The sequence below is a fragment of the Phytophthora ramorum genome (assembly GCF_020800215.1).
Source record: "Phytophthora ramorum isolate Pr-102 chromosome Unknown Phyram_PR-102_s0023, whole genome shotgun sequence".
In the NCBI taxonomy this organism is placed as follows: domain Eukaryota; phylum Oomycota; class Peronosporomycetes; order Peronosporales; family Peronosporaceae; genus Phytophthora; species Phytophthora ramorum.
The window spans coordinates 321506-463366 of NW_027150669.1; the positions used below are offsets into that span (position 1 = coordinate 321506).

The 141861-nt window shown below is 53.8% G+C and overlaps 17 protein-coding genes across 17 annotated transcripts in view; 9 read left to right on the forward strand and 8 right to left on the reverse strand.

Moving 5' to 3' along the window:
- Positions 1 to 913: 913 nt before the first annotated feature.
- KRP23_14909 (uncharacterized protein) lies at positions 914 to 1777 on the reverse strand (the record flags this gene model as incomplete). Its single annotated transcript, XM_067885787.1, has 1 exon — positions 914 to 1777. The coding sequence occupies one exon, from the start codon at positions 1775 to 1777 to the stop codon at positions 914 to 916; it is 864 nt and encodes a 287-aa protein (XP_067737065.1).
- Positions 1778 to 5122: 3345 nt separating this feature from the next.
- KRP23_14910 (uncharacterized protein) lies at positions 5123 to 6199 on the forward strand (the record flags this gene model as incomplete). Its single annotated transcript, XM_067885788.1, has 1 exon — positions 5123 to 6199. One exon carries the CDS (start codon positions 5123 to 5125, stop codon positions 6197 to 6199), a length of 1077 nt encoding a protein of 358 aa, XP_067737066.1.
- Positions 6200 to 12185: 5986 nt separating this feature from the next.
- On the forward strand, positions 12186 to 13824 carry KRP23_14911 (uncharacterized protein; the record flags this gene model as incomplete). The annotated part of the gene is made up of 2 exons (XM_067885789.1): positions 12186 to 12229; positions 12975 to 13824. The coding sequence occupies 2 exons, from the start codon at positions 12186 to 12188 to the stop codon at positions 13822 to 13824; spliced, it is 894 nt and encodes a 297-aa protein (XP_067737067.1).
- Positions 13825 to 17598: 3774 nt separating this feature from the next.
- Positions 17599 to 18186, forward strand: KRP23_14912 (uncharacterized protein; the record flags this gene model as incomplete). Its single annotated transcript, XM_067885790.1, has 1 exon — positions 17599 to 18186. The coding sequence occupies one exon, from the start codon at positions 17599 to 17601 to the stop codon at positions 18184 to 18186; it is 588 nt and encodes a 195-aa protein (XP_067737068.1).
- A 2138-nt stretch (positions 18187 to 20324) lies between these two features.
- On the forward strand, positions 20325 to 21560 carry KRP23_14913 (uncharacterized protein; the record flags this gene model as incomplete). Its single annotated transcript, XM_067885792.1, has 1 exon — positions 20325 to 21560. One exon carries the CDS (start codon positions 20325 to 20327, stop codon positions 21558 to 21560), a length of 1236 nt encoding a protein of 411 aa, XP_067737069.1.
- Positions 21561 to 40447: 18887 nt separating this feature from the next.
- KRP23_14914 (uncharacterized protein) lies at positions 40448 to 40825 on the reverse strand (the record flags this gene model as incomplete). The annotated part of the gene is made up of 1 exon (XM_067885793.1): positions 40448 to 40825. The coding sequence occupies one exon, from the start codon at positions 40823 to 40825 to the stop codon at positions 40448 to 40450; it is 378 nt and encodes a 125-aa protein (XP_067737070.1).
- Positions 40826 to 42576: 1751 nt separating this feature from the next.
- On the forward strand, positions 42577 to 43020 carry KRP23_14915 (uncharacterized protein; the record flags this gene model as incomplete). The annotated part of the gene is made up of 1 exon (XM_067885794.1): positions 42577 to 43020. The coding sequence occupies one exon, from the start codon at positions 42577 to 42579 to the stop codon at positions 43018 to 43020; it is 444 nt and encodes a 147-aa protein (XP_067737071.1).
- Positions 43021 to 50863: 7843 nt separating this feature from the next.
- Positions 50864 to 52102, forward strand: KRP23_14916 (uncharacterized protein; the record flags this gene model as incomplete). Its single annotated transcript, XM_067885795.1, has 2 exons — positions 50864 to 51453; positions 51664 to 52102. The coding sequence occupies 2 exons, from the start codon at positions 50864 to 50866 to the stop codon at positions 52100 to 52102; spliced, it is 1029 nt and encodes a 342-aa protein (XP_067737072.1).
- A 12563-nt stretch (positions 52103 to 64665) lies between these two features.
- On the reverse strand, positions 64666 to 65014 carry KRP23_14917 (uncharacterized protein; the record flags this gene model as incomplete). Its single annotated transcript, XM_067885796.1, has 2 exons — positions 64666 to 64744; positions 64833 to 65014. 2 exons carry the CDS (start codon positions 65012 to 65014, stop codon positions 64666 to 64668), a joined length of 261 nt encoding a protein of 86 aa, XP_067737073.1.
- A 78-nt stretch (positions 65015 to 65092) lies between these two features.
- Positions 65093 to 65652, reverse strand: KRP23_14918 (uncharacterized protein; the record flags this gene model as incomplete). The annotated part of the gene is made up of 2 exons (XM_067885797.1): positions 65093 to 65502; positions 65568 to 65652. The coding sequence occupies 2 exons, from the start codon at positions 65650 to 65652 to the stop codon at positions 65093 to 65095; spliced, it is 495 nt and encodes a 164-aa protein (XP_067737074.1).
- A 25365-nt stretch (positions 65653 to 91017) lies between these two features.
- Positions 91018 to 94025, forward strand: KRP23_14919 (uncharacterized protein; the record flags this gene model as incomplete). The annotated part of the gene is made up of 3 exons (XM_067885798.1): positions 91018 to 91092; positions 91229 to 92578; positions 92712 to 94025. The coding sequence occupies 3 exons, from the start codon at positions 91018 to 91020 to the stop codon at positions 94023 to 94025; spliced, it is 2739 nt and encodes a 912-aa protein (XP_067737075.1).
- A 292-nt stretch (positions 94026 to 94317) lies between these two features.
- On the reverse strand, positions 94318 to 96339 carry KRP23_14920 (Phospholipid:diacylglycerol acyltransferase; the record flags this gene model as incomplete). The annotated part of the gene is made up of 1 exon (XM_067885799.1): positions 94318 to 96339. The coding sequence occupies one exon, from the start codon at positions 96337 to 96339 to the stop codon at positions 94318 to 94320; it is 2022 nt and encodes a 673-aa protein (XP_067737076.1).
- Positions 96340 to 96866: 527 nt separating this feature from the next.
- Positions 96867 to 98600, reverse strand: KRP23_14921 (Chaperonin CPN60-2, mitochondrial; the record flags this gene model as incomplete). Its single annotated transcript, XM_067885800.1, has 1 exon — positions 96867 to 98600. The coding sequence occupies one exon, from the start codon at positions 98598 to 98600 to the stop codon at positions 96867 to 96869; it is 1734 nt and encodes a 577-aa protein (XP_067737077.1).
- A 771-nt stretch (positions 98601 to 99371) lies between these two features.
- KRP23_14922 (putative polyamine transporter) lies at positions 99372 to 100875 on the reverse strand (the record flags this gene model as incomplete). Its single annotated transcript, XM_067885801.1, has 2 exons — positions 99372 to 99864; positions 99929 to 100875. The coding sequence occupies 2 exons, from the start codon at positions 100873 to 100875 to the stop codon at positions 99372 to 99374; spliced, it is 1440 nt and encodes a 479-aa protein (XP_067737078.1).
- A 307-nt stretch (positions 100876 to 101182) lies between these two features.
- Positions 101183 to 105643, reverse strand: KRP23_14923 (uncharacterized protein; the record flags this gene model as incomplete). The annotated part of the gene is made up of 1 exon (XM_067885803.1): positions 101183 to 105643. The coding sequence occupies one exon, from the start codon at positions 105641 to 105643 to the stop codon at positions 101183 to 101185; it is 4461 nt and encodes a 1486-aa protein (XP_067737079.1).
- A 28506-nt stretch (positions 105644 to 134149) lies between these two features.
- KRP23_14924 (ABC transporter G family member 36) lies at positions 134150 to 138268 on the forward strand (the record flags this gene model as incomplete). Its single annotated transcript, XM_067885804.1, has 1 exon — positions 134150 to 138268. The coding sequence occupies one exon, from the start codon at positions 134150 to 134152 to the stop codon at positions 138266 to 138268; it is 4119 nt and encodes a 1372-aa protein (XP_067737080.1).
- Positions 138269 to 139876: 1608 nt separating this feature from the next.
- KRP23_14925 (ABC transporter G family member 39) overlaps positions 139877 to 141861 on the forward strand; it is a gene marked incomplete at both ends in the record, with an annotated part of 2441 nt that continues 456 nt past the window's right edge. The window contains one exon of the mRNA XM_067885805.1: positions 139877 to 141861. This exon is cut by the window's right edge and continues 306 nt beyond it. Coding sequence (XP_067737081.1) covers positions 139877 to 141861 — 1985 coding nt within the window.

Sequence of the window (141861 nt, forward strand, 5' to 3'; positions counted from 1 at the left end):
TAGCCCCACAAATTCAACCACATTGTTTGTAGTGTATGCAGGTGACCACCATCTCGATTCGGAGCTTTGGAGCTTTTAACAGCTAAGTGGATACTTGTAGAATGACAAGATCAGCGATGCGGAAAGTGTCGGTACATGTGAAAGCAACTCGATCAAGTTTCAACGTATGTAGGAGAGGGGCGGAACTAGGAACGGCGCTGCGGACGGCTGGAACCCAGAGCGGTCCTCGATTCAAAAGCCACGCGCTCGACGCTGCACGGGCCGTTGGTGAAATGGGTGATTATTATGACATGTTATCGGAGCACCAGACGGATTTGAGGCGGGGAGTCGTCCCGTTGCTGCTGCTGCTCTCCATGCACGATACCGTGACCAATTCGTAAAAGTGCCATGTTGCAGAAGCACCGGCACCACTTCCCACTGGTCCGGTCGCAGGCCCTGCAACGAAGAGGAGCCGGCATGCTGTAGATGCAAAGGAGTTCTTTGAAGGGTCAAGACTGTCTCTGCTTCTCGACCCCATCGCGAGATCCATACACTCCCTTGTCGAGCGGGCAAGGCTTCCTGCTTGAGATAAGATAAGTGGCACGATGGGAGAGTTGGGTTCGTTCTCTGTCGACTATTGACATGGGTCCAAGGTGCTCCCGCGGCCGCCAATGCAGCGTTCTCTGGTCTCCGTGGCAGCGTGCCGTGCATATCTGGGTCGGTTAATCGGTCGCTCAATATGGTGCCGCTACTAAACGCCTTCAAGCATATCCATGCTTGGTTAATCGAGACGCACCACCAACTCAACAAGTCTCAACACGACGCAAAACGGGAGTGAATATATTCCATTTCGCTCTAAGAGGCTGTTTCTCACTCACATATACACGACACCAAACTGTTCTCCAACATGAACTGCTGCTGGGGGGCAACATGCTTAGTGGCGACGACGGCGAACCGAGCACTTGTCGGTCGACGGAGCCGGGGCCTCCGTCTCAGCCTCAGCGTCGGCGCTGGCCTCATCGCTCGTGCTAGACCCTCCCTCAGCGCTAGCCTCGGTCGAGGTGATCGTCGTCTGCGCAGCAGTGGTGGCGGCAGGAGCAGACGTCTTGGTAGAAGTGGTGGCGGAGGGCGTCTTGGTCGTGACGACCGGGGTGGTCTCCGTTGTGCCGCTCGAGCTGCTCGTGGTGGTGCTCGTGCTCGAGTTGGTCGAGGCCGAGCCGCCCGTCAGAGGCGCGCAGTTGGTGTACACCTGCCACGGAGTCGTGTGCAAGGCGATCCAGTAGGAGGTGAGCACCGACGAGCTGGCGCACTTGGCCTTGTCGTACGGCAGGTTGGCGGGAGTCTCCGGGTAGTCCACGGCGCAGTTCCAGTTCTCAAACACGAGCGTGTCGTCGCACCATACCTCGCACGGGCCCTGGTGGGAAGCCGTGAAGAAGTCCCATTGCACCTCAGCGGGCAGGTCCTGAGCCGCGCCGTCCACGACCGAGAAGCCGCACTCGTTCGAGGCGCCATCAGCCAGCGTCTGGGAATCCCACGCCAACTCCTTGAGCGACTTGTACGTGCTGGCGTTGAAGGCCGTCCAATAGGCCTCCGTGTTGGAAGCCGAGTCAGTGGTGTACGACATGCCACTCGGCACGGGCAGCACGGTGGCGGGGTCGATGGTGCCGGACGGACTGTTCTGCGCGTAGAACCCGTCGGGCCACGTCGGGAGCGGCAGCGTCATCTTGTTGTGCGCCTCAGTGGTGGCGGCCAGCACGGCGCCGGCAATCGCCGCGGTTTTGACGAAGATGGCGACCATTGTTCGCTGCAGGTATCAGAGTCTTGCAAGCGCGGTGGCGAATTAAGGAATGAGTGGGAAAGCCCGTGTTGCTGTTCCAGCCCGCACCGACCAGAGACTTCCTTTCTCCTTGTCTGGTACATTTTTGCTAAGCTTACTATACAAGCATATCCTGATTTTGAGCGTGAACATTTCGCTTACATGCCAACACTTTCGATAATCCTGATCCGTCTGCGATCAGGACCTGGTCCAGGAGACTGCAGATTAAATGATACCTGAGACCGCTGATACGTTGCTATATCTGATATGAAATTGATCCACCGGCATGGTGTAAATTTGATACTTGCCAAAAGATAAATCTGATAGCCCATTCGACAGATTTGATACTGTCTAGCGAGGTCAGAAGATGATCGTGATCGATGTTTGAGTAGCTTTCTCTTTTTGCACGCGACGTATTTCCTCGCGCACACACGACATCAGCTTTCGAAGGGTTTTCAGCAACTTTTCAGCAAGATCAGGGTGTTCTAATACCAGCATAAAAATTACCCTGTGTCATTTGTTTCAAGAAAACGATCTCGACGCTCTCACTCTCGTTGTCTAAGGAAAAATAAGTTGGTGGGGCGCCACCAACAGTCTCGATAAAAGTAAAGCCACTCGCGTCTCTCACGTCTTTTTCGGTTTCTTTATGGCTTCCTCATGTGGTGGTCGTAGCGTTACCATCTACTTCTCAACCTGATATCACTGCTATATCTGATAGATCCGTTGTACCCGGATGCAATCAGATGTGCAAGGTTAATGTATAATACTAGTACAATATCAAAGCGCACGGTAGGTGCGCGGAATCTTGGTTTTCAGCTGTTGTCGCTGTCGGTGTGATTTTACAGCAGGAGGGTTTGATACTCGTACATGTACCGATGGGGTAGGTATGTACCGGTATCGGATAAGGCTGGGGGCAAATCGTCGGCGCGAGGGGTGACGTGAGGGACTTCGATGTCAAGTGGGACCACCTCGCAAGGCAACAGTCATTTAGCACGACGACACTTTCACACCGCGAAATTCACAGCTGATGGCAACAGGACTGCAGCTGCTGGGTGAAGGTGCAAATTGCAACTGCCACCACGCAAGTCGAACCATGCTCTCTTCTCGAAGCCAAGCAACGTTCTGCTGGACGACAGATTGCATTGTAGTTTTGGTGCCTCTTTGGGTTTGCAAGTCAGTTAATGAAGACAGTGAGCTCCTCTCGCACACACGGACAACGAATTCTGCTTTGCAGTCTTTTTGGCACTTTCGACTCTAATTCATACTACAACGTCGTTTTCGGCGTTGCTATAACCTTGTAACCTAGGATAATATATCGGCTTTTGAACAAAAAACTAAGTCAAAGAGATCTTGAGAAGTAGTGTTCTCGTGATTATGAAATAGTCCATCCTGCCTAAAACGGGGTGCATGACTGTAATTGGCATGCACGAGATAACTATAAATCGTACTCGAGTACGAATTGCTGTAAGCCGTGCATGCTTCATACTCACCCACTATGTGTCTTGGTGATCTGAAAGTATTCCAACAGCCCTAGCACGACTTGGCGTTGCTTTGGCATATTTTAGAAGTGCCATTTTCGGCCCTTGTCGCGCAAGAACTCGGCTTTGGAAAGACCCATTCAAATCCTCTACTGTATGATTTAGCACTAAGTACGACAAACTGGTTGCAAAGCACAATATCAACTACAAACATGTAGTGCACTCAGCGCACTCAGGTCTAAGTATGCTGCCGAATGCACTGCGCTCGACAGCAGCATATTTTTGAATGCTACCGTGAACTTGCTTGGGTCGACGTAAACGCAACTGCAACCTCACAACCACGGACATAGCTGGCTGATTCGCTGTCATCAGGAGGTGGATGTTTCTGCGAGCTGTTCATTCTAGGTTTGCCTTCGCCCATCGTGCAATCTCGAGACGTAAGGCTGGGAGGCGCCGATGTCGTCAAACAAACTCGGCATCAGTGCTGCGATTAACCACTAAGGCTCTTGGTGTTGTGCATGTAGTGACAAAAGGCACCGTTGGAACCTCTTACATGTCATGTACGTAATGCGTCGAGCCAAAAGTCAGCCACCAGCTGGGATAGCAACGTGATTTGGTTCACCAAACGCCGAAGGAGGAGGAGGCGTTCCGGCGGAACTTCCGCCGTGCATTCGTCGATCGAGTACGTGTACATTTGGCTTTGACGATAAAACTCGCTTGTGTAACTAGTGTGCCCGATTGGAACATCTCTTTGTATACGTGAAGGTATAGGCACAGGAAAGGGTTTTGGGGTTTCAGCTGTACTTTAAATGCCAAACGTATCCGGACGTGTATAGATCAGCATATAAAAAATACGCGTCGGTTACGGTAGGAAGGCAACTGCAACCACCAGCCGGCACAGTAACACGTTCCTTTTTTTTTATCAGGAGCAACGACTGGTCGACTTCGTTTTGCTTTTCAGGTTCCGTTCTACGACCATCGATGCCTTGGCACGGGGCATGCACCACTGAAGGAGAATTTCAGACAGCGATGCCATATCAAAGTCCCGGCGACAGCACCGACGACAGTCTGTCGAGGAGGCTTATCCAGTCTTCAACGGTGTCCATACAGAGAGGGGTCGTGCAGACTGGGACACCCATACATGTAAAGAGGCTGTCCACTTTCTACCAGTGTCCATCGGCACATTATGCACCTAAACTTGTGGTTTGTATTGGGTTTCGGTCGGCCTACGAAACTCGGTCTGGTCTTCTACGCGAGCGCCCACGCGAAATTCCTGAGTGCCACCTGTAGCGACTATAGCTTCGTCCTTGATCTGTCGAACTCGTCAACACGACGCCCAAAATGCAGTGAAGCTCTTCGCGCAGCAACCTTAGGGGGTTAACCGCCAATTCACCGGGATGTTTGGACTCGTGTGAGATCTTGCGTCGGTGGCAATCAACGCGATGTAAGTTTTGCTGGTGGTGTCGCTTGCATCGTCGAAATTATGCCCTACACGTATTCGTCAGGTCTGACTTGCGAATGTAAAGGACTTTCGGGTGTGTTCGAACAGCGCACCCTCAGCGCCTTTCAGTTGTTGCATATGTACGATCGCAAGTCCCAGCCTTGTGCGGTATCCTCCTCCACTGTATCGCACGCGAATGTATGGAGCTCACTATGCCCCTCCGGGAAAGGCCGGCCAGCACGAGATAAAGCAAAGGAGTGCCGAGACTCGATGGGATTTGCATTAATCGACAGTTATCATTTGTGCTGGCTTACGGCAAGGCGACATCTAGACAGCGGACCGTTCATTCGCCAACTTGCTCTGCTCAAAGTTACTGTCTCTCTGCTCGAAGCGTGGGTTGCGCGAATAATGGTCGTCGCCTTCAAGAAAACTTTGTTCGTGTCCGCCGTGGCGGTGGCACTGGCCATGAGCGCGGTGAGCGCGGACAGCTACAGCGCAGCGGTGTCGAGCGAATCGACCTACGAGGCCAAGCGGATGCTGCGAATTCAGGTCGAAGAAGCTGCGCAGGAGGAAATGGCCGATGATTCCGAGTGCGGATCCCTTGAAATGGCAGAGGACGACTCGGAGTGCGGATCACTTGAGATGGCCGAGGAAGACTCGGAGTGCGGGTCCCTTGAGATGGCTGAGAGCGACGGTGGATCGACCGGCGGCAATACCTGGACGCAGGCCCCTTCGACGGGCAGCACTGGAGGCAATACCTGGACGCAGGCCCCTTCGACGGGTAGCACCGGAGGCGACACCTGGACACAGGCTCCGTCGACGGGCAGCACCGGAGGCGACACCTCAACGGAGGCCCCTTCGACGGGAAGCACTGGAGGTAACACCTGGACACAGGCCCCGTCGACGGGCAGCACCGGAGGCGACACCTCAACGGAGGCCCCTTCGACGGGAAGCACTGGAGGTAACACCTGGACACAGGCCCCGTCGACGGGCAGCACCGGAGGCAACACGTGGACGCAGGCTCCAACGACGGGCGGCTCCTCCAACAACTGGAGCGGCGGCTCAAATACTGGTAACACGGAAAGCTCCAAGAAGGACGACTCTGAGAAGTCTGCAACGAAGGATGACTCGGAGAAGTCATCAACCAGCGATAACACGGAGAGCTCTGCCGACTCGAGCGTGCAGCAGACAGCCCAAGGTTCGGTCGGCGGTGAGGCAGATCCTTCTTCGGAAATCGCTGGAGAGGCAGACTCGGAATGCGGTTCTCTGGCGATGGCCGAAGACTCGGAGTGTGGCTCTCTCGAGATGGCGGAGGACGGCTCGGAGTGTGGCTCACTCGAAATGGCCGAAGATTCGGAGTGTGGCTCGCTGGAGATGGCTGAAGGAAGCAGTGACAACCAGGAGTACAGCGGCTCGAAGTCCGATATCACCTTCAGTACGTTCCAGGGAACGGACACCAACGCCGGTACGGTGGCGCCGCAGTAGACACCTGGAGCTCGTCTCCTTTCTTTTTTACGTGAGTGTAGCGTAAAACGTGACGAAAGACCAAGCACCGCTGAGCGGGCAGATTAACGTTGAATATGTGTTAGTGTACGATCGTTTTGACAACCTGTTGCCTAGTGTACGTCGTATTCCGCTTGGTGTTAGAATTGCCTCTTCAGCTTGATTCGGTATCGACTGCAGAATCACTACATGCAGTCAGCTGCCGCCAAAGTCACCTCATTGCTCTTGATATTGGCCACGAAGCTTGATAACGAGTGTATCCCTTTTGAACGATGCATGGTCAGAACTACCTAATCAATACTATTGTACTGGCAAGATGAAACCCAACACCTGTTCGACACTTTCGGCGATTACTTCGCCGCTACGAATGCTTTGCGGCCCCCGAGACCACGAAAAGAATGGTTGGCTCTTGTCGAACATATATTTCCTGTTTGCAACCACACCGCTTCATTATTCAAGACGCCATGGTCCATCGAACTCGTGAAGAAAAACTGCTCATTGTGCAGGCTCACCGCTATTTTCTCGCGGAAGCTCAGCAACGGCTGGACCCTTTAGGCCGACCCGTACGGCAACGTGTAGCTGCGTGTCTTGCGGTTTCAGAGGACATGGTTGCGCGCGTAGTTGCCGACTACAACAAACACGGCGAGACCGACTTCGCGGCACCTCCGGCGAAGCGAGGTTGCCCTCCACGCTCCCATGTTCAGGACATGCACGGTTATATCACCGATATAATACGAGACCGTAATTTATCGAAGCTGCCAACGACATCGAGGCACATCTGCGCCGAACTACTAAGTCTGACAGGTGTAGCCATTCCAGGCCGTACTGTGAGAAGCGAGTTGGCATCGATGGACGTGAGCTACGTTCGAGGCCGCAAGAGAGACCCAAGAGCCGACTCGGAAGTCAACGTCGCTTTTCGCTTGGAGTACTTAAAGAAGAAAGTGTCAAATCTCAACGCGCGCTTATACCCTAAGTTGACTGAGATTTATCTCGACGAAAGCTACTGCAACGTTAATCACGTTGCTGGAGCGTCATGGGTGCTGAAGAATGCACCTCGTTACATGGCAAGTGGAGCTGGTCTAAGATATTGCATTGTTGGAGCTGGTGCGGTGCTACGGAAAAACGGCAAGCTGCACGCGGAATGGGTTCAGGGCTCTATTCGTTGCTGGCCGTCTCATTTAAAGGAAGGCGAAGACACCGACTACCATGGGAACTTTACAGGTGAAATCTTTGAGAAATGGTTTGAACGTTTGTGTATCCTACTTGTGCAGTACTACGGGAAGTGCCGAATCCACATGGATGGCGCCTCTTATCACAAGGTCATCGAGTATCGCGCTCCGGTGAGCTCAGCTCTCAAGGCTAAAATGGTTGAGTACTTGCATTCTCGTAGAGTCACAGTTTCAGTTGATGACTACACAAAAAAGCAGCTATACAAACTAATTCCTCAGGTACGGACAATGGCTGCAGTGCTTTGAATCAAAGACTAACGTTATGCTGCTTCTACCTAGGCGAAACCACCAACTACGTACAAGTCAGTGACAGAGGCACGTAAGCATGGGCACGAAGTGTTGTTCACTCCGCCCTATCACCCAGAATTACAGCCGATAGAAATGATATGGGGTGCACTTAAAAATCGGATCGCTATGGACCCTGCAACTTCGCTCGAAGACTTGGGCGAGAAGATCTCTGCTGGGCTGAATGCAATCGGAAGAAAGGAGTGGCTGGGAGCATACAAGAAAGTACAAAAGCAAGAGCAAGATTACTTGGATAACAGGCCGCCATCAGAAATCATACCTGCGCCTACTCGTGAGGAACTGGCATCGTTGGCTGTAGGAGAAGCCCTTGCTGAATACGATGGAGTTGTGATCAGCTTGTAGATATGCATAAACGTAGGATATTAGATTAGAAAAATATCCTAAGTCAGAGTTTGGAAAGATTTCGTTGCGCAGGCCTCTGCTCAGCAGCCGGTTGGAACATAGCCTCGATTTTTTTCAGTTTTCGCGATGTGCACATTTTTCGTTTAGGTATTGCTTTCGACAGACACACTATAGAGACGAGCTGAAGCGTTAACTTTAAAGACCAGATGCTGAGCTTTTCGATGGTGTTTTTCGTGACAGAATCTGACTGGTGCAAGAAAAGGTACAATCGTTCAAACTTTGGTGTTGGGTTTCATCTTGCCAGTACAATAGTACGGAGCAGCAAAGCACCACAAGGAGAAGTCATAGCGAAGTTCTGGTGGCCTGGTGCACGGATATCCGAATCTTGTTAACAAAAATGAGGACCACATTTGGGGGAGCTCCTTTGAGTTAATGTGCCGCCCGATTCTTGCTTCATAAAATTAGTCTGGTTGCCAGTTAAAGTAATGCTGGTCAAGGCAATGGTCTCACCATTGAGAGACGAGACCGCTAGCGGAGACAACGGAGACGACGACTGGGGAGCACGACTGTTGAGACGGAGACGCGCGTGAAGCCGGAGGTCTAGGAGAGCTGTGAGATATAAGGGTACCTTGTGCTACTGCTAGCTACCTCCGAGCTTTATATACCTTCTTTACGACATCCCTCGCCGCTGTTCGGCGTCAACAAGTGCTTGGAAATACGACACACTGCGTGTCTTGAATTGGTGCGGCCTGCCATGACTGAGTGGCATGCTTAGCTGCTAAAAGTACGTCTTGCTGTATGTATGCTTACCGAGATATGGGTATTCTATGCTAATACATTTGCTCGGACGACGAGGCTGGCCGGAGGAGGATCGCTCTCACCTTGCATGTACCACGCAGCATAGAGATCCCCCTGCGCGTCCAAGCTTCGTTCATCATGCTGTGGCCTTCTGCCCAACACACGTGTTGCCTTAATTCGTACGTCCTGATCTCTACTGCTACATGAGACTAAGGAGTGCGGACACTGCGAATACGTCAGTAGAGCAGCCTAGCGACGACGTTTGCCGATCTGGACACTATGGCAGAAACTTGCATCGTGTGGAGCTCAACAGGATTCTGCTGGGCTCCAACGACTTCGAGAACAAGACACAGGCCGGCTCGGGTGCCACAGTGGCCGACTGGTTTGTCGAGTTCTACATAACATGTAGTGCGGCACGAAGATCGCGCCCTCCTACGAGACGTAGATGACGAGCTCAAGGGTGAGGTGAATGTGACCAAGGTGGACGTGACGGAAAACGCGGAGCTAGGCAGGTGCTTTAGCATCCACATGATGCTGCACTTTAGGCACAGCGTACAAGTTCACCGGCAGGTGTATGCTCGAGAAGCTCTCGGCTTTCGCCTGCGGCGGATTCAGGAGCGCGGAGGACGAGGCGATCAGCGCTGACCCGAGTTTCGTGGAGCTCGCCAAGTAGCAGCGCTGGGCGTCAAGCGGGACACCGTGGCGCTGCTGACCACCAAGAAGCGCGCTAATCTATGTATCAAAATGTTGGCAGAACACTCAACATTTTAAACGTTGAGCTGGCTGCACGCGTCCAGAAGATATCGTATCCGTTTGCCTTGTGTGTCACGTAATAAGCTGAAAGCTCGAATGAGTCTTGGGTAGGTTGAAGGCAAAAGGAGAACTGAATTAATCAATAGCTTATGGAGTGAGCTAGTCGTTACCTGAGTGTTAAGCAGCCATCTATTTGATGTTTATGCTATTTAAGCTAATCGTTAACTACGGGCCCAGGGGGCTTGCTGCTGTGGTTACCTAGGTGCTCAGAGGAGAAAGCTGGAGCCGTTGTCCGTTGTCGTGCTCGTCCGTTGCCAACGAATGCTAGATCCGTTACATTGTGCCTAAATAAGATGAAATTGTGTGTTGTGTGTGTGTGTTTCACGTGCATGCAAGCCGTAACATCAAGTTGGTCGTCAGTATCAGCTTCACTGCATTGAAAGTCGCTAGCTTAAGTGACATTAAAATCGTGCGTAGTCAATATCAACTTTCGAGCCACGCCTTCTGTCGTTTGCCCGTCGAATGTGTATCCCCTCTTCGTTTTCGTTTTTCAGTGAGGCACATTGGTACCTAGCTATGCTAACGATTCCTGTGTCCTTCCTAACAGTCGTCCTTGCGCCGCTGCTATTATAACTATCCTTCCGGTCCAGGCTAACGCCTCTCCGGAGCGTGCTGGCGGTCTTTATGAGCTATTGGTCACAACATCCCCTTGTGTTGTGTTGTCCGTGCTATCGTTCCATGACTTCATGCCATTGTCCAAGTGCCTGGTGACCTGTGTCCAGGTTTTCTTTGATCCTGATGTATCTCCAATCAAAATTTGCTTAATGTGTACTTCCGCAAGGGCACAGCGTAGAGGAGATGATCCTGGGCTGATCCAACTCTGCTGTGACGGCAGTTCACTGGTTCCCGGTCTTGGGGAACAATTGACTTAAACAACGTAGCTTGTAGACTGATATATTCATCGTTTGTTGCCTAGAAATCGTCCTGCAATACAACTAAAGTTTCTCCTATATATTTTATGTATGGGTGGACCATGTATCTACCTCGGAAGAGTGACGGGCACTTTTCATGTAACCCTGTTACATCTGTACCATGTACTATACTATTAATACAATACACGTAGCACTGAGTGGTTGTTCCGGGCTTGAATCAAGGTTCTAGAGTGCAGCATATCCTGTGGGCAATCCTACCGGTTCGCATCCGCGTGGTACAGCAACTACAGCACCTGCTACAAACTCTTGAGTGTCGAGCAATTTTCTCGTCTCGGCTTACCTTCAAGTTGTTGAAGATATCAACACGTTCGAGCTACCCATTATTACCGTGCAGGTCGCTGGTGAAGCCGCCGTTCAATGTGATCAAAGCTGGCACAAGACTTGATGCACTACGGAAGTAAGGTTTAACAGACCACCTTCAGAGGCTGGAGGTGTCACGCAACATCATTTACTACCCCTATAATAATAATAATAATATATTAACTGTATAGTGTCCAAATCATCGATATATGTGCCAGAGATGCGCTAGGAGGCTTTCTTCAAACTGGCGAGCTGGCATCCACATAACCTCTGCCATTAATTTGAAGTTTGTATCGAGGTTGAATCCACATTCCGAGGCGTGCATATCCCAGGATGGCTGGTCCGCAACGAGTCCCTCCGGATTTTGTTGTTGTTGTCGTCGTCGTCACAGCCCGTTCCTTGAGGAAAAGCATAATTTTGAACTGAGTGTAAAGGTTATGTTTTTCTGGTGTTAGTCGGCCGTCTATTTGATGTGGTGTAAAGGTTATGTGTGTGCGGACTCCGCGCAATGGAGTGCCGCCTGGTAGCATCATGAAACGGACTCCTTATTTATTGAGAAACATGCGCAGTTGTGCATGAAAAACCAATTCGCTCGACAATTCCGGTGGTTTGGATGCTCCATCTTCATAAACTGCAAGTAGTCGGTGTTTCATACATGCACGGTGTGAAGTTCACAAATCGCTCTATCACTGATACTTTTGATCACTACATGTATTGAGTTCGCATTCACGCATTGTTCTGGGCATTGTTCTTGGGCGGTAAAGGGCCTTCGTTAGCCCAGAGGACCAGATGCTTCAAGGGACTCTCAATGCCGTCTTTGCAGAACCACACGGTACTATACATGTACAATCAGCCGATCGTCTAACGTTATCCTAATGTGTGACCTCTCTTTCCCTTTGAAGACCAGCTATGTGTAATACTAGTACAAGGTACATGTGTGCCAGTATTATAGAAGTGCATGTCCACCGATTTACGATTTATTTCTGAGCCCGATATAATTAAATCTCTGATATATTGGTCCGAAATAGGAGTCGGAGGGAAAACCAGTGTCCATCATGAAGTTTTTTACCCCCCCCCCCGATATGACACAACCAGTTGCACAGTGCCTGGACTCACGATTTATGGCAGCGCTTGCAAGGGCGAGATAATTTAGTGGTCCTCGTACTTGCCGTTTCAAAGCGGCAATTCGGACATTGGTCGTTAAAGCGGACTGGCAAATAACTACGTATATACTATATCAGACCCAAAATGCAAGCCATGATAACGTTACCTGCGGACTCTGTGTACGAAAGGTAAAGGGCGTTCTTCAACTTTGAGCTGAGTGAGATCTGCTAGCCACGGATATTGTGGAGAGTGGCCTCTGTGGTTTTTGCTGTTCGGAGAGATCACTTCCGGTAACTCATTCGTCAATTTACATTGTCTCCGTTTGCAGTTCGCGTCCGAAAAGAGCATGATCGCCCCCGTCAAGTGTTTGGTGGCCTCCGCCATGGCCGTGACGGTCGTCAACGGCCACGGCTACATGACGAAGCCTGCGGCAACGTTCAGCGCTGAGGCCGGTGACAAGACGCAGTTCATCGCGACAATCGATTCGTCCACTTCTGGTCTCAAGGGCACATTTAATACGGCACCGGCCGACAATGTGGCATCTTTTACCAAAGCGTTTGCGTCCAGCAAGTACAAGTCTCTCAAGGCGCTCATCGATGACAAGGCCAAGGTCACCGTGACTGGAGCCACCCTCACTTGCGGCACAGCTGATCCGGCCGCAGCCGCGCAAGCTCTGCCGAAGACTGTGGAGTGGTCACACTCGGAATCAGAAGGCTTCACGGCGTCTCACGAAGGCCCCTGCGAGGTCTGGTGCGACGATGTGCGCGCGTTCCAGGACGAAAACTGTTCCGCTCACTTCACGTCTGCCCCTGCCGAGTTGCCTTACGAAAGCTCCAAGTGCCAGGGCGCCAGCAAGCTCACCTTTTACTGGATGGCCATGCACGGTCCTTCCTGGCAGGTGTACGTAAATTGCGCTAACCTTTCTGGTGGCAGTGGCGCGACGCAGCAGACAGGTAGCGCGTCAACTACGACCACGGACTCGTCCTCTGCCGACACCCCGACGGTCACGTCAGCTCCTTCGTCTGGAGGCTCTCCATCGACGACTGCGGGATCTTCGTCCGACACCCCGACGGTCACTTCGGCTCCTTCGTCTGGAGGATCTCCGTCGACGAACGCTTCCCCGTCAACCCCTGCGGCTCAAACGCCTTCTACTCCATCGACAACTACTGCTCCATCGACTAACTCGTCTCCGTCAACGTCGACGACGTCTGCCCCCTCGGCCACCACAACGGATGACTCCGAGTGCGGCTCGTATGATATCGCTGGTGACGATACCCAGGATACGGGATCGCAAGCGAACACTTACCAGGAGTCACAGACCAACACTTACCAGGGTTCGAGCACTGGCACGCAGTCGCAGACCAACACGAACCAGGGTTCGAGCACTGGCACACAGTCACAAACTAACACGAACCAGTGGTCCAACACCGGCACAGGTACCACCGGGAACACGAACCAGTGGTCAGGAAGCAATGGAGGCAACACGAACCAGTGGTCCAACACCGGCACAGGTACCACCGGGAACACGAACCAGTGGTCAGGAAGCAATGGAGGCAACACGAACCAGTGGTCCAACACCGGCACAGGTACCACCGGGAATACGAACCAGTGGTCCGGAAGCAACGGCGGCAACACGAACCAATGGTCCAACACCGACACTACGCAGACGAGCAACGGCTATAACCAGAACCAGAACACTGGCACAGGTTCGCAGACGAGCTTCAACTTCAACAACTTCAAAGGCCCCACGAACACTGGCACGGTGTCTCCGCAGTCCATGTAGCCATGTAGACGGGCATTAACTTCAGAGCCCAAGCTCTTGGGATCCATTCCCCTGTTTGCGTTGCGTAGCGTAGCAATGATGAAAGAGGAAGCACCACGAATCTATAACAAGATCAATATGTGTGTTGGCACTTCCCAAAACGACTCGTCGGGCTTAAATGGTTCAAGGGTCGCCTTCCCAAGGTCTCAGGATCCTGGGCCTCCCTGAGTGGGAAGTCCCCCACGTGGGCCCAGGAAGGAACATGGCGATGTCAGCTGCGCCAGGCAGACGTTATAGCCGGCATCCCTGATGTCGGCAATAGGCTCAAATGGCCACCAAGCTCACGACGTGACACTCGTGATCAAGCTCTTCTGTTAAACCTCTTCGGAGGTACTCGGTGGCGTGCCCAGGCCGTTGCCGTCGGTGATGCGAGGGCTCGCCTTCTCACTACCAAATTCAAGCTCGCGACGTGACACCCGTGATCAAGCTCTACTGTCAAAATGGGCGGCGCGCTGCTAGCCGCTGCCCTGGTGGTGGAGGTTCACCTCTCATCGCTACACTCAAGCTCGCGCCTGACAACCACGAACACGCTTTAATGGTTCAACTCAGCGGCGTGCCCAAAGAAGGCCGCTGCAGTAAGTGGTGTGGAGGTTCGCCTCGCACTACACACTCAAGTTCGCGCGTGACAACCGCGAACACGCTTCATTGATAATATGGAATACACAGCACAAGATGGATGCTGTGGCCGCCGGTACGAAACTGGGAAGCGCAAGCTTGGACCGCAGAGAAAAGCTAGTAATCGGCATAAGGACGGTAGCTAGGACGGACGAAGGAAGTCGTTAGCTTAGCTAAGTGACATCAACGTACCTCACTGAAAAACAAAAAAATATGTGTTTTGGTGTTCATTTCAAACGATCGTTTCTCCTGGCCACTCACGTTTATCCAGAAGTGTCGTTCAAGTGTAAGGCTTCAACGCAGTTCGCCAAGATCTACCTGTACTATTCACCGCGTGTATGGAAGCTTCTGGTAGTTTGGGAGTGGGAAATCAGAGGTGGTTGCTACGCACCAGTTGCCACCGTGGTATCATCGGTGTGCGAGCAAAATTGGAGGGTAAACATTCTGGTGGTTGGGATCTTGCTGTAAAACAGGTTCCAAGCTACAGTACATGTGCATGTAGCATCGCGGCCAGCAGGATCTAAGGAACACATATGTCACTACGGTATGTAGAAGTCCTTGTTTTGTAGGTCGCCAACGTGCTTGTTCACATGTCAGTGCACAATACCTATAATGGCAAGGTTGCACTCGCGCCTTTGCAGATACCTAACAAGTTCCTTGCGAACTGCTGCTTCGAACTAAGACGAAATGTGCTGTAGCGCTGATATAAACTTCAAATGGAGAATGCTTCAGCTCGAGCTAGCGTGCAAATTATTGACCCGAGGAGACGATAGAACCGCGTAGCTCATGTACCGGCGTTTCAGTGCGAACTAATCCTCATGCCGGATGTCGATAACACTACAACAAACCAGCGCAGTTAGTGTGGCATTGTTGGCTACTGGGACGTTCACCAAAGCCACGCCTTTCAGTTGGGCGGTCGTGATGCTTACATTAATAGTATTTAAATGACAGCACGTTCCGATACCTACCCTATATTATCGTCGTCTTACTTTGCTTTGTTGTATCTCTGTACTGGATCAGATCAATTGAGCTGATGCCATACACGATTATGGCGGCCGCCGGCTCGTTGAAGGTACGCAGTACGCTATCCTGGGGGTTGCACCGAGGCCTGAAGCTGCTAGTCGTCGAAGTACTTCACCTCCTGGCCGATGAAGGCCTGATCAACACCATGAACGATATTTCCTCGGTATGGAACGACTTGGTCTCCACCCTTACACTGCACCGTGATTTGCGGTTGAATGGACAGTGCTCGATGTCGACCTGCACCACGGGTCGGGCGCATGCTGCCTGCCAATCGGACCATCCTCGTAAATAAATCTCAGGTTCACCAAACTGATTGCTGTATTTGCGTTCGTTGTCATCCAAGAAGGTCATAATTACATAAATAGAATGTCAAACTGACGAGTATTTAACGATATTGAATTCTCCTTTGCTAAATACGTATTTAACCCTAGTTAAGTATAACACTATTTTACAACTCTAACCGTATGCCACCAGATGCTCCGGTTGCGATTCGCAACTCGCGAAAGACAGACGCAGTTTTCGACGCTCAGCCAGGTCGCTTTTATCATCGACGCACCAGATCGTAGAGGTCTGCTTCAAGCAGACGGGTTTATGCCAGCTTTGCTTCGTCGTGATCCCTCTGATCCTCTGCGGCTCATTTGATGTTTGTATCACAGAGGGTCTCCAGCATATCCCGAGATGGCTTCCCGAAGACAGCTGCTTAAACTGAAGCTGACGAGAGCACTTATCGTTACTTATCGTTACCATAGTAAGGTTACTATGGTACTACTATTAATAGCGCTGTACTTCGTCACTCCCCAACTCCTCCAGGAAAAGCAAGAGAAGCTTCTACAGGGGATGTATCGACACAACTCAAGCTTCCACTGGCCAACTTACTATGAATTATTTCACTTAGACGTAAAGAGCTGTCCTCCCATCACTACTCGGGGCGTTGGGGCAGTGAGTCTACATTTTGGAGGTGCAGCTACACCGCCAAAACCGCCGCGCCGCGCAGCCCATTATGTGGATAGTACCGTCGGATTCGTAATAGCACGAGAATTTGCTGTCACAACGAATTCCTTGTCTTTCGGGATAAAGGTTCTGCACCTCTTTTCCATGATATCCATGCACTTAACGAAAGGCATCCCAAGGTTGTCGCGTAAACGTAATACTGTTTATTATATACATGACCCTGCCATTCTACAGTAAAGGACACCCGCAGATCCAGGTGGCGCTCCGGAACAGAATCTGTATCAAGCTTTTGTAGGTGTACTTCGTTGAACATTATTAATAGTAGTATCCAGGACGACCAGGGTACATTATCCATGTCTTCACCATGCTGAAGACTTGGCCGTCTACTGCACAATGGGTATCTTCGGAAAGAGGCTGGCTCTGCACGAACGAACAGGAAAGGTAAAGGGGAGCACCCAGCCACCATGAACTAAACAGGATTTGCACAACACTGCCCTCCTTGCACAGTGGTCTCCTCGTTTTGGTTGTTCGAAGCGGTCGTCCGTCCTCAATGTATTGCCGACTCATTCGTCAATTTGCCTCGCCTCGACTTGCTCTCCGCGTTCACACAGGATGATTGCCCCCGTCAAGTGTTTGCTGGCTTCGGCCCTAGCTGTCACCGTTGTGAACGGTCACGGCTACATGACCGACCCCAAGGTGACGTTCACCGCCCAGGCCGGCGACCCGACGCAGTACATCGCTACCATCGAGTCTACCGCTTCCGGTCTCACCGGCACTTTCAACGGTGCCCCGTCGGACAACGTGGCAGCTTTCACAAAGGCGTTTGGATCAAGCAAGTATTCGTCTCTAAAAGAGTTCATCAACGACAAGGCCACCGTCACGGTGACGGGTGCTACACTCACTTGCGGTTCGTGCGACCCGAAGGAGGAAGCGCAACCGATGCCGAAGTCGACCATGGAGTGGTCGCACTCAGACTCGGAGGGCTTCACAGCCTCTCACGAGGGTCCGTGTGAGGTTTGGTGCGACGATGTTCGCACGTTTCAGGACGACGACTGCCCGGCGAACTATCCTATGGTTCCTGCCCAACTGCCTTTCGATCGCGATGCCTGCATGGGCTCTAGTACTCTCACCTTCTACTGGATGGCCATGCACTCGTCCACCTGGCAGGTGTACGTCAACTGCGCTCCGCTGGCGAGCACCACTTCCTCTGGCGCGACGTCCAAGTACGCGGTGGGTAGCTCCAGCTCCAAGACGTCGAACAGTACGTCACCGGCGACCACGGACGCCCCCTCCACCGCTACGGATGCTCCAACCGCTCAAACCACCACGGCCCCGTCGACACCTTCGACGACCACGGCCCCATCGACGCCTTCGACGACCACTGCCCCGTCGACGCCTTCATGGACCACTGCTCCTTCGACACCGTCGGCGACCACTGCCCCTTCCACCACCTCGGCTCCGGAAACGACTACTGCGCCTACGACGGACCAGTCGGACTGCGGTTCGTATGATGTCGCAGGCTCCGAGTCCGAGTGCGGCTCTTACGACGTTGCTGGCTCCGAATCGGATTGCGGTTCGTACGGTGTTGCCGGTAGCGAGTCAGACTGCGGCTCCTACGGCGTCGCAGGTGGAAGCGGAGACGACGTCACTCAAACCGCCGGCTCGCAGACCAGCTTTGACTTTAATGCTGCCAAGGGCACGAACAACGCTGGCACAGTGGCGCCGTACGTTTAGAAGAAGAGTGTGGTGGGATCCGAAGTCCTCTTGTTTGTAGTGTAGTGTAAAACGTGACGAAGCCATCAATGATCAATGTGTGCTATGAATCGGATATTATCCTTCCTGTGGAATACATGTGCTACAGCAATACATGCACACGCATGTATTGCATGGCGACGCCGATGACGCTGCAAGTACAATACCTGATCGACACCGCATCATCCTGCAACCGCGTAAACTGGTGCCGCATAATCTCGCACCAATGCGGCGGAGCCTGATGGACTAGCGGCGATGGTGCTACAGTAGATGGTGCTGCTGCAGGGCAGGCCACTCTGACATTTAGTGAGGCAAGTAAAACTAGGAATAGGACCAAGGTACTGCTTGCCTACTACATGTAATGGAACTCACTTCGCAATCTGCAATCAGCGCGCAAGCCTCACAATACCTGCCCATCGCCGATGCGTACAGAATGGAATCTACATGTACGGCGGTTATTGCCGCGCTTGGTTGCGTGCAGCAAACTCCATTGAAGAGGCAGTGAGTGCCAACTCCTACTAAAACAACGATGCCAAAACGGGAAATGGACGACGGAGCACTCCTTCCGTCAAGAGTTATGCTGTAGTTATAATAGTCGAGCTCTATCAACCCATTATTCACCGAAGGGCGTCCTACAGGTACGTAGCCTACAGAGTCCGAAAGGGTTAATGCCTGAGCCGGCTATCACCATGCAACCCTCCCCGCCTCCAGATAGGCACACGGTGGCACTAGTAAACTTTTCTGCTTACGTCTTGTCTTGAAGCAAACTTGGACGGTGCGCAGTCTCGTCATGCAGGTCGCGTGGCGTGACATCCGTTGAGCAGCCCTCGGGTCAACGCGGCATTCTCCTCAAGCCTTACGTCCGCGCTGGGAGGTCCGCCAAGAATAGCATTTTTAGATGTGACGAGTAGTTCTCTAGCAGCGAACAACGAGCTGTCGGAACTCCTTCAGCGATCTTCTTCTTCTTCTTTCTCCTCCTCTTCGCCTCCGCGGAGGACGACGCTTGCGCGCTGGAGCTTGGAGACTGGATGAGTACGCTTGACGGAGCGAAATGAAAAGTGAGAGCTTGCTGGAGCAGTGAAACCTCGGGCGTACCCAACAACACCTTCGAGAACACCTTCGAATCGGCAGCGGATGCCGTGCTCATGAGAACAATGTTGAAGTGCGTACGGCCAACAATGTGAGGGAGGCAATTGCGTAGATGGTATACAATATGACTGATAGTGCAGAGCTTTAGGTTAGACTTGAGAGAGCTGCACGGACAGATCTTCCCATATCTGGACTGGGCAGTAGAGACAGACCCCCTCGGTAATGTTTTACACTGTGAAACATACGAAAGGTCATCAATCAAAAGCCGACATTCACGTGTCGCCTGTGGACTTCAGACTTGTCGTACCCTCTGACATCGATGAATGGGGGTTAAAATACATGCGTTAATTTGTGAGCGACTTCGCTAACGGCACCCGTCGTCTGCTGTCCACGAACGCCTACTGCGTTCCTGGAACCTTCGCGCCGCGGTCCACATCTTGGCGTCGATGTCAGCTTGAGGGACGTGATGCCGACGACGTCGTCAAATCGCCATTCCCTCAGCTGGTATTATAGCTGAAGCTGCACAAGCGAAGGTTTCACCTACGATAACCACTACAGCGCCTCATGCATCGCTCCAGCAACACACAAGGCGGCAGGTTGGCATGAGACTCACATGATGTGAACCACAACAAGACTCAATAAATGGTGAGGGAGGATCTCGCGAGATGGTGCTTCCAAATCGCATCGGCACGATTCGAGCAGTCGAGAGCGCGACTAGCCCTATTTCGATAGTCGATGCATCGTGCGGGACCCGACACACTGTGCAAGCTGCAGCTGCTCCACCGGAAAGACAAGTACATGTACTTGCATATTCAGTAGAGGGACTCGAGCCGAGCTTACTCTTACCCAACGCACTCTCCGGAGTTCATCATGAACTTCGTAGGCTTCCCCACGCATCCTTCCTCGGACCCAGACAGCACAACGCCACCCAGTCACTCGTCGCACCTTTCCCTCGAACCGGCAAACTGGTAGCCGTCGACTGTTTCTCATTCCTCAATTTCCGTTGGTACTGCGAAGTACACCGCTAAAAAATGGTGTCCTGTTCGTTCGCTGCTCTGGCATTCACCGCCGCTACGCTGGCTCTGCACGTTGATGCACACAGCTACATGATCGATCCGATGCCCACGTGGCCCGTGTCCTGGGCCACCAACAACTTCGCGGCCACCATCGCCGGACAGACCTACCTGCCGTGTCCCGATGGCATGTCGTACTCGACGGCCCCGGAGCTGAACACGGAGGCCTACTGGACTGCCTTCAACGAGAGCACGTACACGTCCCTCAAGGACCTCGTGGACAAGACAGGCGAGGTGCAGACCCTGTCGCCGTTCGGGACTGCTACACTGGAGTGCGGCTTCTCACTCGCGAACGGAACGGCCCGAGACCTGCCCTCCGAGTACGTCGAGTGGAACCAACTCACAGAGGGCCACGACGGCCCGTGTGAGGTCTGGTGCGACGATGTGCTGGCCTTCGAGGACGACAACTGTGTTGTGAACTACCCGGACTCCCCATCGCAGTGGCCATACGACGTCTCCAAGTGCGAAGGCGCCTCGCAGCTCACGGCCTACTGGATCGCTCTGCATGGCCTCCCGTGGCAAGTGTATATCAACTGCGTCCCGCTGACTGGAGTGGTGAATGGCACCACCGTGGATGCGTCGTCAGGATCGGAGTCGGTTCCTACTACTACGACCACTGCTCCTTCAACGACCACCGCGACCCCCACTGCAACGACGACGACCGCTACAACTGCTTCTGCTGCAACGACGTCAACTCCTACTGCCACAACCGCTTCCTCTACTGCTGCTGAGGCTGGTGACTCAGAATGCGGCTCGTTGGATGTGGCTGGCTCAGACGAATCTGACTGCGGCTCCCTTGATGTGGCTGGTTCGGACGACTCTGACTGTGGATCCTTTGATGTTGCTGGCGACGATGCCGACGAGTCTACGTCGACTTCTACTGGTACTCCGACCTCAACGTCGACGTCGAGCACTACTGCTTCGTCAGTGGCGGGTGAGTCCGACCCGGAAGAGATCGCAGGTGATGCTGAGACTGCTAGCTACATCGAAGACTCAGAGTGCGGCTCACTTGACATGGCTGAGGATGACTCAGAGTGTGCATCGTTGGACATGGCCGAGGACTCAGAGTGCGGCTCTCTCGACATTGCCGAGAGCACCGAATCCGACATCGCGTACACAGGCTCCACAACGGGCATCAACTTCGACAGTATCCAAGGTACGGCTACTGTCGGAACGGTGACACCGCAAGCCTAGAAACGTAAATAACTCTCAAAATTGCCGTAGCGTAGTGTTTAGCGTGAACAAGTAAGCGCCCAGGCGCGATAAGTCGTGTTGGATATACCACTGATTCCCCCAGGATGCATCGCAAATTTCGCACGAAATACGATCTAGGCCTGTTGCTGTTGAGCGATCACCGCATACATGTTATCTGCCATCGAGAATAATAGGATGGTGTATATATTGTGCTTCTCATCTACTTTCCTCCGATTCAGAGATACGGGGGTCCGAGATAGCGGGCATCTCAGAGAAGATGAGATGCTAAAGGGCTCGTTGGCCAAGCAAGTGGAAATATGACTTCGTGTGTAACCCCGTGGAAGGTGTTACGACGATGGAGGTGTTGTCAATAGAGGAGCTGCTCGGCGATTGTGGTGGTGCTACATTTGTCGCGTCGGCACTACACGGCAGCGATGACACTGACGAGGATGTAGAAGCAGAGGAGCACGAAGACCCTTTAGTGGCGCTCACGACAATCGAGAAAACTGATGCAATCCGATCGGTGTTCTTCATGCTGACAGAACCCCGATGTAGAAACGAAGGTATTGTCTGGCCTTCGGACGCTGCAGGAGCGACTATGGGAACAGCAACGTGAAGAGTAGGAATCAACGCGGAGGCAGACATCGAGCCGAAGCCTTTTCAGTATGTAATGTGGCGCTGAACAAGTATGAAAGTGCATATTTTTAATATATTGGAAAAAATCCCAATCGAGCACTAAGTTTGACGTTTAGCATGTATGCGGAGGTATCCGTTGAGGCGGATACCTTTATTTCCGGAAGCATGAGGCTTCGCATCTTAGGTAACCACTCTGCCAACAATAGACATAGCGGTAGGCAGAAGCAGTGGAGAGAGAACCATTCGGGTTTTCTCCCAGCAGCACAGCCTCACCGCGCCCTTCAACTCTCAATGAACACATTTTTCCCCCAAGCCGGTTGCGTGATGGAAACAATTAATATGAGCCTCATTATGCCCTCATCCTGGTACTGCTTCAAAATCGTGCCTGACATACCGGACAACTTAATACTTGGCTTATCTAATATCTTGGTGAACTCAATCACTTCTCGATCCACCGACTCAAACCTAGGACAACTGTTTGCTTGTCTAGTCGATCCTGCCTTGCGAAGCGCGGATACGTACGCCTTGCTTCAACCCTGCCGTTTCCCAAGCTGTTTTCTATAATACTGGAAGCACGCAAGCGGTTCTTCAGTCCAAAGTTTGGATTCCAAACGGACGAGCTCTTTTCAGCAGCAGTCAAACTCTCTCTCATGGTCAAGTCGGACGTGTACATCTCCCTGATCGTCTTTTCCTAGCTGGACCTGTGGGCGATGCAATATCACCGAGGTACGCACAGTATCGCTCTACACAGTACTCCAACGTCCTGATACTCGTGGACTCCATTCCTTCTTTTAGGCTGATATCATCTTCCTCTTCGTCAACCTCCCTTAGACAGTCACTTGTTTTGAGACCATTAATAAGTTTGGACTGACCAAATAACAACCTCCGTCCTCACTGGCTTGGCATAGCTTATAATATACCGATACGCATTATGGTGTGCGTTTAGTAGCCTTGGAACAGCCTTCAACTAACGCAATGGTAGTCTCTTGGAGCTCAAGACTTCGCCGGCACTCGCCCATGGACTCGCTGAGCATTCACTCGTTCGAGAGAATAACGGGGACAGTGGCATTCGCTGTCGTGTGTAAATCTCCCACTGGTGTGCCACCCCAAATCTCAAGGGATTTGTGTGCGACTCCTGAGCCCGACGAACGGGCGGCTTCGCGATGAGGTCGAAGTCCAGCAGAGTAAAACTGGTTGCGATCGTTGACCTAGGCGCGTTTGTGGCACAATTCGGCGATACCATTGATGGCTCATTGCTTGGCGGTGCACGTGTCGGTCCAGCCAAGCTCACCGCGTTGCCAGAGAACTTTGACACGCCACACTCTTGGTCTTGCGACTTCGCAGTAATTCTCAACTTGGCGTGCGTCTTGCACAAATCTCGAATCTGCCTGAACTTCTGGCAGTTTGGCACGCTGCAACGTCGACCACCTCCGTGACGGAGGCATACTCCACGATGTTGCGAAAGCTTCTCGCATCCTTCCACGGAGCACCGACGACCACCGCCATGTTTCACGCACAAAGCTCGAGTCTGAGCGAGTTTCCCGCAGCTTGGGACTCGGCAACGCATTCCTCCTCCGTGACCCTTGCAAAGTCGTCTAGTCTGCGCCCTCTTGGTGCAGCCAGGCTCGCTGCACTCGGTAGGCTTTCGGGAACTTGTTGATTTGGTCATGATTTACTCGGTGTAGTGTGTTGGAGCGTGCAAATATCGGAATAGTAAACGATTCAGGCCACAAAGTGTGTATGCATCGTAATTCACTGGGGATTGGGGGTATTTTCTGGTACAGATGGCACCTCATTGTTTCGATATCCCGATATTATTGATCATTGCTTCAAACAAATCTAGTACAGATCAACTTGTACATTTATAATCCCTCCGAAATCGATTTGATATCCCCCACCATGGATGAACCTTGCACATGTATCGATTTGAGACTCATACGCCGTACGAATCCGTTGTTGGTACGTACTTAAGGGAGTGATAACTGTACTAATACGTCTTTTTCAAGATTGCAGGCCGCACACAAACGACGTGGTAGAGGAAGACGCAGCCTGATGGGCCAAGTAGAAAGCGAGTTAATTCGAACTGACACCTTCATTCTCCAACTCTGGTAACATCACTATGGGCAAATGCATACCAGCGTAATCAATCTAGCTTACAGATTCTCTCAACGAAATTTGACGGACAGAAAGTCCTATCATAGCCAGCAATAGAGCTATCAACAGTTTTGGTGGTGAGCGCATAACCTGAACTAGTTAAAGCCACACGGTATCATAGTTTTTGCCACCATACGCTCACCTAAACTACAGAGTAGACTTTGTCTACCAACAAGACAACGCATCGATCCATACGTCTAAGGAGACTATAGCGTTTTTTGAGGAGCAGGAGATCAAATTGCTCGACTGGCCCGCCCGCTCACCCGACCGTAACTCCATAGCAAATCTATGGGCATTGTTGGCTCGGAAGGTGTACCCAAATACACGACAGTACGCCAATGTAGTTGAGCTGTTGCTATATTAGCTGCGTGGCACGGCGTCGATCATGCGACGCTAGTAAAGTTGATTAAGTGGATGCCACGACGCTGCATTGAAGTGATTGAGAAGAAGGGTGATAAGGCACACTGTTAATACAATCATTTCAGTACAATGACCTTGATTTTACTATGGTAATAGTGCCCGGAAGTTTGGATCACTTAGTCAAATCGGTTTATTGTATGGGAGCTACCCCTCAAATCCACAAAACCTGTGTGGTTAGTACAAACACCGTGCTACTCCAGATACCAGGAACAATATATCTAAAGTGCAGCGCTAGAGCTTAAAAATTGAGTGAGTTGCGCGCAAAGTGTGGGTGGGCGCATTAATTTGGCCAGGAGTGTTGTTGCGAGTCGTCCCGGAATGGGACAGTTCAACATTGCCGTATAGAAGCGAGGAGCTAGACAGGAGTCGTAACAACAGACGCAAGCAAACCGTAAATGCAAAAATACAGCGTGTTACGTTGGTTTCCGGGTACATTCACGACTGATCCTTCTTCTTTACCTTCTCAGCGGGAGCAAGCCGCCCCCCCGACCGCTCAAGTCATCCGCATACCGCCAGCGCATCTCACGCGGCGTGGTGACTGCACGCGCGACATTCCTTCTCCTTCTTATCCTTGTCCTTTGTCTTCTTCAGGTCTTTTGGCTCGGGGCCGACTGGTCGTGTCACCCGTCCTGTCGCTGCTTCTTTGCGGAGTGCCACCGACGCCGCCAGATCGGTTGTGGGGCCAGGCAGACTCAATAGCTACTGTCGATCATTTCCCTGTCCCACAGACCTCATTTCTACCAATAGCAATCGACTCGGTTGGGGCCGTACGTTTCCGGAATCCGAGACCGGGCCTGATGACCGCCCTGTATCTCTGGCTCTTCAAGTTGCATCAGTGTTGACCCATCCGGCCGACGGCCGGAACCGCGCCCAAGACGGCGTTCACCATTTTCACTCGTGGCAGTGTATCATGTTGATTACGCGAGACACAGCCTTCCCCCGAGCGATTTATCGAGAACGACGACAGTATTGACGTCTCTATGTTTCTCTTAAGCGATTTGAAGCAACGGTGGCATGTAATGGGTCTGCTTAGACCCACTATTTTAGCTTACACGTGTGCGCACGTGTATGAGGAAGCGTAGGAGTATTTAACTTAGATTCAGTATGCTTGTATCCACAAACATACTGAAACTTAGACAAAAGAACCGAACGATAGCTTTGGTGCATAAATAAGAACTGAACTGATTGTTAACTGAGTTTCCTCCTAAAACTGATAATGAGGGGTTCTGCAATCGGATGGCTGGCAGAATCCCTACCTAATCAATGATTCTTATTGGTAAAAAGATGTTGCTTTCTATCAGTCATATCTGTTTGCTATGAATGTGGACCACTCTATGGAGTGGTCAGCCTGAATGTATCCATTAGTGCGTGTTGCACTACGGTAGGAGGTGAACCGACCGTGTAGCCCCGCTACACCATCCCCCCGTTAGGATTTGACGTGCCGGTCCCGACACGTCAATCCAGAATTTCTTCGGGAGAACACGTGCTCATTCTTAATGAGCACGCCAACGACGTCTTCGACTAAGACGCCGGATACTTCGGCAGCAACAAGTGTTGTCGTCGCCTCCAAGGCGACGACGGCCGCTGCCTCAGCCACAACCGCTATTGGCATCGCCTCGACGGCGATGACGACAAGCGCGGCAACAGAGGGTCACCACTCTGTTGCCAAGTACCACAGGAAATGGCAAGAAAAACATGCCATTCAAAACAAGACAGGCACGATATCATTGCTGTCGAGACTGGCATGAGCACCTACTCTCCTGGTGGAGTGGGTGTTCCCCTCAACTGTCAGAGCGAAATCGAGGAGGGAGAGCCGGAAGGAGACAAGGATGCCTTGTCTCCGGCCCACAAAGACTCCAATGTGGGTCTGCGTCGTCCACGCGAGGACGACTCGAACGCTTCGGGCCCGAAGCGTTCGCGCAGCGGCAGTGAAACATCGCTCGCTGTCGCTGGAGCGTTAACGACTCCGCGGGGTGGAGACGACTCCACTCCGTCCGTTGTTCCTGCGGCCTCGCGCACTGAGCCAGTGCGCGAGCCGTGGATGCCGTCTCAGTTTGAGATCAGCAGCCGAATCGGTGCGACTGTGACACCGAATCTGTACGCGCTGTAATCGCGCAACGCCATCGTTAACGATGACGCCGCAAAGGGGTTTCGCTTTGATCCGTTAACGAATCAAAGGCGCGACTACTACATCGGGCTCTTCCATGAGCTCCGATGGTTTGCGAGCAAGAAGACTTCTCGCAGAAGCAAAGTGCCCGAGTGGCAGGCACTTTATCAGAGTTGGAGCGCCTTTGTTGAAAACTTCAACAACAATCCCGCTGGCTATCGCGACCGGATTAGCCAGGCGCGGGAGCGCTACGAGAAGTTCTCGAAGCGTGGTAAACTTGAACGACTGCACCATGGTGCAGTCGGTATTGGACTTCCTTGCGCAGTGCCTTACGACACTGCTTGTGAGTACTGCTACCCCGGAGCAGTACGCATCACTGAGCGGGACGTCAACGGGTACACGTCCATGTGTGTACCTGACGACCTCAAGACCCTGCGCGCCAGTTTTCAGGCGCAGGCGTCTTCTAGTGCTGCGGATAATCGCAGCACTTATCCGAGTGCTGTAGGCGACTACAGCTCTCGTCCAAATTTTACGCCCTTCAGCGGAGGTGGGGGTGGCGGCCTTCGTACGCCGTCACCATTTCCGGAATGTCCCCCATCAGGCCATTCTGTGATTCCACGTATCGTGTTGGGGAGGAAATCCTCTCCAACGAATTCGAAAATGAACCGGACCTCGGGTCTGGTTCCGATGACCAACAATTCGCTGGACGATCCAGCGAGTTGCCCCGCGTGCGTCTCGCAACGGGGGGTGGGGGCGGCGGGAAGACGCCCCGGGTTTGGTCAACCAAACCTTGAGTCTCACCTGGAGGCTGTTGAACGTCTCCAAGCGTCGCCGTTCACTGCTCTGCGTCAGGAGCTGAGCTTGTTGAAGGCTCAGTTCGCGGAGGTTGCGCAGACGACCTCGACCTTCACGTTCGAGGTCGGGACGAGGCTCTCTGCCACCTTGAAGCGCGTTGCCGCGCTCGAGAGCGCTTTGGCAAGTCACCAGACGTAGGTGACTCGTGCTGCACGTACGGCTTCAGTCGCCCAACGTAAAACATTGGGTGCAAGCGCATGCTGGACGGTATGTCCAGTGTGTACGCGTTGCCATGCTTCGCCAACACGGTGAATGGCCCAATGAAGCACGGAGAAAGCTTGCTTGCTCCGAAATCGGAAACTGCATGTTTAGCTAGGTTCTGCGTAGCTAACAGAACTAATGAACCAACTTTGAATTCATTTGTGTTTTCTCTGCCGGTGTTATCGGCATTCAGTTTCTGTCGATCGACAGAAGCTGCTATCGCGTCCTGGACAAACCGAATTACGGCTTGTCGACGCTGGACAAAGTCCATTGCATCCGAGCTGAACCCCTGGTTCAGTTCGTGCTCCTTGTTCGCAGCAGGCCCGGCCTGCGCGTGATGTTTGTTGTCGTTTAAAGTGTCTACGCCCGTCGTAGACACTGTCTTGTCGTCGCCATGACTGCGCGCAGTACGTGCGCGAGTCGTCACAGCTGATGCATTGCTTGTATCAGCGTGCTTATCCGGTTGTTTTGAATTAACCGGATACCCTCCCCCACTTAAGGAAGGAGCTACCGCACCGAGTACGCTCGGTACGCGTGGGTGCCTCATGACATTCACATAGAACGGTGTGTGTCCTGTCGAGACATGCACCAAGTTGTTGATGGCGAACTCCGCCATCGGCAAGCAGTCGCTGCATTGATGGAACGAGTGCGCGTAGCTCATCATGGTGTCAACCAACACGCGGTTGACACGCTCGCTTTGTCCGTCGGACTGCGGGTGATCCGCAGTCGACATGGACAACTGCGTCCCAAGAAGTGTAAACACTTCTTGCCAGAATCGCGCTGTAAAGCGCGGATCCCGATCCGACACGATGTCGAGTGGCATACCATGGTGTCTAAACACCATGTCGACAAACAGACATGCCGTCTGTTTGGCTGTCACCTCGGCTGGTACTGCAGCAAGATGCACCATCTTGCTGAAGCGGTCAACAAAGACCACCATACCAGTCCTCCTCTTGTCGTCTTGCGGAAGACCAAAACCAAAGTCCATTGAAATGGACTGTCAGCACTCCGACGGAGTCGGTAGTGATTGAAGTGGAGCCTGCGAGTTGGGCACAGGCTTCACATGCTGGCATACCTCGCAAGCACGAACGTACTTGCGTACCCATTTGTACTGGTGACTCCAATAGAAGTCATGCGTGAGAAGCAAATACGTCTTCTCACGGCCAGGATGTCCCGATGTCGGGGCATCGTGGTACTCATACGTGATCTTGAACTTCAACTCATGATCATCCGGCACGACAATGCGATCTGCGTTGTCGTCGACTGCGCTGTAAAGCAGCAGACCATTGTGTACACGATAACGATGTACACGAGCACGAAGGTGTTTTGCCAGCTTCTGACGAGACTTGTCAGAAGATGTGGAGAAGTACTCCAACAACTGCTTCGCGTCCGCGTCGTGCGCGTATGCGGCCTTCACGCCGTCCAATATGGACGACGAGGGAGTAGTCGTCCGGACGACACCAACTGCGTTATCGTTGACCTCGTGGACAGCATAATCTGGTCTACGCGAAAGTGCGTCGGCCACGACATTCAACCTTCCAGGTTTGCACTTAACCTGGAAGTTGTATTCCGCAAAGAATGATAGCCACCGTGCCATTCTTTGTGATATGTGCGGCGACTTGATCGCCGTACGCAACGATGCGTGGTCGGTGTAGACCACGAATGATCTATTCCCAAGTAGATACACTCGAATTTTGCGATTGGTTGTAGACCACACGATCACGAAGGTCGTGATCGTGTTGCATTAGTGCGCATCCGATCGCGAAATCGGCCGCGTCGCACACAACGTGGAATGGGCGATCTTGGTCAGCCACCACCAAGATCGGCGCCTCAGTCAAGCCCTGCTTGACTGCTTCAAAGGCCTGTTGACAATCAGCAGTCTATTCCCATGCAGCTTCTTTCTTCAAGAGCTGCGACAGCGGGCGAATCTTGCCCGCGTACTTGCACAAGTACGTGGCGAGTCCAAGGAACTGCCGAAGTTCCTTTACGTTTGAAGGCGTATGCCACTCTAATATGGAGAAGTGGGCCCAGGGAAGGTGGCGAGGTGGTGTCGGCTGTGATTGAAACGGGAAGCAGTTGGCCCGGATCGACGGGAAGTGACAAGGCAAGGAAAGATCCGTGAAAAAGACGGGGCGAATCCGGCGACGACCGTTGCTCGGTCTGTGAACCCGATCTTCGACCCCGATCGGGCAACGCGGCGGACCCCGATCCAGTAACTCGACAGACCCTGATCTTGGAATCTAGAAGAAATCAGGTCGGCAGGGATGAGTAAGCACGACAGAAGTAGGGGTAGGGGTAGCACGGAAGGATTGACAAGCTTCAAAGAAGGAACTGATAGGATAGGACAATATAAGGCTCAGTCCCGAGTTTTCTTTGTGATACGCATGTGGATTTCCTTCGTGTCCAAGGACCAGCCAAGCGTCGACCGCGTGTAACCCCTTGATAACGTGGCCCCGTCGTCTGCCCACTGGATCGGTGTACTCCCCCCCCCAAAGACCCGTGCCCAATAAGAGGGAAACGTTAAATAATACCGTCCAGGCGCCGTCCGATAACTCGACACCGAAGACGAAGAACTGTGCTGGCCTGATAACGCCGCACACAACCGAGGATACGCCGGCCCGATAAGATCGTGCGCCCGAGGACTAGGCGAGAGGAGAGTGAGACCCATGCACTAGATAAAATGGGGTCTCTCATCGTGTCGTATCCTGATAATTATTGATGGCGAAGACCAATCGCTCGGCGATCTCGTCCCAGTCTTGTTGTAGCGGGTCTTCGACATAGACTTTCACTGATTGCATAACAGTCTTGACAGACCGTTCTTGCTGCCCGTTGGCTTGTGGTCGATAGCTCAAAGTAGCCCTCGACCGAGACTGCATCGTTTCGGCGAAGGCTTGAAAGACTTCGCTCATGAAGCGTGGATCTCTGTCATGGCGAATCAAGGATGGTGCTCCGAATCGTCGGTACGCACATTCCTCAAAAGCTTGTGCTACTTTCAGTGCCGATGTGTCAGACATTGCTTTCGCGATCACAAACCCAGTGAACGAGCACTGAAACAAGTAACAGAGCTGTGTTGCCCCGGCGAGAACTCGGCAGTGGTATTACAAAGTCCATCGACACCAATTGAAAAGGTCGTTCGGCTAAAACATTGCCTGGTGAGTACCCACGGAGGTGGGGACGGCTCTTACTTGAGCTGCAGTCCAAGCATGACTTCACGTGCTTCTCCACGTCGGCGTACAAGCCGATCCAATAATAATTCATCTTCACGCGGAGGTAGGTTCTCACTATTCCTTGATGTCCACCTTCCAGCGAGTTGTGGCAATTCTGCAAAACCTCTTGAATCATCGTGGTTGGTACCACTAAACGCAGTTTCAGCCCGACATGCTCTCCGTTACCTCTACGATGACTCGATCCGAGGTAGTATAGCACGTTGTCTTCCGTTAGAATGAACTTGTCTGCCGACTTCAACGAGTCTTGAGCCACCTTGTACCCCAGGTTCTTGGTCTCTCCTCGGTGCACAGCTTTCATATTGGCCCATCTAGCGCCTCTTCGTCTTGAACTTTAGCAATTTTTCTGCGTCTCTCTGTTTGAATTGTGACTGGGTCAGTGTCTTCGGCACTTGCTTCTGGCAACGCCATATTTGGTGATTCGAGAGGTAGTCGACTGTCATCGACGAGTTCGTGTTCGACGCTGTCAGGGGTAGTCTGATCGTGTTTCCTAGTGTCCTGTGATCCTTCTTGATCTGCTCCTAGCGGTATGTCGGCAAATCTGACTTGTTTCTTTCGGTGTTTAGCTTGGCTTTTGGTCATTGCCGAGATCTCGTTGACCGGATCGACGGCAAAATTAGCGAAAGTTTTATGTGTCAGCGTGTCCCTAGCTTCCATAACTTGGATCGAGGTCACAATGGTCGGTGGTTTGGCTTCAACCACCACTTCCGCTTCGCTCACTAAGGGCTCATAAATGACTTCCTGAATCTTGTTTAGTTTCTTCAGATTGAGCTTCCGGTCCTCGTTGAGCACAACTTTCGATACCTTTGTTTCCAATGTTTCGCCTGCTAGTGAATCTGCGGCCGCGTTGAATTCTCGTGGAACATGTAGATACTTCACGGATTGTAGTTTCGCCGCGATTTCCTTGTGGTGATTCAGTAACACCATGAGCGTCTCCTTCCGGCATGCGATCACCCCTAGGGATTGCTGGATTGCGAGTTTCGAGTCTCCAACAACGACTAAGTTCTCGGCACCGTGTTCCAAGGCTGCTTTCACTCTATTATTCATGCCTGAGTATTCGGCAACGTTAACCGTGGTCTTCTCGAGATAAGGACTTGCAGCAATCACTATCTCTCAACCAGGAAGACGCCATAACACCCACAAGCAGCTGCCATATCCACCATATTTTTCAGTCTTTGCTGATCCATCGAATGAAACCACAAATCCTTGGTAATCGCGAGGTAAACGTGCATTTAGGAGTTGGGGGTCCATTCGGGTCGTTGGACAACCTTTGGTGGGTAGCGCCACCAGTGCCATAGAGTCTTCGAGGTAGACAAAGCTTGTCACCGTAGATTGATGTAGGTGTGCAAAGGCACAATCTTTTTCTTTGACTCGTTGAACTTTAAGGTGAGACGGGGATGTAGCACTGCAAACTGAACAGTCCTGCCGAAGAGCGACTTGGACTTGTGTATCCATTCCAGTGTCGAAAATCGAGTATAGATCTTGAGTGTTCGTCCAGCAAGCTGTGAGTAGCAAATCTTCAATATGTGTAGCAACGCGAGTGCTTCCTTTCGGCTGGAAGGTAATTCATCTCTGTTTCCTTCAGTACTCGTCCGGTAAAACGTACCGGGTGAAGCAGTCCATCATGTTCCTGTAACACCGTCGTACTAAGCGCCCATTCATTCGCAAAGAGCGTGATGTGAACGTCCTTCGCGCGATCAAAATGCTTCAGAATTGGTGCGTCGGCTACCTTCTTTTTCAAGGCGTCGAAACTCCGGTGGGCGACCGAGACGTCACCTCCTGGGTTAAAGCCCTCGTCTTTCAACTGGTATAATGCAGCTCCATACACTGCGAAATCTTGAATAAACTGGCTGTAATAATTCAGCGCATCAAGGAATGACTGCATCCCTTTCTTGGTTTTCGGAAAGATCAGTTGAGTTATCGCTAGCATCTTTTTCGGGTCCGCCCGTATCTCATTGAATGATATCTCGTGAGACAGGAAGTCAACTTTCGATTGGACGAAGATGCTCTTGGGAAAGCTGATGCTAATCCGGCACTCCTCAAAACGACATAATAATCGGTCCAGTGTCATCAGACAAGTGTCAAAAGACTTGCCACCGAAACAAATGTCATCAACAAATGACCGGCGATCGAATACTGGTATCAGCTAGGACTCGTCGGGTTCGCCGTTCGAAAACGTGTCCGCAATAGGGCTGTTAACCAATTGTTGGACTGGATCGGTCATATCAGAATCAGCGTGACCTGCGTCAAACTTGGTACGAGTCCTCGCTGACGCTGTGAAAGAGTTCAGCGAATCCTCGCCATTCTGCTTTCGGAGCTCACTTGCTCGTGATTCAGCTGTCAGCATTAGTTGAGCGAAATTTTGCCAATCACCTTGCGGTCGAACGAACCCCCAGAGTGCGTTGTCAATTGTACTCTGGTAAATCATTGGAGCGTTCTTGAGGCCGAACGGCATTTGCAGCCACTCGAAGTGCCCCAAGGCGCAAACGAGCGCCAAGATCTTTCTCGCTCTCCGCGTCATCATTATTACCCAAAATCCGCTCGCAGCACCTAGTGAGCAAAACCACAGATAACGTTCCAAGTCGATCAACAAATCGTCGACGAGCGGCATCGCATACTCCATGATTGCTGTAATAGCGTTGACCATCTTGTAATCAATACACAGTCTGATATCGACACCGTTTTTCTTCAGCACAATCACAATTGAAGACGCCCATGGACTGTCCGAGAAAACAGTAAGGCCAGCTTTTTGGAGGCCTTTTAGCCACTCGTAGAGCTTTCGTAAGTATTTGAGCGGGATTCGTAGGGCTCGTTGCTTGATCGGGGCATGCCCATGTACGTCAATGTCACAGACCACTCCGTACGCAGGAGGAGGTAACGCATTCCTGCTGGATATCATAATGCGTTCGTGGCGTTTCAACACCTCAACGAGACTTCGTTGTTGTTCGACGTTGCAGACATAATTCTGGACGTTCGGTGCCGAGTAATCCAAGATAGTTACCGAGGCGTCAGTCATATCTGGAAGGAGTGCCAGCTCATGTGCATAGTCTTCGAGTCCAACGTCTGTAGCGGGTATTTCCACGCGGTTCTTGTCGTCGCCTGTCCCTTCAGTCGCAAGCACTCGCATAACTGCGATGAATGTCTTCTCCAATTATTCTGCTGTACGCTCTCCCCTGATCAGATGTCCATCTGCTGTCATCGTAGTTCCTTCGAGTGGCCTCGCTTTTCGTGCATTGTCACCCCGATTTTCAATCGAGGGCTCGGTGGCAATTGATCGATTGAAATCATCTGCCGCCACCCCTGTCAAGTCCTCGTGGGTTCCATTGGCAGATGTGTTTACATAATTTAACCATTCTTCTTCTCTTGATGGCGCTTCTGGATGCCTTTGTTGAATTCGACCTGGTGTAGACTACCCTGGTCGTTCCACAGCTGGCGATTGAGCTGCCAGCCAGTTCTCGTAGAGCACGCACTCGCGCTGGAATAGTGTCTTGTCCCTTACCTCTGAGTAAGCCAAAATCTGCCATTCTTCGTATTTCCGTGACTTCACTCGAACGTAGCCTTCTTCTCGGGGTAAATCACCGGTTGGAACCCACAACACCACTGGCAAGTGTGCTGGGCAGTGTTTCAGCTTCTCTGTGCTGTTGGTTAGGCGAACTCGGTTAGGTTTCCCTCTGCAAGTTCTCGTTATGGTCGGCACCAACGAGTCCATACGTCGTACCCATACCTCGTGGGTATCTTGTGCAGGTTGCCTTCGTTGGAGCCTGAAATCTCGCCCCTCACGACCGGAGATCGTGAGGTCCTCTGGGGGACCTCCAGCGATGTGCCTACCTCCAGGCTCATCTTCTACCATATTTTCTGTCTTGATAATCGGAATCATGACTTCATCTGGTAGTCGAGCGGTCGCATGAAACAAATCCAATCGGACTCCAGCCGGAATCATGAAGTCGGTTCCCAGTACCAAATCCATTCCTGCGCTGTGATCCATTGTCCATAACACGAATTCGTAAACACGTTCCCAGCCAAGTGTCACCTTCACCCGCGTCCGTCACGTCGTTAATATAGTTCCTTTGCTGATTTCTTGCACTTCCAGACTCCGTCCATGACGCGAGCCTTCCCTCAATCTGAGTCTTTTGGCCAGGTGTGTCGAAATCACACTGACGTTTGCCCCAATGTCGAGGAGAATCTTCGTCCTCGATTCATTCACTGCTCCATGACTAGAGCCCCCATTCGTGCTCTTTTGTCAAACTTCCTTGAAGGCCACCACCCCAGTTTTTCTCCTGGTAAGAGTCTTCTCACTCCACGGATAACTCGCGTCGAGTCCTCGTTGACTCATATACTCGTGATATAGTCCTCGTCACTGCTTGCTGCCGATTCAGCTCCGCCTTCTTCATTCACTTCACGCTCACCGAGGTCGAAACTTCTCTCCTTTTCAATTTCCGTTGTTGTCTCAATAGCGTTATCCTCGTTATCCAGCCGCACATCTTTTCCCACGAACGCGTGGATGCAATCTGCCGTGAACACGGGTTCGCCTAACTGTGACAGCCCGATTGGAACCAACCCAGTTTCAGTTGGCGGGCTGCCTAGTTTAAATGGCTGCCGAATACGAGATTTTGGAGCTCACGACTGAGCTCTTTCTTGTCAACCTTGGTCTTGAGCAGGTTGGTAGGCTCTTGAAAGGCTTCACTTTTGCCGGTATCATGAACTTGCTTACACAGCTTGCACCGCTTGTAGCAATAGTGAGCAGAGCGGGAAAGGCCACCACAAGCTGCACAAGGGCCGTACTGGCAAGATCTGACATCGCGGTTATTTCGGCTACCTTGGACAAAGCGTTGACCGCTCCTTCCGAAGTTCCAGCCAGGGTAGTCACCCCTTAGCTGGCGATTGTCGGGCCTCGGGCGATTTCCTTCGACTGTAGCGCGATGTTCGTTCTCTTTTACTGCTGCCAGGTGACGTTCGTCATCACCTGATGCGTACTCGTCGCTATAGTCATCGTCAAAGTGGTCGTTATCGTCGGACCACCGGAAATCCTTGTCGTCTTTGTCGGCGTTATCATAGTCGCGTGGGCGTGAGTGTGAGCCCTCGCTGCGGGGGTACGATACTTCGTAATCTTGATATTCTGCAATAGCGTTGCTCAGTGCTTCGATTAACGTCACTCTCGGTCGCTGCCGTGAGTCATCACTGCGTCGGTCGTAATCACGGTCACTCCTCTCGCGGCGTGATACCCTTCACGGGAGTCATCATTTCGACGCTCGTTCCGGCGTCGTCCCGAGTCCTCGTTACGTCGGTCGTCGCGACGACGTCCATAATCTCGATCGCGAGAAGGATAGTGCGAGCTGTTACGGGTGGAACTCGTGTCGTCCGCTTTCAGTATGTTCGCTACCATGTCTTCCAACACCCGGATGTCAGTCACTTGCATATGGGATAGACGCCTCTCGAGTTCTCGGTCTCCGCATGTTTTGAGAAAACGCTTCTTATAGTCCTTTGCTTCACGACCACCGTGCTCGAACTTGATTCCGGCGTTGCGCCCATAGCCGTTTAAACGGTTCATGTAGTCGCAGATGTGCTCCTTGTCCGATCTCTTCTCAGTGTAGTTGCGCGATTTCGCCGACTGGTTGAACTGCGAGCAATAGTACTTCGCTCAATAGATTCCACTGACACTTGGTCTTCTTCGACAGTTGATGAAGCCAATGAAGGGCGCCATCACGAAGACTCAGTTCAAATTCATACACCACTCGTTGGATGGTGTGTGGGTCCCTTTCATTTCGTACACGAATGCTCGTAGCCACTGCATAGAGTTTTTACACTTGTTGCGAAGACCAGCGTACGGGACGATGTTAGTGAGAGGTCAATGGGTGGTGATGTCAATCCTCGGCGTCACATTCGAGCTGGCCATTTCACTCACCAGCCGCATTTGACGAGAGAACGCAGCCGTCTGATCGTCGTCATCAAAGTTCAATAGATCAATTCCATCGTCTGATGAGTCCTCGTTAGGGTCAAATCGTCGTCCATTTCAGCGTCCCGATTCTCGCTTGGTGTCTTATGGAGGACACGAGTTCTCTTTGCCATGCTCAATCCGCTCTTTTCGAGATGTTGACCTTGGGGTTACCATGTGCGAGTCTTGGAAGTACGGTGAGTTCTTGCCCGCAGCAGAAAATACTCCATCATCGCGAGTTTGCTTCTTCGGTGTCTGCAGGAGTGGGATCGTTGGCACACCAAATGCAGAGCGAAGTTTCTTCTTCCATTTCTGCAGTTCGGCTTCAGCGATCATCGGCGACCAGTCGTTAAGAGCAACCGTCGAGGGATAGGTTCTTGCATTCCCATTGCATTCAGTAGCGATACCGTGTCATCCGCGACTTGCTGCGTGCTGGTCGAGTTGACCGGTCATGCCAGTTCGTTGTTCAGGTCCACCCACACCGCTTGACAGACAGGCGCTGGGTTGAATAGCTGGACCCATTGACTCGACGATCGCATCAGCTCCAGACACTGCCCAAAAACACGATTCGCTGCTGGCGTGTCTCCATTCACAGGCGGTCCGGTGGTCTCGGTCGATGGGTCCTTAAGTTGCTGTTCCGAAGATCCAGAGTCTTCGGTATTCATCATAGGCAGGCTCCGGACCTCCTATATCAGCAAATTCGTCGGCGAGGTTGCGCGACAGCGACCTAGGGTCACTGCTGCGAGTTGTCACCAACACATCGGGGTCAGGAATGCCTGGCGTCACTGCTACAGGAGCAGGCTCCTTTTCTTCCAGGTCGTCATAGTCGTTCGTTTCGTCATCGTTGATGTCGGAATCGGTCACCGAGTCTTCGAAGCTGACAGATCTCTCGTTGACCGCCAACACACGCGAGATTCCCACGGGTGTCGTCAAACCGTCGTTGCGTGATCCAGTTGACATCATTGGCGTTGATGGTACCGCAGTTTTCGATCCCTTCACCATCTTCGTCGATTTCTTCTTCTTCGCTTCTTCTTCTTCTCTCTTTGTTGCTCGTTAAGTCAGTTAGCCTGCCGTAGGACAATCCACAGAAGGTCACTTCCAATCCCGGGTCGCGGCATTAGTTGTCATGTAGGAACACGTCCAAAATATGTATGCACACTCCCACCAACAACACCCACCAAATCCACTAGGATTCAATGAGCTTTGTCAGGCAAATAGAATCTGGAGGCCCTAGTTCTCGCCCCTACGCCGGGTTTGATATTTCCTCTGCGTACTGTGGTTTCCGTAGGCTACTATCCAATATCCAGCACCACTAACCACGAGATGCAGTTAGGATGCTCTCCACACACTGAAACCTCGTTGTCCTTCAGAAAGGAAGGGTACGAGCCGGTCAAGACCTTGTACGAGGGTGCCGGGGCTTAACTCCGGTGGGAAGAATATGTGGGACGCACTCAGGCGTTCCCAAGTGCCAACGAGTTCTCGTTGGTCTTCAATCACACGCACGGCCACTCTCTCTCTTCTCTTGGCCCTACGAGATAAACACTAGCCACACAAGCTACGTGTTCACCGACATACAGTTCCTACCCTACCGAGCGGGACCAGACGCTCCGGACACTTACCGAAGCCGGACTTGACTCTTGAGTGGTTGAGAGGAAAATATGTTCTGTTTGTTGCTGCCCAGTGGGCCATTCCTAACGCTATGCTTTCCTATGGTTCCTATACAAATATCTAGTATAAAAGAGTCCGTTACGGATCTTCTCCGTAACCTACGAGGACTCCACCGTCGCCGACGCTTCTGAACAGTCGAACGACGACTCGGACTGGTCGTCGGTTTTGGATACTGCGTCTAAGTACACGCTGCGTCTTTAAGCGCGGATCTCGCCCACTAAGTACAGATCACGTACTTAGCTGTCTCGCTGACCACCATTCCTCGCCATGTCCAGTTGTGACCAATCAGCGGGCGGAGAAGCCCTTGATCAATTTGACGAGGTTCCTCAAGCCATTCTCGCAGCAGCGCCAGCTTCCAACGGTAGGACCCACGCTGCGGTGAATCCCTACACCACATACCTCTACGTGTTCATGGTAAATAGGTTGCCGCTTTAGCGTGTACTACTCCGATCCACAACTGCTGTCACGTACCACTCTTAAGCCAAATCCACAACTATTGTCAGGTAAAGTGACTTGCTTTTATTATTGAGTTCCATGGGCAAGCCAGCCGCGGTGACAGCAGACTGGACAACATCACGAGAGCAGAAAAGCCTCACGGGAAGTCTTCCCTCCCGAACAAGCTTGCATTTTGACATATGCGCAGGGCGGAAGTTGTTGCCGCCGCCATCTTTCATGCATCCCTCCATCGTCGCTTGGAGTGAGAGAAAGGTGTTGTTTAACGTTGAGCTTGGCAGCTCCCAAAACGCTCCTGTCACCGCCATCACCAGTTCGTCCAGCGTTCTGGTTGTCTTCTTTATCTGCCGTGCTTAAATTGCATTGAACAACCCCAAGTCACAGACATTCAACAGGATGGGCGACATCTGAAGTGTGCTCCCAGTTTTGGAGCTCGATCGGCTCTTGACCATTCATTGACGGCAACGCGCACAGCAGTCGAATCGCCTTGCTCACTAGTTTCGTTTTAGCCCAATCCGAGCCTTCTAACGCATATATTGACCAATAGAGACCACTGTATGCGGTTTCCTGACAGCAGTTGTGGATCGGAGTAGTATGCATTATGGATGCCTGCGCGGAATTCGATGCCATCGAGTTGAGCATGTTTAATCGAGCAGCCCGAGTGCGATGTGCGAGTTGGCTCAATTGTATGAACTAGCTCCGGCGTCACCGTCGCGTTCGTAGTTCACAGTCGTTTCATCTATTATCACAAATCACAGAGGTTAAAGAACACAACATAACCGAAATCCCTCACCGTCCAACAAATTCCGTCCAACATTGATCTTACTTAGTACTCGATAATATATTAAATATTGTAGTCCCAAGATCAAATCAAAACTTCAGTTTTCTCTGGTAAATATATTATCAGTCCTGGCATGACGAATTAGAGTGAACGGTGTACTTATATTGGGGTCTTCTATAATCAAATCTTTATAGGATTTCAGATATATTAATATAAGTTGCTAAACCTTCCATATTGCCCATACCCCATGCACTCAAAGAGCCTTTATCGTGGTAGGTGAGGAGAAGATAACTCGGATAGGAGGTCACAAGGATATGTATTTGATAGGAGCGCATCCATGTTTAACGCATCCATCAGTAACTAGCACGGAGCTAGAAAATGTTGATGCATTCCACGTGGCAGACTTTATGGTGTGTTTGACTTCCGACATCGACCTCGAATTTCCGCTCTCACGGCTTATATGAAGTTCTGCAGGTTGACCTCGTAGCGCTTCTTCGGCGTCTTCAAGTATAGGTCAGCAGCCTTCTTACCGAGCTTCTTTTGAATCAAAGTGGTCTGCTTGAGTAGAGGGAGCTTCGAGAGACCCTGGAACTTCGGAAGCTTTAACCCGCCAAGAAACATGCCAAATTTAGGGGCAAATCTCTCTTCGTCCACAGTGGCCTCATCACTTGTCGTCTTGCTCCCTTTGAGATAGCGATGATCTTTCGTGGCAATTTCGGTAGTGGGATCGGTTGTCAAGGCGTTATCTTGGATAGAGTTTTCAGCGTCCGTGACAGCACTGCAGCACGCAATGAAAGTGGCGACCACGAGCAGAAGCAACTGGGCCATACGCATGATTGAAGATCTTCAGCAAACTTGACACACGTTAGATTTCAACTGCTTGGGGGATTGAGAGCTGATCGAGGAATGGCCTTACGATGAAGAGCTTCGCCTCATGATCAAGCTCGGCCCAACAACGATCGGCAACGCCGAGTCGAAACAAAGCATCTAGCTTTTTTTGTAGACTATCCAGGACAACCCAGTGTATAGTCTGTTTCATGAGCCACAAGTGTCCTTATTGATATACTTCCATTTTTCTTCGAAGCTGTAATGTGTTGAGCGGGGTTGTATTTTATTAGTAAGTTTAGTTTGGCATCAATTAGCGCGGTTGAGCACTTGTTTACCAATGTGCAATACACAGAGTTTCTCGGTTACCAAAGTGAGGACACTGAGAAGGCGGGCATAATAACTACGAGCTCGCTGCGATGGTTTCGTGTTTGCTTGCAAACGATCCGATATCGGTAGGTGGGCTTCTCAATCCTCACGACGAGAACACCGGTGTGAAGGAGCCCGCCGACGAGGACTTCTGGGATCCGGTTGTAGATGGGAATGATGTTGGTTCAAATGTAGAAGATAACGATGTAGAGCGCGATGTTGAGGGGAGGTTTGAGCGTGAATGTATATTTATCATGGAGTGTAGCTTCTCATTCGTGCGAACGCTACAGAATAGATCATTGACCAGTCTGTGAGAGCTGCAATAGCCGTTCTATGAAGAATCGGGCACGAAGCACGGCGACAAACACCAGACAATTTTGGTACACTTCTTCGGACTCCAGTTTCATATCCCTACTGAGGGTGTATTCGAAGCCTGGGGGGTATCACAATTTGTAATACTTGGCACAGGCACTGCCTGAGGTAGTGACAAGAAATGACGAATCCTGTCTATGAGCAGAACGAATCTAAATTATTATAAACGCCGAGACCGCACAATCACTATCATCGCAGCCACCTGGCGACGAGCTCCTTACCGTATGAAGATCACAACGTCAGGTAGCGGTGGTACTGAAAACACGATAATATGATACTGCATACGATGTTATGGTCAGACACGATATTTGATTGGTTGTCGTTGGTGCACGCAGCACGTGGGCTCTTATGCCATTAAATCGATATGTTTGAGAGCATGAAATGGTACACATCGTTCATTAGCATTCGTTGCGCTACATGAACTCCAACCTGTAGAGTTCTTTTTTATTAGAACGCGAATCAAACTGACCGATTCACAGCGTCATCATGGTAATCACATATGGCGTGAAATGGAGCATGTGCAACAACTAGTGGTGGCGACGTTACCGTTATCTCTCTAACACAGAAAAAAACGTTATTTGGGTGAAGATATGTTTTTAGCGTTACGTTAACACCGTATGATATTTGCAATAACATGTACCTGGTTCAGTGATTGGCTTGATCTTGACCAATGAGCAAGCCTGTGAACTGTGTGTTATTCTTCTGAAAAGTATATAACGTTATTAAGCGTTAAAAAAGCAACGTCGCCACCAGCACATGGCATTAGAGAGGCACAACACATCTGTAGATCCAATCTGGCTTTGCTGTTTGCGCCGCGAACCTCGCGGGCTTTCCCGGGGGAGAAATCCCCGGAGTGCTTACTGGTACATGGAGCTCATTTTGCATCTCGCTCTCAAGGACTCAAGTTCGAAACTTAACGACTCCAAGCATCCATGCATCTAGGCTTCGTTTCTTTGGCGATTGCGTTGGTCGTCCTTGCCAGCTGTGATGCTGCATCAGTAGACCAGACCAAGATCTCCATGATGACGACGGCAGGAGTGACCAAGGCCGAGAGCCGTCCCCTTGTTGACGCGCGCTCGCTGCGAGGTTACAAGCTGAGTGAGGCCGAAGATGATGAGAGAACAATCAATGTCAGTGCCTCTATCGACGATGTAATCAAGAGGCTCAACGCGGGAAAAATCGCCTTGGACTACGTTGTTAATTTGAAGAAACTGGACAAAAAGGTGCTGAGGGCGTTCAAGCGATTGCCTACCAAGGAAAACTCCTATCTGAACAAGGTTTTCGTCCAGCCGAAGTTGGACAAGATGCTGAAGGACGAAAAGTACGCCCAGAAGTCGTTTTTGGAGTGGTACGCGCTCGGCTTCTCAGGCGAAACGATCAAGAGTAGACTCGGAGGTGTGGGCGCACACTTCGATACTCTGTTTACCCAGTATACCGTCTTCGTTAGCCGAATTAAAAAGTAGGGATTTCTTTTGCGCCAGAGTATTCGGTGTTGCACTCCAATACACTCTTCGTCTAACAACGGAACAATTAAACGATGACGCACTTAAATAAACTATCTGGATGAGGAGCGTACGTCAACAAGAGCGTTCTGGAATGATAATATACAAAACTGTTTGGAAGTCCTACATGAGTGTGGTCCAAATACAGTGTCGGGCGAACGACACCTTTATCGATTATTGCCAATGAAATGACTTAAATAGGCTGGAAATGGGCCAATCGACGCAGCTCGTGTAAACGACCAATCGAATGGCGGCCTCTATTCTGAAATCGGCACAAAACTTACGGAGTTGTGAAGAATAACGCCGCTGGCAAAATTATACGGTTACGGAAACGTACTCGGAGAGCTATTTAGCTGCACAACTTTCGTGGTGATAAAATAACGCACATGTATGCCGCCTTATGTGATCCTAGGAGGCAGGGAAACGTCGCTTCCAGCGAAAATCTCATAGGGAAGGTGATCTTACGATCCCATGATAGGCCCTCAATATATTCAATAGAAACACTTCGCAATTCGCGCCGATTGGCTAAAGTGGTCTCCGGAATACCTCCAGCGCCTCTTCGGAGGATCCCCCTTTTCGGATGCGAAGTCCCCCCGCGTGGGGCCGAGAAGAAGGGATGGGGTGTTCCTGTACGCCGGGCGCGGAAGCAGCGCCGTGCTTGGCGAATACCACCAAGATTATCAACTACGCTGCAGCATGTGGGGCCTGGTGACCCCTGCGTGTACACAAGATCACACACCAAGCCGCGACGGACCTGGCGGACCCATCGCGTTCAAGATCTCGCTGCCAAAGCACGGAGGATCCGGTAACCCCTCCAGTGTTCCAGTTATCTACCAAGGCGCCAGGACATGGTACACCCTCGCGCTCGGACAGCTCAAGCATCAGCTGCTTAAGTACCAAGGCACGGAGGGCATGGTGACCCCTCCCGTGATCAAGATTTCCCACCACATCGCGACGGACCTGGTGCCCCGTAGCGATTCTGACCCAGCACCAAACCACTGAGGACGTGGTGACCCTCAAGTGTTCAAGTCTGCCCACCAAAACGCGGAGGACTTGGTGGAGCCTTCGTGTTGCACGATTATCGTGATCCACCGTGGCGGGAGATCTTGGTGACTCTCCTGCTTCCGTAAAGTTCATCTGCCGTTCACCTCGGCCTCGATACATCAACCTTGGGTTAAAATCCCACAGAGATATTGGGCTTCGACGCCCCCAGCGACTTTCAGGGCTCTATAGTTTCTAGTTAAACACAAATAGAGGACCTCATTAACCCCCCCCCCCCAAATATATTCAATAGAAACCGATTGACATATTAGGCGACATGTTTTCAGACGACCTCCTTACATCTTGGCGAACTGGGTCACCCTGTAGGCATTTGTACCACTTCAAATGAATATTTTAAAGTCATCAACAAAACTACAACGTCTTTAGCAATCAGCTTGGCCGTGGGGGAGTCTTGAGAATACCAGACATCATAATTCCGAGCCACTGTATGCTTGATCGAATGAAGTCTGGCCCATCCGTTTTTACTAACTCTAATTGTTTGATACTATTCTCGTATGTCTAACATGCTTCAATAACACGAATGAAGCATCCAGAGAGTAAACAAACACCCCTAGCAAAACTCAAGATAAAACATGCTATCGTCCGTGGATACTTTTGCCAGCCTTCTATTGTACGGCGTATTTTTTTGCGGCTTGGTAAATTCAGATTTCAAAAAGACTCTTGAACGGATTTGGCAAGACACAGTCAGGGCAAAACAATTTCAAGACAACGTACACGTGCGTGTTCGAGGCTTGAAAAAACTTTGTTTGTTGCCGCTCGGCTGGCTCGTCACGTCATGTAATGTACATGTACTGTGTGGACCACACAATGTTCATATCGACGTAGATCACACAATATTTTGTTTACGTAAGTTATATATGGATGAATATCATCACGGTGCCGACATATTATTTTTACTTTGTTTTAGTATAGGCAGTGTGGACGTGATAACAGCTTATTGACCAATGACATCTAGAGACACTCAACGTCGACCAATGAGAGTAATTAGGTGTAGGGTAACACGACGCCGACGCCGTGCCGACATATAATGTAGGCACCGGGGGGGGATATGCTGACCGCCAATACAAATCACCAGTGCATTTCATATCTATCAAATATTCGCGCTCCTGCCGACAGAACACTCCAACTCAGTATGAGCCGCCAAGACCTTGCGCCAGTCAACTCCCAGCGCGCTCTACAAACCGCTATCAACGCATTTGGGTGCTTTCTTGCGGCAGAAGGCGTCTCCATGGGCTTCATCGTTGCCTCTCTCATCGGAGATGCGAGTTGGGCTGTGTTCGTGAAGCTCATGGATCGCTTCAGTGTTCACTTGGCCTTCGTTGAGGGACGCATGGGGAAGCCGCTGGCTATGAACTCGAAACTTTCCACTAAGAAGTATCACTAACTCATACCCCGACTAAGCATAGAAAGCCATCAATGCACATTAACATGTATTCCTCCTAGAGCATTATCTACATCCATCTTGTAGGCAAGGGGACCCACCTCCCCCCGCGCGCGGACACCCTGCACGCATGCGCCGCCCCGCTGCTCCTGCCGCTGCATCTTGTAGGCGAGGGGACCCGCCTCCCCCCGCTCCCACTTGTTTGCCTGGCTGCTTCTTTTTGTGTGTGAACCCACTCATGTCGTTTTAGCCAATAAAAGAAAAAAGTATATTCTTGACCAATCAACATGTGTAGGCACGCTGTCGGCACCGTGTCGGCACCGTCACGGTATGGGGTATTCCGTCAAAACGTCGGCGAATTTGCTTATGATTTCCGGAATCGGCGTATTCCTCGCCGCTGCAGTCACTGCAGTTTACTATGGAACGGGCAGGAATCGAATCCTTCCGAGAAGTCGTAAGTGGCAGGAGTCGACAACAAGCTGCCACTCCGATTAGCCAAAATCACTTGTATAAATACAAGGCACATTAGCAAGGCAACCGAGACGCAAACAAACGAGCCGCTACCTGAAATCCGCGGTGTAGCTCACGCTATTGAGCTGTTCAACATCGAATACGATACACTGCAGTTAAAGTCAAGTAAACGTAAGAGCAGAGCGAGCCAACTCAAACTTACCACAGCGCTGAGGTTAATCCGTCAAGATGAAGGCATATGTCGCACGCGCTTGATTCCATGTAAGCGGTGAAAGAGTCAAGACTCCGCGGGAAATAGTATCGTTGGTTGTTCCTCCGAAGTTGCGGTAGTGATGACTTGGCCATCAACGACGGCAGAAGCAGCAGCCGCTGCAGCGGCACTGCCATCGATGACTGCAGAAGTTGCGACACGACCACCTTCGACGTCGGCGACACTGTCGCAGCTAACCGCGACACCAGCTGCACGAAGGCAACAATACGCACAGATATGACAGCACAGATTCACTAAACAATACCAGTAAACAAGAGGATAACAACGTCCACTTACGATCTTGTCCGAAGACCACAGACACCGGTAACATGAGCACTAGTGCTGCCAGTTTGTTGCTAATATTAGCCAATAGGAGTGCGCCCTTGAATCGTCGCCATGCGGGACTTACGTTTTCCCAAGTCAATTAATTTCATCGCGTGTGGACCACACGGTGGTCATATCGTATAACCTGTGCAGTATCCGACAGAATGTTATATCCGACACGCCATATTAGCCAATCAGATGAATTCAATTTGAAAACCACAGGACCGTTGTCATTTCCGACAGCTCCAAAAATTGGTGTTCAAGGCTCGATAAAAGTTAGGCACCAGACCACTAAAAAGCGCAGTCGTTTCCCAACTCCTCATGAACCGCGCACGCGCAAGTGAAGGTAGAGGCCGCCGCACTCGGTAGTACAAGCACTCTACGCCGACGTATGAGTTTCGACTCTATGTCATTCACCATTCTGATTCTCACGGAGTGCCCTCTGCATTCGCCAAGTTCTACCCTGAGGCCACCGGTTCCTCGCTCGAGACCAAGCTCAAACACATCTACCTGTGGCGGGAACGCCGCGATATCATCGAGAAGGCCGGGAACAGCAGCTCATCCAGCGTGCTGTGCAAGCTCAGACCTGCAGGAAGTGCCAGAAGTAAGTGTCTAATGCAAGTGTTGGACTTTGCTCGAACCGTTCCCCGCGCTGGGAGGGTTCTCTGGGTAACCCCCCTCCTGAATCTAATGGCAGCATTCTCGAGTACGAATTTGGTGGGTATTAGCAAAGTGTCTGTTTTTCCACATGGATTGTGCATTATCCGTTTTAAGGGGACCCGAACCCCAAATCCAAAAGGGTGTCGGATACTATACAGGTTATACGGTAACATACGTACCACCCCACTTCGCAATTCGCGCCGATTGGCTAATGTGGTCTCCGGAATACCTCCAGCGCCTCTTCGGAGGATCCCCCTTTTCGGATGCGAAGTCCCCCCGCGTGGGGCCGAGAAGAAGGGATGGGGTGTTCCTGTACGCCGGGCGCGGAAGCAGCGCCGTGCTTGGCGAATACCACCAAGATTATCAACTACGCTGCAGCATGTGGGGCCTGGTGACCCCTGCGTGTACACAAGATCACACACCAAGCCGCGACGGACCTGGCGGACCCATCGCGTTCAAGATCTCGCTGCCAAAGCACGAAGGATCCGGTAACCCCTCCAGTGTTCCAGTTATCTACCAAGGCGCCAGGACATGGTACACCCTCGCGCTCGGACGGCTCAAGCATCATAGTGATCCAAGCACTCGTCTACCCTCAGCTCTAACGAGGTGACTGCTTTGATGACGCGGTTTAACGGCAGTGAACTATGCGGAGGCCGCACTGCTCTACTGAGATTCAGCTCCGGATTGTATTTGTTCCCAGCTTCGCTCTTGGCTGAATTGCGACTAGTTCTGCGCACGCGAAGTCTTCTCCTGAGTCGGCAAGAGAGCTCTGTTTGTCAACTTCGGCGGTCGGAAGATGGCAGGACCAGGGAAGACACGTTCTCGCCCCCGGGCAACGACCGAATTGGTAACTCGATTCCGGACGCCGTGACCTCTGCCCCCTGTCCCCGCGCGGCGTGTGTTTAGCTGCAAAGCCAGCAACCGCCCTAGACACTTTTCAAGGTACGCGTACTAACCCCCGGAAGCTGTGCCAGCGGATCTGCCAGTTCAACCTGCTTCGATCATGTGTGTTGACTTCGAAGGGTAGTTGGAAGAGGAGACCAAGGACTACTACCAAGCTGCTTAAGTACCAAGGCACGGAGAGCATGGTGACCCTCCTGTGATCAAGATTTCCCACCACATCGCGACGGAGGCGCGATTCTGATCCAGCACCAAACCACTGAGGACGTGGTGACCCTCAAGTGTTCAAGTCTGCCCACCAAAACGCGGAGGCCTTGGTGGAGCCTTCGTGTTGCACGATTATCGCGATCCACCGTGGCGGGAGGTCTCGGTGACCCTCCTGCTTCCGTAAAGTGCATCTGCCGTTCACCACGACCTCGATACATCAACATTGGGTTAAAGTCTCACAGAGATATTGGGCTTCGACGCCCCCAACGACTTTCAGGGCTCTATCGTTTCTAGTTAAACACAAAGAGAGGACCTCATTACCCCCCCCCCCCCCCCCCAACATACGTACCACAAAGGTATGTAGCAATAATCACTCCGAAATATATACCGGCACATGCAGTACATTGGCCACCCATGTTTACATTACAATTTGGTCAAAACACAACGTATTTAATCTGACCAAATCAATAACAATAAATTGTGATTTTAATATCGCGCTAGCTCATGAACCGCACTACCCCACTCATGTATCTCCTCCTTAAATGATAAAGCACTTGAAGGCATGGCGTGTGGATTTCGACAAGTGCATGCTGGCACTAGTGTTCGTACAATAGCCCCCCCCCCCCAAGCTCATTCGGATAAACCCTCCCAACAACTCTCAGTTGTACCATCGGTGACATCCTTTCGATCTTGAAAACAGCAGCGAGCTTTAGGTTTCTGAAACTTGATTGAAGCTGGTCAAGTCCTGGAAGAACAACGACGTCGATGAGCTCCACCTCACAAGATTAAAAGTTTCGTTTTTGTTCTGGCAAATGTATTGGTTCAAATAGGAGGGGAGGTGCACGACCATCGCTGTCACGAGATTCCCATGAAGTCTCGTGAGGTATCGAGTACAGATGATGATCCAGTGCAAGCAAGTGATTCAATAGGTCCTAGCCGCACTCTGGGACATGACCAGCGACAGCAACTTCAACAATTATCGAGACAGTGGTGAACCCATGTAGCAGAGAGTGTAGGTACGAACCTGAGTAGTGGGTGAGCGAGCGAGCTCATTCTGGAATCTAAAGAAAAATAATAAAGTTGACTCCTGCTCTGGCCAAGCAGACGTAGGCTAACGTGTTTGGTGGCCTCGAGTAGTGTATCGGGCACCTTAACTACAATCTTCCGAGTGCTTTCAAGACGTGATCCCGGGTACATCGACACACAAAACCAAGACTTCCTTTGTCTAAGTGCTACCAACTCCAATCTTCCAGCTCACTCTCAGTGAGTTGGGAGATTGCGACAAAGACGGAGTCTCGTTTAGTACTGTATGTAGAGCGCTGCCATAGCGGCTGTTACTTTTTGGCCGTTAGTGACAGTATATAGCATCGAACCTAGAATTCGGTACCCACGCTCCATTGCTGAAGTATCAGGTGGCAGTGGATTTGTCTTATTCACCGCTTTCATTAATGCTGCAAGTGAAAGCGCAGCTGGATTTTCAAATGTATTCTGGCTTTCCCAGCAATATCTGACTATATAGACCGCGGTATATTTGGCTCCACTTGCAAATACAAATTGAGCATCATGGCTGCACTTGAAAATAGTCATTACAACTGGGTTATAGACATTGACGTCCTCACATCGTATTGGACAGTGTAACTGGCGTTTTTCACCACCTTCGATACTTATGGGTCTCAAATGAACCACTTCAGGTTTCAAAAAACCTGCAAACCGTTTCTCGTGGAGTACGAACTGTTTTCTATGAACTCATCGGTCATTTGAGAGTATTACCTCTGTTAGAGTTCGATCTTGTAGATTCAACAATTCGCGAAGTGCACATAAAATACCTTGAGCATGATCGACAATGATTCCAGTAATGACCTTGCACCTCTCGCACTAAAAACGAGCTTATTAATGCGCTATCCCAGCCTGCTTGGGGTGGTCTGCACTTCTCGACGTATTTTATTTTTGAATTCACGTGAATCTGATGTTCGTCGGCCAGAGCCTGTATTGCACTATCTAATATATCTGCAGCACTAAACTTCGCACCACAATTTTCACAAGTTGATGTTATTGGCGCGAGTGCTCCAGGTGAAGGACAACAAAATGCATCTATATCGTGAATAATCGGTTTTAGCATGCCCGGACGTGGTATTGAACACATTAATTTCCATCAACCCAGCACGAGGGTGTAGCTGTCAGCACCGTATCTGCCAACGAAATCAGTATGTCATCAAAATTTGTGTCAGACGCAACAACATCTGTATATTCTAACGAAATTGTAGGGAAACCGTCAGCCACACTGCAAAGTACCACTCCGTTTCAAAAAGAAAGCATGATTGACAAAAGTAGATGCCCTTCACTCCTGTTTATCGCAAAACAGGGTAAAACAAATACCAAAATCCGCCTTTAATTGTCACCATTCGTTTGGTACCCTCAGATTTCTCTAGCTCCCAGTATTGATGGTTAAATGGCTAGTTGAGCAGTGCCGCCACCAAATCGCTAGCCTGCCCAGCAATCATAACAACTAAATTCGCCTGTTCTGCTTCAAGCACTAACTTCTATGCACCATGGAGAAGCCCAACACGGTTAGCAAGACCAATCTGGCTGACGCCGAACGCCAGCAGGTTCTCGCTGCTCTCTTGATTCGCTCCACCAATGGCCGTCTCAAGCATGGTGACATCGCCGTTGCCGAAACAGAGGGGATTCACCCCTCCACCATCTTCCGCATATGGACTCGCGCCAAGACGGAGGAGGCGCGTACTGGCCGCTTTGCATCGCCATCGCGGAGACTTCGCAGCGGGCGCCGGCCGGCCGACCACACGGCAATGCTCGAGCGGCTTCAAGGTGTCGATGTCGTGGAACGCTCAGCTGTTCGCTCGGTCGCAGCTCCGCCTCGGTCGTGCGAGTGCACCAAACCCTTGCTGACGGAGGCCAACAAGGTTCAGCGCCTGCAGTTTGCGCTATCTCACATTCAGCGCAACACCATGCTGTTCGACGACATGCTCGACGCCGTGCATGTTGACGAGAAGCTGTTTTACATCACGCAGCCCACTCGACGGTTTCTACTCCTTCTGGGCGAAGTGGCTCCTGTGAGGCGGTTGTACAGCAGGCATTACATCACTTGCGTGGTGGTTTTGGCTGCCATCGCGCGCCCCCGGTACGACCCCACCACAAACCAGTTCTTCGACAGCAAGTTGGGAATTTGGCCGTTCGTTGAGCATGTACCTGCGCAACGGTCTTCTAGACACCGTCCTGCAGGCACGCTCGTTACCAAGGACGTCTCCGTGACGAAGAAGACTTACAGATAGATGCTCATTTCCAATCTGCTGCCTGCCCTGCGCGAGCTTTGTCCTGCTGCAGTGGCTAGGAAACACGTCGTCGTCCAGCAGGACAACGCCCCCGCTCACATCCCGAAGGCCGATGCTGCGTTCGCGGAGGCTGCTCGTGCCAGTGGATGCAACGTTGTATTGCGTAACCAGCCGCCCAACTGCCCAGGTATAAACGTTAATGATCTAGGTCTGTTTTCAGCGGTGCAGATGCGCCAACGCAAGAAGAGGGTCCGCACCATCGACGAGTTGATTGAAGTCGTGGTCTCATCTTACTGGGAGCTGCCCATGCGAACTATAAATGCCGCGTTCTTGAGCGTGCAAGGCTCGTTGGGCGACAGCATCGCCCAAGCCGGCGACAACAACTATAAACCGCGGCACATGAAAAAGGAGAAGCTTCGGCGCGAGGGTCGCCTTTCTGTGTCGATTCGTTACTGTGAACGCGAAGAGCAGATCTTGACCGGCTCAGTAACTTTGTAGGTGGACAGGCAATACAAACTTGAAGTCAAAACACGTGCTATCTTTCTGAAACATCCTTCACGATGTAATCATGCTTTCTTTTTGAAACGGACTGGTACGCATGTTAATCACCGGCACCTTGAGCTTTGACAGCAGCTCCAAACGCATGAACGACACCAAATATTCCACCTCCATGCTTCGGGGAATGAGCCTATTGATCCCAGCCGAGGATCACTTCAATAACTGTGTTAATCACCTTTAAAAAAAATAATGTGCATATTCCACAGGATAAGCAGCAGTGATCGCTTTTCGGTCAGTACGATTTGGCATCAAAATCATATTTGCTTCATCAATAGCCTTCCTTGAGAGCTCTCCAGATTTCACGGCAACATTGTAAGTTCCGGGAGAGTCTTGTTTTTCAGTGAGGTACATTGATGTCACTTCGGTAAAACTAATGAATTCCTATAAGTTCCGACAGAGTCAGGGCAAACTGTAAAACAAAAAAACACCTGGAGGGGGCCAAACCGTTAGAGTATTCCAAAGAGGTCGTGTCGAGCACGCATTCGCCCTAGATTCGACCTAGGCAACGCAGTTTCCGGAACACGAAGACCCTTTCGTAGATCAATGACTCGTTGGATCTCTGGTATCGGTGACTGAGGACTAACACCATTCGTTCGGCATTGTGAAATATGATTAAAATGCCTGATCGTAACCAACACTGTGCTTTGCGATATTTGCGCTGCTGTTAGTGCTTGACGCTTCACATTAATTTTAAGGTATAGTGCTCCTCTCGCATTTTGAGACGCAAGGTAGCCAAACGCAAGTAATAGGAATATGTTGTGCTTTTCAAACCGGTGATCATGAACGCGGAGGCATCGAAGGATTCATTTGCGAACTAACATTTGCTTTGGGCGGCCTACTATGAGTCCGCCACAGTCTCCAAAATCAACGTGGGGAACATTTTCGCACACGCGGCCCATTTTGCCATCGACACGTAGTCTTTCGACTTATGAACAGGAATATCCACAAAATAATATTGCTGTGGCTGAACATGTACACTTGATGCTCCAATCCAAGTCTCTTCTATAGTGTTCTCGCTACCATCTTCATTTACAAGTGAGCCAAAGCTTGTGTAAGTAGTTTCATCCCGGATGGTATTTCCAACTGGATCAACTTCAGTTGTCTGTGTTGTAATCTTGTCAATAATTACACTGGTGCCAATAACATCCGGTCGAGAAGCTAGTGGATTCCACGCCGTGCGTGTTGAAGCTGCAGTCATCGCAGCAAGTTGCGACGGTGTGCTAACAACTCTTCTCACGTAAAAGCAAGCGGCCGTGGTTGCAGGTGGCAACGACACTCGCGGTGAAGATGCCATGGATCATCAACTTGCAGGACAGATTGGGATCGGGCGCGTTTCCAATAGCGCCGCCGTTTCTGTGTGCTCTACAGGGAGCACATCCAGTAGCTAAGTGGTTAGATGTAACGAGCACCGAGGGTGCTGTGAACTAGGGACCAGCTTGAGCTATCAATATATTCCTCACGTCGCATTTTACTATCAACCGATCAAGTCGTTCAAGACTTCATCTAATCTAACCTTCCATCAGCACCGTCAGATATTTCACATACGATGACTGGCTATCGAGGCTAATGCGCTGGCAAAATACACTACAGAGGTAACACTCTCCATGCGTTTAGCACTATCACCAATACATCTCGGGCAATGGCATAACTACGGGTGCATCCAGGAGGTGGTAGGCTCTCGTTGTTCAAGTGCTATTGTGATTTTTACGGTAGATGTAATTATAAGTCTAGGTCGGAGCACAAGAAATGGCTACATTTAAGTCTTTTGTTACCTTCTAGTTGGCTCTGAACGTGTCCACGTTCAAGTTTTTTTTTCCTTGGGGCTCGCTTCAAATGCTTCTGCCAATCACGGACCTTGTTCGTATGATTCCGCCAATCATGAATCAATATTTCCAAGACATTGCAGAGACGTTGAGATTTGAAGTCGTTTTGGACAATGCGACCTGGATCTCATTTCCCAAATTGCACGCTACCGGAACCGCACCATTAAGACAAATCCCCGATCCCCACGCTAAAATGGCAATTCCAGTGAGTTTGCCGTGCTAATCGAGGTGCCTGCCGACCCAATCCATGCTGGATATGTCAATCACGCCCACGCTGCCGGCATGACGGCCACCTTCAACAGTGCCGAACCCAATACGACGCCCACGCTGCATGCATGCTGGCCAACACCAGCCAGGCCAATCCGTTGCGACACTGACGGTCCTCGACTCACTAAACGCCGCCGCGTGTATGGCAATCACGCCGTTGTGCCGGCGTACGGCCTGATCCCGAGAACGTTGACCTGGTCGGACGCTCTCGCTGCTCATATGTTGCCCGACTCCGCCAGCGCCGACCCTATCCGATGTCCACGTCACCAGCGTACCGCACGAGCCCGCCAGCACCGACCCAATGCGACGTCTAAATTAGCGCACGGCCCCGACAAAGCCGACCTGATGGACACCTATGCTACCGGCGCGCCGCCTGTCTCCGACAAGTCCGACACATGCGTGACGCCGATGTTGCCGGTGGGCTGCTTCCCGATGCTGTCTCCGTGCGACGCCAACGCTGCCGGAATGCCTCACGCCACCACGACTCAGAGCCGGTACGTGCCGGTCGGTCGCTCAACTGCCCCACCCCGGCTATGCTGATCGACTGCGGCACCGACCACACGTGGAGCTTGCGTCGCCAGCATTATGCTTGGCCTCACGCCAGGTAGAAGACAGAATGGGTGGCCTAAATTTTCGTAATATACCCCGATAATAGTAATGAATCAAACTGATTGGTAGATATTTCCTTTCTTACCAAAACATTTCCGATAACCAGTTTGTCGATTATTATTATTATAAGCAGAATAGTTCGACGAAATCGTTAGGCATAAGTATAAAAAAATTGAAATCAATCCGGTTCTAGGTTCACTTTGCGTATGGACACCTCCACCAGCAACTTTGACCGCCGCAGACGGGAAGTCGTTCGCTTCGAAAACCGGTTGCGCGAGCTGTTCATGGGTGTCTACCATGAGTACAGCGTCCCATCGCTTCCATTGCAGATACTGCTACAAGCAAACACTGGGAACACGTCGAATTTATCTTTCATGTGCACCACACTAAATGGTTCCTATACAATAATGATTAACGTGCTCTTCAACGCTGACAGTATTGATATATATAATAACCTCTCATTTCTGATTTGATCAGGTTTAAAGTAACTTGGATTTTGTATTGATATTTAAACTCATTAAAAATTAAGGCTCAAGGCCAAGATTTCTATCTGACACTCCTTGACAGAACCGATACAGCGAAGGTGCCGCGCAGTGGCAAGCGTCCCGTACCCCCGGTCGGGGAAAGTGACACCAAGCGTCAGCGAATGTCATCGCGGTCAACTAACGCAGCTAAACTGCCTGCATTCCCGCGGTAAGTCGTCCGGCTTACTGTACATGCTCGCAGCATATTTCTAATTGGTCTGACGTTTTCATCACAGAGGACAGTGTGTTATTCATGAAAATATGGCGCGCACTCCATTGCGACGGGTGGACTTCTAAAGCTCTTCCTCTGCGTAGTCTGGATAACAGCTACCGATACGTCAAACCCGGCTGTAATCCAGACGGCGAAGAAGACATTGATTATTTTCGTGAAGAGCAAGCTCTCGTTGGCTACTACTTGAAGCAGAGCAACCAGTTGATCCAGACTGATGCCGACACGGTGGGAGTGCTGCCTTCCAATAAGCCCTCTGCACCTTCCCAAGGTAGTCGCGCTCGTTGTGACGTTGAGCAGGGACGTCAAGATGCAGTCAACGACGCTGGCACCTCTATTGAAGGTGTTGACAAAGGAGACTTCAGTGTCAGCCCTCCTAGCAGTGGTGTAGTCGACACAGGGATTGGCGTTGACCCGGGCGCTACCATGGCTTTTTTACACACTATCTACGAAGGCTATCAGGGTGATTACGGGGCTGATTGTGGAGCCGGTCGTGACTGCGGCAATGCGGAGTACGGTGCCTGCGTACGGGGATGAACGTCGGGTTTGGCCAAGGACAGGGGCGTCGAAATGGAGCAAACGAAGATGTCATCATCATCGAAGATGACGATAACAACGAAGGAGTCACCGCGGTCGGTCCTACGAACAGTGGTGGAGTCAGTGATGGGACCAGCATTGCCCCGGATGCTGATAGCGCTTCCATATGCACAGCCCACGAAGGCCGTGATAAAACGTTGCGTGATTGCGGGACTGGAACCGCTGCTCAGACTAGCGGCGGGGCTAGTCGTGGCCTCGGATAGACGGGTCTCGTGGAGGACGTAGACAGCGTTCAAGGTTCGGTCACGATGCAAGGAGTGGTGGAGTTGTTGGTGAGACTTGCACCGTCGGAGCTGGTGATGTATCTGGTAGTGGCGTTGGTAAGGTTAAGCATCGTAACGGCTATGTGCGACGGCGTGGAATTCGTTCGAGCGGCGGAGAGAATGCTCATGTTGGCAGTGTTGCTGGTAGTGGTGTCAGACAGGTGAATTCGCATAGCAGTAGCTGTGTAGAGCGTGGAGGTCAGAAGGCCGCTGCTAAAACCTCTCCGGTTTGCAGTGTACCTAGAGGAGGACGTGGAGGACAGTCGACCTCTGATGAAAGCGCTCAGGTTGGCACGGTAGACGTCGAGATCCGATGCGCGGTGGTAAAATCGCTGCAATTGGCAGTGCAACTGGGGGTGACGTTGGCCATGCAAAATCGTGTATTAACGGTCGGGGGGGGAGGGGCAAGCGATCGAGTGGCGGACAAGTTGCCTTGGTTGGTTGCGAATCTGGCCGTGGCACCGGGAAATCGAAAAAAGGCGTGTTGCGGAGCAAGGAGGTTGTGGAAGTCGGGGAGGGTGTGGTGGTCTTAGCGATTGGGGAAGCCATTCCCATTCGAGTGCTGAAAACACGAGTGAAAATCTGATTGATGATACTTAGAGGAGTGGTGGAATTACGATGAGGTCTGCATCTGCTGCTAATCTTGCTGCTGCTGAAGTTGATACACCTCACCGTTGCCGTGAAGTAGTGAGGTATACGTGAACTGTTTGGTTGCGTACGCACCTACGAAGGAAGGGTGGCTGAAGACTAAGAAGTTAGCGCTGGCGTTTAGACAAGTAGGCACTGCTTACATTGTGGGGGGTGTTTGCAAGCTGCTCCTCCCAACCCCGACTGAGCTGCAGGGCTTGGTCTTCCATTCAACGAGGAAACAGCGACGTGGCGATTTCCCAAGAATATCATGAAGTTGGACGACTGGGGCCGAATTACGATAATCCCAAGCAGCAGAAGGATCGTAAAAGTTCTGGCAATTATTACCAGGATGCCGTTTTGGTGCTTCAGGGAGAGTGTATGGGTGCCAAGCGCTCGAGTCAGTGCCACGCTGTACACGACGAAACTTTCGCTCATGGTCAACATCATCATCTTCACACTCGTCATTGAAGAGTCCCGAGGTTGATTCACTTGGAAAGACCGGACACGGCGAATGTGACAGGTCAAAATCACACTCAAACTCAGAATCGGCTGACTCCGAGGGCTCGTCGGGCGCGTCGGGTGAAGGCGTCGAAATCCCGGTTGGACTAGACACATTGTCGTCGTCAGGATAGGCAACCAACGCATCGAACTGAAGCTCCATTAAGAAAGTATGGAAGTCCTCCGTTAGAGTCATCGGAAGCGTCGCCGGACGTCAGGGGCACCAGTGAAGAAGGCGCAGATGATGGTGGTGCGGCAGAAGGAGGCACTACCCTCGATGGTGCAGGCATTTGTGACGCGATCATTTGTGATGGCGCGGTGACCACCACGGCGCCATTCATACGTACCTTTGTTATGCTGTGACCAGTCGTAGCCTGAAGCTCCCTCAGCAACGTGACCATTGTGCTGGCAATAGGTCTGTGTGGCGCTGTGCAGGCTCTTAGCAGGCAGCGAAGGTGGGGACGGTGTCTCCGGTAACACACGCACGCTCCTTCTGTGTCATGGGCTCCACGCTCTCAAACTTGCCCGCACAGACACCGCCCATCGCGTGTACGACTCCGTGTCCCGTTTGGCCTGTCCGCTAGAGGTGGGTGCATGACGTGCCCCGAATCTGAGAGACGAGTGCTTCTGCCGCGAGACTGGCTTGCACCAGGAGCTGGACTGCCTTCGAGGAGAATACTCCACGGCTGAGAACCTGCTGATGAAGCCCGAGGACGAGCGGGAGGCGTGATTCAAAGCGAGTTCACCTGCAGAGACAGCCCGTTGTAGCGGTGGTTAAATTCGAGGTATGGGTCTGCAACGATAGCAGGGATGCTGTGCTGGAATAGTGCTGACTGTTGATGCTTGTTTGTTGCAGGCGGTTGTAACAGTGTTGCTGGCAGTATTGGTGCTATTACGTACTACGTCATCGGCTTGGCAGCTCTTTCGACATGTAGAAAGGCCCGCGACAATGGGGTGAATTGTTGGGTGGCGCTTCGTCCATCAGTAGGCATGATGTCAATACCTTGCATTGGTTACAATAAGAGTTCGTTCGCACGTTCAGCTCTGTGCTTCGTGTTGAGATCAAAAGCGACGTCTACTCTAACTGAGTATGTCTATTGAAGCATTGGCCTACGTGATTTACTACATCCGAGCAGGTGAGCCCATTCTGTAGCGTTACGTTGACCTTCTGGTGTGACAGCTTCAGGGCGCGCTTCGTCAAGATACCAGCGCGCTCACACGCCCGCTGAAGCGTAAGGAGGCTGTGTCTTCGAAGAAGTCCTTCTTAGTGTTGCCTGTGCTCTGGTAGTCGCGCTCGTAGCGCTCCTGCTCGGAAGTTTCTTGTCGCGTGCCTTCTTCTTCTTGACAAGGAAGATATTCTGCTTCTTGCTGTTGTGTCGGCCCTGGTTGACCGCGTCGTAGATGACGCGCTTGCCCTGCATACCGGTGCACTTGCTGAATTCGTGCATGGTCTCGCCCTCCAAAGTGGAACCAACCATCAGCTTCTACTGCTTCTCAGAGCCATCGCCATTAAACGGGAACATGCGCGTGAGTAACAGCTCCCTTGCGTTTTTCGCTCATGGTCTTGCGGCGGCACTACTTGGATCGCTTAGACTCGTTGGACGGTAGGTCGAAGACTTTCTCCTTATTGGCATTGCCGCGCTCTCCCTTGACGAACGGATCGCATTGCTCGAGCTTCCTCACGACGGTGGAGACGTTGACACTCTGAACAAGCGAGAGGTCGTTTTTCGATTAGCCTTCCTTCGCGAAATGTGTGTCACGCGGATGCGTGCTCGGAAAGATATAGCGAAGATACGCCGGGTCCCACGCCTGCCATTGCTACCAGCATTGCTGATTCTGTCCTGGCTCTGGCGCTTGTAACTGCTGCTTGGGCCAATGACGTGAGAACACTGCCCTTTCGGAAGGGCGCCCAGCGGCCAGAAATCCGAATTAAATCATTTTGACCTATCACGATGAGTTATTAGACCTCCTCGATAGAGGCATTTTGCCTCCTTCTGTCCTTCAACCCACCGAAGGGTCGGAATGGCTACATGCTCGTTGGAGGCATTTTGACCCCTTCTATTTGATGACTTCTTGGATTTGTATAGTATACAAATTCACTGTGTTCGCGGAAGGGTTAATACGGCCACTCGTTCGAGTCCCCATAACTTCATCATTTTTATCATTTTAAGGTGCGGTTTTGACACAGGTTCCCAAACGCGTTGAGAAAGAGCTGGCATGTGCTAACACTAGCCTTTTTCTCACTGTACCGTCGCCCCTCCCAAAATCGAACCCTTCTCAATTGATATGAAATTATAAGCGATCAGATTTTTTAATTTTGGCATTTCTCGTTTGCGGTAATAGAAGTTTTCGATAATAAAATAGAACGGTGATAATCCGTCTCAGTACGGATAAGCATGCATTCTGCAAGTAAATATCGGCTATATTAGACAGGTTTAAAGTGGTGCGTGATAGCTTGCTGCTTCCTGGATGCGATCGACTTTACTCGTAGCTTCAGAAGCCGACGAGACAGGAAGCGGCGAGTGGGAACCACGTCATCATTGTCTCTCGCATTCGCTGCAAAGTACCGCAGAATCAAATTGGCAGCTTCAGTAAACTCCCGGTTGGTTGGTGTTGCTACCGGAGGTGCTTCATCTTGTTCGCTGCAGTAATCAGAATCTAGTCGTGTGGTCGAAGCGCAGCAGAACTAGACAACAATGTCGTCGCAGTAGTCATAGGGAACTGCTTTCTCATCAGCCGGGCAGAGCAAGCTGTCAATTGAAATCTCCGACGATAGCTTTAACAAGCGCATGCAGCCTTGAATCTGCTCGAACGATTCCTCCTCTGCAACTTGAGCAGCCCTTGGGTACGGGCGAGCAATGTGATAGGTGTCTGAAGCCAATTTGCAGTTTCTCCAGCAGTTCACTACCGCTGAGTGAAGGACCTCCTCCCAGGCTTGCTGTGCCCATCGCATCACTTGCAGAACATCTACCTTGTACCAGTCACGCTGAGCTTGCCCTGACAGCTCTGCAGCGTGAGCAAGGTGTAGCCGTTTGTAATGCGCCTTATAGCAGCGAATTACGCCTACATCGTGCGGCTGTAATACTGACGTCGTGTTGGACGGGAGGGAAACAATTTTTACGTTCGACAATCGAAATGCAACATGCGACGAAACATTATGGACTAGAAAAATAATGTGACGGTTCTGGCAGATCATCTTCGTGTTTAGACTTGTCGTCCAGTCCTGAAACACAGCAGTGGTCATCCATGCTTTCTTGTTCGAGTAGTAATAGCGAAATCCCAATTGGAGAGATGTTTTTTCGAAAAGCACGTGGCTTCTTCGCCGTTCCGATAACAAGTGGTTCGGCCATATCTGTCCCCGTCGTATTGACCATCCGCCGATCGTTATACTCGACTTGTTCAGCTTTACCCCACCAGTATTGCCGTCCTTTCGACCGATCGTCTTCGATGGCGCGCGTCGGTAAAACAGTCCAGTCTCGTCGGAATTGTAGACATCGTCAGGTGCATAATCAGCGATCTTACTAAGAATCGCCGGTAGCTCTCGAGTCACTGTAGCAAGGTCAGCGGACGCAGCCCCATCGTGAAGGTTTATGCACTTGAAATCATGACGGCTCCTGAACGTCGCAAGCCAGCAGTATAAGCATTTTGGGGGCTCCACCTCGCTCGCAATCAGCCCACTCTGCTGTATTTTAGCGAAGAGACTACGGGCTCTTATTTGAATGAGAGCGTCTGAAACGGGGACATAGTTCGCCTGCTGTGTAAGCACCCACATTTTCAAAGCGTCGTCGAGAGGTGAATTCGTGACGGTGTGGTTCGTTTTGCGGTCGTCTCCTACCACGGCATCGAGGATCTGAGACTTTCGCTTGAGCAGACCAAATATTGTAGCCTGCACTGGGATCTTTGCCAGTTGAAAGTGGATGCCGCACCACTCTCTCAGCTGATTTTGCGTGAGCTTCGGCTCGCACATTTGCTTTTCGACCAGCAGCTGCTTCTCTTTTTGGGTGAGGTTACCTGTACGAAGCGTGGGCATTTTGGAGGGCATGTTGTCGTGTTTATGAGAGGAACACGTGCGGGGAATGGGGTGGGTGGCCGCTCGTACAGCATATGCTCCCACTTCCGGTATCGTAGTCCGACCCTATCCTAAGATTTGCTATGCATTATCGTCGGCTACTTAAAGACTCAACTGTGAAGCCCGAATGATGATATCCTCCAGATCAACGTCGGTTCCATAGTTAGTGTCCTCCTTGTCCCTCTCATCTACAGCATTAAACACTATTCCAGTGTGGCGGAAACAGTTTTGAATGGTGGTCTTACCTTGTAGTTCGAGCCAGATATCCTTGCTCCATTGCATTGCCTCTAGCTGGTCGACAGTGTAAACGTCCTTCTTTAGCTCTTCACCGCGCTTGACCTTTTTGTATGCCCAACGAAGCTGCTTTCCCCTGTACGCGCGCTTGAACGCGGCGATGATTCCTGCGTCCATGGGTTGTAGGAATGCCGGGGTATTCGGTGGCAGGAACTCTACGCGGACGTTAGTACACACAATATCGCCCCAAGTGGTGGGACGATGCGTTGTCAAGCAGCAACAGGATCTGACGGCCCTTCGCACGCATGTCGCGATCCAGATCGAGAAGCTTGTGTTGTGATGTGTGGCGCTGAATGGTGCGTGGCGATTCCCGCCATAAGTGAAACTGTGTCACCTGTCTAAAACGATTATATCAGACGATTCGGGGTATTATTTATAAGTGGTACCGGAACAGAGAGCGCTTACTGTAACTCCCTTGTGAAATTGATATTTTGGCAATAATGATAACTGATCGAGCTCTGGTGTTCTCCCGTGATAATCATGTGTGGGAGGGACAACTGTATAGGTTGGCTCACATACTGGAAGGTATGTTGGCAAGGTGGACAAGACATACGGCCACACTCAGCTCCATACAAAACCCTATATTAATCGAGAGTCTGCTCAAAGTGATATTACTAGGGATTTGTATGAAACGAGTTTTTGCACGTCTAGTCGATCGCTATAATCTGTATCGCCGGTGAACTCAACCACACTAACACACTAACGTTGCCACAATGTGGTAAGGTTTTCATCACCTTATCTGGCATTGCTTCCACCTCATTGTTCTCTCTCCCAGTTGTACCAAACTATTATGCATTCTCGTCAACCCTGATACAAAGTTGCGCAACTTTCGGCAGATCATTGACATCAGGGGATGCATGTCGGTCGGCGTTTTGGAGTACGGGTGCGTGGCCTGGCCGCCTCTGCCGTTTCCGCGAAGCAGCGTGAGCGTGCACGCATCGTCTGGTCTATATTTATCAAATAAAACTCGTACAAACTTTGAGCCTGAATTTATTTTACGAGTGGTACGATTTCACATAAGATAATTTTAAGCGAGTTGTAAATTTGAATAATTTTGACTGATCCTAATTTCTTAATTTAGGAAAAATACTGGTAAGTAGGTTTAGCTCCAATCTACTTACAAGCACCGGAAGTAACATCAATCTACTTACCCGGCAACAAATAGGGCTGAATCTCATTGAATAGATTCATTCATCCCACACACTGGATGGTTAACCAATCGCATTCGAAAATCCGACCAATTTTTGACGGCTTCGTCATCAATGATGGCGACTAAACTTGTTCATACGAAATGGTGCAAGGGAAAGGTGAAAATCCTCGATTTAACGATATTTCAACCAGCTTATAGAAAGTCTGCCAGCAGCGCATTCTAAACCCCCTTAGTTAGCTAGCATTGCAAAGTGAGAAAAACACATAATATCGCCCAAAAAATGTGTCAAATTTAAGGCATGGGAAAATAGTTGCGCAAAGTTAAATATATTGAAGAAGAAAAAGTTACGGACCAAATATGTACTGGAAAGCCTTCCCTCCATGCATGAAAGGCTTTCATTGCATTGAATGCCTGCCATGATGATTCTGGGAAAGATGGTGTGTGTAAGTATTGGTACTTCTTGAAGTACGTGTATACAGCAATACAGTACAGTCTTGCCAGGCAAGTTGTCTGACTCCCCATCATGGGATTTTGCACCATCGTGAATTTCAGGTGTACAAGCGTACCCGTTATTTATCGATGGGCTCAAAGTCAGTGCTCGATTTTCTCGCTTGTAGTGATGAACCTCCGCACGCTGTTCGTCTCCGCTGCTGTTGCTACCCTCTGTGCAGTCGAAGCCGTCAGTATCGGCCACGACAAGGTGCAACCATTCGCGCAACCCGAGCCTGTCACCATCTCCGAGAAGACCGCCGTCCGCTTTAAGCCGATCCTGCGGATCGACAACGGATGCCACTCGTACCCTGCTGTCAATGCTGCCGGTGAGACCAATGCGGGTCTAAAGGGAACAGGCCGACCTAGTGGAGATTGCAAGGGGTCGAGCTTGGGATCGCAGGTGTACGGCCGATCCGTTTGGCATGGAGACCTGTGGGCCATCATGTACGCGTGGTATTTCCCGAAAGACATGCCGATCTTAGGTAAGGGTAAACGCCATGACTGGGCGAACGTCGTTGTGTGGCTTGACAACCCTGCGCACGAAAGGCCTACCATCATCGGAGTATCGCCTTCGGCGTACGTGACAACGTACGCTAAGTACACGCCTCCTCCCGCAAACAGGCTCACCGGTTTAACCTCCATGATCAGCTACCTAGCTGACGACTTGAACTATGGCTACCACACTTTGGACATGAATTGGGAAGCTGGTGGCGAATTCCAAGACCTCGTCATGTGGGAGCAGTTGACCGATGAGGCGCGCGCCGCCTTAAACGACACCGACTTCGGCGAGAATGCGCTGGTCCCCTTCATCGACGCCAACTTCAAGGCAAACCTCGAGAAGGCCTGGCCGTACTAGTGAACACTTTAGCATGAGACTCGCAGTACATTGAGAGTGGAAATGGAGATTGAACTTCTTAACTTTATCTTCATTGTCCCGATGCCGTTGTCTAAGCTCCGCTTGCTGAATTCTTAGCGATAGTTTTCCCCGTGCAGTCGTCACATCAGTGGCGGTGGGTGGGAATGAGAGAAACCTGCTGCTTGAAGACCATGCAGTTTATCTAAACACACTCGCGCGTGTCAGCTAGCAACACCGTCGCCTTCCGCCACAACACTATATTGATCATGATACGCTGCACGCTATAAAACAAGGAGCAACCGAGCGCTGCCATGCTCAAGCAAATGTCAAAACTTCGATGGACTTCTCCAACCTAAGTTTTCCCCTTACTGACACTTCTCCGAGCCACCAAACACGACGCACATGGCCTCTTCATCCTTCAGCACGCTCTTCTCAACGTCTGACCTCTTGTCCTTCATGGCCTCGAGCTCATCCTGGATGAACACCTTGAGCACGAATCGCGCCATGAGACTCCGCTTCATCTTGCCCAGCGAGGGCACACCTTCCCACATCTGGTGGGGCGAACCGCCTCGGTAACGCTGCGGTTGGCACAGACCCTGGATCTTCTCCGTGAGTGCAAGCTTTTCGCCTTACTCCTTGTAGGCGGCAACGGCCTCGTGCAGGTAGACGAACCAACGCAGCCACTCGTGACTCAGCACCAGCTTCTGACCCTCAGGGAACTTCTCGGCCGACGCAGCCTTTTCGATGCAAGCGTTCATCAGAGCAGCGGCCTGCTCCAAGTTCCCTCGGCGGTGGGGAGCGATGCTGCGAATAGGACCAGCACACACGGAACTAGTCAGGAATTTCTTCGCCGGGAAGGAACCGATGGAGCGCGAAACGTGACGCCACGCTCCGTTGTGTGGGACGTACTCGTAGTGCGTCAGGAACTTCAAGCCGTGGTCGGCAACGAAGTTCACGGCTTCCTGGATGTACGCCACCTCCTCTTCGTCAGCGAAGTACGGGATCTCATGCGAGCGACGCCCGGCTTGAGTACCTCGTCCTTAGCAGCAACGGCGTAGCCGAGAGCAGTGGTGTGCTCACGGCTGAGGCCAAGCAGGCGCGCACCGAATGGGCCCGCGCACCGAATGGGCCCGCGCACTGGCAGCCACCACGCGCCTGGATACCGAACAGGTCGTTCAACAGAGCACATACGAAGTTGTGATGCAGGAAGCGGTCGCCGAAGCGAACCAGGAACGAGAACACGGGAAGCTGGTCCACATTCTCGTGATCGAGCAGCAACGTGATACCAAAAATGACTTTAGCGGGGATTGCAAAATTATGTCGTCTACATGGTGGTTAAGTGGCCTTCTATTTGATGTTTATGTATTTTTCTGCCTTTAAACACTTTTGTTTTTTAAGAATAGAATAGTTTTCTATGTATAGGTTAGGGTAAATTTTGAATCTAAACCAGTCCAAATGGCTGCGGCAATCGCTCCAGAATAAGTTTGTATCGAGACGGAGGTGTCCGAAAAGCTTGTCGCGGGGGCATACTCATTTTTACTGTATGTGAACAGCTCACAGTGAGCTACATGTACATGTACATGCACCCTGTACAGTACAAAAACGCGAGCGTTAGCGCAGAAAAGCTCTTTCGTGACTAATCCTAATCTGCGGGTAAACTCCTCTAGTAGAGGCTTTACCCAACAACTGGGCGAGTCATCCATGATGGCGTGAAGTGCATGTATGCCATGCAGGAGTACATGTGCTGCAGCAGTACGGCCCCTGACTCTAAAGTTATGTGAAGGTTGTGTATCTTCGTAGCTTGCGTCAACCTGCCCTAATTAGTGTACTCCGTAGACAGATTTAACATCTTCGCATCTCTGCCTAGATACACATTTCCATGCACTTTGTAGAATTTGCAACTCACTAATCAACCGCTATCATGCGTGGCTAGCGCTAATGAGCTTCGAGATGAATTAATGCAGAATTGTATTTCTCCACCAGCTAGACTTCCTACTAGTATACACTAAGCTAATGTCACTAGCAAACAGTTTGCAAACAGTGCCAACATCAATGATCAGCGCAACGCGTATTATACTTGCTATAGAATTGTGAACGCTAATATTTTAGTCCCTTATGCATCCCACGTGCTTAAGCTCGGACATATTCTTGGATACACGTAGGTTGTGGCTTCTGAACGTGGCCTGTCGCTATCATCTCCCGTTTGCAATCAACCGTTTGTAACAAACTCATGATGATCATAATCAACCATCTCACCTTGAGATTGTGGACTCCAAATGGGAGGTGATCTCGACAGGACACGTTTAGATCATCCAGAGGATCCTCTAGGCCTTGATATCCTGGATTGTGCTTCACTCCACAGACTGATACGGAAGCTGCTCCCAATGACCGACGCTTTACAAAATCAAGTCAAGCAGCCTTCCCTCTCGTGAATAGGTTGTTATGCATAAAGCTGGAATATCATTCATCAAAGGTACTCAACTATAGAAAGTATCCCTTTTATCAAGGACAACCCCATCGACTTCTACTGTTTGCGGTCCTGGTTTCGGTCTCACTCGTCTCTAAAGCTAGCTACATCGAACGAAGCCCACTAACACCTCTAGAAGACACTCGATTGCTTTGACTCTAACAAAAAGCTGAGCCCTATCGATCCGAATAGTGGAGCTTGTAAGGAAGCAATACTGCCTGCATCAAATGGTTGACGCGTTTTGGACATGCTGGGTGTCAAATGCAATCGGGTTGGGGATATTGCGAGCGTTGGGTCGGTCTTTCAGCAATCAGCTCGCTCGACGTTTTTGCTGTCTTAAATAAATGTAGTGGAGCGATTCCCGCAGCCTTTTAAACTGGTTCAGATTCAAAATTTACCCTAGCCATACATAGAAAAACTATTCTATTCTTCAAGTGTTTAAATGTAACGGTTCAGATCATGGATCTGGTATTTGGCGGGATAAACCTTCGAACATGGATAAAACGACCTCATTTAAGCGCTCTACCTGTCAATCTTAATACCATCAACTAACAAGACACACTCACTTTTCCGCATCAGGTCTGCTCCGCATCAAGCTCAAGGCTCCAGACTGCCCACCACGGACGCGGAGGTGGACACCGAGGCCGGGCGACAGCAGCGGAGCGAGCAGGAGCTGGGAATTCTCAACTTGGAGGCGTGTAGACGAACCTATTCAAGCTTTTGGGCTGTTATCACTATGCGCAAGCATCATGACAAGGCGCGGGAGGGTCACAGGTGTCAAGAATTACAGCCCCCACGATGTGGACGTCCTCCGGGAATTCATTAGTGATGTTCTGTCGACAGGTGCGAATGAATGGGAGTCAGTGCGGCATAGCTATGAAGACTATGCGGTCGAAACCAACCGCGCAGAGTGCGAACTGGTGTTGCTCAATAAGAAATTCCAAGCGTTGCTAAATGTCAAGAAGCAAACGGGGGATCCAAGGTGCCCTGAAAATGCCAGGGTGGTCCGTCAGATCCAGCGCCGGATCGAAGAAAAGGTGCTTGTGGAGAACGACGTTGGCGAAGAAAGAGCTTTGAGCAATGAAGAGGACAGCCGCTCGACAGCATCCCACACTCCTCCGGCGTTAGGTGAAAATGAAGGTGCCAACTCATGCCATTACCTATTTGCACCCTACCTGAGTTCAAAGTGCGAAAGCAAGTAGTGGAAGCAGCTAATATCAAAGCCGGTCGTGGTGATAAATGCTCTGCCATTTCCAGCGCCGTAAATCGCCTTCCATGCCGTTCCATATCGTGGCTCGGGGTGGAGGTCGGCTCTCGTGAGGTAGTGTTGGCCGCGCCGACGATCACGCCTCTCTCTCTCTCTGGCCTTCGGCGGTGATTGCAAGCATCAGAATGAGCACAATGCTCTCGTCGTTGCCCTCGTAACTCATATTGCTATAGATGCGGAACAGAGTACTGCGGGTGGGCACGTACTTTTCTAAATCTGTGCGCGCCAGCTAAACCTATGTTTCGGCATCCCAGAAATCCCAGAATAGCTGCGGGAATCGCTCCAGTGAACCACTTCCAGTTTGAATGTACCCAGTATCTGGTACACTCTGGATTGTAATTTTCCTCCGTCCAGTAATAAAATGGTGGTTCCCAAAGCAACTACAACTCGTAGTACATCACAGCCTAGAGGATCGTCTGCACCATCCCCGATGAGATCATTGGTTGCAAACGCTTTTGTATACTGTACATGCATAATGCATTGCATTGACGCCCAATTGGCCCCGCTCGACATGACGTGTGTTGGCTCATACTGTATGTACATGTATAAACTAGACCGTTGTAGTGTTCGAGTAGGATGTCCCGGTCTTTAGTCAAGAGACCATCGTTTCCGTCGTGGGGACAACTGACTTAGTTATCTGAGATCATTACTTTCCTGTTTGATCTGCAAGTACTGACACCAACAAGCCAGCGTCTATATAGGGATCTCTCCGGCAAATGAACCAGGAGCCTGTTCGTCTGTCTCGCGGCCTCAGCACCAAACGAGCCAAGGATATTCTGTCCAGCCTCCCCAGCCCTCCTGCACTTAAACTCTCCGATGGCTGGATGAAGGGCTTCGCGAAGAGCCACCAGCTGCATGGAGAAACTGACGCGATGTAGCGTGCGCTTCCAACAGGACCCGAGACGAAGTTCGTGGGAAAGAATGTCTACTACGTAGACCAACTGCATGGGTGCGAGAAATGTGGCCAAACGTGAAGGAAGAAACCGTAGCGAACTGCTTCAGGAAGTCCGGTATCGTGTTTACTTAGCAGCGGGTCACCGTTAGCGTTGCTCTTACTGGAGAAATCAAAATCGCGGTGATAACGGTATCCGTTGTCTTGTATGCACTCTAGCTTGTTGTGTAGCGGCTCAGTAGATGGCGCGGCCAAACTTGGTTCAGACGTCTTCAGAATGGATCGAATGAGCAACGGGATAATGCCATCTCCGATGGCAGACAGCGTCATTATAGCGATCACTGAGGGCATTCCTTCGATGACGATCCGATAATACATGTTGCAGTTTGCTGGTGGCAAACCCAAGTGCATTTGTGAATTTAAACTAACGCAATGGTAGTCTCTTAGAGCTCAAGACTTCGCCGGCACTCGCCCATGGACTCACTGAGCATTCACTCGTTCGAGAGAATAACGGGGACAGTGGCATTCGCTGTCGTGTGTAAATCTCCCACTGGTGTGCCACCCCAAAACTCAAGGGATTTGTGTGCGACTCCTGAGCCCGACGAACGGGCGGCTTCGCGATGAGGTCGAAGTCCAGCAGAGTAAAACTGGTTGCGATCGTTGACCTAGGCGCGTTTGTGGCACAATTTGGCGATACCATTGACGGCTCATTGCTTGGTGGTGCACGTGTCGGTCCAGCCAAGCTCGCCGCGTAGCTGGAGAACTTTGACACGCCACACTCTTGGTCTTGCGACTTCGCAGTAATTCTCAACTTGGCGTGCGCCTTGCACAAATCTCGAATCTGCCTGAACTTCTGGCAGTTCGGCACGCTGCACCGTCGACCACCCCCGTGAACGAGGCATAACCCGCGATACTGCGAAAACTTCTCGCATCCTTCCACGGAGCACCGCCGACCACCCCCGTGAACGATGCATAACCCGCGATACTGCGAAAACTTCTCGCATCCTTCTACGGAGCACCGCCGACCACCGCTATGCTTCACGCACAAAGCTCGAGTCTGAGCGAGTTTCCCGCAGCTTGGGACTCGGCAACGCATGCCTCCTTCGTGGACCTTGCAAAGTCGGTCAGTCTGCGCCCTCTTGTTGCAGCCAGGCTCGCTGCACTCGGTAGGATTTCGGGAACTCGTTGATTTGGTCATGATTTACTCGGTGTAGTGTGCTGGAACTTGCAAATATCGGAATGGGAGGGATGTGTACTTATGAATCACGTCTCGTGATCCGGGGACTGGGGATTACGTTCTTTTCAGATGGTGTCGATATTATGGAGGCGGGAAGTACCGGTATGGAGATCGAGGCTACAGAGATCGCAGGCGCGACAGCACCCCAACCAACTATGGCGAGCGCGGTGCCCACCAAGCAAGGCCGCGGGGTATTTGCGAAGGCGGGCCCAACGTCGAGCTCACAGCGAGCCGCCCATTGGAGCTGGTCACGTGGAGCACATTGAGCGTGAAGTCTGCAGAACTTCCTATGGACTTTTGTTGTCACACGAACACGGAGTGATTGTGTATTGCATTTCAAAGCATAATCAAAAAAATGCAACAACTTGTCATGTGGATTATGGATTGAACGTCATTACGATTGACGTGGCTGGTGTGCTGCGTTGCACGTTGCGTGTACATGTACATGTGCATGAATTTACCTGAGCTCCTAGTTTTACTTCAAGTCCATGTCGTTCTAACTACTACCACTCCGTTCCGTAATGATAGTACGGTACCCATGTTCCTGCTCGGGATTTGTGAAAATTCACCCATGCCTGACGTTATTGGTAGAAAATAACGCGCTTCGCAAAGTTCTTTATTTGTATGTTTCCATCGCCAATGAACGACAAGTTTCCGCGCCAAAAAGGAAAAAATGAGTTGTTCTGAGAGCCGAAGCCACCTGCGCTGCGAGAGATGTCGCCCATCCTCTCCACATTGCTCTATTCTTTTAAGCTAAAGCTGGATCATTCCATCATTTACTCCCAGAAGCAACCAGCTCTAACTCTAAAGCACGGCAACGCTTGCGGCAAACACAGACAATTGATGAGCTTATTGCACCAACTGAATTTGCTTTTTGGGAGTTGCCCCCCTCTACCGTTAATACTGCAGTCCTTTCGCTGCAGTGCACAATGAATTCGTGTATTGGAGACTCTGGTGGAAATAACTATCGAGTTGCACACATGGCGAAGACGAAGCTGGAGCGGGAGGGACGACTGCCGACGAGCATTCGGCGCACAAGTGCAAATGAATCGTTTTTGCACATGATGGCTGATAGTAGGAAGTAGCTTTTACTTAAACCAAATGAAAGTGTACCTTACCGTATAACCTGTGTAGTATCCGACACCCTTCTGACTTTTGGGTTCAGCCCCCTTAAAAATGATAATTCACAATCCCTAGACGCTTTGCTAAAAACCACCGAATTAGCACTCGCGAATGCTGCCATTAGATTCAGGAAGGGTTACCCAGAGAACCCTCTCAGCGCGGGGAACGATTCGAACAAAGCCCAACACTTGCATTAGACGCTTACTGCTGGTACTTCCTGCAGGTCTGAGCTTGCGTAGCACACAGTACGAGCTGCTCTTCCAGGCCTTCTCAATGGTATCGCGGCGTTTCCGCCACAGGTAGGTGTTCTTGCGCTTGGTCTCGAGCGAGGAACCAGTGCTCTCAGGGTAGAACTTGGCGAGTGCAGAGGGCACTCCGTGGGAATCAGAATGGTGAATGACATGGAGTCGAAGCTCATACGTCGGCGTTGAGCGCTTGACTGCCGAGCGCGGCGGCCTCCACCTTCACTTGCTCATGCGCGGCCCATCAATAGTTGGGAAACAACTGCGTTTTAGTGGTCTGGGGCCTAGCTTTTATCGAGCCATGGCCACCAATTTTTGGAGCTGTCGGAAATGACAACGAACCGGTGGTGTCCAAATTGCAGTCATTCGATTGGCTAATATGGCTTGTCGGATATAACATTCTATCCGATACTACACAGGTTATACGGTACTAGCTTTCAGGAATACCTTGCGCGCCAAATCGATAGGACCCCGAATTTCGGAGCAGATCGTTGCCGATAACTCGGCTTCTACTGCGAATTAGAGACTGCTATTTAGATATGTTGCTGCTGTCATGCATACCAAGAGCAGGCTTGCGCTAACAACTGCGAATTCGACACCCTTGGCAGGGCTGGTATACAGATTGCAGGTTTTGACAAGAGCGACAAAATATAGTACCATATCTTTTTTCTGGCGAAACCTACACGTTTTATGCGACTTCATACAAACTTCTATATTAAAAGAATGAATGTCACTACTGGTCAGATGAATGGAGGAAACTTGTTGTTGAGCAGCTCACTACTGCTTTAATCGTGGTTGCCAGCCTCTCATTTTTCAATGGGCTGTGGTAAAGCCCTCACCAACCAAGAGTATTGGTGGATCATCGGGCTCCACGACGGCGGGGTCTTGCTACACAACATCTCAAGAAAAACCGGCCGCTCTCGCACCTGTGTGCGGAGGGCTATCAAGACCGAGCGAGGACCGCAGACCGACAGCGGCTGCGACAAGCCAAGGGCAGGGCGTCGGTTAGCACTAACCGAGAGGGAACTGCGTGTGCTGGTTCGCACGGCGGCGTCCGTAGAACACTTCGCAGCGGAGCTCAAGACCAAGCTCGCGATCAAGGCCTCCGTGCGAACGATACAGAGGATGCTTCAGCGTGTGGACCATCTGGTCTACACCAAGATGGACCGCACGCTGCCCTTGACTGCGGCACACAAGGCCGCTCGAATGGCGTGGGCTGAGGAGCATATACTGAACCCAGGTAGATTTGTTCGTGTTGTGGTGGAGCGGGATCACGAAATTGCTGACGCGATCGCAACTCACCAACGGTTGCCCGGACTGCCGACTGTCGGAGGGGGTACTCCGTTGATCCGGCGGATCTTGACCTTACAGCTCACCTTGTGTACCCGACGGCTTGGGCGGGTTACGCTCTTCCGGTACTCACGCGAGGGAAGTCAGTGGTGAACAGGGCAGAACTGGGGCTAGAGGGCCCTTCAGGGATGGGGGTGGTTGGCTGCCACGCGGATATGCTTCACGCAGCAGTCGGTTGGGGTGATGATCGTATGTGATCGATCACGGGGTGTGTCCTTTACGGGGTCCTTTTCGATGCTTGCCGCCTCCTATGGCGGGGTCTTGATGAGTTGGAGGGAGAAGGGGAGCGCACCTGGCCAAGCTATCCAGGGGCTTCCGCGTTCTCGCTTGAGTCACTTCAGGTGGTTGTCCGGTCGTCGGGTAGGCCAATATACTTCCTTCCCCGGAATTCGGAAGACCACTTGCGTGCTACAAGGAAAATCTCTCTCTGTTTATCCATTAAGAACTACGTGCCTATCCCCCATCTCTCTTGCGTATCTCATGATTGCTGACATTCTTGGACCTCCGATGTGCCGGTATTTGTGGTACGTGCTGATCTGATCGGCTGATTTGTACCCATGTCAAACTGATCGGTCGATCGGAACCCATGTTGATCCGATCGGTTGATCTGAACTCATGTACCCAACATGTGGTACCGCGACCAAATCTGCCAAGATCGGAATGATGGTCTTCACATTCACCGTCCGGTCGTCCGACCGTTGATGCCGCCCATCCCAGGTCCAAAGCCATCCATCCGTACCCATCAACCAATCACCTGGTCGGACACGATCAATCCATCTCCAAAAACTTCTGGTCACTTCTCCACAACCGCCCCCTGTGCGGGAGGCGATTGTACAGCACTCGACTCTCGCCACAGTCTTCAACTTGCTGCCGTGCACCTACTCCTCCGACCGGGTCTGCTCGTGCGCCGTTAACGGCCATCTGCCATCTGCCTCCGCCATGTCATCCAGCGACCGATCGTCGGCAACCCCTTCGCCTTCATCCGCTTCAAGCACTGCTTCTCCTGATGTAATCGACGCCGAACCTGCGTTGCCTCCCGTCGTCCCAGACATTACACGCGCTATCCCCCAGGCATTGCGCCATGGCACGCTGCGTGGGCTCAGTGCGTATGCTGCATCGCCTCCAGCCGGTATTACACCGGCTGCGCAAGCTCCGGCAACCGCCCCCGTCCCGATGTCGATCACCACGTTGTCCCAAGCGGATCGCGACACACTGCAGGCGTCGCGCGCCACGTTGGACCGGATACTCGGCCACCTGAGCGATCAAGATGCGGTCCAAGGAATATACGCCGATTTGGCGCAAGATCACGTCGCCCTGCAGGCCCGAGCCCACGAACTAGAGCAAGAGCTGGATCGTGTGTACTCGTCGTCGACGACCTTCGTGCAATCTGCTCAGGAGCAGTATTCGGCGCTGTTTCGCGATCATCAGGGTACGCGTCTCGCGTTAGCTGACGCTCACAATGCCCTGGCAAACCGACTCGACAACAGCCGCGCTCTCGACACGGCTCGCACGTTACTCGCCGCAGAACGTCGATCGCACGACGAGGATGTGGTATTCCTCCACGACCGGATCGGTGCTCTCGAGCGACAGGTCTCCGATCTGCAGGCGCGGGTCAACGCTCCATCGCCCCGAGCGCGATCAAATCGATCTTCTCGTCTCAGCCGTCACATAGTGGTCCAGCAGCGAAACTTGGTGGAGTTGGGTGCGTGTCGCGATCGGGTGCTTGCTGACCTACAGCGTTCCCGTGGCGATCTGCAAACGTCCGAGTCGACTCGCCGCCAACTGGAGACCAGCGTGCGAGACTATGAGACCCAAGTCAAGAGCCTCGAAGACCGCCTTGGTGACCTTCAACGCGACATGGACCGCCAACTTTCGGCCACGCATCGCCATGTGGCGCGTAGTAACACTGAACGCGACCAGTTTCGCCGTCAGGCCTCCGACGCCTCCACTCAGCTCCGAGCGGTCAGAGATCAACTCCAACGGACGATCACCGAACGCGATCAGGCCGCGACTTTGCGGTTGTCCTCCCGTACGTATGCGTCATCTGCCCATGTCAAATTCTGTGCTAACTGTATGTCGTTTTGTTGTCTTCCAGGTTCCACTGTGGCTTCTCTGAGGGCTGCCATCGCTCGCTTGGAAGGCGAAGTTACTCGCCTCCAGGGCGATCGCAATCGCGTGCAAGTTTTACAGCGGGAGAATGCCACCCTGGCTGGAGACTTGACCGCTTTCCGTGCTGATCGCGCGGCACTGATTGATTCGCGTGATCGAGCTGTCCGTGAGTGTGACGCCATCCGCCAACGCGTGGCAGGGCTGATCTCCTTTGTCCAACCCAGTGGCAATCCCCAAGATGAGAATGCAGACAGACGCGAGGCCGACGACGGGGATGGTGCAGTCGATGAAGACGGCGATTATGACGGAGATGCCGACGACGACGAAGCCAGCGTCGAGGATGGAAACGGTTCGCGGCGTTTGAATCTGCAACCTTCTCGTCGGCGGCGTACACGATCGTTTTCACAATCGCCTCCGCCATTATCGCGACGTTCTCGCCGCGCGTCTTCTGGTCGTCATTCACAATCTCCATCGCCGACTTCTTCACATCATTCTGGACAACGACTTCGGGGAGGCAGTCGTAGCAGAGCCACTTCCCCACAGGTCACTTCTGATCTGAGTGATAACGAAGAAGACACTTTGGCCGCGCTTTCTCGCTCTCGCGCGTCTGATCGTCGACGTCGACAATCCCGTGACTCTTCACCCCGAGGGTCGCCCCATCGACCGATCAACGTTGGCTCTTCTGGTTCCGACACCGGGGGCCCGGCAGACGACGCTGGCGGACCTCCTGGTGGTTCACCTGACTCTCCGGGGTAGCCCTGCCGATTCTCCACCTGGTGGTGGCTCACCTGGCTCTTCAGGCAGTGACGGCAGCGTACCCCGTCGCGATCGTACGCATCGGAATGCTATACTGGGGCGTTAGGAGTATGATCGATTGGAAGGCACAACTGTGCCTCGCGATCAATGGATTCCTGGATATCGCGAGCGCGTGCGACGCCCCGCTGCGGATGTCGCCCCGTGGGACGCTCGATACATGCGTCGTATCAGTGTCCTCGAGTTGGATTTGGACTTGCTGTTCCATCACTTCTGTCGGCCACGTAATTGGTTGATTCCTGAGCGTGCAGCTCGTGCTCCACGTGATCATGCTTGGCGGTCAGATCTGATCACCGCGGCTCACGTCCGGGCGTTGTACGCGACGCCCCCCTGGGAGACTCTCCACACTGCCGTCACCCCGATTTCGTTCGTGCTCGTGGGTTGGTTTGCAACCATGGCTCGTCAATGTGCGGACATGATACACGAGCATGCACAGGCCGTGTGGGAGTCGTTGCACTACTTCTCCATCAGCACCAGCAGTCGTCGCGGGGACGTTTACCTGGATACTCTCGCCGCTACCCGAAAACAGCGGCAATCACGATTCGGTGCTCGCTGGAAGTTCTTTCTTCGGACGATCTTGCGTGGACTGGTTGAGGGTCGGTGTGATTTGGACATTCTGCTCGATCCTTTCTTCATGCACCGACCTCGGCCGGGTGAGGAGAAGATGTGGTATCCAGGGCAGCATGGCAACTCGCAGGCGACGAATCTGATCACCGCAGTCCAAGAGGCGGACTTGGCTGAGCCCTGGCGAGTCCAATACCGCCACGACATCCGATCGCATCCCGCGCAACGCATTACGCGTCTTCGTAGCAAATTCGTCATCCCAGCTTCCCCTTAAGCGTACACTTGAGTGTTAGTCTGCATGTAATTCCATTTTCACCTCTTTTTCTCCAGTTGTCTTCCTTGATCGGGTCGATCGAACCTCGTAATCGGTTCTCTCCCCCTTCACGTCACTTGTTTTTTGTACATATACCTCCTCCTTCTTTCTGAGTGCAGCCGCCCTGCACCCAATTCACTCTCAACTCGCAGCGATCGCCACGAGTTGCCCTCCTTCTTCCTAAGTGCAGCCACCCTGCACCCATTTCACTCCCAACTCGCAGCGATCACTACGTGTTGTCCTCCTCTGCCTCGTGCGATTGCATCACTCCGAAGCGATTCCGTCTAGTACGCTCGCGCTCAAACTCGTGCATCAAAGCCCCGCAGTTGAGGTCAGCCTCGTCGACCCAAGACGGTTCGGTGTACCCCTTCCAGAAGACCTGGAATTCCCGATGGACGCGTCCATATCTGGTCTTACGGCCCGATCGGACATCTGTGATCCGCTCCACTTCAAACTCGTCATCACTCCGATCACCTTCCCAGCTGTCCTCCGGCAACAACGCCTCATCAAAATCAAATCGACCATTCTCGTCCGTTGCTAGCATCACGTCAGGGCGATCAGAGAAAACCTTCACGGCCTTGAGCTTCGAGACGTGTACAATTGGAAAAAGACGATACTCGGTGCCGGCCACCTCTAGCCGGGCCGCGTAGGGGCCAATCATCTCGCGCACCTGGAACGGTCCGTGCCACATGTGTGCCAGCTTTCGGGCATAGCCCTCCTTAACTCGATCCAAATATAGCCACACTTGTGACCCGGCCTCAATCTGGTGCGGCCTTATCCCGTCGTTGTGGCGATCGGCTCTCGTTTGGATCGCCTCCTTCAGGCGCGCGTTGACCTCCTCGCGAGCTCGCTGGTACTGTTGCTGGATACGATATCTCCATCTGCGCGGCTCGCGATCGCGACGTCGCGTGCTGCCTAACGGTAGCGACGCTTCCAAGGTCGATCGTGGGTCCCAGCCATGGACAAGGTAAAACGGCGTCTCTCCTCGTACTCGATCGTGAGCAGTGTTGATCGCGAAAGTCAGTCGTTCCGCGTATTCGTCCCAGTCTTGTTGATTCACATCGGCGACATACATCTTCAAAGCGCGAGTAAGCGTTTGCACCATCCGCTCAGCGGTACCGTTTGCCTGTGGTCGATAGGCCATGGTGGCTCGTTGTCGTTGTCCCACTATACGGCTGAATGCGCGGAAGAAATCAGACATAAAACCGGGCTCCCGATCATGTCGGATCGCTTCACTGGCTCCGAAGCGGCGGAAAACGCATTCCTCGTAGTTCTCCGCGATGGTCTGCGCTGTCTGAGACGCGCCGGCCTTAGCGATCACGTACCCTGAGAACAGATCGACCCACACGAGAAGCTCCGTGTTGCCCTTGAACGACTTTGGCAGAGATGGGATGTGGTCCATCGCGATGATTTGGAAGGGGTAGGTGGCCCGTACATTCCCAGGTGATTCTCCTTGAACCACGGGGCGCCCCTTCCCTGTCTCGCAATCCACGCATTCACCCACAAACCGCTGGACACTCTTGAACAGCCCCCGCCAGTGGAAGTGCGCTTTGATCCGTTGGTACGTCCTCCCAGTTCCCTGGTGCCCTCCTTCAAGGCTGGCGTGATAATGGTGAAGGAAATCTTGGTGTAACGTTGCAGGTACCACCAGACGCGCGATCGAATCTCGGTCCTCGTCTAACCGGGTGGTGTTCACACAGTAGAACAGCAGGCCGTCTTCCCCCACTTCGTAATCTCCAGCGATCTTGGCGCACGCTTTTGCATCTCTGGTAGTTAAGGCTGCTACGTCGCCCCGTAGGTACGGCTTCAGGTCCACGATCCACTTCTCTTCATCCTGAGCTTGTACTAACCTCTCACTCCTCATGCGTTGGACGATCTCTTCTTGCATAGCTGCCGGCACTTGACGGTGCCGTCGGGCTGATCGGGTCGCTGCTGATATTTGAACGACGGGGTCGTCATTACTCGGGTGGAGCAACTCGCCCAGGCGGTTGATCGTGACGAGATCGCCAATTTCGCCCTCATCAGTTACGATCACGCCTGCTTCTCGTTGCAGTGCCGCACTTGCCAACCGATCGGCGCTCTGATTCCAATCGCGCTTCACATGGAGGAATTCGTGCTTCGGCCAGGCTTTCCATCGCTTTCTGACGTAGTTTCTGGAGACCCGGTGCCTTGCAATCGATTTCACCACGCATCTGTCGGATGATCAGATTGGAATCTCCGCAGATCACAACTCGCCCCCTGTTCTGATCGGACAGTAGCTTGAAGCCTAGCAGAAGTCCGCGAAATTCGGCTTCGTTGACAGTCAGGTCGTCGGCGAATTCGGACGCGGCAGATGTGATCGACCACTCCGGGAGCTTCCAGACAATTGCACTATACGCTCCGGCGCTCCGCTTGACGCGTGCTGACCCATCAAAACTGACGACGAGCAACTCTTCATCCAGCTCTACCGTCGGCGGGGCCATCACGATCGTTCGTCTGGGCTCTTTCACCGGTGCAATCGCGATCAAGGCCTCGTCCACTTCCGCTCGGGGTGTAATGCTGGCGGCGATCGCGCCCAGGATTTCGTCCTCTCCTTTCAAGCACTTCCGGATCTCCAAGGTCCACTCGGACAGCAGAGCTGCCCATCGTCCCAATCGTCCCTGGAAGCCCGACGCATTCAGCAACCAGGCGAGCGTCGAATACCTCGACAGCACCTTGATCGATCGGTTGGTCAGGAGTGTGTAACACACGTCCAAGATCCGGAGGAGCGCCAAAACTTCCTTGTCCACTATGCCGTAATTCAATTCGTTCGACTTCAGCGTACGACTGGTGAAGATCACAGGCCAATACATGCCATCATGTTCCTGAACCAACGCAGCTGAAATAGCCCACTTGTTGGCGTAGACCACGATCACAGGCTGGCGATCAGAATCGAAGTGTCGCAAAATCGGGGTGGTCGCAAGCTTGGCCTTCAGTAGGTCGAACGCCGTCCTCGCTCTAGTCCACCGATCGTCGGACTCCGCTGCTCGGTCCTCATGCTTCCCGTGGTGCATCTCGTAGAAGTCCACTTCTCGCAGTTCGTATAAGATTGCGGCGTAAACGGCGAAGTCTTCAATGAAGCGACTGTAATAATTCAGGCTTCCTAAGAAGGACTGCATCGATCGCAACGTCTTCGGAAACGGCAGCTTCTCCAGCGATTCCAGATCTTTCGGATTGGCTTCCAAACCATCGGCCGATACCCGATGACCCAAGTACTCTACCTTCCGATGTCCCCAGAAACTCTTGACCACGCTGATCGACAGGTTCCATCGCTCGCAAGCGTCAAGCAGTGCCTCGACCTTCTCGCAGATCGAGTCCCAGGTGTCAGCGGTGATCAGGATATCGTCGATGTACGATCGCCTGCCCAGCACCGAAGGTCCCGGGTTTGCCTCGGGTTCCCCTTTCTCGAACACGTCGGTTGGTTCCGTGTGGTCTCGATCAGGGCTTATCCGGAGGTATCCGTACAGAGCATTATCGATCAGCCTCTGGTAGATTTGTGGGGCGTTCTTCAGCCCGAAGGGCATACGCGTCCACTCGAAGAGTCCGAAAAGCGTAACGAACGCGGAGATCTTCCGTGCACGTTCCGTCATGGAGACCACCCAAAAACCACTAGCCATATCCAAAGAGCAGTACCAGAGTACTTTGTCCAAGTCCTCCAAGAGATCGTTGATCAGCGGCATGGGATATACCATCAACCTGGTCAGGCTATTCACCAAACGGTAGTCGATGCACAGCCGGATGTCGACTCCATTCTTCTTGATGATGATCACGATCGGGGATGCCCATGGTGAGGTTGATGGCTCAATCATTTTCGCGGACAACAAACTCTTGATCAGATCAGACAGTTTCTCTCGGAATTGAGGGGCCACCCTCCGCACGCGTTGGGCGATGGGAGCGGCTCCTCCAACGTCGATGTCGCACACCGCACCAATCGCAGCGGGTGGAAGGGCGTTCCCTTTACCGATCAGCAAGTGTCGTCGCCGCCAGATGATCTGGCGAAGTCGATCGATCTTCTCAGGTGTATTCGTTTCCGGATCACCTACTTGAATGTCTTCGATCGTGACTTCGTCGGTAGTGATCGGCACTTCGGGTAGGATAGCCATCTGGCTTTCAACGTCTTCCGCAAACAAGGCACCACCTTCATGGAAACACACCTCTTCGTCTTCTGGAGTCCTAGGCTCACCAATCTGCACTTCCTCAGCTGAGTCCGTACCAGCGATCGCCCCCGTTGAGGGGGACGGGAGCACCGAAGCCACCACGGGTTTTGATCCTTCATGATCACGTCGCAGGATTTTGGTCGGCAGGTCATACCGAGGTCGATCCACCATTGGTCCTTCTGGCAAAGGTTCAGGTTCCTCGTCGCTGACCTGATCGGTTGTCGCTTGGAACGCTAAATTCTGCCATTCATTGTATCGACGTGAGCCGATCAGGACAAATCCTGGAATGCGAGGTACTTGACCACCAGAGAGCCACATGCCAATACGCGTATCATCTTGGAGTATCAGCTTCTGATCGCTGACGTTCGTGACCTTCAAATAACGCGTCTTCCCTAGTCCAGCCACCAGGCTCGGCACCCAACAATCACCACGGGTGACCCAGAGTTTCCGATGGTCCGAGGGAATGAGTCCCTTCCGGAGCTCGACCGACCTTCCAACTTCGATCACACTGTGTTCGCCCAGATCGATCGGTTGCACCTTTTCTCCGAAGAGTTGCCGCCGTCCAGCTAACTGGATTCGTACCTCATCCGGAAGATTGATCGATCCGTCAGCTAGGTCAAGACGAATGCCTGCTGGCACCATGAAGTCCATACCAAGTATCAAATCCTGACCACCAGTGGGTGGTCCAACCCAAACATCGAAGTAATACACCAGCGATCCCGCGAGCGTGATCTTGATTCTGGTACGTCCTTCCGCCATATAGGGCTTCTTGCCAACACCCTCACACTCCAACTCCTGATTGTTATCTATGTAGCACCCAACCTTACGAGCAAAGGCGGCATCCAAAATGGACACCTCGGCGCCACTGTCAAACAGCAGAGTGGCTTTTTCGTTGTTGATCTTCCCCACGGCTTTCGCCTGGCGAAACTTCTTGTCTGGCACGTGATACTTCCAATATCCTCGGGATTCTCCATGCAAGAGATCCAAGGCCATCGTCACTTCCGATCGCGAATATTCGTCGACTTGGTGGATGCTGGAGATCGCCACGGTACGCTTGTCATGAAGATCACATGTATTGTCAGTCGGCCGAATCAGCTTACTCACCTCTGACTTCGACTGTTTCTCGACATATGCATAGATGCAGAACTGAGAACGCTCGTCTCGTACCGGATTCAAACCCGGCGAGCGATCTAGTTTAACATCTTCTCGGCTGCTTGAGGGAGCATCCCGCCGTGCTTGTTCGGGTTATACCACTGACGGATCAAGTTGTAAAACTCTTCCATCGGGCACTCTCCGGCTCCGTGGATCTTGCCGCAGGCTTTGCAGGTGAAAAGACAGCGATCGGTCGGATGACCCTTCTTGCCACACTTCTCGCACGTCAATCGCTGCCAACAACCCAAGTCCGTATGCTTGGTCGATCCGCAGTGGGAACACGGCTTCCTCGGCAACTCTCCTTCCGGTACCCCAGTCGGCTTGTCGTATCTGCGGCTGTTCGCATCTCGGTTTGGGCGTCGCTGATCTTGCTCCTGCGTCGATCGCACCCCTTGATCAGCCGTAGCGGCCAGGTGGATCTTGCACAGATCGCTTTCTCCATCTGATCCGCTGACTTCTGGCTCGGAATCACTCGAACTCGCTGCTTTTCTGATCGTGCGAACTGTACGAGCATTTGCAGATGGAGCGACACCAGTTGGCGCCTTCGTTTTCGGCTTGATTGATCCATATACCGCTTTTCCTTGTCGGGCTTTGGCTCTCTGTCGCGCCCGTAGCGTCTCCTCCAAGGTGTCTGCGTCGGGAACCCTCAGCAAGGCTAGTTGGTTAGCCAAGTCGCGATCGTCGAGAGTCTCGATGAAGTGATCAACGTGTTCACGTCGAACTTCGATCGACCCATCCTTGATCGGAAGATGTGCTCTTAGACCGGCGACGTTGAGACGGTGCAGATATTCCAGCGGCGATTCTTCCGATCGCTTCCGTGCATGGTAGTATTGTCTCGCGACAGATACTCCCCTGCCACAATATTGCGTCTGGAACGTTTGAGATAAACTCTTCCAGTCACTCCGTGTGGTTCTGCTTAGCTGTCGGTACCAGTTACGCGCTGGTCCCTTGAGCAGATCGCCGAACACCAAACACTTTTCGCTATCGGGTGCTTGGTCGCGGATGAAAGCAGACTTCATCTTGCTAAGCCAACCCCTGGCGCGGTCCTCGTCATTGTCCTTTCCGGAAAACTCCTTTAGTTCAGAGATCGCCGACACTTTGATTCGAGTAGCAGAGAGCAATCCGCCACCAGAATTTTCGGCGGACGCGACCGCTGCGCGAGTAGGAGTTCCTACGCTCAGATCATCCGGATCGTATTCGCTTGGATGAGAGTGGACCACGTGGTTTGATTCCACTGATTCCATCTCGACGTCTTGAGCTCCGGGCGATTTGGTCCGATCGGTAACAGGGCGATCGGCCGTCTGCGGGACTGCCGACGTCTGTTGCTCCTTCAGAAAACGCTCCATCGCTGCATTGAAAAAGGTTTGCATGCGATCGGGTGTTGCTTGGGCTTGGCCAGATCTTGGGTCAGCTGATGTCTTGACTTCCGATCTATCTTTGTGTGATCGTAACATGGCTACTCCCGCTGGCGCGAGTGTCATCCGTTGCAGTTCAACCGAGCTGTCTGACCCCGCCTCTGACGTGGCAGACGCATATTGGGAAGATCCCGTCTGGCTGCGGACCGTAGGCAATCTTGCTTGCTGGATCGGGACCACACTGCCCACCATAGGCGTCAGTTTGGCGAAGAGAGTTAGAGTTGCTTCTCTGATCGTTTCCAGTTCCAGATCAAACAGTTCGTTCGCATCGAACGCACCAAGAACTATTCCAGCCTCCTTGAGCATTCGCATCAGGGCTTTGACTGCGTCCAACTTGTTCGACACTTCTCTGGGTGCCTTCACCGGACCTTGGAGATCGCCGATCAGCTTCAGCTGCATGATCTTCATCGTTCGATCTTCGGTCAGGAACTTGTACAGGTCTTTCCGATAGAAAACAGATTCCAACTGCTCTTCTGTCCAGCCGTCATTGTCCGTCTGGTCCTCAGCATCCGATTCTGGCGCTTTCATCTTCATGCGCGATGTCTTCGACTTCTTCTTCGGTGCCGATCGAGAGGTTGGAGGAGTAGTTGTGGATGAAAGTCCTTCGGTTTTCACCGTCGGACCTTCATCCGCGGGGGCCCCCGTAGGGGCCTGGGGAGGGGGGTAAGGCTTCTCTTCTAGGTCCATTTCTGAACCCGCCTCCTTCGCATCGTCAGAGCTCCTCCCGGCACTCTGTCGATCAGATGATCCTGGCGCTTTCAGCGCCGTCGACGGCGATCCATCTTCCGTCGACGACTCCATTCCTGGTTCTATCTTGCTCTTGACATCCTCTTGAGTAGACTCACGGTGAAATCCCTGTGAGTTACCAGAAGATCCGGGCACGCGCACCATTGTGGTGGAGCGGGATCACGAAATTGCTGACGCGATCGCAACTCACCAACGGTTGCCCGGACTGCCGACTGTCGGAGGGGGTACTCCGTTGATCCGGCGGATCTTGACCTTGTAGCTCACCTTGTGTACCCGACGGCTTGGGCGGGTTACGCTCTTCCGGTACTCACGCGAGGGAAGTCAGTGGTGAACAGGGCAGAACTGGGGCTAGAGGGCCCTTCAGGGATGGGGGTGGTTGGCTGCCACGCGGATATGCTTCACGCAGCAGTCGGTTGGGGTGATGATCGTATGTGATCGATCACGGGGTGTGTCCTTTACGGGGTCCTTTTCGATGCTTGCCGCCTCCTATGGCGGGGTCTTGATGAGTTGGAGGGAGAAGGGGAGCGCACCTGGCCAAGCTATCCAGGGGCTTCCGCGTTCTCGCTTGAGTCACTTCAGGTGGTTGTCCGGTCGTCGGGTAGGCCAATATACTTCCTTCCCCGGAATTCGGAAGACCACTTGCGTGCTACAAGGAAAATCTCTCTCTGTTTATCCATTAAGAACTACGTGCCTATCCCCCATCTCTCTTGCGTATCTCATGATTGCTGACATTCTTGGACCTCCGATGTGCCGGTATTTGTGGTACGTGCTGATCTGATCGGCTGATTTGTACCCATGTCAAACTGATCGGTCGATCGGAACCCATGTTGATCCGATCGGTTGATCTGAACTCATGTACCCAACATGTGGTACCGCGACCAAATCTGCCAAGATCGGAATGATGGTCTTCACATTCACCGTCCGGTCGTCCGACCGTTGATGCCGCCCATCCCAGGTCCAAAGCCATCCATCCGTACCCATCAACCAATCACCTGGTCGGACACGATCAATCCATCTCCAAAAACTTCTGGTCACTTCTCCACAGTGTTGTTGCTTTATTGTGTTGGCGATTCTAACTAGCTGTCATTGCATGGAGGAATATGGCAATATACTGTATTTTCTGATGAAAAAAAGTTCAACCTGGATGGCCCAGATGGTTTCAAGTACTATTGGCGAGACATGCGACGGCCGGCTCAGTCATTTTTGCGGCGTCAGAATTGTGGAGGGAGCGTCATGGTCTGGAGGTAAGAGCAAGCTGGCCGTATTAAGAGGGCGACAAAACGCTGGTGACTACATCTATACTGTGTCCGAGTATATGCTTCCGTTTGCTCACTCTAACCATGGTGTGGCCGGTTCGCTCTCCAGACTGCAATCCAATCGAGAACGTCTGGTCTGTAATGGCGGCTCGGGTGTATGCCCATGGCCGCCAATATAATACAGTTGTCGAACTGGAAGCAGCCATCATGACTGCGTGGGACTCCATCGAGCAGGAGTACTTACTCAAGCTCGTGGAGTCCATGCCTCGCCGTTGCCTTGCTGTCATCAAGCAGAAGGGTGGCCTTACTAAGTACTAACTTTTAATATAGAAGTTTGTATGAAGTCGCATAAAACGTGTAGGTTTCGCCAGAAAAAGGATATGGTACTATATTTTGTCGCTCTTGTCAAAACCTGCAATCTGTATACCAGCCCTGCCAAGGGTGTCGAATTCGCAGTTGTTAGCGCAAGCCTGCTCTTGGTATGCATGACAGCAGCAACATATCTAAATAGCAGTCTCTAATTCGCAGTAGAAGCCGAGTTATCGGCAACGATCTGCTCCGAAATTCGGGGTCCTATCGATTTGGCGCGCACGGTAGGGGTGGCGACCTTACTTTTTTTAACGTTAATTAACGTTATATTTTTAACAGTTAACATGTGTCCGAGTTAGTTGTTTAGCTCAGAATAACACACAAATCACAGGCTTGCTCATTGGCCAAGATCAAGCCAATCACCGAGCCAGGATTCTTAAAAATGGGATAGACCACATATAAGCTATATGGTATTGCCATAAGCAATGCTGGTTCAGCGGACGGAACTTCCAAGCTGGTCGGAGGGAAGCATTCACGCTGATCGGACTTCGACCGACGGAGGGAGGCGTTCAAGCCGGCCACCTTTCAGAGAGTCATGTATGGAAGGCGATTGGCATCACGCAGAACTGCTTCTGACGCTAGGTCGCTCGGCAAGGAGTGTGACTGGGAGCTCTAGAACTACTTGCGGACGTCATCAGCAGAACGAGTGGAAGAACAGAAGCAACCGTCGTCACTCGACTGATGGCGTGGCAATGCCAAGACGTTTCCGCATATCGCTTCATTAGCTCGGAAGTGGCTTGGGTGCATCGCGACATCAGTTCCTTGCGAGAGAACATTTCCACAGCAGGAAACACGGTCACCAAGCGGCGTAGTGCTCTTACTGCCGACACAGCGCGCGACATTGTATTCATGGCGGAGAATCAACCTTCTTGAGCTCGACTTCCTCGATGGCAAGCCTTCTTGAGTATCATCAGGCTACGTTTCGGCATAATTCTGCTTTTTACATGGAGCCCAGCTCACGTGCATGCTAGTTTTCATCGGTTTTCATTCGGCGGTTTACTCACTTCCTCACTTCCTAATGAACTTGATAGTCTTTCACCTTCTTGGATGTATCCTTTGCTCAGCTTGGATCATAATATTATAGCAGTAAGGGAAACCCAAAGAACCCGGTCAAAGATCAGAATTTGTAGTGTTGATTGAAAATGTACTGTAGTAGGACGCGTAGAAGAGATATGCTCGTTGTATCCAGTCCCGTCGTAAAACCACTTCATGATGATATGGAATGGTACAACGATCTGAAGCAGAGGACGAGACAACAGCCTCCTAGCCCGACGACGAACCCGAGCAGGCCAGCATGGACACGTCAGTGTAGCTCGACTGATGCTGGTCGCCGTATCGGCGGCAGGCTTCGCCTTCGAGAAGCACCGGAAGTCCAGGTGGTCGTCGCCCCAAGTCGTACACCCACTCACCATCAATGATGGCTCCAGCGTCGTCCATCTGAAGCAGGCAGTAGTAATAAGCATCCGTCGTGTGCGAGCCCGAAGGCACCAGAGGTCCATCAGCGTACGTCTCGAAAATCCACGAGAGACGACGAGTCTTGACGTACACAGTGCTCTTAGTAGCCGATCTCCACGGTTACTCCTCCAGGCCGTCTGGGCATCCTCTTCCAGGAACACGGCAGTCTGCTCGTACACCTTAAAACCTCCGAACCGGCCGTGACATCAACGATGAAGGTCGAATCCAGGCTGCCGACTAGGCTCGCAGCGGCGATGTGGAAGTAAGCAGGGTTCAAGTCACGATACGATTCACTCGAGTGACGGTCGTACGAGTTGGTCGAGACGGTGGCGCCGACAGCAGAGCCTTGAGGTCCATGGGCTGGGATGTCATGCCGTTGGGTGTCACGGCGCACTGGGGATCGCACTTCAGCACAGCGGCAGGCGTCCCGGCGTGGCAGATACCGTACGACTAGTCTTCAGCTGTGGAACCTGTGACCACCTCCGGCTTGGACGCAGATCAATCGCCAGACAGAGGCGACAGCGTACCTCCAGAAAGAAGTCGTAGAATGTGCCACAAGATGACTTTAGAGGGGCTATGCAAAATTATTGCAGTCTACAATGCCGAAATCACAAAAATAGCTACATCATGCTCATGCTATTGCAAATATCATACAGCTCTAAAAAAAAAACACTTAACACCAATACAACGTTATTTTCAGTGTTAGAGAGATAACGGTAATCTTCTTTGATTTGGGCCCAAGTGAGATTAAGACCCACCCAGGAACACCACGGTGTAGGTCTCACCGTTTGAGAAACCAGCCCCAGAGAGCTGACCAGCGCTCGTTTAGTAGGTAGATAATACGAGCCGCATTGGTGTCTCGGTCGCACACATAGCCGCAGAACGGGACCAGAAGACCTTCTCCCTTGTAACCCCGCGGTTGGTTCTCCCGCAGAGCGAGCATGTCTTGCTAGTGAACGACTCCGTGCACACCATCAGTCGGCCACCGGTCCTGGCCATCTTCTGCTCCAGCATCTTCCTGAACGTGTACGGCGACCAAGTCAACCTCATCCGAGCTGTCTTCCTGATGATGCAGCGAGGACAGCCATCGGAGCGATTGCGGCGTCGTACCATCTCCAACACGCGGTACACGGGCAGCAGTACCTGAGGGATAACGACTAGGTGACCTTATGGTGCAATTTCACCGTAGATTATTAAACGGGTTTCTGCAAAGTGTAGGGCCGGGATGTTTTGCAGCGAAGATACTTTTGGAGCCACGTGCTTTACGTGAGGTTACAAATGACAGTAAAGGGCAACCACAAACTTCATAACTAACAGCATTCAACGAAAAGCGAGTGTAAAAGCGATTAATGCATCAAATCGACCTCCAGGTTTGGAGGAATTCAATACAGTTCAGGATACACTTACATCTGACGCTGTAGTTCCAATAACGTTTCTTTCGAGTCTCAGCTACACTTTTCTAAGAACTTACTCAGGTACTGGGGAAATCAACGTCACGGTGATAACGGCTTGTGTTGTCTTGTGGCTATGCATCCTCAATTGTTGTGTAGCGGCTCAGTAGATAGCGAACTTGGACCAGACGTCAGTCGCATGGAGTCAATCTTGACGGAAGTGTCGGTAGCTAGATGCTTGCTGGATCGAGTGGATTCGTCAGAAACCTAATAGAGAACTTGGACATGATGGGCTCAGAGCTGCAAGTCTTATCCATCGTCGCTGGTGTCCTTGCAGCTACAGACACTGACTGGGATTTTGCGTGGGATTTGCACAGATCTCGGATCTGTCGGAACTTCTGGCAGTCGAAAGCGCTGCAGCGTCGACCCCCCCCCCCCCCCTCCCCCATGAGTGAGGCACAACCCTCGATACTGCGATAGCTTTCCGCAACCGTCGATGGTGCAACAACGACCTCCTCCGTGTGCGACGCACAGACCTCGACTCTGTGCGAGCTTTCGACAGCTTGACGAACGACAGTGTATGCCTCCTCCATGGGCCGTGCAAAGGCGACGACTCTGCGCCTTCTTCTCGCACTCTGGTACACTACAACGGGATGATTTTCGACGGGTACTGGACGCGGGCATGTTTGGTGCTTTAGTCGAGGGTCGTGCGTTATTCAGCAGGCAATTGTCGGAATGGAAGTCGATGGAATGAGCAAAGAGATAATGCCATCTCTGATGGCAAACAGCGTCATTATAGCGATCACTGATGATATTCCTTTGATGACGATTCGATTATACATGTTGCAGTTTGCTAATGGCAAAACCAAGTGCATTCGTGAATTTGCTAACGCAATGGTAGTCTCTTGGAGCTCAAGACTTCGCCGGCACTCGCCCATGGACTCGCTGAGCATTCACTCGTTCGAGAGAATAACGGGGACAGTGGCATTCGCTGTCGTGTGTAAATCTCCCACTGGTGTGCCACCGCAAAACGCAAGGGATTTGTGTGCGACTCCTGAGCCCGACGAACGGGCGGCTTCGCGATGAGGTCGAAGTCCAGCAGAGTAAAACTGGTTGCGATCGTTGACCTAGGCGCGTTTGTGGCACAATTCGGCGATACCATTGACGGCTCATTGCTTGGTGGTGCACGTGTCGGTCCAGCCAAGCTCGCCGCGTAGCTGGAGAACTTTGACACGCCACACTCTTGGTCTTGCGACTTCGCAGTAATTCTCAACTTGGCGTGCGCCTTGCACAAATCTCGAATCTGCCTGAACTTCTGGCAGTTCGGCACGCTGCACCGTCGACCACCCCCGTGAACGAGGCATAACCCGCGATACTGCGAAAACTTCTCGCATCCTTCCACGGAGCACCGCCGACCACCGCTATGCTTCACGCACAAAGCTCGAGTCTGAGCGAGTTTCCCGCAGCTTGGGACTCGGCAACGCATGCCTCCTTCGTGGACCTTGCAAAGTCGGTCAGTCTGCGCCCTCTTGTTGCAGCCAGGCTCGCTGCACTCGGTAGGATTTCGGGAACTCGTTGATTTGGTCATGATTTACTCGGTGTAGTGTGCTGGAGCTTGCAAATATCGGAATGGGAGGGATGTGTACTTATGAATCACGTCTCGTGATCCGGGGATTGGGGATTACGTTCTTTTCAGATGGTGTCGATATTATGGAGGCGGGAAGTACCGGTATGGAGATCGAGGCTACAGAGATCGCAGGCGCGACAGCACCCCAACCAACTATGGCGAGCGCGGTGCCCACCAAGCAAGGCCGCGGGGTATTTGCTAAGGCGAGCCCAACGTTGAGCTCACAGCGAGCCGCCCATTGGAGCTGGTCACGTGGAGCACATTGAGCGTGAAGACTGCAGAACTTCCTATGGACTTTTGTTTTCAGTGACTACAAGTCTCACGCATTTCAATCACTTCCCCCGTATTTGAACATGCTCTATCGTCGTTTGAACTGGGCTACAAAATGTAGTGGTTGATTCCTTTATGCGGGGGACGCGGGCGCCCTGCAGGGTATTCGGCACAAGTCCCTCGAATGTTGCGTTGTGCGACCTACAACTTGCAATGAAGAGAACCCTCCCAAAGCCAATACATACTGACCAATCACAACCCACGAGTTTTCTGTTGTGTACGAGTTGTGTATCACCCCTCCAGTCCCGAGCCAAACAACCGATGGAGGACGCCATTTCGACGTGGGACGCCCCTAGCGTCGTGGCGCGCGCCAAGGCGCTGATCCACTCCAGCAACGTGCGTATTCTCTTGTTCCTCTGCGTATCCTCTCTCTCTGCATGCCTCATTCAGCACCCAACTCGCTCTGTGGCGACGCACTCTCATTTTCTAACTTTTTCCCACTAATTTCCACTATTTCTCGATATTTAAACAGTATGAAAAAGTGGCAGATGCACGTAAAGCCGTCGACGACACTTTGGCTGCGTGGGTGGCAGCCGTGCAAGGCCAGGGTGACCCCAAGAGCGCCGCCAGAGGCAGCACGGCGGTCGTGGCGCTCTGGAGACAGTACGCGGCTCTGGAGATGGAGCTGCGCCAGTTCAAACAGGCCACCAAGGTCTTCGAGAGAGCCGTGAGCTGCCCCGTGGCCGGCAGCAGCACGGCGCTGTGGCTGCAGTACGCAGACTTCTGCGTGCAGAGGAAGAAGTACTCGAACGCCAGGAAGATCTTCGTGCGGGCGTTACAGACGCTGCCCGAACGGGAGCAGACCACGGTCTGGGCCAGGTTCTATGGGTTTGTGTGTACTCACGTGGACAATAAGCTGTCACTGAGTATGTTGCAGCATCAGGTCATGCCGGACAAGTTCCCGCAGCCAGGAACGACGCCCCCTGCACTTCCTGTTGCTGCTCCTGCTTCTGTTCAGGCTCCGGTTGCTGTAGCTTCTGTGAGTGCCGCTACGCAGGCTACTGCTACAGTGGCGGCAACGACGATTCCGAGCACACTTCAGCCGCAGCTGGGAGCTGTGCCGAGTAGCGGAGCGGTTTCACTTGTGGATCCTGTCGTAGCTTTCATTGACAAGACTGGTGAAGTCAACCCGCCGCCTACGCGCACACCTTCTCCTCTTGCCGTGGAGAGTGTCGGTCGCGCGGTGGACCGGACTGGTGCAGTGAAGAGGGGCCCCTCAGACCCGCGTCTTACTCGCGATGCTAAGCGCGTGAAACAGGACGTTGCTGTCTCCGATGCGACCGCATCCGCAACACCACCCGCTGCCGATCCTACTGCGTACTTTACGCACATTCCACAGACGCTGCCATTCATCCCTAGCTGCCCGCACCTGCTATTTGATAGCGTAGCAGACGGCGAGGCACAGAAGCAAATTGGCAATGAACTCCTGGAACGGCTATCCGAAGTCCTGGGAGATAGCGCGGTCTTCGAGGGTGTGCGTGATCTGCGCGACAACCAGCGCACTCGCGATCGGGAGATGCTGTACCGTTGGCAGGAGTTTGTTGGTATGCAGATGAAGGAGGGCAGCGAGCTGTTCGCCCGTCACGTGGCGCTTGAGATGCAACACGGATTTTCAGACCCGCGCGGACTCATTGCGCTCAAGACGCAGCACCTAGAGCAGCGCCGAGAGTTCTCGAATCGCTGTCAGATGTCACAGCAGCAATTTGTCGAGATCTGTGCTCTGGACCGTGCCAACGCGCTCAAGGCACAACAGATTTCGCTCGAGAATATGAAGATCCCAGAAATATCGGTGACTACGGACTCGGAAGTTGTCAATTTACAGGTACGCTGGGGGTATTCCAAGCGCGTTGGACGCAAACAACTGCTTTATTATGTGTGGAAATTGCGTGCGGACGAATGACTGACTCATGTTTACGATTGTGTGTTGTTTTCGATCCGTTTTGTTTGTGTTACAGCGTGCTATTGTAGGTTTGGTCCTGGAAGCCGAGAAGCTGTGGCGTGAGGAGAACCAACGATCTTCTGCTGAAACAACAGGTGCATCTACTGTTGGCAAGAAGGCCCCGCAGGCATCCTCTGCTGCTCCTAGCCGCCCTCCTTTGAGGCAGCGGCGAGACAGCCAAGACTCTACTACCTCCAGTCACTCTACTGCGCGTAGCTCTAGTGGTGGCGGTGGTTCGCGCAGTGGCAGCGGCAATGGACGGCAAGACCCGCGCGGAGCTCGGAACTGGGGCGGGAATGGGAACAACCGTCGCCGGGACCGCGATCCGCGTGGTGGTCGAGGCCGATCGAACAAATGGGACATCCAGCCCCAGCAATCTGGTCCTCCTCCTGCCGCTGCCGCTGCCCCCTCGCAACAGCATTCACGTTACGATTACCCTGGACAGCAGACTGCACCTAGGCCGCAAGAACAGCAGCCGATGCCAATGTATGACCGCGGGACGCAGCGTCTGCAGGCGCCTGCACAACAGCAGCAACCGCGTCAGTTCCAACAGCAGCAGCCGTACGCCGCGCCGAATGCACCTCCCTATGATGACTATGGAGGCCGTCAGGGCTCCATGCCGGAGCAACAGGGTTACGCCGCGCAGCCTTCGGGCGCCTATTTCGCTGGGCCGCAAGATGGTCCTCGTCATCGTGGAGATGGCGGCCGCTTCGTAGGACAAGGAGGCCCTTCTAGAGGCGGGCCTGCTGGAGGTGGCTGGCCTCAGCAGCAACCGCAACAAGCATTTCAACAGCAGCCGCCGCAGCAGCAACAACAACCCATGCGGCAACGCTCAGGCCCTCCTACTGGTGGTGCGTATGATCCTTCTCTCTCAAGGTATGGCGCAGGTGCGGGACCAGGTGCGGCTCCAGGTCCAGGTGCAGGTCCAGGTGCAGGTCCAGGTCCTGCTCCGTACGGTAATGCGAATGCGCGTCGTGGTGGCATGCCTCAGGATGGCCCGTATTATCAGGAGCCGCCTCAGCAGCAGGCGCCGTACCGCCAGCAGCAGCAGCAGCAACCACCGCAACAGCAGCCTCCGCACCGCGATAACTACCCTGCATATTCGCACGACCAGTACGGACCACCTCATGGTGAGTTCCAGCAGCGAGGTGGAGGTAGACCCATGGCAAACTACGGTCCGGTTCCTGGTCAACAACAGCCGCCGCCGCAGGAGATGATGCAGCGACCCCCACCGCAGCAACCGCGCTACCAGGCGGATCACTTGCTTCCGTCGCCCGCACCTGCTGTGAACAACCGTCGGAACCGCCGTGGTGGACGCTATCGTCGGTGAGTGCTGCCAGCAAGCATGTTGCTGGGCCACAGTTCGCATCCGCCACCATCCTCCTCAAGATAAGCAAGCGGGTGAAGCGCTTCCATTCCTTCCATCGCTCCTCTGGGGCTTCATCGTAGGGAATAACGACAAGCTCAGGTGATGGTCGTAGTAGAAGACTCTGCCGCAGCGAACCCGTTTGAACACATTAGCGATGTTCCATCATGTCTGCTAGTAAGTGTAGTTAAGTGGACGGTCACCATGTTGACGTCCATAAGACGACTTAGCCTAACACTTTTCAAGCAAGACACGACTACAGCTCTCCAACGCGCTGCGCGATGTCCATGATGCTAGACGTAATGTTTTCTGGCACACGATCGTAGGCACGAGCAGCCACGAGCAGCACGTCTCGGATAAGAGCGTGGTTGCCCATAATGTCGACGTGGTCGGCCGTCTCGGGTCCTCCGCGGGGGTCAAACAGCATGGACACAGGGTTGTGCCTGTACTCACGAACACGCACGTCGACACCTCCTGGGTTGTACTTGTCAGTCCGCCAGCCACTGGCACACATGAGTCCCAGAGACACAAGCGGCACCGTGCCATCGCCGTCCGTGTACCGAATACCGTTATTGACGTATGGCAAGTCGTCGATGTCGGTGTTGAACACGTAAGGCGCCACGCGCTTGCCGTTCACAGTCACATTGTCTTCATTCGGCGGGTTCGCTCCATACGTGTAACCTCGTTCAACGGGTTTGCCCACACCATAGAAGCAGAACACCTTCAGGCTTGGTGCCTTCGGCAAAGGGGTTTCTAGCGGGTTCGTCCAGTACTTCGACTGGTCGTACTCCGGCAGGGACGGGTTCTCGGCGATGCCGGTGCTGAACCACGAACCAAACGTCTCGAGGTACGGGTCCAGCTCTCCCAGCAGCGTTTGAACACCTCCAGCAGTCACGTTCTCGTGCGTAGCATTCACAAAGCGCACAACTTGGCCATTCGAGCCGAAGCGAGCAACGTGGTCCTTCACCTTCTTGGGATCTATCGTGGAGTTCTTGCCCGTGGACAGCGGCGAAGCTGCCACCACATCGTCCGGAGCGGAGACGGCAGTGCCCCAGATACGGTCGCCGCCGATAGGCAGCATGGAGAAGACGCTCGACCATGAGCGCGCCAACTGCGTGCGGGCCGACACGCTGAAGAAGTAGCCCAGGAACTTGGACAGTCCGCCCAGTTCGGCCGTGTCCTTCATCTCGCCCGACATCAACGCGCTGATCGTCTTTACGGCGCCCAACGTCGGGCCAGCAATGTTGACGAACGCCTCGACGTTGTTCTCGACCCACTGGTCTCCTCCCTTGCCGCCGTTGTCGCTCTCCACCCACTTGAGGAAGTGGAAGAAGACCTGCGTGGCGTACGAGTGCGTGACCAGCATGACCTTGCGGCCTCCCGACGACGCCTTGGCCATCTCGATCGTGTACTTGAGCTTGGTGAAGTACCCGTCGCGCTCCTCCAGGAGATGCGGCATGAGCCTCCAGTCGTAGGCGGCCATGTACAGGTTGTTGCTGTCGTAGCCGATCTCGGCCAAGTTCTCCACCATCTTGCCCCAGACCCAGAAGCCTCCGATCAAGTAGTCGGCCGCTTCCAGGCCCTTGGCCGCCCGCAGCTTGATCCCGTCCGGGTCCATTCCGGACGTGCGGTTGAGCATCATGTGCTCGAGCCAGCACTTCTGGTTCATCATGAATTGCTGCAGCATCCTGGACGTGCCCCACATGCGTTGGCGGAAGTAGGCCTTGCTGCACTCGCTGCCATTCCAGATCTCGAGGCCCGTGGACGTGAAGCCCGGCAGCAGCACCACGGGCGAGTAGGCCGCCAACTGCTCCTGCTGGAACAGCTCCAGGCCTGGCCGCCTCTCGGCCGCCCCGAGCAGCGCGGGCCGGTTGTCGAGGGCGGCCAGGAGCTCTTCTCGGACGTTCACGGACCAGTTGAAGTTGTCAAACATCTCGCGCACTTTGAGCAGCGAGTCTTCACTGAGCAGCGGCTTGTCCAGGTAGAAACTCTGGAAGCTGATGACGGCCACGACGCCGATGGCCACGCCTGCCAGAATGGAGTAAATGCGCTTCCTGGCCAGGTGGTCGGCAGCCCGTGTGTGCCAGCTCTGCGTGCGCCCCAGGGACCGCGTGGCCTGCTGGAGTTTCTTCTTGGCCTGGGACTCTTCATGCTCGGCCTCAACCACGGCGGCCTTGGCCGCCGTCTTGGGGGACTCGGCCGATGATGGTTCGCCGCTGGAGCTGGGACCGTGCGGCTTGCGCTGACGCACGCCCGAGGAAGCGCCGTCCAGTGTCATGCCAGGAAAGAAGACTTGCGGCCGGCGAAGAAGATTGGAGAATGAGTGCAGAGGCCAGCGGATGGATACAGTGTGTGACAAGAGAGGCGGGCCATCATCTGAGCTCGAGTAAGGCACCAACGAGGCATTGGCCAGGATACTTTTGCTGCTTGGTGATTACCTTCCTGCGCCTGATTTGAGGCAGTTGCCATTCCTGCAGTCCGTCATCAGCAATGCCATTGCGCACGGTTCATCAAGGCAATGCACGCAGCGCCTGCTGTACTTCTGAAAGGCATTGGTGCAGTGGCCTGCCGCTACGTACATGGTCCATCAAGGATGCAGTTGCGAACTAATAATTCTATTTTGCTTAACGCTCTTCTGTCCGCTATGAGAACGAGCCGCTGCGGTGACACTTACACTCCGCGAGAAATGCACGACGCTGCAGGGTCCCTTCGTTCAGTCGCAACAGCTCCACGCTTCACATCGGATCGGGTGTCTCCAGAGTCCATGGGGCAAAATGCTGGCTAGCTGACGGTTTGGCGAGGTGTCTACATCATGCCACCCATGCCGCCCATACCGCCCATGCCGCCCATTCCGCCCATGGGCGGGCCAGCGGCGCCGGCCTCCTCCGGGTGGTCGGCGATCAGAGCCTCGGCCGTCATCATGAGCGACGCCACACTGGAAGCGTCCACGAGGCCCGTGCGCACGACCTTGGTGGGGTCGATGATACCGGCGTCCACCATGTTGACGTACTCGCCAGTCTGGGCGTTGAAGCCGAACTCGGGCGAGTCGTTCTCCAGCAGCTTGCCCACCACGACGGCACCCTCGTGGCCGGCGTTCTTGGCGATCTGCGTGGCAGGGGCACGGCACGCGCGCTCTACGATCTCCACGCCCACCTTCTGGTCCAGGTTGGCGCAAGAGTCGTACAGCGTGTTGAGCGTGCGCGACGCCCACAGGAGGGCGGCACCGCCACCGGGCACAATGCCCTCAGCGACAGCGGCGCGGGTGGCGTTCAGGGCGTCCACGACGCGGTCCTTCTTCTCGCCGACCTCAACCTCGCTGGCGCCGCCGACCTTGATCACGGCCACGCCGCCGCTCAGCTTGGCCAGACGCTCCTGCAGCTTCTCCTTCTCGTACTCGGACGTGGTACCGTCGATCGAGGCGCGCAGCAGGTTGCCGCGCTCCTCCACGGCCTCAGGGGCACCCGCGCCGTCCAGCAGCAGCGTGTCGTCCTTGGTGATCGTCACCTTCTTGGCGCTGCCCAGCATCTCGGGCGTGGCCGTCTCGAGGCGGTGGCCCAGGTCCTCCGAGATGACGGTGGCGCCCGTGAGCACGGCCATGTCCTGCAGACTGGCCTTGCGGTTGTCGCCAAAGCCGGGGGCCTTGACGGCGCACACCTTGACGCCGCCGCGGATCTTGTTGATGACGAGGGCGGCCAGCGCCTCGCTCTCAACGTCCTCGGCGATGATGAGCAGCGGGCGCTGCTGCTTCACGACCGTCTCCAGCATGGGGATGATGGCCTGCAGACTCGAGACCTTCTTCTCCACCAGCAGGATGTACGGGTTCTCCATCTCGCAGGCCTGCGTCTTGTTGTCCGTGACGAAGTAGGGCGAGATGAAACCGCGGTCGAATTTCATGCCTTCCACGACCTCAAGTTCGTTGAACAGCGTCTTGCCGTCCTGCACCGTGATGACGCCCTCCTTGCCCACGCGCTCCATGGCGTCGCTGATGAGGCTGCCGATCTCCGTCTCCGAGTTGGCCGAGATAGTGGCCACCTGGGCCACCTTCTCCTTGTCGGCCACGTCCTGCGACAGCGTCTGCAGGCCGTCCACCACGTGGTCCACGGCCATCTGGATGCCGCGGCGCAGGTCCGTGGGGTTCATGCCGGCGGCCACCGACTTGCAGCCCTCGCTGAAGATGGCGCGCGTCAGCACCGTGGCCGACGTGGTGCCGTCGCCGGCCGCGTCGTTCGTGCTGCTGGCCACGGAACGCACGAGCTGAGCGCCCATGTTCTCGAACTTGTCCTTGAAGTCCACGCTGCGGGCCACCGTCACGCCATCCTTGGTGATCTTGGGCGCGCCGTACGACTGGTCAATGACCACGTTGCGGCCCTTGGGGCCCAGCGTCACCTGCACGGCGTTGGCCAGCTGGTCCGCGCCCTTGAGCATGGCCGCACGGCCCTCCACGCCGAAGCGAATGTCCTTGCCCGACGAAAACAGGCGGCGGCCCGCGGGCGAAAAGCGCGCGGCCTTCTTCACGGCGACAGCGAGCGTGGGGTTCATCTTGGCAATGAGCTGGTTGATTTCCGAATGGCGCAAAGGATCTTGCGGATCAAAAAGGGGGACGGTTCACCGGTATACTGTCAAACGACCGGTAATTGGCGCACTAGGATTGGGCGAAAGTCGGAGGAAAAGCGGCGATTGGATGGAAATGTGATGGGTAACGCATCGGTAGACCGGTTTCGAATGCGCGCTTTTCATCCCCACATTCGGTGGCCAGCGGAGACTGTTCTAGAAGGTACCCGCTCTAACCTTGGTTGAAGAGCATTTACTAGAATGTCATTGTCGATTCTGTATTAGAATTCCGGCGTTTGGAAGTTCATCAAAGTCCTTAAACCCAAGGTCGCCGAAACGCGTACGTCAGCAACGATGCATGTTGAACCTCGCGAGCACAAGTGCAAAGCCCGTCAACTTGGCAAGGTCTCGCACTGCCTTCTTCAGCTCAAATAGGATTCGCATCGCGCTCGCCTCTCGACTGCATGTGCTGCTAGTGCAGTTTGGTTGCTGCACCACCGGTAAAGTATTATGCCTCTGGCATCCTTGCGTGCACTCGATCGTCTTCAAATTTGTGTCGGGACAAGCTTGGCGCTTGGGGTCTTGCTCGTAGACGTGTAAGTAGACCTCAGCACAAGGGTCCAGCGACCAAGTACCTATCACAAGAGCGCGTATGGTGGCAGTCCACGTTGTTTATTGCGTAATAAAGCCCAGTATCATCAACTACAAGCGTCGTAGTTTTCTCGTGCAATGTATGGGGGATAATGGGGCTGCGGATGACTACACGCATTTGTGCTGAATTTCCTGTTCCAACACACTCGGCGAGGCAGGCGTGACAAGGCCAAAAGTGCCGCCTGGAGCTGGCGTGCCCAACTCGAGCTGGATGGCCGCAGCAAGCGGCGTATAGACCGAAGCCGAGGGTTTGCGAAGGAACTGCTGACAAACTATCCCGCTGCTGAGTGCGATGACGTTGAGCATCAAGCTGAGCGTCGACTTGGTGAGCTCGTTGAGCATGACGAAGGACCCGATCGAGAACGGGAGTGCCATGACCAGGAGCAGTCCGTGGTCCGAGATGTTGACCTTGTACGGACGAACGAGCGTCGGCATGGTGAACCGTAACCGCACAACGGCGCAGAGCTCCGTGACGCACGCCAATGAGGACAGGAAGTTGTCGACTCCTAGGATGACGTTGAAGTCGAAGAGCGCCATGAAGACGATAATGCCGTACGACAGCAAGATGGCGCGACGAGGAACTCCGTTCGATGCTGTACGTCTGCCGGGACAGTAAGTGAATCAGAGCCAAGTACAAGGGAGGCGAGGCAGTGACGAGCACGTACTTGATGAAGTAGTTGGGAGCGAGGCCCAGGTCGGCCATGCCGGCGAGCAGGAAGCCGTTCTTGGTCATCTTGGCGATGTACACGCCGAGGTTGCCGAGCAGCGCACAGCCGAGGAACCACGTACGCAACCCGGGACCGGAGATCTTCTCGGCGATCATCGGGTAGTAGCCATCTCTCCAGAGGCTGTACGACGGCTTGTTGACGCCTGAGGCTGCGAGGAATGGCACGGAGTACGTTAGCGCAACCAACCCGACAGTCAGCATCATGGCCCGCGGGTACGTCTGTCGCGGAGAGTCGATCTCGCTTGCGTACGCTCCGGCTGCATCGAAGCCGCTGTAGCTCCAGTACAGCACGCTCACGAGTTGACTCCACTGCGGAGAAGCGCTGACGATGAACCAGTTGGCTGTATTGATCTGGGGCGCACTCACCACGACCAGCACGACGAACGGAGCGACCATCGCAAGCCCCAGCACTAGCAGGAAGCGGCCGACTGCGTCGATGCTGAAAATCGTCGGCAGCATGAACACGGTCGCTACGGTCACTCGGACGAGATACATCCACGTCGGAACCATGAACGAGTGCAGCTCGTGCGGCCCCGACAGCACCGCGTAGACCGAGTCCACCATAAGACACGGGTAGATGGCGTTGTCAATGACGCCGGCCACCCACGACCAGTAGCCGACCTGGAACCCCATGCGCCGACCGAACGCCTTGCCCACCCACGTACAGAAGCTCGAGTCGGTCGGGAAGGCCGAGAAAAGCTCCGCGAACGACAAGGCCAGCGGCAGACACCAGATGAACGGGAACACGAGCGTCGCCATGATGCCGACGAACGGTCCGCAGGCCGCCACGATGGGCTCCGACCCCCACGGCCCGCCGCTCACGTTAAAGTACGTGATGAGCGCCAGACTCACGACGCCGAGCTTCTTGCGGCCCATTCCGCCCATGGCTGTCTGCGATCAATCGATGTGCCCGGTCACAAGGTAACGGCTAGAGAAGCAGTGAGCAGTTTTTGGAACGGCTTCGACGCAGATATCTGCAGAGCGCAACGTTGGGCTGTGAGATCCACCACCGGCATCGGCATGCAACTCCTATTGTCCTCATTTATTGTCGCTTCCCTCCAGCTTCATGCTCGTTGAAAGGCACGAGTCTACACTGGCACAGATACGATACACCACGCGCTGTTTGTCTACCGCGTTTCGCGCCTGCATCCCCCCAGGTGCAAGACGACTGCAACATGTACATACAACGCGTCTACGGTTGCGTCGCGTCCTGCTCAGTTCCCGTTTCTGCCTCGCCATCCGAAAGCTTCGTGACGCTCGTCGTGGTTACGACTGTTGTCTCTGCTGAGGCCGCCGCATCCGAAGCGGCAATTTCGCTGTGTTCCGACAGCTCGTGGATCGACATGCGAGTATCGCCCCCGCTCTTCGCAGAAGAATCGGATGCCTCCGAAGGCGACGCAGTGTCCGCTTCGTCCTCGACCGGTGCAGCCGCTACTGCACTACTACTGAGCTGTAAGCCGCCAAACATGTCAACAGGGGCGGCTGGTGCAGCTGCTGTCTCGGCAACTGCACTGCTACTCAAATTGAGACCACCAAACATATCAGCAGGAGCCTCTGGCTCCACGGAAGCAGTTGGGTCGCCCACCGCACTGCTGCTCAAGCTGAGACCACCGAACATGTCAGCGGGGGCCTCCGTCGAAACAGTCTCCGCTGCAACTGCGCTGCTACTCAGATTCAAGCCGCCAAACATGTCAGCGGGGGCCTCGGTCGAAACCTGAGCAGGTTCTGTCAGTGCAGCATCCGATAGGTCGACCGCACTCGAACTCAACTGCAGTCCATTAAACATGCTTCCACTGTCGACAGGAGCATGATCGGTAGATGTCGTTTGCTCGTCATCTTCGCTCTCTTCTGCTACCTTTTCTGGTGAAGAAAAGGAGGACGTGCTGACTTGGAAGTTGCCACTCATCTGCAACCCACCAAAGAGCGATCCAGACGCAGAGGGCGCCATCAGACTAGCGCCGTTGTCAGACACCTCGGGGGTTCCGAAGAAGGAATCCTTCATGTCGGAAGATGTGGGCGACGCGGTCTCCTCCTTAGCGGGGGCGGCTGTTCCTTCGGTGACTCCATCCTCGGCTTCGACATCCGGCTCCGTGGTCGGGACGTCCGTTGAACTCTCAGATGCGGCAGCTGGACCACTACTCATATGGAGTCCACCGAAAAGGGAACTGCTCATTGCTTGCTCAGCAACTTGCTCCTTGGGTGACTCCTGGTCCGATCCGTGCGAAGCGTGGCTGTCATCAACCTCAGCGGATGTCTTCACATCAAGTCCTCCGAACATGCTCGAAGCCGTCACGCCACTGCTTCCACTACCAGAGCCGAGCTGAGCACGGATGCTCTTCTCCTCTTCTCGCAGTGATTGCAGCTCCTCATCGTAGGCTGCAGCCGTGTCATAGTCCTCATTTTCAGTCGCCAATTCGATCTGTTTTTCAAGCATCACCGTTCGCAGCTGAATTGTCTCCAAGGACTGGGCTAGGTCGTCGTGGCTTCGCACGGCGCTCACGGGGCTAACCATTTCCTCGTGAACGTATTCCAACTCGGCTTCACCTTCCTCCTCTGCGTAATATTCGCGGCTGTTTGACTCTTCCACAGCATCCTCCGAAGAACCACTTTCATGGATATCATCAGACGCTTCCTGAGAAATCGAGGCTTCAATGGCCTGCTCGCGCTGCTTCAGGGTTTCGATCTTCTCATCAAGCTTCGCTGCTAGCTCGTAATTCTCGTTTTCTGTAGCCTTCTCGATCTGCGCCTCCAACTCGGCTAATTGAGCGGCAATCTCCTCCAGCGCAGAGCTCCCGTCCTCGAGGGTCTCAGCATCGACATCCGACGATTCGAGGTCAGTCATTTTCCCCGCTAAACTTGAACGCGCGACTGAGATATGCTCACTTCCCTCGTTCTCGTCACCATCAATGGATTCGTCGTCATCGTCGTCCTCCTCCACTTCTTCATCCTTTGCGGGGTCAGTCACATCATACTTCTTCTCAAACGTTTCCACCTGTACCATGCACGCGTCGTATTCGGCCTGGACCAGTAGCATAGCAGACGATCTGAAGTCGATACCATCATCTGCAGCATCGCCCTCGCTCTTGCATCTCTCAATCTTCCGCAAGGCGGTTCGCAGATGCTTCGCTTCCTTCCACAGCTCCTGCAGAGTTCCCAGTTCCAGATGCTTCTCCATCTCCTTCAGCTCCTTCTTCTTCTCTTCATACTCAACCTCACGCTTGTCAATACGCTCCTTCAAGTCTTGCAGCTCCATCTCCACTACCTCAACCATCTCCTCGGCGGTCGAACGATCCTTTTCCAATGCCTTAATATCCTTGGAAATCCGCGCCGCTTCCTTAAAGTTGCGCTGCGCAGCAGACGCCTTTTTTTCCTGCTCCAACCGAGGGATCATGGCCTCCGCTGACGCAATGGCATTCCGGTGGATAGACAAAGACTTCTCCAACTCTTCGTGCTGGTTGCTCAGCATAGTAAAGCTCTGTTCAGCGACTGCAGCAGCGTCGTTCAGTGAGCTCAGCTCCGCCGTTTGCTGTTTCTTGCGGATCATGGACTGCTCGCGGCGAGTCTCCTGCACCTCCAAAACGTTCGCCAGCAAGGCTGCCGCACGCATCTCCTTCTTAACTGCGCCGATGCGCTTGCCGATAATAAAAATGTCGTCCGCATACTGCTTCAGCTGTTCCTGGTACTGATGACGCTGTTGCTCGAGATGTTCTCCATCCGACTCCACCTCGGCCTTAGTCTTCTTGATGCCTTCTTCGCGATCGGCGATTCGCTTAAGCTGACGAGAGTAACGCCCACGAACCGTGTCGATGTCGCGTTGAGCTATGTCAATCGACGACTGGATTTCTTGCACGCGCTCCAGCTTCTCTTTCAGCTTGCGCTCTAACTCGCGGACTTCCTCCTCCACAGCCTTCTTTTCCTCAATTAGCTGTGTCTGGACAGCGAATTCAGAGCTGCACTGACCCTCAATGGTCGCCTCAATCTCAGACTTCTCAGCAACGACATTCTCCAGGCTTACTGACACATGGTGCATTTCCGTATCAATGCGTTCTGCTTCAAACTGCAACTGCTCCGTCTGGTTTGCTTCGTACAGTTTGTACTCATTGCGCACGCCCGTCCGTTCAGACTCCTGATCCTCACGGAATTTCTCCAGCTCACGTAACGTACCGCGAGTGCTTTTCAGCTGGTTCGCAAACGCCTTCTCCTTGGCTTTCACAAAGGCTACAAGTTCGCTGTCCACTTTGCGAACGTCGCTTTCGGTAAGCGTGATGCAATGCCGCACGCTGTTAATAGTGGCATTGAGCGCATCGGCTTTCTCAAAATCCTCGACTTCGCACGCGTGGTGTTGCTGGGCTTCAACGTCACGCAAGTCCAGTTCGTACTGCGTCAGCTGGTTGGCAAGTTGCGCCTTGCGTTCTAGAAGCCGGTTCTCCTCCTCGTTTTGCTTCACAGTGAGCTGCCGGAAGCTGATAGCACTCTCATGAAAGTCATGAAGAGTGTTGAATAGTCGGTCCTCTGGAGTGGGGGGAGCTGCCGGCACTGGTGGAGCAGGCTTTTCGTACACCTCAGGGGCAGGGGGTTCCTCCACGGGAATGTCCTCCGGAGCTTCATTCGAGTCATAATCGCGAGCACTGTGCGGCGTGCCACGAATACTCAGTCCTGACAGCACCCCATTTCCACCAGATTCCGAATCCGTAGTTCCCAACACCTTCGCTGGCGAAGGAGAAGGCGAGACCGACGAGTGAACGGTCAGGCCAGCGAGAACGCCACCGCCAGAAGGCGTGCTCCCCTTGTGAACCGTCAGTCCTTTCAAAACTGAGCCCGACTTCACGGGCGGTAACAAATGTGCCAGGTCTGTAGGACCCGTCACGCTACGCGAACTGCGCGAGCTGTCCGAGCGGTCCGACATGCGACGCCCCTCCCGTGTCTGTTGCAGAACCTCGTCCTCCTTCAAATCTCCACGCTGCAGCGCCGCAGCGGATTCATCTGAGAGCTGCCGTCCGAAGCCTGGGCGGAATGTTTTCTTCTTCTTCTTCTTCCCAACCTTGGAGCTCGAGCGGGACGTGGTCGTCCCCGTGCTGCTAGTGCCACTCGTTCGGGAGAACTGCGACGCGCCCAAGTTGTCCTTCGAGCCTGCCACATCAAGGTAATTAAACGACCCGGAGCTCCTCGTGGGCTTCCGTTGCTCATACGTCAAACCTTCGTCGTGTGCAGGTGGTGCCATAGGTGCAGGGCCACTTGGAGCCACATCCAGTCCACTAAACAAGCTGCCACTGGGTTTTGCCGCTGGTGGGGCACCTCCATAGCCTCCTCCATACTGCGACGGAGGCTGGAACCTCCCTCCATTGCCGCTAGCAGCGGGGGGAGCTTTCACTGACATGCCGCCGAACATGTCGGCAGGAGCTCCCCCTCCAACTGTAGAGCTGCTGTCCTGTGACGTGGAGCTGCCGTAAGCAGGAGGCGGAAAGCCTGCAGCTCCAGCTGGTGGTGGGTTGGTTGGAGCTGCATTTTGGCCGCCGTAAGGCTTGGAGACTGGGGGCGGCAAATTGAAGAAGCCTCCGCCCACTGGAGGCTCGTCGGTCTGGCCGTTCTGGCGTTGATGGCCAGGAGGGCCGCTCTTGCCGTCCTCCTTATTCTTGAAGAAGCGTCCGAACATGCTGGAAATAAGAGCTGTGGTTTAACCTTGGCCGTTTTAGGAGCGCGTCCTGACGTCAATTCGCGGGCGTTGGCGGCACTTCCGACGTGGATGGAGAAGCTCGAGACTGCTGCTCACGCTCACACGCGTTGTAGTCGATGAGAGGTGCCGACTGGGTCGGTCGAGACGCGCCGAGACTGAAGTTCCACGTGGTTCCCGCTTCCTGGCGGATTGTGGCTAAGAGGGGAGAGGACGGAATGGCGCCGGTGATTGGCCGAAAATGAGATGGATGCACTGTGTGATGATACGCCAAATGTAGCCAAGATGGGCGAAGACCAAGTGACTAAAGCTACCGACAAGAAGAAGGTCAAACTCACGGCAGCCGACGCTGTGTTCTCGTCCACAGGGAGGCTAACAAAGCGCAAGCGTAATACGATGCGCGCCTCTGCTTCGGTTCTTGACGACCTGAACAATCGTAACTCTCCTTTCCACAACTTTAGGGTGTAAAACATCGTAGTTCATTAATGGGCATATGTGCATGACCATCCGCTCATCCAAAAAGGGACGAGGGGAGCGGAGTCCCCATTGCCCCCATTGTAGGTCATGCAGCATATGCCCACTAGTGAAGAGTTGAATCATCCTTGGAGCCGGTGATCATGTTAGCAGCGAGGCAAGTGACGGATTCCGCGCAGAGGTTGGTGTAGGTCTTGAAGGTGTCTGAAACCCACCGGCCGTGAAATTGAATCGTCATGGCATTCACTCCTGCCTGATACATGTGCGTTGCACCCCCTGCACGGAAGGAGTGCGGGCTGAAGTTCCTTGGATCCTCACCATTTAGTACAGCGGCCTTCTTGATCGCGCTCGACAGGTGTGCCGTTGAAATACACGCCGGATGCCCGGTGCGTCCCAGGTACATTGCCGCTGGTAAACCGGGAGGAAGGTTTTGTGTTGATTGTAGAAGGAGAAGAGCACCGAAGACAGGGCACATGAATGCGTGGCCTGAACGATACAGCATTCTAGCTGTTGCATGCCCGCACTGATTGGTCTTGGAACCGCGAAGCCGCATGTGTACCGATTGCGCTTCAGTCGCCGATAGTGTCGGTTCCCCCGCCTTGTCCAGGACAACCAGGTCCTCAGCTCTAAGCACGAACCACTTGAACGAGTTTCCGCTGATGGAGACAATTTCCGAGCGTCTCAGGAGGAAAAATAATGCCAAACACACGACCCCCCAGATGGCTTGATCGAAGGGATCATCGAACCGGAGAGTATGGAAGCAGGTTTCGAGTATCCGAACGGAAACTGGAGCCTTGTGTCGCAGAGGTGTGTCAAGCCGGCATATCCCTTTCAGAAGCATGCGGACGTGTGGGTGTGCAATCGGAAGAACCCTTCCGGCCGCAGCGAAGAAGTGACGGACGCCTTGTAGCGTGTTGAGGATCGATGATCCACGTAGCGGGCCGCCAGCACCAAATCCATATTGAAACCCGTGCACGATGAATTCAGAGAGTACGTGAATGCGGTCATCGTCGGTGACACCCGAAAGCCATGGCTGAATTCCCCGACGCGATGTCCACGCCGTCCACTTTGTCATCGCAGCAGAGTACTTGGTGAAGGTGGAGTTGGCAACGGAATGCTCGCGGAGATATTGCGCCAGAGCACTGACAGTTCGTGGACGTCTATCGTCGGGGATACCTGCGTCCAACCACGAGTTAGCTCTTTGAATTTGATGGCGTAAGACGGGTGAGCGGCGATGCGTGAACCGGCGTCTGCGCGGGTGTTATCGACCCCAGCGATATGGGAAGCCGAGAAACGGAGGTTGAGAGAGCTCTCCCAGTATCCCAGGAGCCTGATAATGTCTTGGGCACGAGTGTTACGTGACGCGAGGCGATTTTGCCAGGCCACCGCCGATGTATTGTCGATACGGAAGTGTATGTGGAGGGGGCGACGTCCGTCAGCGGCACACTCGGACCACCGCGGACCCCATTCGTGGGTAGCGAATGCGCAGGAGAGCAATTCCCGGAAATTGATGTTAAAACCATTGGCTTCCCCGGTCTTGAAGCGCTCAATAAGCCGGAGCTCATGGGATGAAAACCGGTAAGTCAGCGCAATTTTGGTCTTCGTATCGAGGGCACACAGTCCGTGGTCGCATGCGTCCATCTCGACGACCACGTCGGGCTCCGGGAGACTGTTAAAGTACTCAAGGGCGACGCCATTCAGGAGCGGGGAGTGAAGAATCTGCCACCACCAGAGCAGATCTTGTTTCATGGAGTCGCATACCGTAACATGTCGAAACCTGTGAAGGTTAATCTCCCGAAGCCGTAGGCGCTGGAGAAATGGGCGCGCTGCCCTGATGCATGTTGCGACGTGACGCAAGCCTCCCATGATAGAGCGATACTGTTTCCGCGAGAGTACACTCGAGTGGTACTGTAGCGGGGCTACACATTCGGTTCACCTCCCACCTTAGTGCAACATGCACTAAGGCATACATTCAGGTGACCACCACAGGGTGGTCCACATTCTTAGCAAAAGGCATATGACTGGTAGAAAGTAACACCTTTCTACCAATGAGAGTCATTCAATAGATAGGGGTTCTGCCAGCCATCCAATGGCAGAACCTCTCATTAGAAATATCAGTTTTAGGAGGAAACCCCATTTACAATCAATACAGTTCTCATTTACCACCAAAGCTTCCGTTTGGTTCATTTATCTAGGTTTAAGTATACTTGTGGATACAAGTATACTGAACTTAAGTAAACTACTCCTACGCTTCCTCCTACACGTGCGCACACGTGTAAGCTTAAGTAGTGGGTCTAAGCAGACCCATTACACCTGGTAGCACTTTGTAGTCCGTCCAACGACCGACTAACACGTTCGTATGGAATACGAACGCGGGGCTGAGAACCTGCCCTCGGACAGTAACATGTCCGTGGGTAGCCCAAACACGTCTGCAACGCATGTTGCGCGTGCAGACTGCCCCCACCTGTCGGAACCAGAGTGGGAGGCCCTCCAACGACTGTCAACAGTCATTGGGGAAGCGGCGGTAGCAACGATGTTGCGAACGCTATCACCGACGGAGCAACACGGTGTTGCTCTGGGTTTCATCGTGAAGGAACAGCGTGAAACCGCTGCTCGAACTTCGGTGTCGCCATCGGCCACACCGCGCGTGGAGTCATTGAAACTCCACGTAAGCAGCTACGTTGGAAGAGAGGGCGAACCTCTCCTCCGTTGGCTTGTCGAGGTCGACACTGCCATTACGGCTCGACGTATCGTCGACCCGTTGTCGAAGGTTGCGTTCGCCATGTCATGTCTTGGCGGACGAGCGAGGAGTTGGGCGTACGGACGCCGACTCACAGATCCTACGTGCTTTAGCACGTACGAAGAGTTCAAGGAGGAGCTCAAACTAGCGTTTGAGCCCCCGCAAAACGAGTTCCGATCGAGGGCGGAGTTCCTCGATCTGCAACAGGGCAAGCATGACGTGCATGCTTACGCCCAAAGAGCACGGTACTTGGTCTCGAACATCGTGACCAACCCGATTGACGAGGCGACAAAGGTCGTCACGTTCATGAAGGGCCTTAGAGATGGGCCTGTGAAGACCTATCTCTTCCGAGAGTATCCAAATACTCTCGAGGCTGCAATTGCGCTTGCAATGCAAGAAGAGTTTAGCCTGCGGCAGGCTAAACTGCATGTGAACGCCCCACGGCAAATGCCACGACCGGTGGTAAGGCCGTCGGGAGGTCCCGAACCAATGGACCTCTCGAGTGCGACCGCTGCTGGGAACCAGCAGCGTCGTGGATCAACGAATGTGCGTTGTTTCCGCTGCGGAAACATCGGTCACTATGCCCGCGAGTGCACAGCACCTGTGCACGCGGCGAGGAGCCGTCGTGGCGATACTGGGTATCGCCACGGGCAATCAAAAAACTAAAGGGACCAGCAGGCGCGGGGCGCCCTGCTGGTGATGCGATCGAGCGTGTCGACATCGGACACGCTGCAATGAAGATCGCTGCCCCCAGTGAGAGTCAATCTCACTGCAAGAAGCAAGATGACAAGCCGAACCTTGTCATCCTGAAGGTAAGCTCGAAGAGAGAGAAGTCTCTTCGTGCTCTAGTGGACTGTGGAGCGTCGAACAACTTTGTTCGACTGCAGAGCCTTCCAAGGCTTGACTTCGAGGAAGTGGAAACACCTCGAAGTCTATTGGAAGTGAGGCTAGCAACGGGTGTCGTTGTTAGAACCGAGAAGCGTATCGTACGCGTACGCTTCTCTTACCAAGAGAAGGAGTTCGTCGACGAGCTTATCGTCCTCGAACTGGACGATAAGTTCGATATGGTGTTGGGCATGCCGTGGCTTGCACGGCATGATCCGGTGATCGACTGGACGAAGCGCACGATCGTGCGCTTCGGGAGCAGCAGCAGCGCGACAGAGAGCGATGGCCCTGTCGGCGCAGCACATGCACCACGTGGTGCATGCGGCCCTCCATCAGAGACAGCGCGGAATGCGGCTGTCTCCAACGACTGCGAGAGTCGTTGGGAGAAGATGTGGACCGAATCAGCAGGGCCTGGTTCAATCCGATTCGAGAGGGTCTCGAAGCGTCCGGGGCGACGCGGTAGTGTCGACAGGTAATGTCGACACACAATTGGTCGAAAGACACTCCGCCGTTAGGCGTCGAGGTAAAGAAGGCGCGTCGGCTCTGGGAGCCGACGCTGCAAGCAGTGCGGACGGTTGCAAACGTCCCGCACCGGAAATGCTTGCGAGCTCGCGTGCAGCCGGGCTGCACGACGAAGCGGTGCGCGATCAAGCCGGGCTTGAACGCGTGCGCCCGCGGGTAGAACCCGCCGGCGAATACAAGGAACAACTGTCCACGGCCGGGCCTGGACAAGAAGAAACTCGCGGAGCCGGGCTCCGCACGAGAAGTGAACGGCGCAAGCAAGAAAAGCTGCGCAAGTCTCGGTCAGGGACCGAGACGCTACAAGCAGTGTCTGCCGGGCAGACACAGGAGTTGGAGACGACCGTCGAGACATTGAATGTCTTGACGCGTACGAGTATTGGTCTCCAATACAAGAAGATGAGGCTAAATAATCCTCCGACGTTAGCGTCGGAGTTGATGTCGCTCCCAGTCACAAGCTGGAAGCGTTTCGCTCGCGAACTGCACGATGGACGCATCGAGCAGATCTGCATCCTCTCGGACGTCGAGAGGATGACGTGTGAAGCAGAAGAGCTGAATCAGCTCATCTCTGAGGGCGTGGACGCCCTCAGCGCGAAGTCGAAGAAGGAACGCTTCGACGAGCAAGGCTGGGACTCACTCAAGGCGAGCCCCTTTTACAAGGTCTTGCGTGAGTACAAGGATGTACTCCCGGACGACATTCCTGCGGAGTTACCGCAGGATAAGGGTGTTCAGCACGAGATTGATCTCGTGCCGGGAACGAAGTACTGCGTCACGCGACAGTGGCCACTGCCGCGTGAGCAAGTCAAGGCAATCGACGACTTCTTTGAAAGTCGTCGCAATGCAGGACAAGTGCGGGAATCGAAGTCCCCGCACAGCGCGCCTACGTTCTGTGTGAAGAAACCACAGGGCGGGTGGCGCATCGTTCATGCGTACAACAAGCTGAACGATGCGACGGTACCGGCGCAAACGCCGATACCTCGAAAAGATGTGATCATCGATTCGATGACCTCGAGTACTATCTTCAGTACTCTGGATCTGAGAGACGGGTTCTATCAGATCCTCATGCGTGAGAGTGATATCCCTCTCACGGCGGTAAGCACTCCGAGCGGCATGCTCTGGGAGTGGCTCGTGATGCCGCAGGGGCTGAAGAACGCCCCAGCGACGTTCAACAGGTGCGTCACGCACTTGTTGCGCTCGGTGCGCGACTTCGCACCGAGCTATTTCGACGACGTGTTCATTCACAGCCGGGCTGTGAATGGGAAATCGGATGTGGAGATGCATACAGAGCATCTCCGCAAGTTGCTTGAGCTCATGCGAAAGCACAAGCTCTACGCGAACCTGAAGAAGTGTATCTTCGGGGCGACCGAGATACCCGTACTTGGGTGTCTCGTGGGGAAGAACGGCGTACGCCCTGACCCAGGAAAGGTCAGAGTGATCAATGAATGGCCTACGCCTTCAAACGTAAAGGAACTGCGGCAGTTCCTTGGACTCGCCACGTACTTGTGCAAGTACGTGAGCAACTACGCGGGCAAGATTCGCCCGCTGTCGCAGCTCTTAAAGAAAGAGGCTGCATGGGAATGGACTGCTGATTGTCAGCAGGCCTTCGAAGCAGTCAAGCAGGGCTTGACTGAGGCGCCGATCTTGGCGGTGGCCGACCAAGATCGCCCATTCCACGTGGTGTGCGATGCATCCGATTTCGCGATCGGATGCGCACTGATGCAACTCGATCACGAAGGTCGTGATCGTGTGGTTTACTACCAATCGCGTCAGCTGAAGCCAGCTGAGCGCAATTACCCGGTACATGACAAGGAACTCCTTGCCATGAAGTATGCACTCGCAAAGTTTCGAGTGTATCTACTTGGGAGTAGACCATTCGTGGTCTACACCGACCACGCATCGTTGCGTACGGCGATCAAGTCGCCGCACATATCACAAAGAATGGCACGGTGGCTGTCATTCTTTGCTGAATACAACTTCCAGGTTGAGTACAAACCTGGAAGGTTGAATGTCGTGGCCGACGCGCTTTCGCGTCGACCAGATTATGCGGTGCAAGAGGCCGACGCCAACGCAGTTGGCGTCGTCAGGACGACTACACCCTCGTCGTCCTTGCTGGACGAAGTGAAGGCCGCATACGCACATGATGCGGATGCGAAGCAATTGGTGGAGTACTTCTCCACACCTTCTGACAAGTCTCGTCAGAAGCTGGCCAAACACCTTCGTGCCCGTGTACACCGTTATCGTGTACACAATGGTCTGCTGCTTTACAGCGCAGTCGACGACAACGCAGATCGCATTGTCGTGCCGGATGATCATGAGCTGAAGCTCAAGATCACGTACGAGTACCACGATGCCCCGACATCGGGACACCCTGGCCGTGAGAAGACATATTTGCTTCTCACGCGTGACTTCTATTGGAGTCACCAGTACAAGTGGGTACGCAAGTACGTTCGTGCTTGCGAGGTATGCCAGCGCGTGAAGCCTGCGCCCAACTCGCAGGCTCCGCTTCAATCACTACCGACCCCGTCGGAGTGCTGGCAGTCCATTTCAATGGACTTTGTTTTTGGTCTTCCGCAAGACAACAAGCGGAGGACTGGTATTGTGGTCTTTGTTGACCGCTTCAGCAAGATGGTGCATCTTGCTGCAGTACCAGCCGAGGTGACAGCCAAACAGACGGCATGTCTGTTTGTCGACATGGTGTTTAGACACCATGGTATGCCACTCGACATCGTGTCGGATCGGGATCCGCGCTTTACAGCGCGATTCTGGCAAGAAGTGTTTACACTTCTTGGGACGCAGTTGTCCATGTCGACTGCGGATCACCCGCAGACCGACGGACAAACAGAGCGTGTCAACCGCGTGCTGGTTGACACCATGATGAGCTACGCGCACTCGTTCCATCAATGGAGCGACTGCTTGCCGATGGCGGAGTTCGCCATCAACAACTCGGTGCATGTCTCGACAGGACACACACCGTTCTACGTGAATGCCATGAGGCACCCACGCGTACCGAGCGTACTCGGTGCGGTAGCTCCTTCCTTAAGTGGGGGAGGATATCCGGTTAATTCAAAACAACCGGATAAGCACGCTGATACAAGCAATGTATCAGCTGTGACGACTCACGCACGTACTGCGCGCAGTCTTGGCGACAACAACACAGTGTCTACGACGGGCGTAGACACTTTAAACAACAACGAACATCACGCGCAGGCCGGGCCTGCTGCGAACAAGGAGCACGAACTGAACCAGGGGTTCAGCTCGGATGCAATGGACTTTGTCCAGCGTCGACAAGCCGTAATTCGGTTTGTCCAAGATGCAATAGCAGCTTCTGTCGATCGACAGAAGCTGAATGCCGATAACACCGGCAGGGGAAACACAAATGAATTCAAAGTTGGTTCATTAGTTCTGTTAGCTACGCAGAACCTAGCTAAACATGCAGTTTCCGATTTCGGAGCAAGCAAGCTTGCTCCGCGCTTCATTGGGCCATTCACCGTGTTGGCGAAGCATGGCAACGCGTACACACTGGACATACCGTCCAGCATGCGCTTGCACCCAACGTTTTACGTTGGGCGACTGAAATCGTACGTGCAGCACGAGTCACCTACGTCGGGTGACTCGCCAAAGCGCTCTCGAGCGCGGCGACGCGCTTCGAGACGACAGAGAGCCTCGTCCCGACCTCGACCTTTACGTTCGAGGTCGTCTGCGCAACCTCCGCGAGCTGAGCCTTCAACAAGCTCAGCTCCTGACGCAGAGCAGCGAACTGCGACGCTTGGAGACGCTCAACAGCCTCCAAGCGAGACTCAAAGTTTGGTTGACCAAACCCGGGGCGTCTACCCGCCCCCCCCCACCCCCGTTGCGAGACGCACGCGGGGCAACTCGCTGGATCGTCCAGCGAATTGTTGGTCATCGGAACCAGACCCAAGGTCCGGTTCATTTTCGTATTCGTTGGAGAGGATTTCCTCCCCAACACGATACGTGGGAATCACGGAATGTCCTGATGGAGGACATTCCGGAAATGGTGACGGCGTACGAAGGCCACCACCACCACCTCCGCCGAAGGGCGTAAAACTTGGGCGAGCGCTGTAGTCGCCTACAGCACTCGGATAAGTGCTGCGATTATCCGCAGCACTAGAAGACGCCTGCGCCTGAAAACTGGCGCGCAGGGTCTTGAGGTCGTCAGGTACACACATGGACGTGTACCCGTTGACGTCCCGTTCGGTGATGCGTACTGCTCCGGGGTAGCAGTACTCACAAGCAGTGTCATAAGGCACTGCACAAGGAAGTCCAATACCGACTGCACCATGGTGCAGTCGTTCAAGTTTACCACGCTTCGAGAATTTCTCGTAGCGCTCCCGCGCCTGGCTAATCCGGTCGCGATAGCCAGCGGGGTTCTTGTTGAAGTTTTCAACAAAGGCACTCCAACTTTGACAAAGTGCCTGCCACTCGGGCACTTTGCTTCTGCGAGAAGTCTTCTTACTCGCAAACCATCGGAGCTCATGGAAGAGCCCGATGTAGTAGTCGCGCCTTTGATTCGTTAACGGATCAAAGTGTACTCGCTTCGCGACGTCATCGTCAACGATGGCGTTGCACGAGTACAGCGCGTACAGATTCGGTGGCGCGGTCGCACCGAATCGGCTGCCGATCTCAGACTGAGACGGCATCCACGGCTCGCGCACTGGCTCAGTGTGCGAGGCCGCAACAACAGCGGATGGAGCAGAGTCATCTCCATCCCGCGGAGTCGTTAAGGCTCCAGCGGCAGCGAGCGGTGTTCCACTGCCGCTGCGCGAACGCTTCGAGCTCGAAGCGTTCGGGTCGTCCTCGCGTGGACGACGCAGACCCACATTGGGGTCAGTGTGGCCCGGAGACAAGATGTCCTTGTCTCCTTCGAGTTCCCCCTCCTCGACTTCGCTACCGTAGTCGAGGGGAACTCCCTCTCCACCCGGAGAGTAGATGCCCACTCCGGTTTCGACAGCAATGATCTTGCCTGTCTTGTTTCGGATGGCATGTTTCTCATGCCATCTCGAGTGGTATCCAGCAACAGAGAGGCGACTCTCTGTTGCCGCGCTTGTCGGCATCGCCATCGAGGCGATGCCAGTAGCGGTCGTGGCTGAGGCAGCGGCCGTCGTCGCCTTGGAGGCGACGACAGCACTTGCTGTTGCCGAAGCGGCCGGCGTCTTGGACGAAGACGTCGTTGGCGTGCTCATTGGGAATGAGCACGTGTTCTCCCGAAGAAAATACGGATTGACGTGTCGAGACCGGCACGTCAAATCCTAACGGGGGGATGGTGTAGCGGGGCTACACATTCGGTTCACCTCCCACCTTAGTGCAACATGCACTAAGGCATACATTCAGGTGACCACCACAGGGTGGTCCACATTCTTAGCAAAAGGCATATGACTGGTAGAAAGTAACACCTTTCTACCAATGAGAGTCATTCAATAGATAGGGGTTCTGCCAGCCATCCAATGGCAGAACCTCTCATTAGAAATATCAGTTTTAGGAGGAAACCCCATTTACAATCAATACAGTTCTCATTTACCACCAAAGCTTCCGTTTGGTTCATTTATCTAGGTTTAAGTATACTTGTGGATACAAGTATACTGAACTTAAGTAAACTACTCCTACGCTTCCTCCTACACGTGCGCACACGTGTAAGCTTAAGTAGTGGGTCTAAGCAGACCCATTACAGGTACGCCGATGCTACCAAGTTGCGAGCCTTAACGATCTTGACAGCAGGCATCGCGACCGTTTCAGCAATGGTGTCGAATTGCAGTCCCAGGATCTTTTGACTGGTGTTCCATGCCGTGAATTTGTCCTCATTAACAGCCTCACTGCCAAGTATAGCCGTCATAGCGTAGCGAAGTGAGCGTTCCATGTCTTCGCAGTTGGACCCGACATCAGCAGCGACGTTGACGTGGTCATCTACCCAGTGATAGTTGAAGAAACCATTCGGGTTGTGCTGGTTGGCATGCCCGCCGTGAACAAATGCTATCGCTCCACCAATGATTTCATATTCCCCAGGAGAACCCGTCCATCCAAATGGGCATGCAAGCTCAATGACGAGTGCATTCTCGATCTCAATGCGCCCTGCAAAGTGGTGAACGCTACGGCTGTGAATACTGACGTTTCGAAATGCGGAAGTCACATCGCCTGCCATGGCCTTGGTCTCAGCATCAGGGTGTTCCCTCTTGGTTCGTATTATCTCGGAAGCGACCGCATCACAGTGTCGATAGGCGGCGCTTGGAATAGCGTCCTGGTCTGTGAAATCGTTGATCGAGGCGCCGTCAGGGAACGATAGATCATGAATTGTCCTTCCGGACGTCAGCGGGTCACCACCCGCCTTGTCGACTATCCCGAATGGGCTGACGAACACTTCTGGCCAGATCCAAGTCCAGTACAAGGCACCTCCATGTGTCTTGCTCCTTGCGGACGTTCTTGCGCAGTATGTTCACCCTCTCAGTTGCCGATCCATGATTGTCCGGTGGATGCGATTGATGCGGCACGTCCTTCTTGAGCTCCACGCGGACGCCTTCCGCTGCGATAGCTTGCCGTTTCTCTAAATGCTGGTACATGTGCGATCACTGCCGGAACCATTTGCTTGTTTGGACGGTAATCTGTTTCCGTCTGGCAGCGAACAAGTTCCGCTAGAGCCGGTAGAGACATCTGTGTCCGGCGGACAAATTCGGAAAGCGTGCGTTGCAGTGGCTTGTTGAGTAGGAACTCGGTGCCGCGTGACGATTGCCGGGATGTAGGATACGACGACGTTGGAAGCCGCAGCCCGACCTTCCCCAGAGCCTTGTTCAGTGATAGGCGCCGTAGTGTTTCGAAGCCCGTAACGCGGCGGACTGCGTTTTCGGTCACCCGAGTTGCCCTTGTACAAGTTAATACATCGTGCATTTTGCGCGTTGCGCGTTCAGCGAAGTCTACGCGTGGGTGCATATCTTCTTCCCATGAGTCCGTTTCGACTACGCTAGGCAGTGAAGCCATCCCAGGTGCAGGAGCTGTCCTAGGCTGTATAGCCATTCCAGATGCAGGAGCTGTCCTAGGCTGTATGGCCATCTCAGGTGACTGATGTGTCCTAGGCTGTATGGCCATCACAGGAGTCCAATATAACCTAGGCTGTATGGCCATCTTAGGTACTAATCCTGTCCTAGGCTGTATGGCCATCTTAGGTGCAGCTGGCTGTATGGCCGTCCGAGTCGCCCTAGGCTGTATGGCCATGATAGGTACGGTTGAATGTGTAGCCACTTGACGTTCAACATTCGCTGTGGTTGCAGGCTGACGTGGTAGATGCTGAAGCGTGGTCTCGCTAGTCAAAATTCGTTCGCGGCGGGAGCATGAAATTGAGCTTGAATTTGGCTTCAAATCCGGGTTTTCATAGGGTGGAGTGCGTGTAATCCGCGAAATTTCCCGCGCCGAGCGCGAACGATCAGCCCCCACCCCTCTTGCCTCCCGGCACGCCTTCTGCCCACGCAGCGCCGATACACACACTTGACTCACTGGGTAAACATGGGATGCTATAACGTGTGTTATCTTCCTTATCCCAGTCTTCGCTCCGAAGTGGCGGAGAGTCGTCACCACCTCGGCTCCATCAGTTCCGTCCGTTGCGCCGCCCTTGCTTCGCTTCCTGGTCCCAGCCTCTGTGCCGCGCGTACGTGTCTTGGGACCACTCCTTCAAGCACCGAGGAATGTCCGCGGATGGCCAGCCGTGGACGCGCTTCGGGTGTCTCCACCTGTCGCGGTTCCCGCCTGAGCACATAACGCCTCCGAGGAAGCGGAGGCAAGGCTCCTCGCCGCGCCGGTTGCTCGGGATCAGAGCTCGGATCTCGTCCGGCACACTCTTCTCGCGCCGCCCTTGGGTTTCGCGGCTCCGTGGCTGATCTCGCGGTTCGGGGTACCGGCTTGGTGGAGGGGCCGCAGATGCCTGCGAAAGCGTGTTGACCAGCGCCATGGTCCACTCCGACGACTTGTAGTCGATTGCAAGGATGGCCTTGCTGAAGCCACCCCACCAAGCCGGGCTGTCAACTTGAACGTGCCCGAGCGCTGTGCCGAGCCACTTGTTCACGTAGAGGAGGACGAGCTTCACGCGACATGGCTGACCGGCGGGGTCTGCGGACTTGTTCTTCGAGACGAACACGCGGAGCCGCTCCGTGACCAGAAGCATGTGATCATGCCACATCACCTCGCCCATCCTGGTCAGTCCGTGGATCCCGTCGAGGATGTCGTCGTACGCGCTACAGCTGGTGGCCGCCGTCGGAAGAGTGGCCGACGGGTTGAAGTCCGACGCGAAGTTGCAGTTGGACGACCCGGTCTCCAGCGCTTCTTGTTCGTTCTCCTCACGGAAGTGAAGAATCGTCAGCCCTCGTGACCCAAGTCGACCGGAGAAAATCGCCATCAGCACGGCCGGACTTGTCTTGAACCCCACGCACTCCGCCTCACGCAAGCCTAGCACAAACGACATGGGAGACACGGGCTTACCTTCAGTCGGAGTGAGCCCCTTGAACATGCGAGTCGCCGCCAGCACGTGCGCTTGTGGAGGGTGGTAGTCGCCCTTGGCCTTCTTCGCTTGTTCAGGAAAACTGGCGCTTGACAGTTGACGGACGCTGTCAGCTGGAAGCTCGCCTTCGTCGTTCGGATCGGTGAGCACGGCCAGCGACTGACGCACGCCAGCAACTTGGCTACGCAGACTTTCCACTTCCTGGCGCAGACGGTGCATCTCATCTTGGACTCCTGCCGATGGTGCGGCTGCAGATGCCACGACACGCGCACGACCAGGCGATCGGGCTTCGCTGACGAGTCCAGGCTGGAAGGACGTCATGAAGTTCGTGAGGTCGAACTCCGTCGCCTGTCGTGGCGTCGCCTTGGTCGCCGAGTCAACCCTCTGCGCCGTGCTCGAACGCGCGGTGCTCGCCTCGGCCGTCGGCTCATCAGGTTGCGGCGCGGGGAGGCCGACGCTGCGGACCAGCTTCTTCTTGCCCTTCTGGGCCTTCTCCGCGTCCGCCGGGGCCGCCTTGCGCTTCGCCACTCGCTTGGAGGCTCGGATCGGAGGAGGATCAGTCGTCGTGCGGGTCGGAGTTGCCGTCCACGCAGCGCCATCAGTCGTGACGTCGACGACCTCTACGGTCGTAGTAGCAGCAGCCCCTGCTACGGGCGTCGGGCTCGTCGTGGGAGGTCCAGCCTCGGTCGTGGCGGCGTCGACAGTCTTCCTTGGTCCTTGGTCCGTCATGGTAGTGTCGTGTGGTGTCGTGTGGAGATAACCCCCCGTTAAACTAGCTTGGCTTTCTTGTCTTGGTCGAAAGCTGAACTGGGAGTTCGCAGTGGGTGGCTCGCGCATGATATGTGTTCCACATCATTATTGTACCCATTAGTGTAAAACACCATTTCCTCTCGTGTCTCCAGGAAATGAACCACTCTCAGTATAAGTGCGTGAAACCATGCCTCGTGCAGGTCTGCCGAGCATAAAACTGCTGCGACACCTTAGCCGGCCAGTATGGGACATCATACCTCTCGGTCAATGTTTGTGCCCCGTGTGCTACAGGTTCGAGTGTAGTTGTTGCCCCTCTAATAGCCCAACCTAGTGAGGTGAACTCGTGCTACGAAGACAGAGCCCTCCAACGCCTCGACTGACTGCCATGATTGGTTTTCCTGTCGTCGATAAAGTCAAATCATACGATGAACAACGTCGAGCCTTGAAGTCGGCAGCGATCCCAAGGTCAGTGATGAGTCTGTCAAAAGCCTCATGCAGGAGTCTTGCACGAAGTCGTGGCGATCAAGATCGAAAGAGCTATGGGTCGTCGGATGCCGGAGATGGAGATACGCTTCAGAGACCTGCAACTGTCCGCCGACACCTTCGCGGCTGATGACCAGACCACCAAGTACAAGTTACCTATCCTCACGAACGAGCTGAAGAAGATTTGATGGGATCTAAGAAGCTGACCGTTCGCAGGGAGGTTTTGAAGAACATGAGTGGCCGCCCCACACTGGCCAAGACCACACTGTTGCTGGGTCAGCCAGGGTCTGGCAGGTCGGTTTTGATGGAAGTACTCAGCGTACGCTTCCCAATGCACAATAACACCATGCTGGAAGGTGACGTCTCATTCAACGATGTATCGAGAGAAGAGATCGTTGACCGACTGCCGTACGTGAGCCAACGCGACAGTCAAAGAGGTGCTGGAGTTCGCGATCGTTTTTTGTGGTGTCGAGCTTCTAAAACAAAGCAAGGGTATGTTGGGCATGGGCTAACATCACGGCGACTTGCAAGCGCTTGAAGATGCTATGGATATTTTTGCCTACTATACGGACGTTGTTATTGAGCAATTTGGTCTCAAGATCTGCCCGGACACATCGTTGCAGACGCTATGCTGCGAGGTGTGTCTGGTGGTGAGTGCAAACGAGTGACGACTGGCAAAATGGAGTTTGTCATGAAGTATTGGCAGTCAATCAGTATCAATCAAGCTCACTTGACGTGTGTGTGTCTATGACGGTGTGGACTATTGCGCGAGTTTTGGATGGACGATGAGCGAGTACTACCCGAGTATCTTCGACTTCCAGACGGAAAAGACGTGGGTCGTGTACGACATCGTTTACCACATCGCGATCTACGTGATCTTCATACCGCGCTCGAATATGTTCGTTGTAAACCCCTTAAAATGTCGACGATCCGGTGAAGCCGATCGAAGACGACGCGTACGCGCTTGCGGTGACGGTCAAGGGGAGCTCGTGAAAAGAACTTTGTGCCGGTGGTGGTGGTGTTCCAGGACCTGCACTATTTCGTGCCGAACCCTAAGAACCCTAATGCATCACGACGCCTTCTCCAGATCTCCAGAGATGGTTTTCAGCAAGAAACGCGCTGCCAACTCGATGACGCAGATGAAGTTCGTGGTGGCTCGCTTCATGTTGATGTACTGGCGTACGCCGCGCTGCAGCCTGACGCGAATGTACCTCGCGATCTTCTTCGCGCTGCTGCTCGGCTTGATTATCGTGAGCAATGACGGTTTTTCTTCCTATTCCGGCTTGAATGCAGGCATAGGAATGGTGTTCGTGGCCTCGCTTTTCAGCTCGATGGCAGTGTTTCAGAGTCCAATACCTCGTACTACCGACAACGTGCTTCTCAGACGTACAACGCCTTGTGGGCTCGATGTTCACGGAGATTCCCTTCTGCTTCGCCAGCACGCTTCTGTTCACGTTCATCTTCTACTACTCCGTCGGCTTCACTGGATTTGAGCCTGCTGTGCTCTCTCTTGGTGCTGATGGAGGTCTACCTCGGCCTTTTGTTTACGGATGCGCTCCCAGGTGAAGAGATGGCAAGGATCATCGGTGTGCTATATGTTTTCAACGCCATATTCATGATGTTCGTGGGTTTCAGTCTGCCGGCATACGCTATCTCGTCGGGCTACGTACGAAATTTGATAAAATTTACCATGTTCTTGCTTGTCTTCGCTGACTGTGACCATGGGACGATCGTACATCAACGTCGGTTTACATATTTGGAATGGTTATCAGAGTTAAGATTCCGGGCAGGAAACAGTAACACAACTGCTACAAAAAAAATCAACTTCGGCTCTCAAGTTGGCTGTCAGCCGATGATAAATGCACCAGAGACTATCGGCCACATCACGATTAAGGAGTACACGGAGTCGGTCGCACCTTCGGCATCACGATCGACATCATCGTGCTGTTCCGTACGGTACATCAACCACCAAAAGAATTTGTATTTGTTGCGGTTATGGCGACTACGCTCGAGGCACGCTACGCTACATCCTCGCCTACGAAGCCCAAGCGAAAGCTTGAGCCCCGCGGTAGCTACCACAAATCAATTACCAAAAGAAGTAGACGTAGCAGTCGTAGGAAGAAACAACTCGCAGCATTATACACATGTCATTTTTCACTAGGAGTCATTTACAGCTTCGCTCTTGAGCGCACGATGCTCACCTAGTGACCTGCAGGAGAAGATGTTTTGCAGCTCCAACGGGGGTATAACTCCGCAGTTTTGTTGCGTGCTTGCCCCGAATGAAACAGGCCCCAAGGGCCAAAAACTGCACGAAGTATGCCACTTCGCTGGCCACGCGAAATGATCGATCTCCGTACGGCACCCATCTTCTCGTTCAGATTTACGTCGATGAACTGAGCCTGCTGCTCCATGCATAGACTTCATCAAAAACAAATACGCTCCTGCTGAATATGGTAGCGTTCATTCATATTAACAACTGTTTATGGGAGAAAACTGAAATTTTGGATTGCCGATTGATAGATGCAATATACTTTCCAAAAATATATTTCACGATCTCTCGAACGAAGTAAAAATTAAACATATTCCAGCGAACGAGCGCAAAGACACTCGGTATCACACGTTGTGAGCAACGGTGTGCCAAACCGCGATTTACCTTGGGTAGGTAGTATCCGACAGAGCGTCAACAACAAGTAATGAAAGCGGATTGTTTTGGCGAATTGGACGCTAGTTTGGGCAGATCGCCATCATCCAGAAGAATGAAAGCGACGTCATGAAGGGTGCTTGTCGGTACGAGGGTGTACTACTTCGTTGTAAATGGGCATCAGGGGCTCGCAAGCCCCCGGAGTGTGTAATTGCATTGTGTGGGATCGCTTACGTCCCTTGTCAAAAATCTAGCATAAACACCTGCCGTTCGTTTGAGGTAACGACGACACCTTCAACGTGCGCTATTAGTGCACAAGGCCGAGTGTGAAGTTACAGGTAATGTGGCAGGTGTGCCCTATCACTACGCTCAGCTCTACAGCCAAAGACTGTCAACAGCGTGTCAACCGTTTCCAGAGACTTGCAGCACGACGCGCGACCGCAAGAGGGGCACAAACGGCAGTCCGAACTCCCATGATTGTGCTGTTTCGCCAGGAAACAAGCGGGGCCGCGTACAGATGGCCAGTTATGGCACCCCTTTCAGCGACTTGATTGTGCTCGTCCATGATGTCGCTTTCCTTTTTTCCTGATGACGGTCATTTCCCCCCAAAATCGGTAAATTTACCCACAATATGGCAAAATTAGCCAAAACAGTTCCACTTTCCCTTTTTGTTGATGCTCGCACCGCACACCGAACCGACACGATTATGACCAAAGCGCGGGGAATTTCATGCAGAGGTCCATACATGCTGCGTCGATCGCCACGCAATGCAATGGACTTGTGGTTGCCATTCCCCATTTTAGTCTGAGGCAGTCACATCGCAGACGACCGCACCATGGCTCCTCAGTCAGACAAGGACCCAGCCAACGCCGGCAATGGCCAGTTCGGCCTTGAGTCGGGCGTCGCGCTCCTGGCCGAGGGCTCCGCTACGCTGCACGACCACATCGTGGGATCGATGGAGGTGGCGCTGGGCGGAGAGCTCCCGCAGATGGACGTGCGGTTCAAGAGCCTGTCGCTCACGGCCGACATCGTCGTGGTCGAGGACGACGGCTCCAAGTACGAGCTGCCGACGCTGGTCAACACCATGAAGAAGGCGTTCGTGGGCCCCAAGAAGCGCACGGTGCGCAAGGAGATCCTCAAGGACATCAGCGGCGTCTTCCAGCCGGGCAAGCTCACGCTGCTGCTGGGCCAGCCGGGCTCGGGCAAGTCGGCGCTCATGAAGGTGCTGAGTGGCCGCTTCCCCATGAGCAGCAACATCACGCTGGACGGAGATGTCACGTTCAACAGCGTCAAGCGTGAGCAGATCCTCAAGACGCTGCCGCAGTTCGCGGCCTACGTGAACCAGCGAGACAAGCACTTCCCCACCTTGACGGTCAAGGAGACGCTGCAGTTCGCACACACTTTCTGCGGCGGCGAGATGGCCCGTCGCGGAGAGGAGCTGCTCTCCCAGGGCTCGCAGCAGCAGAACCTCAAGGCGCTGGAGCTCGCGCACGCCGTGTTCAGCAACTTCCCGGAGATCGTCCTCCAGCAGCTTGGACTCAAGATCTGCCAGGACACCATCGTGGGCGACGCCATGATGCGCGGCATCTCCGGTGGTGAGCGCAAGCGTGTGACCACGGGCGAGATGGAGTTCGGCATGAAGTACGCGTCCTTCATGGACGAGATCAGCACGGGGCTGGACAGCGCCGCCACCTTTGACATCATCTCCACGCAGCGCAGCATTGCGCACACGCTTCACAAGAATATTGTGATCGCGCTGCTGCAGCCGTCGCCGGAGGTGTTTGCACTGTTCGACGACGTCATGATCCTGAACGACGGTGAGCTCATGTACCATGGCCCGTGCGACCGCGTCCAGGGCTACTTCGACGGCCTGGGCTTTGCGTGTCCCGTCGGCCGGGATATCGCCGACTACCTGCTGGACTTGGGCACGCAGGAGCAGTACCGCTATCAGACGCGCGAAGCTCCGCGTGGTGGCCACCCGCGCTCGCCCAAGGAGTTCGCTGACACTTTCAAGCAGTCGGACATCCACATGAACATGCTCCAGGCACTCGAGACTCCTCACGAACCGAAGCTGCTCGCTACCATCGAGAAACACATGAACCCCACGCCGGAGTTCCACCAAGGGTTCTTGGAGAGCACCATGACGCTGTTCCGTCGCCAGCTCATGATCACGTACCGGAACAAGCCCTTCGTGTTCGGTCGATTGCTCATGATCGGCGTCATGGGGCTGCTGTACTGCTCGACGTTCTACAAATTCGATCCGACGCAGGTCTCGGTGGTCATGGGGGTTATCTTCTCGTCAATCATGTTCCTGTCCATGGGCCAGTCGTCCCAGGTACCCACGTACCTCGCTGAGCGTGACATTTTCTACAAGCAGCGCGGTGCCAACTTCTACCGAACTGCGTCGTACGTGCTGGCTCAGTCCGTGGGTCAGATCCCGTTAGCCGTCGCCGAAACTCTCATCTTCGGCGCGCTCGTGTACTGGATCTGTGGTTTCGAAGCAGACTTCTGGCGGTTCATCATCTTCCTGGTCATTCTGCTCGTGATGAACCTCGCCATGGGGATGTGGTTCTTCTTCCTGTCGGCTGTGTGTCCGAACGGCAACATCGCGTCCCCCGTCAGCCAGGTGTTCATTCTGGTGATGGTCATCTTCGCTGGGTTCATTGTGACGGCCGGCACGATTCCCGACTGGTTGATCTGGCTGCACTGGATCAGTCCCATGTCGTGGGCTCTGCGCGCTCTGTCGGTCAACCAGTACCGTGCTGCGAGCTTCAACGTGTGCGTCTACGGCGGAATTGACTACTGCGCAGAGTACAACGGACTCACGATGGGCGAGTACTACCTGCAGATGTTTGACATCCAGACGGACACGGCTTGGGTCGGCTACGGCGTCATCTATGCGGTCGTAGTGTACGTGGTCTTCATGGTCTTGTCTTTCTTCGCACTCGAGTACATTCGCTACGAAACTCCGGAGAACGTGGACGTTTCTGAGGGCCCGGCTGAGGACGAGACGTACGCGCTGCTGGAGACGCCAAAGAACAAGAAGAACTCGCTGGCCGACGAGGTCGTTCTCGATCTGCCGCACACGCACGAGAAGAACTTTGTGCCCGTGACGGTGGCCTTCCAAGACCTGCACTACTACGTGCCGAACCCCAAGAACCCCAAGGAGACGCTCGAGCTGCTCAAGGGCATCGACGGATACGCCCTTCCGGGCTCCGTGACGGCTCTCATGGGCTCTTCGGGTGCAGGCAAGACGACGCTCATGGATGTGATCGCTGGTCGCAAAACTTCGGGCAAGATCACCGGCAAGATCCTGTTGAACGGCTACGAGGCGACCGACTTGTCCATCCGACGTTGTACGGGATACTGCGAGCAGATGGACGTGCACTCGGAGGCGGCCACCATTCGCGAGGCTTTGACCTTCAGCTCGTTCCTGCGCCAGGACGCGTCGATCTCGGACGCCAAGAAGATCGACTCGGTGAACGAGTGCATTGAGCTGCTTGGCTTGGAGGACATCGCCGACCAGATCATCCGCGGCAGCTCCGTGGAGCAGATGAAGCGTTTGACGATCGGTGTGGAGCTTGCTGCCCAGCCAAGTGTGATTTTCCTGGATGAGCCCACGAGTGGCCTTGACGCACGCTCGGCCAAGCTGATCATGGACGGTGTCCGTAAGGTGGCCGACTCTGGCCGTACCATCATCTGTACGATCCACCAGCCGTCGGCTGAAGTGTTCTACCTGTTCGACAGTCTTTTGCTGCTGAAGCGCGGTGGCGAGACGGTGTTCTACGGTGACTTGGGTGAGAACTGCCGCAACCTGGTGGACTACTTCGAGGCGATCCCCGGTGTGGCCTCTCTTCCGGTGGGCTACAACCCGGCAACGTGGATGCTCGAGTGCATTGGCGCTGGTGTGAGCAACTCGTCGGCAGATAACATGGACTTCGTGAGCTACTTCAAAAACAGCCCGTACTGCGCGAAGCTTCAGTCCGGCCTGGCGAAGGAAGGAGTGACGACGCCGTCACCCGAATACCCGGAGTTGATCTTTGATCAGAAGCGTGCGGCCAGCTCGGCCACGCAGATGAAGTTCCTGGTTCAGCGCTTCTACGACATGTACTGGCGCACTCCGTCCTACAACTTGACTCGCATGGTGATCTCGGTGTTCCTGTCGGTGCTCTTCGGCGTGATCTTCGTGGGCGTTGACTACGCCTCGTACACTGGCTTGAACTCGGGCGTGGGCATGGTGTTCATGGCTTCGCTGTTCAACGCCATGGTTTCATTCCAGAGTGTCTTGCCGCTCGCGTCTGAGGAACGTGCGTCGTTCTACCGCGAGCGCGCTTCCCAGACGTACAACGCCTTCTGGTACTTCGTCGGCTCGACGCTCGTGGAACTCCCGTACTGCTTCGTCCAGGCGCTGGTCTTCACGGTCATCTACTTCCCGTTCGTGGGGTTCTCTGGCTTCGCGAACGGCGTCATCTTCTGGATCAACTTGTCGCTGCTCATCACGATGCAGACGTACTTCGGCCAGTTCTTCTCGTACGCGCTGCCCAGTGAGGAGGTCGCGTCGATCATCGGTGTGCTCATTAACAGCATCTGCTTCTTGTTCATGGGCTTCTCTCCTCCGGCCTACGCCATCCCGTCCGGCTACAAGTGGCTGTACACGATCGTTCCGCACCGTTTCTCGCTGAGCGTTCTCGTTAGTCTGGTTTTCGCCGAGTGTGACGAGTTGCCAACCTGGGACGAATCCACGCAGGCGTATGTTAACGTGGGCTCGCAGCTTGGCTGTCAGCCAATGCAGGATTCACCAGTCACGGTCGGCCACATCACGCTGAAGGAGTACACGGAGGAGTATTTCGGCATGAAGCACGACGAGATTTGGATGAACTTCGGCATCGTCATCGCCTGGATCATCGGCTTCCGTATCATGGGACTTCTGGCACTGCGTTACGTCAACCACCAGAAGAGATAGAGCAAACGCGATACTGCACTCAATAAACGTACTTGTCAAAGAAGAAGTGGGCTGCTACTTTGCATTCGAGCTTTCACTTAACTAACTGTTGATGATGGCAGACCAAATACTGGATTCTTGAAAGCTGCCAGCAGTGAACTCTTTTCACCTCACCGACAGCAAGTTTATGGCTTTTGCGGCCCAGCACGTCCATCTCAGATGATTGTGCTCAGTGGTCGAATGGTGCAACGACATTTAACACACACACGTCTCGATGTTGTCGCCCAAGATTGGAAAAGTCGCTAAGCTGGTTATGCCACGTGAATCTGTCGCAGTTCGCATCAGGACAAGAAGCGCGGCTGCCAGGAACTCGGTTTGAATCCCCGATCGTCACGGCGCTACACGCGGCTGCACGTCCATTCCTAGCCTAGCATGACGAAAAACTTGTCGAAGTTGAACGCTTTCCTTCTTCAAACTACAGTACTGTACTTACCGGTAATGCATGCCATGAAGTTTCACTTGGATGGCAGATCGTAGGACAGCCTGGTGTGCCGTCATCGTATTGTCGATGCCAATTTGGGTGGAGCTGCCTCATGGACGATTTGCCACCGACCTTGAAGTAATCTCGGCCGGATCGGCCAATTGCAGCTTGAAGCAACACATTATTCGGGATCGGGTAACCTGCCCTTCCGAGCTGCGCATGAAGCTGCAGTGGGCATCACCTCTGCAACGAAAGCTCGACTGCACCTTTGGTTGACGCCATCCTATCAACTCCGCCGTCATCTCATTCTACCGGCCCACCATTTCACTGCAGCAAGTTGTTCACTCTCGAAGTTCCTGTCAAGCCCACAAGCCGACCAAGAAACGACCAGGAAGGATGGACAACACGATCCCGGAGTCTCCGGCCACCCGGAAGAAGCTCGGGTACGAGTCCGGGGCGGCGTTGATGGCCGAGGGCCCGCAGGTTCTGCACGAACACATCGCCGACAAGATCGGGAAGGCCTTGGGCTCGGCCATGCCGCAGATGGACGTCCGCTTCAGCAACTTGTCGGTCACTGCGGACGTTGTGGTGGTGGACGATGACAGCAAATACGAACTGCCGACCATTCCCAACACCTTGAAGAAGACTTTCATAAGCCCCAAGAAACGCGTCGTGCGCAAGGAGATCCTCAAGGATGTCAGCGGTGTGTTCTCACCCGGCAAGATCACGCTCCTGCTCGGCCAGCCAGGATCCGGCAAGTCGGCTCTACTGAAGATGCTGAGTGCTCGGTTCCCCATGGGCAAGAACATCACGGTAGAAGGCGACATTTCGTTCAACAACGTGCCGCGGGAACAGATCATCAAAACGCTACCACAGTTCGTGGCGTACGTGAACCAGCGCGACAAGCACTACCCCGTGCTGACGGCGAAGGAGACGCTTCAATACGCCCACGAATTCTGCGGCGCTAAGTTGTCGGAGCACGGCAAAAAGATGCTCTCCCAGGGCACCGCTGAGGAAAACGAAGAGGCTCTACGAGCAGCGAACGCCATGTTCTCGCACTACCCGGAGGTGATCATCCAGCAGCTCGGACTGCAGAACTGCCAGGACACCATCGTGGGCGACGCCATGACTCGTGGTGTGTCTGGCGGCGAACGCAAGCGCGTGACCACCGGCGAGATGGAGTTCGGCACCAAGTACGTGACGCTCATGGACGAGATCAGTACGGGTCTCGACAGTGCGGCCACGTACGACATCATCAACACGCAGCGCAGTGTGGCACACAAACTCCGCAAGACGGTAGTTATCGCCTTGCTGCAGCCGTCCCCGGAGGTGTTTGCTCTGTTCGACGACGTCATGATCCTGAACGAAGGTCAGTTGATGTATCACGGGCCGTGCAACCAGGTGGTAGGGTACTTCGAGTCCCTTGGTTTCCAGTGTCCTCCCCAACGTGACATCGCCGACTACTTGTTGGATTTGGGCACGCAGGAGCAGTACCAGTACCAAGTCCAACATTCAGCGAAGCAGCCACGCCGTGCCAGTGAATTCGCGGATGCCTTCCGCGAGTCGCACATTTACATGGAGTCGATGTATGCGCTGGAGGCTCCGTACGACCCCGAGTTGCTGAAGAGCGTTGAGCAGAATATGAAGCCGATGCCCATGTTCAGTCAGTCGTTCGTTGACAGCACAATGACACTGCTGAGACGTCAGCTCACAATCACGTACCGCAACAAGCCTTTCATCTTTGGACGCGTGCTGATGATCGCCGTGATGGGGTTGCTCTTCTGCACGGTCTTCTACGACTTCGACCCGACCCAGGTGTCGGTTGTGCTGGGTGTCGTCTTCTCCTCGGTCATGTTCTTGTCTATGGGTCAGTCCTCGCAAATCGCGACCTACATGGCGGAGCGTGAGGTTTTCTACAAGCAACGCGGTGCTAACTTCTTCCGGACGGCGTCATACGTGCTGGCCACGTCGGCGAGCCAAATCCCCTTGGCGCTAGTCGAGACAATCATCTTCGGCGCACTCGTCTATTGGTTGTGCGGGTTCGAGGCCGAGTTTCAGCTGTTCGTCATCTTCGAGTTCGTGCTCTTTGTGATTAACCTGGCCATGGGTATGTGGTTCTTCTTCCTGAGCTCAGTTGGGCCAAACGAAAACATCGTCACTCCCTTGGGTATGGTGTCCGTCCTTGTGTTCATCATCTTCGCGGGCTTCATCGTGACCAAGAGCCAGATTCCAGACTACCTCATCTGGGCACACTGGATCAGTCCCATGACTTGGAGTATCAGAGCACTGTCCATCAACCAGTACCGCTCAGACAGCATGGATGTCTGTGTGTACGACGGCGTGGATTACTGCACAGACTACGGAATGACAATGGGCGTGTACTACCTGGACCTATTCGGCATCGAGACCGAGAAGTCATGGATCACGTACGGTATCATCTACATAGTTGCGAGCTACTTCCTTTTCATGGTCATGTCTTTCCTGGGACTTGAATATCTCCGCTACGAAGCTCCTGAGAACGTGGACGTGTCGGAAAAGCCGATTGAGGACGAGTCGTACGCTTTGCTAGCAACGCCCAAGAACAAAGGATCGCCCAGTTCATCGAGTGACTACGTTGTGCAGCTGGACACCCGTGAGAAGAACTTCACCCCGGTGACGATGGCCTTCCAAGACCTGCACTACTTCGTACCAAACCCGCAGAACCCGAAGGATCAACTTGAGCTGCTCAAGGGTATCAACGGTTTTGCTGTCCCCGGCTCCATTACCGCGCTCATGGGCTCTTCTGGCGCAGGTAAAACGACTTTGATGGACGTGATTGCAGGACGCAAAACCTCGGGCAAAATCACCGGCAAGATCCTGTTGAACGGCTACGAGGCCAACGACCTGGCCATTCGTCGTTGCACGGGATACTGCGAGCAGATGGACGTGCACTCGGAGGCGGCCACCATTCGCGAGGCTTTGACCTTCAGTTCGTTCCTGCGCCAGGACGCGTCGATCCCGGACGCCAAGAAGTACGACTCGGTGAACGAGTGCATTGAGCTGCTTGGCTTGGAGGACATTGCGGACCAGATCATCCGCGGCAGCTCCGTGGAGCAGATGAAGCGTTTGACGATCGGTGTGGAGCTCGCTGCCCAGCCGAGTGTGATTTTCCTGGATGAGCCCACGAGTGGCCTTGACGCACGCTCGGCCAAGCTGATCATGGACGGTGTCCGTAAGGTGGCCGACTCTGGCCGTACCATCATCTGTACGATCCACCAGCCGTCGTCGGAGGTGTTCTACCTGTTCGACAGTCTTTTGCTGCTGAAGCGCGGTGGTGAGACGGTGTTCTACGGCAACCTGGGCAAGAACTGCCGCAACCTGGTGGACTACTTCGAGGCGATCCCCGGCGTGGCTCCGCTGCCAGTGGGCTACAACCCGGCAACTTGGATGCTCGAGTGCATTGGCGCTGGTGTGGGCAACTCGGCGGCTGACGACACGGACTTTGTGCGTTGTTTCACGAGCAGCCCGCTGAACCGCGTCTTGGAAACGAACATGGCCAAGGAAGGTATTACTGTTCCGTCGCCGGATCTTCCGGAGATGGTATATGCTGAGAAGCGAGCCGCGGACTCGAAGACGCAGATGAAGTTCGTGGTGTGGCGCTTCATTCTGATGTACTGGCGCACGCCCAGCTACACGCTTACACGCATGTATCTCGCGATCTTCCTCGCGATGATGTTCGGCTTGATTTTCGTCGACGTTGACTACGCGTCCTACTCCGGACTCAACTCGGGTGTCGGCATGGTCTTCGTTGCCGCGCTCTTCCAGGCCATGATGACGTTTCAGAGTGTTCTCCCCCTGGCCTGTTCCGAACGCGCCTCCTTCTACCGGGAGCGTGCGGCGCAGACGTACAACGCACTGTGGTACTTCGTGGGGTCAACGCTGGCGGAAATCCCGTACTGCTTCATCAGTGGTGCCCTCTTCACGGTCGTGTATTACCCGTTCGTGGGCTTCTCGGGTTTTGGTAATGGTGTGCTCTTTTGGTTGGCCATTTCACTCATGGTTCTGATGCAAGTCTACATGGGGATGATGTTCGCGTACGCGATGCCGACTGAAGAGGTGGCGGCTATCATCGGACTGATGTTCAACGCTATCTTCATGATGTTCATGGGGTTCAGCCCCCCGGCCTACTCCATTCCGTCGGGTTACACGTGGCTGTACAAGATTTCTCCTCTACGCTTCCCTCTCTCGATCATGGAGGCTCTGGTGTTCGCCGACTGTGACGAGCTGCCGACTTGGAATGAAACGACCCAGTCGTACGAGAACGTTGGCTCTCAGCTCGGTTGCCAGCCCATGGCGGACTCACCTGCGACTGTCGGTCACATTACCATCAAGGAGTACACGGAACAGTACTTTGGCTTTGAGCACGACAATATCACGCGCTACTTTTTCGTGGTGATCGGCTGCATTATTCTGTTCCGCATCCTCGGGCTGATCGCGCTGCGCTACGTCAACCACCAGAAGCGGTAGGCGTCTTGCAATTCTGGACTCGACCGAGCTACTACTACTGACTTAAGTAGCTTCGACCAGGCATGTTTACTTTCCATGTATCCTCACAAATACACATTTTGTTTTTGGTTCCTAGATTCCAATGTGTATTTTAGGTTGGTTGACACTACTGTCAACCAACCACGTGTTGTAGCTCGATAATAGGAATATACACACTGGGTTTACGGTTAACCGAATCTAATTTTCCGGATACCCACGGTTGTTCGAGGGGTGGCCACGGTCATCCATAAATTAACAGCCCGAAGCCGCGGCCGGGTACGGACACGCGTTTGCGACCTCTGGTTGACAGTAACCAAGTGCGACACGCTCAGAGAAAGCTGGCCGATGAAGCTGCATGTGCTCCGGACAGGGCACCCTTCTACATGTAGATTCAGTCCGGCTCGTCAAGAGTTAAACGGGGGCTGTCGGGCCTTGCTGCCCTCGCGTTGGCATGACCGTGTTGATGCCTTGGATTCATCGGGCTGAACTTCGCTTTCGACAGTGCATCGTAGGATCGGGCCTCGCTCCGTCCGGGAAGTCTGAACCTCAGACAGGACTTCAGACTCTGAAGATCCAGCGATCGGGGCTTCACCTTTTGCGATTGCGGCGAACCATCAGAGACTACCCATCTGATCACTGTCCCTGCCATCATCACGGCACCGCGATGAAAGCTTGAGCGACGGTCGATGGAAACCTCGCTATTGTTGTGTTTGGGCCAACAGGCGTACGTGCGGTGTGCATAGTCTCTGGTATTCACCGCCCTCTTAATTGCGCTGGCCGGCGAAAATTGCAGTTCCTGCAGCATGATTTGCGAGCGGCGCTAATATGGTGCTGGCCATAATCGGCAAATCGCGGTGACTTGCTCCTTTCGTGACGTGCGCATGTGTACCGGTACGCTTTTTGAGTTGGCCGCCCTCACCTCGCCTCTCCGCGTGGCTACCATCATCAACCGACAGGCATTGCACTATTATCATAATAATGTAAACCGGCATTTGGCGATGGACATTGCGAACGAGAACTTTGCTTGGATTGCCCGGAGATCGATCCAAAATTAAGCGTGCAAAGTGGTCGTAAGGCTAGCGCCAGTTGGGCAGCCAATCCCAGGTCGAGATGCGATATTTAGATGACGGCACTATTTTCGGACCCGGAGAAAGAGCGTAAGCCCTTCCCCTATCGGGATGATGGCACCTCGACCTCATTTGTGGCAAAGGGTCTCACCATGCCACATCCAGCGTCGAACACAGAATCGCTGGAAACTGAAGTTCCATCACCGCATCCAAACTATTCATTCCACACATAACCGCCACAATCGTCAATGCGGTAGGCGCAGATCCACAACTCCCCAGCAGTGCGGTAGACCCATTCCGCGCGTGATTGCGGTCGCTTCAACCTGCTCAAACAACGCACCGTTTACTCTCCGCACTTCGAAAGTCAACAATGCAGCGCTCGCTCGCTGTGTCTGTTCGTCCACCCCTCGTTTGATAGCAATGGGACCGCTACGTCCAACCTCATTCTCCATTTTCCTGCTCTGCCCTCAAGCAGCCTAGCAGCCAGCATGGAAGTCTCCACACAACCGTCGCCGACTACAGCCAAGAAGCTCGGCCTCGAGTCGGGCCAGGCCCTCATGGCCGAGGGCCCGCAGGTCCTGCACCAGTACATGGCTGCCAAGATCGGGGCCTCCCTGGGCCGCGCCATGCCGCAGATGGACGTCCGCTTCAGCAACTTGTCCGTCACGGCCGACATCGTCGTGGTGGACGACCCGGGCGTCAAGCACGAGCTGCCGACCATCCCCAACACCATGAAGAAGGCGTTCGTGGGGCCCAAGAAGCGCGTCGTGCGCAAGGAGATCCTCAAGGACGTGAGCGGCATGTTCGCGCCCGGCAAGATCACGCTGCTGCTGGGTCAGCCCGGATCGGGCAAGTCGTCGCTGCTCAAGATGCTGAGCGGCCGCTTCCCCATTGAGAAGAACATCACCGTGGAGGGCGACATCACCTTCAACAACATCCAACGCGAGCAGATCGTCAAGCGCCTGCCGCAGTTTGTGGCGTACGTGAACCAGCGCGACAAGCACTTCCCCATGCTCACCGTCAAGGAGACGCTCGAGTTCGCGCACAAGTTCTGCGGCGGCGAGCTGTCCAAGCGCGGCGAGGAGATGCTGTCCAAGGGGTCGGCGCAAGAGAACCTGGAGGCGCTGGAGGCGGCCAAGGCCATGTTCTCGCACTACCCGGAGGTGATCATCCAGCAGCTCGGACTGCAGAACTGCCAGAACACCATCGTGGGCGACGCCATGACTCGAGGTGTGTCTGGCGGCGAACGCAAGCGCGTGACCACCGGCGAGATGGAGTTCGGCACCAAGCACGTGACGCTCATGGACGAGATCAGTACGGGTCTCGACAGTGCGGCCACGTACGACATCATCAACACGCAGCGCAGTGTGGCGCACACGCTCCGCAAGACGGTGGTGGTCGCGCTGCTGCAGCCGTCCCCGGAGGTGTTCGCTCTGTTCGACGACGTCATGATCCTGAACGAGGGCCAGGTGATGTATCACGGCCCGTGCAGCCGCGTGGGGGACTACTTCGACGGCCTGGGCTTCTCGTGTCCGCCTGAGCGCGACATCGCCGACTACCTGTTGGATTTGGGCACGCAGGAGCAGTACCGCTACCAGGTGCAGAACTACCACACCAAGCAGCCTCGCAGCGCCGGAGAGTTCGCCGAGTCCTTCCGGCGATCCAACATCCACCGGGAGATGCTCAACGACCTCGAGGCTCCGCACGACGAGGACCTGCTGCGCAACGTGGCGGAGGTCATCGAGCCGATGCCGGCGTTCCACCAGTCGTTCGTGGAGAGCACGTTGACGCTGCTGCGCCGTCAGCTCATGGTGACGTACCGCAACAAGCCCTTCATCTTCGGCCGCCTCATGATGATCTTCATCATGGGCCTGCTCTTCTGCACCGTCTTCTACGACTTCGACCCGACGCAGGTGTCCGTGGTCATGGGTGTCATCTTCTCCACGGTCATGTTCCTGTCCATGGGTCAGTCGTCGCAGATCCCGACGTACATCGCGGAGCGCGACGTGTTCTACAAGCAGCGCGGCGCCAACTTCTTCCGCACCGGATCGTACGTGCTGGCCACGTCGGTGAGCCAGATCCCGCTGGCAGTTGTGGAGACGCTCATCTTTGGTGCGCTGGTGTACTGGATCTGCGGGTTCGTGGCGGAGGCGAAGCTGTTCCTCATCTTCGAGCTCATCCTGCTGCTGTCGAACCTGGCCATGGGCATGTGGTTCTTCTTCCTGTCGGCCATTGGCCGCAACGGCGACATCGCCACGCCGCTGGGCATGGTCTCGGTGCTCGTGTTCGTCATCTTCGCTGGTTTCATCGTGACCAAGAGTCAGATCCCGGACTACTTGATCTGGGCGCACTGGATCAGTCCCATGACGTGGAGTCTCAAGGCGCTCGCCATCAACCAGTACCGCTCGGGTCCCATGGACGTTTGTGTGTACGACGGCGTGGACTACTGCACGGAGTACAACGGCCTCACGATGGGCGAGTACTACCTGGGTCTGTTCGGCATGGACACGGAGAAGGAGTGGATCGTGTACGGCGTCATCTACACGGCGGCCATGTACGTGATCTTCATGTTCCTGTCGTTCCTGGCACTGGAGTTCATTCGCTACGAAGTGCCGGAGAATGTGGACGTGTCGGAGAAGACGATCGAGGACGAGTCGTACACGATGCTGGAGACGCCCAAGAAGAAGAACGGCACCACCACGGTGGACGACTACGTGGTCGAGATGGACACGCGCGAGAAGAACTTTGTGCCGGTGACGGTGGCGTTCCAGGACTTGTGGTACTCCGTGCCAGACCCGCACAACCCGAAGGAGTCGCTGGACCTGCTCAAGGGTATCAACGGTTTTGCTGTCCCCGGCTCCATTACCGCGCTCATGGGCTCGTCTGGAGCTGGTAAGACGACGCTCATGGATGTGATCGCAGGCCGTAAGACTGGTGGCAAGATCGCCGGCAAGATCCTGTTGAACGGCTACGAGGCCAACGACCTGGCCATTCGTCGTTGCACGGGTTACTGCGAGCAGATGGACGTGCACTCGGAGGCGGCCACCATTCGCGAGGCTTTGACCTTCAGCTCGTTCCTGCGCCAGGACGCGTCGATCCCGGACGCCAAGAAGTACGACTCGGTGAACGAGTGCATTGAGCTGCTCGGCCTGCAGGACATCGCGGACCAGATCATTCGTGGCAGCTCCGTGGAGCAGATGAAGCGTTTGACGATCGGTGTGGAGCTTGCTGCCCAGCCGAGTGTGATTTTCCTGGATGAGCCCACGAGTGGCCTTGACGCGCGCTCGGCCAAGCTGATCATGGACGGTGTCCGCAAGGTGGCGGATTCGGGCCGTACCATCATCTGTACGATCCACCAGCCGTCGTCGGAGGTGTTCTACCTGTTCGACAGCCTTTTGCTGCTGAAGCGCGGTGGTGAGACGGTGTTCTACGGCAACCTGGGCAAGAACTGCCGCAACCTGGTGGACTACTTCGAGGCGATCCCCGGCGTGGCTCCGCTGCCAGTGGGCTACAACCCGGCGACGTGGATGCTCGAGTGCATTGGCGCTGGTGTGAGCAATGGAGCTGGCAACCAAACCAACTTCGTGGACTGCTTCAACCAGAGCTCGTACCGCCAGGTGCTTGACGCCGAGATGGCCAAGGAAGGTGTCACGGTGCCGTCACCCAACCTCCCCGAGATGGTGTTCGCCAAGAAGCGCGCTGCCACGTCGGCCACGCAGATGAAGTTCGTGGTGACCCGCTTCTTCCAGATGTACTGGCGCACGCCGACGTACAACCTGACGCGTATGGTCCTGGCCATCTTCCTGGCGCTGCTGTTCGGCATCGTGTTCATCGACGCCGAGTACGCGTCGTACTCCGGCTTGAACTCGGGCGTGGGTATGGTGTACATGGCGTCGCTCTTCCTGTCGATGACTGCCTTCCAGAGTGTGCTGCCGCTCACGTGTTCCGAGCGCGCCTCGTTCTACCGCGAGCGCGCGTCGCAGACGTACAACGCGTTCTGGTACTTCGTGGGCTCGACGCTGGCTGAGATCCCCTACTGCTTCGTGCTGGGCGCTCTCTTCACGGTCGTGTTCTACCCCATGGTGGGCTTCACGGATGTGGGCGTGGCCTTCGTCTTCTGGCTGGCCATCTCTCTCAGCGTCATGATGCAGGTGTACATGGGTCAGATGTTCGCGTACGCGATGCCGTCCGAGGAGGTGGCGGCCATCATCGGCCTGTTGTTCAACGCCATCTTCATGACGTTCATGGGCTTCAGTCCTCCGGCCTACGCCATCCCGTCGGGCTACACGTGGTTGTACAAGATCTCTCCGCTGCGCTTCCCCGTGTCCATCCTGGTGGCTCTCATCTTCTCGGACTGCGACGAGCTTCCGACGTGGGATGAGGAGACGCAGGCGTACACGAACGTGGGCTCGAAGATTGGCTGTCAGCCCATGGCGGACTCTCCAGTGACCGTGGGCCACATCACGATCAAGGAGTACACGGAGGAGTACTTCGGCATGGAGCACGACACGATCACGCCCTACTTCTTCGTGATCATCGGGTGCATCGTGGTGTTCCGCGTGCTGGCGCTGATCTCTCTGCGCTACATCAACCACCAGAAGCGATAGATCCATAGTAGACCGCGTATCCAAGAATTGCATCTGAAATTATAGTAACTTTCATATACAAACGAATGTTTCATTTCGATTTGTTTGATGCCGCAAATGGTAACACGTATGCGAATCCTTGTGTACTTCAGTTGTCCAAGCGCATCTCAATCACCAGTGGTGATTCACCAGTCGACTACATACTGTAGGAGTCACAGAGCACGGGTGCTTGAATGCATGTACGGTCAAGGTGGTTAGTTGGTGAAAACAGGAACTCAACTTTATATTACAGCTGAAGCGACATGCTGACCGGCACGCACGCATGAGTACAATCACTTTCCGTGACGTCTCTCTCTATCTCTATCTCTCTCTCGGGTTCCTGCACATTCCGAGGCGACCGTTGCTTACACTGTAGCGACGCGCCCTGAACAATGCACATGTACTGGTAAGCGCTTCTGTATTGCTTGATTGTGGCGAGTCTAACACCAACGCGACGCTCGATGGAAGCTGCTCTGAACCGGGCTGCTAGACTTTTGGCCCCCTCGCGTCGACAGGCCCGCGTTGATGCAGAAACGGCGGCACGAGGGAAAGCGACCGCATCGCTGCACCTTCGACTTTCGACAAGACGGTGCATCGGAGGATTGAGGCCCGGAAAGTCTGAAGATCCAGCGATCGGAGCATTCGCTTTTGCGATTGCGGATTGCGGCGAGCTATCAGACTGCCCATCTGGTCACTGCGGTTTGCCATCATCACGGCACCGCCGGATGGAAGCTGAACAGCGGACACCTCGCTACTGTGTATGTACTGTATCGTTGTGTGTTGGCCCACCTGGCCCGGGTCCAGCGTGAATATGTAGTATCCGGCGTGCACCATCGGACTTCCTGCGGAGTTACTCCATGCAGCGTGGTATGCGAGCGACGCTCATGTGGATCTTCAGCAAATGGAGGTGACCTGCTCCCCTCGTGATGTGCCTTTTTAGCTGGCCGCCCTCACCTCGCCTCTCCGTGTGGCTGGCATCGTCGACTGACAGATATTGCACTATTATCATAATAATGTAAACCGGCATTTGGCGATGGACATTGCGAACGAGAACTTTGCTTGGATTGCCCGGAGATCGATCCGAAATTAAGCGTGCAAAGTGGTCGTAAGGCTAGCGCCAGTTGGGCAGCCAATCCCAGGTCGAGATGCGATATTTAGATGACGGCACTATTTTCGGACCCGGAGAAAGAGCGTAAGCCCTTCCCCTATCCGGATGATGGCACCTCGACCTCATTTGTGGCAGAGGGTCTCACCATGCCACATCCAGCGTCGAACACAGAATCGCTGGAAACTGAAGTTCCATCACCGCATCCAAACTATTCATTCCACACATAACTGCCACAATCGTCAATGCGGTAGGCGCAGATCCACAACTCCCCAGCAGTGCGGTAGACCCATTCCGCGCGTGATTGCGGTCGCTTCAACCTGCTCAAACAACGCACCGTTTACTCTCCGCACTTCGAAAGTCAACAATGCAGCGCTCGCTCGCTGTGTCTGTTCGTCCACCCCTCGTTTGACAGCAATGGGACCGCTACGTCCAACCTCATTCTCCATTTTCCTGCTCTGCCCTCAAGCAGCCTAGCAGCCAGCATGGAAGTCTCCACACAACCGTCGCCGACTACAGCCAAGAAGCTCGGCCTCGAGTCGGGCCAGGCCCTCATGGCCGAGGGCCCGCAGGTCCTGCACCAGTACATGGCTGCCAAGATCGGGGCCTCCCTGGGCCGCGCCATGCCGCAGATGGACGTCCGCTTCAGCAACTTGTCCGTCACGGCCGACATCGTCGTGGTGGACGACCCGGGCGTCAAGCACGAGCTGCCGACCATCCCCAACACCATGAAGAAGGCGTTCGTGGGGCCCAAGAAGCGCGTCGTGCGCAAGGAGATCCTCAAGGACGTGAGCGGCATGTTCGCGCCCGGCAAGATCACGCTGCTGCTGGGTCAGCCCGGATCGGGCAAGTCGTCGCTGCTCAAGATGCTGAGCGGCCGCTTCCCCATTGAGAAGAACATCACCGTGGAGGGCGACATCACCTTCAACAACATCCAACGCGAGCAGATCGTCAAGCGCCTGCCGCAGTTTGTGGCGTACGTGAACCAGCGCGACAAGCACTTCCCCATGCTCACCGTCAAGGAGACGCTCGAGTTCGCGCACAAGTTCTGCGGCGGCGAGCTGTCCAAGCGCGGCGAGGAGATGCTGTCCAAGGGGTCGGCGCAAGAGAACCTGGAGGCGCTGGAGGCGGCCAAGGCCATGTTCTCGCACTACCCGGAGGTGATCATCCAGCAGCTCGGACTGCAGAACTGCCAGAACACCATCGTGGGCGACGCCATGACTCGAGGTGTGTCTGGCGGCGAACGCAAGCGCGTGACCACCGGCGAGATGGAGTTCGGCACCAAGCACGTGACGCTCATGGACGAGATCAGTACGGGTCTCGACAGTGCGGCCACGTACGACATCATCAACACGCAGCGCAGTGTGGCGCACACGCTCCGCAAGACGGTGGTGGTCGCGCTGCTGCAGCCGTCCCCGGAGGTGTTCGCTCTGTTCGACGACGTCATGATCCTGAACGAGGGCCAGGTGATGTATCACGGCCCGTGCAGCCGCGTGGGGGACTACTTCGACGGCCTGGGCTTCTCGTGTCCGCCTGAGCGCGACATCGCCGACTACCTGTTGGATTTGGGCACGCAGGAGCAGTACCGCTACCAGGTGCAGAACTACCACACCAAGCAGCCTCGTAGCGCCGGAGAGTTCGCCGAGTCCTTCCGGCGATCCAACATCCACCGGGAGATGCTCAACGACCTCGAGGCTCCGCACGACGAGGACCTGCTGCGCAACGTGGCGGAGGTCATCGAGCCGATGCCGGCGTTCCACCAGTCGTTCGTGGAGAGCACGTTGACGCTGCTGCGCCGCCAGCTCATGGTGACGTACCGCAACAAGCCCTTCATCTTCGGCCGCCTCATGATGATCTTCATCATGGGCCTGCTCTTCTGCACCGTCTTCTACGACTTCGACCCGACGCAGGTGTCCGTGGTCATGGGTGTCATCTTCTCCACGGTCATGTTCCTGTCCATGGGTCAGTCGTCGCAGATCCCGACGTACATCGCGGAGCGCGACGTGTTCTACAAGCAGCGCGGCGCCAACTTCTTCCGCACCGGATCGTACGTGCTGGCCACGTCGGTGAGCCAGATCCCGCTGGCAGTTGTGGAGACGCTCATCTTTGGTGCGCTGGTGTACTGGATCTGCGGGTTCGTGGCGGAGGCGAAGCTGTTCCTCATCTTCGAGCTCATCCTGCTGCTGTCGAACCTGGCCATGGGCATGTGGTTCTTCTTCCTGTCGGCCATTGGCCGCAACGGCGACATCGCCACGCCGCTGGGCATGGTCTCGGTGCTCGTGTTCGTCATCTTCGCTGGTTTCATCGTGACCAAGAGTCAGATCCCGGACTACTTGATCTGGGCGCACTGGATCAGTCCCATGACGTGGAGTCTCAAGGCGCTCGCCATCAACCAGTACCGCTCGGGTCCCATGGACGTTTGTGTGTACGACGGCGTGGACTACTGCACGGAGTACAACGGCCTCACGAT